The sequence below is a fragment of the Alnus glutinosa genome, chromosome 7 (genome assembly GCF_958979055.1).
Source record: "Alnus glutinosa chromosome 7, dhAlnGlut1.1, whole genome shotgun sequence".
In the NCBI taxonomy this organism is placed as follows: Eukaryota; Viridiplantae; Streptophyta; class Magnoliopsida; order Fagales; family Betulaceae; genus Alnus; species Alnus glutinosa.
The window spans coordinates 3,593,555-3,737,733 of NC_084892.1; the positions used below are offsets into that span (position 1 = coordinate 3,593,555).

The following is a 144,179-nucleotide window of genomic DNA, read 5'->3' on the forward strand; positions in this document are numbered from 1 at the left end:
ATATTATTTTGTATTTAAATACACGTCCCGAAATGTATTTGCATGCATAAAAAAAAAAAAAATATATATATATATATATATATATATATATATATATATATATATATATAATTTAACCACATAAAAAAAAAATATAAACCCATGCAGCCTGAAATGTATATACCGTACATATAGCTAAATAAAAAATAAAAACTAAAATCTAACCATAAAATTAAACTCTAACCCTAAGTGCATAGACTATATATAGCTATAAACTACAATCCTAATTAATGGTACGTATTGTATATAGTCATAAACCCTAACCCTAATCCTCGTGATTTAAAATATATATTTAAAAGTATACAATAATAACACATGAAAAATATATTGACATTATTATTCATAAAATGTAAAATCAATTAAATCATAACCCATAGCTTTAAGTGTATATATTATATATACCTATACAACATAAAACCCTAACCCTAAGTGTATATACTATATATAGCGATAAACCTTAACCCTAAGTATATACTATATATAGCTATAAACCCTAACCCTAAGTGTATATAATATATATAGCGATAAACCCTAACCCTAAGTATGTATACTATATATAGCTATAAATCATAAGTTTAAGTGTATATACTATATATATCGGTTTTATTTAATTTTGAACTGCTCATGATTTAATATATATATATATATATATTTAAAAGTGTACAATAATGAAACGTGAAAAATATATTGACATTATTATTCATTAAACGTAAAATCAATTAAATTATAATTCATAGCCCTAAGTGTATATATTATATATACCTATAAACCCTAAAACCCAAACCGTAAGTGTATATACTATATATATCGATAAACCATAATCCTAAGTATATATACTATATATAGGTATAAACCCTAGCCCTAAGTGTATATACTATATATAGCTATAAACCCTAACCCTAAGGGTATGTACTATATATAGCCATAAACCCTAAATGTATATATGTACTATATGAGGGACTAAACTATAAGTATTTAATTCATTATGTAGCGCAGAATTCTAAAAATAATTGCAATTACTATATATAGCCATAAATAAAAAGGTTACTGTATATAATTTCTAAACCGTTTACATGCATGCATATCTATATATATAGTATTAATTATAGGTTTTTTAACTTTGTTATGTTTAAATTTTTTTTTTTTGTTTCTAAACGTAGATGGTGTACAAAACTGAACCCTAATTTGAACTATTTGGTTTAATTAGATATATAGCACCAAATTTGGTTAATTATGTATATAGTACAATATAGTATACTATATACATATAAATAAAGAACCTAAAAAGTATAAATTTCAAATATAAAATTTACATATAGCATATACTTTTCAAACTTAATTTTATGTGTATAAGTTATGTACACCGTATTTTCAAAGATTTGTATGATTAATAAGATAATGAGTTTAATTTTTTTTTTTAATTTTAAAAAATTAATACAACACTGATTTTTTTTTTAATGTTTATTTTGGCAAAAAATACCAATTTGCCACGTGTAAAAATACACGTGTGCAAGTGGACACGAGTATAAAATACTCGTGTCAAACTGGACACGTGTCTTAATACACGTGTGCAAGTGGACACGAGTATAAAATACTCGTGTCAAACTGGACACGTGTCTTATTACACGTGTCCAGTTCGACACGAGTATTTTATACTCGTGTCCACTTGCACACGTGTAATAAGACACGTGTCCAGTTTGACACGAGTATTTTATACTCGTGTCCACTTGCACACGCGTATAAAATACACGTGTCCAATTGGACACGTGTATTTCATACGCGTGTCCATTTTTGACGCTTCCACAATTTGACACGTGTCACTAGTGACACGTGTCAAATTTGACGCGTGTCTACAGTAACGGGTACTGTAGACACGTGTCAAACTGCAGCTATTTTTGTAGTGACACTATACCCTCCATCTACCAAAAGGTTCGGCCCGCTCACATAATTTGCATCGTCACTCACTAAGTAGAGTGCCGCCCGTGCAACACCATCTGCCCTGGGAATTTGTCCCTTCAGAGTTCATATTGCCAACCTCACTCATTGCCATTTCAATTTTGGGCACATCGATCAGCTTCACTGACACCTGGCGACGTCGCACTCACGACAGCATAAGGTGACACACAATTGACTCTTATACGTACCGTATTGGCCAATCGCTGTAGCAGCGCTTGTAGTGAACAGTATGCAGCCTTTGTCACGTGGTATCATCACCCTTGCGGCGTGTTTGGCGCCTAGGAAACCTCCAACCAAGTTAACGCCAACAATTCGCTCTAGATCTGATTTCGTGCTTTCCAGCATATTCATAATGGGGTTGCCCACGATACCTGCGTTGTTATACATTATATCAAGGTGTCCATATTTGGCAACGGTGGTGTCAATAAGCTTACAGACGTCGTCTTCATTTGACACGTCGCAATGGATGTAGCTGACATTTTATATATCCAAGCTTATTCGCGATGGCTTGTCCTGTTTTATCTTGAATGTCGGCAATCACAACCTTGGCGCCGTTTTCATGGAAGAGGTGCACGTACAGCACTTGCTCCTCCAGTGATAATTGCCACTTTGCCATCCAGCCTAAACATGGAAAATGTGTTAGAAAAAGAAGACGTGGAATTTCGAAAGTAAAGAAAGTACTAGAGTAAAAAATTGTATGGAGAATGGGTGATTTGGACAACAAGGCAAATGTGAATCTGCCTTTCAAACAAATAATGGCTCAATTTTGTCATCATCGTACAATACTAGAAATCAGTATTTTATAGAACTATAAGCGCATATTATTACGAGTAATGTTTCTTACACAATTCTCTCACAACTTTTGCACAACTCTAACTACTTTTTGTTATGATCAACCATTGAATTTGTTTTCCAACATGTGAGTCCTAAATATTCAATGGCTGATTTTAAAAAAAAAGTTGTTAGAGTTGTGTAAAAGTTGTATAAAAATTGTGTAAGAAACATTACTCTATTATTACTATTGAAATAGTAATTTATGATAAGGGTGTACAAGAGAAAAAGAGTTCTTTCAAACTGAAAATTTTAACCGCTTTTGTATTCTGTTAAATAAAACCATCAACCATTTATGGTAGTGCATATAACAGTTTTAGAGATAGGCAAAGACGGTTAATAGCTATTAATTGTCTACCCTTATATATATAAGTAATGATTCATTGTCACATTTTTACATAATTTTACACCACCTTGCTTATGTGGCAAGGTGATTTCCCTTCTAATTTTATTTTTAAAACTTAAAATGTAGTAGGAGACCACCTTACCACATAAGAAAAGTGATAAAAAATTATATAAAAATGTGACAATGAATTATTAATATATATATATATATATATATATATATATATATATTAATTCATATAGCGTTGGCTCTTAAGTCTGCAGTTAGCATACTCTAACCTTGAGCCTATTGTCGTTAGGTCGGCTGTATTTATTAATCTACTGCAAAATTTAAACCATCAACCATCTACTCTTATGCATTCCCTTTAGTCTTTTTTTTTTTTTTTGAAGAGGCATTCCCTTGAGTCTTGAGACTAATTAATTTCCACGGAATGGGATTTTCCATTTGAAACAGAATGGATAATATTTATTTTATTATAGGTATAATATTTAGAGCTTGTGTGTTTATCGGTGTAAATTATGTTAATTTTGGCACATTTTTTAAAAAAATTAAATTATATTGCATCAAGTAAACCATTAGATGCACAAATTTTAAATAATGGCAAAAAAAATTAGTACTCTCCATTTTATTTCATATAGCAGCTATAGCTTATGTGTTGCCTTTTTCATTAGTCCACGTTTAATGTGTGAGTAATATGAGTATACATAGGAACTAGGTGATTTCTTCTTCTTCTTCGTTTTTTTTTTTGTGTCTCTAGTCCCCTTGTATTTTTAGAGCAACATGTTCTGCCATCTTAGAGCTAAATGCTCTAGATTTTCGATTGATGAATGAAAGTTGAAACTATTATTATAAAGAAAAAAAAAAAATAGGATTCATGGTTCAAATAACTAATCCAATGCCTAGTTACCTATTGAGGCGATATGCATGCTAAGTGTGTGGAGATAGAGCTTGGTTAATAAAACTGAAATAAGGAGCAAAAAATAAAATAAAATGAGAAATGCTAAGGGGTGTAATAAATTCATGTTGAATAGAGTTTCACCGTCTAACAATAGAGTTTGGTAGAGTCTCACCACTTAAAAAAAGAGGAGTCACACCTCAAAAAGAGAAGTCTCATCTTAATAAAGGTATCACACTCTCTTCTCTCTCCTAGTACCCTTCTTCTTCGTGCAGTCGATGAGGGAGGAGGGAAAGATCTCTTCTCTTCCCTCTCCTCTTTCCTTTTCTTTATGTTTTTCCCTGTTTTCTTTGCTTTGGTTTACCTCTTATCCCGTCTAGGGAGTTTTGTTCTCCCGGGCTAAATCTGGTGGTGGCTGATGTTCTTCTAGTCCTTTCAAGGCTATAGAGGTTGTTTTTTTTTTTTTAGTTTTTTTCCTTGTTCTTTTTTCTGTTGGTTTTCTTGGCAGAAGGCTACACGAGATGTTAGTCTTGGGGATCAGTTTTTCTGGTGTGTCTCCGACGATTTTTTTGGCTGTGCTTTTTTTATGTCTTCTTTGGAGCCAGATCTGTGTTCTTTGGTTGGGTCCTTCATGACACGCACTTCTTTATGGTAGAGATCGGTGGTTTCAACACTCATCTACTGCAGCGGGAGGTCTCTAGTGAAGGCACGTGCAAACAACTTTTTCGGCGCATGTTTCGTTTGGTTTCTGTTTGAATTTTTATTTGTTTTTTGTTCACAGTCTGCCTTTGTAATGCTCAAGTGTTACTGAACTATTTGTTGACATGGTAGCTAGATTAACCATTTTTTTCCTCTGTTTCGATTGTGCTTAAATGTAAAGAATGGCTCAAACGTTGTTCATCTAATGTTTGTGTGTTGTTTAGATAGCTGTTTTAAGTCAAATTTTTCTGACTTAGGGTGTATGGAGTCTTGTACCTTTATTATCTGTAATTGCCTTCGGACGTTATTTAGTAATATATGGTAACGCAAGTTATCTATTCAAAAAAAAAAAAATAAAAAAAAAATTTATCACACTCTGAAAATATAATTTTTTATTCATCCATTAATCTTTAAACTATTACAAAAGAACGCTTAAATAGACTGGCAATTTCATTTTAACCCTAATTTGATTGACTTTGGGCCAAACATATTATTAAGTTAATAAATAACTTAAAACTTTAGGTCAAGTCCATTATTAAATTACAAATAAAACTGATAACTAATTAAAACTCAAAAGATTCGTTTCTTTATTTTTATCCTGCATCAGGGTATGCATTTACGAGTGAGTGTAGCAGTTTTCTTATTAATAAAATGTAGAAGACTTTGTACTCCATCTATTTTCTCTCCAAAAAAAAAAAATAAACAGATAGAAGTATTGGAATTTGGAAGAAAACCTTAATTAACTCACTAGCTATATCTGTCTTTACAAAGTTTACCGTGCAGTTGAATAAAATTTCAATTTTACCGTAGAGAAAAGGGAGAAGATTGCCGGCCCTTTTAATCGACTTAGATCAACGTTCTGGTTGAGAGAAGCTAGCCTAGACAGGCGACTATTTTAGTTGGGTAATACTTAAGTGTAGCAAAATTTTTGGAAATCATCCGGAAATTTTGCTTATCAATGGCATTTCTGTAATTATTTCAAAATTTCCGAATGATTTCCATAAATTTTGCTACTCCGTAGCAGTGCTCATTTTAGTTTAGGGTCCATTTCTTTGGACTTTGGGACTCTAGCCCCAACCAACCACATTTCAAGCTAACAATCAAGTAGGTTTTCCATTAAAATGAGTGTGCCCATTTTTAATCCAGTTTCAACAGCATTAACGAGAGCAAGCCCAATTATCCATTTGTAATGGTTGAATAATGGGGATGAGCCGTAGGGGCCAAAATATGGTTTTATTTTTTAGGTGGTTGTATGCCAGAATGTGAGGGCAAAATGGTTTGCTTTTTTTTATGAGGGTTTTTTTTTTTTTTTTTTAATGATTGAAATGGGGAAAAAGTTACAAGGGTAGGAGTCTTTTCCACTCTTGATTTGAAAGGAATTGAGAGTGGAAGACCCAAAAAAAAAAGGGGTCGACTCCCAACAACATACTCAAAACGAAAATAAGTGCAGAAAATATATACAAACAGTAAGAAATAGGTTGAACAATAACTTGATCCTCTTAATAGGGGCGTACAAAGAGGTGAAAGTGCGGTTTGTAGTGGCCTTGGGGGATTGGGACATTCACGCACGGGGGAACTTGGATTAGTGAGCTAGATTATAATATATACATTATGTCATGTTGATGTTCGTATGGTCGTGATATTTTAATTTGGATAGTAAAAGAGTCTAAGTAAATGGTGTTGGCGTTGTGTTTTGGAAGAATGTTGGATGTTTGATTTAGTTAAGATGTTGTTTGAAATGTTCGATGTTGCATTTTCACAGTATTGTAGTTTAGAATGTGTTAGGTTGTTTTGGCAGAGGACTAGTTACTAGTTAGGATCAAAATTGTTGAGCATGGAGATCGGGACAAATTTGCCATATTTTAAGTATATGTTTGGTGCATTGCGAATCGGAATTCTTGGGTAATGGGGCATGGGCCAGTCGGCCATTTTATAAGAGCCCGCTCATGATCTAACAAACCAGACTATTCATCCAACACAAAATGTTGCTTCAACAAATCGCAATTAAAGGTGTGTTAGAAATTGCGATTTCATAGATAATAAGTATAATTTTAAATCAAATCGCAGAATATAAATCGTTTGTAAATTACATTTTTAAAAATTACAATTTAAAAACGCAAAAAATTTACTTTTTCAATTAAATTTTTTTTTTTGAAAGGCTAATTTACAAATTTGGCCTATAAAATCGAACCTTCGTCGTCCTTTTTGTTTTGCTCCTTTTTTTTTTTTTTTTTTTTTTTTTTTTATAATTAACCTGTTTCTAAAAAATTATAGCTAAATTTATGATAAATCACCATTAAAATTTTGATCCAATCACCATTTAATAAAACATATCAACTTTAGGACAATAAAAATAAAATGAAAAATCCAATTAGATCATCTCGAACAGCAATAATTATTTTAGCTACTCAAAATAGACATTTTTCTAATTTAGCTACTAATTTTTCAGTACAAACTCTAACAAATTATTTATCAGTCTTTACATACTTTAAATATTATTTTTTAATGTATTTTTACGTGTGAAAATTGACTTTTCAACAAGTTTATAACATTCTTTTGGGTATAACATTTGCTCCAATGAATTTGACATTACATTTGAAGCAATAAATAAAGTGTCAAAAAGAGAATAAAATGAAAGAGATAACACACTGAAAGGTTAGGACTACTATAATCTATAACCATGGATGTGTTTCATATAGAGCAGGTTTGCCAGGTCACCTGGCTATGAGCCTATGAGGACAATCCTTCTGCCTTCGGCTTTGTGTAACCCAGATGGATTAGCTTTTGTACCAACATCTTCTCAGCTTCTGCCTAAAATCCCAAAGGAGAAGGAAGAAATAAATCCCTTGAAGACCCAAACCAGACAGCCAAACTAAACTTAAGAAATATTTACAAGTGTGTTGAGATAGAGAGAGAGAGAGAGAGAGAGAGAGAGAGAGAGAGAGAAGACCTCAAGCATAGGACTGTTCTTTGGAATTTTGCAAGCCAGAATTATATTGAGACCAGTCTTCAACACTCCAAGAAGATATGAAACGTCAGTCTGGGCGCGGGAAACCCATAAATCCCAAAAACCAACATACATAATCAAAACTAACCTATTCGCCGAGCTATGCCAGATCCAGTATTATCAGAAGCTCCTCCAAGTATGGAAGCAACACTAACCGTATCCTAAATACCAAAATATAATGCATAATCTTTGAATTTGAATGTTAATTCTTATGATTGTCACTAGGAAGTTGATTCCCTAAAATTCTTTGGGCATTCATTCTATTGAGTACATTTCTTTATATCTCGACTATTGTTTTCAAATAAAATTGTAGAGATTCTATTATCTAAGTATTTATCATCTTTACCGTTCAATTTGAATATAAAGGTTGAGATTTAAAGAAATCTACTTGATAGAACACCTGAGGAAATCTACTTACAGGCCGTGTAGGTGCAGCTGCGTATAAGTGGGCCTAATATGGCAGAGTTGCAACCGATCCATGCATATATCTACACGGTAAATCACAAACCATTAAAGATATATGAGAAATAAAGAACAATTTTTTTTTTGATAAGTAAATGAAATTTTATAAAAGCGTAAAGCGCCCCTCTAAGTACACTGGAAATATACGCAAGGAAACGCCTAAAAATGCAAAGAAAAACGAACAAGAAAATCAGAAAAGCTAATAGACACGGGAGACAAAAAAGCCTTCGTCCAAAGATACAACGTATGAAAAAATGAAGCAATAATATTCTCCATGGAATTCTCAAAGTCTTCAAAGCACCTAATATTTCTCTCCTTCCAAACACACCAAAGAATGCAAATAGGCACCATCTTCCAAACTGCAGTACTCCTTGACGTACCCGCCTTCCATGTATATATATATATATATATATATATATATATATATATATATATATATTTTATTTCTTTTCTATTTTAAATTATTTAATTTTATTCATTAATTTCTTTTATATTTCTAATTTCTTTTCTATAATTTCTATTTTCTATTTTATTTGGACTTTAAAAATATTCATTTGCATTTTCTTTTCTTGGCTACCCTTTACGAGTCTATTAGATAAAAATAAAACACTTTATTTTATTTTACCACACTAGATAGACTTATTTTTATTTAATCCTAATAAACCTATTTTATAAACTTTGGTCTTTTAATAATATTATCTTGCATTTTAAATACACCTAATTAAGTTTAATCAATTATTTACTCAATTTATACTTTAATTACAAAATAATTTTCTGGACATTACAACTCTCCACCAAGCTTCTCTCTCTATCACATACCGCAACAACCATTTACCTAACAAAGCATGGTTGAACATCAACAAATTCCGAATACCCAACCCTCCATCTGAAATTGGGGAATAGACTTTCGACCACCTCACCAAGTGGATTTTAGATTCTTCACCCAATCCACCCCAAAGAAGATCCCGTTGTAGCTTCTCTAACTCGGGAGATGGAACAGAGACAAAAAGTAAGTAGGCACATTGGCAAGGGTACTCTTAATAAGGGTTACTCTACCACCCTTAGAGAGATACATCCTTTTCCAACTAGCCAAACGATGTTCAATCTTCTCAACAACCCCATCCCAAATATGAGTGGACTTATAGAAAGCCCCCAAATGAAGACCAAGATACTTAACCGGCAAAGTGGCAAACCCACACCCTAAAATGTCGGCAAGCCTTTCCGCTTGATCAACATGCCCCATTGGAATTAAATTTGGCTTTGTCAAATTAACCTTCAGACCCGAAGCTGCTTCAAACAGGAGGAAGAGACTCCGCAAATTACGCAACTGAGAAGAATGAGCACTACAAAAAATCAGAGTATCATCTGCAAATAGAAGATGCAAAAAATCTACGTCACCTATTTTAAATCCTTCCAACAAACCCCCCCTAACTGCAGCTGAGATCATACGGCTCAAGGCTTTCATCACAAAAACAAATAAAAGGGGTGACAAAGGATCCCCTTGTCTCAGTCCTTTGGAGCTACTGAAAAAACCAAAAGGGGAGCCATTGATTAACACCGAAAACCGTACAGTTGAGATACAATGAGCTATCCACCTACACCTCTTTTTTCCAAAGCCACACCTCCTCAACATATACAAAAGAAAATCCCAGTTAACATGATCGTATGCTTTCTCCAAGTCCATTTTGCAAATGATGCCTGGCACCCCAGATCTACGCCTACTATCAATGCATTCAATAGCAATAAAAATCAGATCAAGAATCTGCCTCCCTTTGATAAAAGCGCTCTGAGATTTGGAAATGGCCTTCTTCAAGACCGACTTCAATTTGTTTGCTAGAACTTTAGCAATAATCTTATAGATACCTCCCACCAAACTAATAGGTCGGAAATCTTTAATGGAGTTAGCCCCTGGAACCTTCAGAATAAGAGAAATAAACGAAGCATTCAGGCTCTTCTCAAACAGACCTCTGGCATGAACCTCATCAAAAACCTTCATAATGTCCACTCTCACGACATCCCAACACGCTTGGAAGAAGGCCATAGAAAAGCCATCAGGACCCGGTGCCTTATCACCATTCATAGCTGACACTACCTTCTTGACATCCTCTTCGAACGCTCTCTCCAACCAGCTAGCATCAACATCTGAAATAGAATCAAAGGAAATACCATCCACCCTAGGCCTCCACCTACTCGGCTCATGAAAGAGCTTTTGGTAGAACTCAACCACGTGATCGCCAATATCTGTCTTATTAGAAGTAAGAGTATCTCCAATCAATAAAGAGTCAATAGAGTTGTACCTTACGTTTGAATTAGCTATGGAGTGGAAGAATTTAGTACATTTGTCCCCTTCTTTTAACCACAAGACTCTTGATTTCTGCCGCCAGCTCACCCCCTCCAAAAGAGAACACCTCTCTATCTCTCTGACTATCTTTGTCTTCTTCTGAAGCTCCTCCTCAACTAAAGCCCTACTTCCTTCAATAGCATCAAAAGCCTAAAGTTCTTCAAATAACTTCCTCTTGTTCCTTTCTACCTTACCAAAAACCTCTTCATTCCAAATCTTCAAATCCTTCTTCAAAGCCTTTAGTTTACAAGCAAAAGCAAAACTAGAGGTACCTTGGAACGAGTAAGAATCCCACCATTGTTTCACCTTCCCCACAAAACCTTCTGCTTTAAGCCACATGTTCTCAAATTTGAAGGACCTGTTCCTCCTAGAGAAGTCACCACAATCAAGAAGAATCGGAAAGTGGTCTGAATAAAGGCAAAGAAGCCTCTTTTGAGACAACACAAGAAACCGAGCTTCCCAATCAAGGGAGACTAAAAAACGATCAATCCTATACCAAATAGGGGGATCAAAAGTGCGCGACCAAGTAAAAGCACCCCCAACGAGAGGAAAATCCATGAGACCCAGCTCAAAGATAAAATTAGAGAACTCTCTCATAGCAGGCCTACTACCCTCACTGGACCTTTCACTAGGGAAACGAGTAGCATTGAAATCGCCTCCTATACACCACGGCAAGCTCCACCAACTAATGATCCTAGCCAACTCATCCCAAAGCAGACTCCTATCCATATCAGAATTTGGACCGTAAACACCTGCAAAAAGCCCAGACGAAACGATCCACTACATTCCTTAAGGAAACAGCAAGAGTGAAAACCCCTAAACACACATCAACTTTCTCCACCACCCTATTAACTCACACAATCAAAATGCCCCCTGAGGCCCCACTGGAGTCTAGACAACACCAATTGACATGATTGCAGCCCCAGAGACTGCGCACAAAGCTACTCGAAATACCATGAACCTTAGTTTCTTGGAAGCAAATAATATCAGCCTTCCAATCTCTGAGCAAGTTACTAATCCTTAGGCCTTTTTTTCTCTTATTCAGCCCCCTCACATTCCAAGATAGAATTCTTGGCTTCATAACACAACTGGATGCCCTCTTGTCTTCCTTTTCCCGCGGCTTAAGCATGAGCCTCTAGCATCGTAGTTAATGGAACACTCCAAATTCTTAACCACCCATTTTTCCTTCTTCCACCCACAAGACACAGCTCCCTCCTCACCTAAATGACGATCCGCTTCAATAAAAGACAAGAAATCCAGCAATTGTGGCTTATGTCCCTCAAACGATATCCCTAAAATGGGATAAATTTCATTTGCACGCTGAATGACCCAATCAAAGAAACCTATGCCACTGCCTCTTGAAACACAACCAAATTTGAGCACCCAATTGGCTGGCTGTATGAGTTCCCCACACCATCCTTTTCCTGCATAAAAATATAGTTCTGAAGGGGTTTCAACGGCAACCCCCACCCGTTCAACCCAGAGACAACCAGCTCCCCAGAAAAATTCCCTTGCCAAGCAAATGAACCTCCCCTGAGACTTCCTGAGCATGGGCCAAAAAAAGCCTTGACATCCGATCCCTACCTTCAGACACCGCACGCAGTATATCTGTCGGCTCTTGAGAAAGATCTGCAGGAACGTCGACCCTGCTCTTACTCACCGCCTGGTTCAGCTCCGGTTGTACTCCGGCCGGCGACATGACTTCCATCGACTCGCCGATAGTCACACCAGACATCAAAACCACCAGATCCGGAGAAACCGCAGGACCCATTGGTCCACCCACCGAAAGAGAGTTACCTAAGAGCAACGACGATCGCAGCGCAGCCGGAGGAACACCGAAAGACGTCGACGCCTCTAAATCGCTGAACTGACCCACGTCACTCCTCACTAGCAACCGGTCTGAGCTAGAAAGAGCATGAAAATTCGGCTGGGCAATAGCTTTGCCCTTAAGATCGGGCTCAAAACAATCCTGCTCCTGCTGATCCACACTCCCTAGTTCACTGGATTGAACCACGTTCACCCTCACCCACGGCCAGTCCGAGAAAGAATGGGCTTGCGAACTTGGCTGGGCTGGATCCACGCCCTTAGGATCCATGCCCCTACCCACATAACTGCCTTGGGCTTGGACTTGGGCTTAGCTCTCCCAACATAACTAGAAAACACACCTGCCTCCAAACCATTCCCATCCAAGGAAGCTTCCACACTTTTAAGCTAAGATCCCAAAGCATTATACATCATACACGTGGGACAAGATTTCAATGACAACTCAGCTATATTTTCCACACTGCCTAACAACCCATCTACCCTCTCCAAGCAAGCACCAACGTCTACTTTCAGCTGCAGCAACGTATCTTTTAGACTGTGAAAATCGATTCTATCACCGTAATGGCAAGTCATGTCATGAACAGCTATTTGCTCAACACTGAAACTTGTCCAGAATTGGCCGTGGGCATCCCCTCACCGTGCCTTCCCTTCGGGTGTTCCTTTTCCCACCTCGGCACCTTGGCTACCGACTCCGAAACAACACCAAAAGGCTCTTCCAGAGGTAATGCCGACCTCGCCAGCACCTCTGCATAACTTCTCCTCTACTCCTTCCCCGCCTAAGCCTTAATATCTACTGCCACTGGTTTGGACCCATCTCTAAAGAATTCAAAAACCCGCCTTAACTCTGAACCCAAACGCTCCCAACCTTTAACATTTTTACCTTCCGGGACGATAATCGAATCACTTCTTCTGTCACCAATGAATTCCTCAACCACCAAAAAACCGCCATGTTTGTTGAAGCAACGTTGCGCAAGAACCAGAGGGAACCCTTGAAGATATTGGTTCCAAAATACCCGAGAGTCTTCCACTCTAACCAGATTCTCAAAGATTCTCACCAACCAAGCTAGCTCATCCTTAACGAAAAGAATGGACCTCTTCTTCCATTTGCAGTACTCACGAATACGAACCCCTGTTTCGCCTCCCACCATCCGCAACTCAAACTCCTTAGATTCCACTGACCAATCTCATATTTCGATAACTCGAATGTTATTTTATTTTCTTAGAGTGCTAAGGCGAAGTCTTAAAAAGGTGGTCCTCTTTGGCAGGCCCCAGATAAAGAACAATTAGAAGAGAGATGTGTCAATTTTTAAGATAGTTGGACCTGTTTGGGAAGGAGGAGGATTTGGAAATGAAGAGTGACCTTGTTGAAGACGTCGCTGAAGCGCGTGATCTACACGCCACCACCGCCGTTTTGCTCCTGAAAATCTGAGAGGAGTTTAGGGCTTCGTTCAGTGCGTCCACGTTCGATTCTCCACCGTCCATGATCAACTAAAAAACCACCTATGGGGCTCAATTACAAGTATCAAAAGTCCACAAGAATTTGGGGTTTTTGCGCCGTTCAATTAAACGTTGGCGTCTTCAGTCACCTTCACTCAAAGTCTGAGACCCAACGAAAACTCCTCTCCTCTCAACTTTTTCTTTTAAATCATAATCAAATATATGCACTATAAATGAGTGGCTTTGTAGTTTGTTGCTCGTGGGTTAAAGAATATATACTTTAATATTATTTTTCCCAAAATCTCTCATTCTTGAGATACAAATTAAAACATTTTCCCGACTTTCATGCGAAGGAAAGCAACAAAGAAGGGGTTGAATAATGTCTAACAACAAAAACCAAATAGATGTTGGAGCTTGAAGGAGTTGCACTACGATTACTAGAAAACCAAACACTGTAACATCAGAAATCCCACAACAATCCTCACCAAACCACATACCCAAAAGCCCAAATAAAACGAAGAAAGCTATCAACGTTCATAAAAAGCTCCAGATTAGTGTTTCAAAATATAATAAAACCAAATTTCAGATTAAAGAACCACATTAGCACATGCAATAAACAAAGACTACTGAGAACAACAGCAAACAAAGTAGATCTACAACAATTTACAACAAAACCAGATTACCTCCAATCCTATCTCAAAACAAATCCCATAAAAATGCACAAATGGAGAGAGAGAGAGAGAGAATACGAACAGAGAACGCCGGAGAGATAGACAGTTGAAGAGAGAGAAATCGCAGGAGAGAGACCGCCGGAGACAGAGAACACGCCGGGAGAGGAACGGTCAGCGACGCTGTGCGAGAAAGAGAGAGGCGTTGGGGAAAAGGGGGCCTAAAATGCTCCGGTGAAGACTCAGGCCAACGGTGATAGAGTGATTATTTCTTTGAAAATGAGTAGTTTCCAATATGGATAGCTCAATTCTCAATTAATGTCGTCCCGATTAAGATAACATCATTTTAGGGTCTTTTGTTTTCAATAAGATACCGTGTAAGATTTTGTAACGGGTACGTTAGTAGTGTATGGGCTGGATTTTAATATGGGTTGAATGGCCATTCCAATGATTAGAGTTTAAGCTTTGGGCCATGTCTATATAAGGCCATAAGTCCATTAGTAGGGTATGTTGAATCTTATTAGTGATTGCTTACATGGAGAATTCTTCATAAAATAATAATAATAATAAAAACTTACTTTGCTCAAAAATTTCTTACAACATAAAGACACAAGAACTTGATGAAAATCTACTAAATTATCAATTGTAACATTTCACATTATTAATATGTAACATTTTTTAAGTATTTTGATGGACGATCAAAATTACATAATTTGAGAATCTATAATTTATTTGAAATTGTAGAGAGAGAATAACCACAGTACCATTCGTTCAGTTCGACAGCTCTACCTTGACCTCTCTCACACCTAATCTACAGCCCTTCTCGACGTTTTAAGGGATCAAGCACTGCCAAATTTCTATACACAATTCTATTAATTTTAAGCGCCTGAGATCCTAAAGTACACGTACAACAGTTCATCCATGAGGGAATTCAAGAAAATTCTCTAATTCTTGTACGTATGGTTTCTCCATCCTTTACATGGGAGAATAGTTGAATAAATTTTACATGGTATGCAGATTTAATCTTGGATGAAATTGCTTCTTCCAAGTCTTTTCCACTCCTCCCATCACGTGAGAGATCCTATTGCAAGAATGGGAGTTTTACACCCAATCCTCCATTGAAAGCAAAACTAAGAATTCTTAGTTAAGTGGTCGCCTTCATTAGTTTCAGGGCAGTTGGCCAACAGTGCCTCCACTAATTCATCTTTACTTTAGAGTAGCATACAAAGTGGTAAAGGCCTCTCAAGTCTCAACAGTGAATTTTGTTTGATGGTACGATTTTACGATTTTGCACATATTCTATGTTCATTAGACTTAAATCAGACAGGGCTATTTATGTCTTTTGACATTTACATTTACGGTTATACCCTTCTTCCATCCTCATTAGAGTAAAAATAGGCAACGTTATTTTTGTCTTGTTACAATTCCTTAAATCTTAAAATTACTATGTTGCCCTTGTTAATCCTTCGGTTGGCTAAGAAATCTACTGGGTATTTTGGTCTTTCATATGAAATTACCAATTTGGGCTTTCCTAATGTAAAGAGATCCAAGGCTAAAAATGAGCCACGTCATTAAGGAAAAAAAAAAAGAGGGTAAAGTTAAATTTTTTAGTTTAAAGCCTTTGAAGAAAAGTTATTCACGCAGCCCGCAAGTATATTTTTATTTTCCCCCACTTTTTCCTCTCCCATCGAAATCCTCATCCCTCCCCCCTCAAGTTCGGCCGCGGCCACCGGTAACCACTGACGCCACCACCGAAAGGTGCGAGTTGTTTGTAAGACCTAGATATTGATTCACGGTTGGGAGAAAGGCTCATATGGTTGTGATCTTGAAGTCTAGTTTTGGTTAAATCCCTATCTTCTTGACCGAAAAATAGTGATTTTTGGAGTTTGATTATTTTTCCCCTGTTTTGGTGATTGAAGGATTTTTAGGTGGAGAAACTGAATCGATCTTGAAATTTTTTCAAAGGTTTTCTTCAAACCGAATAAGTGTGAATTTCTGGGTTTGATGGAGATAAAACCGGTTAGGTGTTTTTGATTTTTCCATAATGATAGCCAATTGTTTTTTTATTTGTGAGAATTTGTTGAGAGAATTTGTGTTCAAAATTGTTTAGAATGTTGATTGCATTGAAGTCTTGTCTATGGGAAATTTCTATTTGGGTTTTAATGTTGAAAATTGTTGATTCATTTGATTAATTCCTGGGTATTGATGGTTTAGTTATTACTGTGGCCGTATTGTTTGAGCTTCTGAGACTTTGAAAGCTTATGAGCTTATAGATTTCAATTGGTGAGTGTTGCTGGGTACTGTCGATGAGTTCCAAATTAAGGGGGGACTTTTCTCTCGTTTTTCCTTTTGATTTCTTCTGGTAGTGTGACCCACAGATTTGGCTTTTCCTTATTGTTTTCGATTGAACAACAAAGAAAGAGTTCTGATATCCTTGTAGTAGTCTGACCTACAGATTTGGGGTAAAATGTGATATAGTGATCCAAAATTTCCAACCTACTCGTAGGGAAGGCTAGGGTTGAGACCGTAAGATGAAGCTATGGGGCGTCTGGATCAATGTTGACTAATTTAGGCATAGGATCCTGGAAAGTCACGGCTTCCAAAGATAATTCATCATGTGTCTAAGAGAGGAAGACATTTCCAGGATAAAGGGTATGAACGTTTAGCTGTAAAACTGTAATTTAAAGAATGAAAGATCCTTTTTTTTTTTTTAATAATCTTCCAACAATGAGGATATTTGGTAGAGTTCAAGCATACCCATGAATATTATACTTTTCTTTCCATCTTTTTACAATTTTGTTTTCTTTTTATTGCTAGGGTTGGCGAAAAAAGTTCTATTCAAGAATCCGAAAGGGTTGATTTTGTTAGGCGTACAAGAAAGCGGTTTAAAAACAATAATCAGCACTTGTAAAAAGAATCAGGAGCAGATATAAGATTGTTACTGGTTATCTTTTACTTATCAGCACTTTTGCTGGAGTTAATGTTTGAAGTTCTTTTTTCTTTATTCTGTGTGATGTTGTATTTTGCTTTTTCTTATGTGCGGAGCTTAACTTTTGAACTAGAAGTTTTATTATATATATTTCTTATCATTGGAGAAAATGAAAGTTCATCACATTTTTCACATCGATAATAATTCATAGTATGTGCAATCTCTATTTCAAATTTATTACGTTTACTTAATTGCTTTCATCTTGTTATTTCCTTATGAATGCAGGGAATTCTCGTATCTAACTAGGAATCTATAAATTATTGATTCTTGCTGCTGTTATGAATACCTTTGGTGGCTATTGTCATTTTTGCTGGTCACTATGAGTCCTTCAAGTTTTCAGTTACCATCAGATTGAATTAAGTGCGTAGGTCTCTCTTTCTCTCCACCTCATTTCATTCTTTCGCCCTCATCAAAAATACTCCATGGACGAGGAAGGCTTCATAGTGTTGGGGAAGCGAGAAAAATTGAGACGATCAATGTCATTTGATGGGCTGTCTCTTTTTTCTCGAAAAATAGAAGACCTGTTATATACTCATCGTCCTGCAAGAATTTTGAATCGTCCTTGTGATATAGTCGTTAATATGCCTATTTTGCCCTCGGACGAAAGAGGGCGCATATCGAGTTGTTAGACGAATTTTAAGATGGTACCAGCTTTAGGAAACAGAAATCTTTCCATTTTGGGAGAGTTTTATTTCAAAAGCCACCACCTCTGTAGTTCTAGGATCCGATCTATACTATGTAGATAGCCTAAACCTTTCTGATTATTATTGCTTTTCCCGGGAATCTTTGCATGAGCTTCCATTTAAATTGGGTAAAAGGTTTATCTATGCAATTCTTGAAAATCCAAACATGATTCTTATTGCTCAAATTCTCAGGAACAAATGCCCTATGATTTATGAATATGCTGCTATGTTTTACACATACGATGTGGAACATCATGTTTGGAGTGGATTCGAGAAGTGCCGAATACACGAAAATTGTCCTATTGGATGGAAAGGTTAAGGAAAAACGGTGTTAACTGTTGCCAATACTATTTATTAAGTAACACGTGACGCACATTTGTTAGCATACAACGTAGACAAAGATATGTGGATCAAAGGGAGTCTCACATGCTTTGGGAATACCGTTTTTGGAAAGTGATGAGCTCAACTTTTTTCCTGGGTTCGTCCATTTAGAAGGTCAGCTCTTCGGCCTTCTGCAATCAAATGATGATGATGAAGCATTTTAGCTGGTCATAATTAATAGCCCTATTCACGGGAGCTCTTTCCAAAATTCTGTTGTTGTCGTCCGTTGGTATAAGTTTCTTGCTTTTTCTCAATTTTCCTTTCTTTTTATCAAACACAAACATTTTAGCTACTACACAAGTTATGTTGTACAGATTTGTTGTTTCTTTGTTTTCGTGTTTTGTTGTTCTGGATTGTATAGTGGTTTGCTGTCTTCTCCGAAGTTTGATTTGTTGTTTCTTTGTATTCATTGTTTGTATCAATAAAAATTAATTCATCCGAAAAAATAAATTGAACATCAAGATAACTCTCATTTAGATTAAGTCAAATTTGATAATGTTGCTATTTTCTTATGAAGTAGGCCATATATGTGAAATGTGCATGCTGGTGGGGTTGATTTGATATATGTGACGTATGAAGCAGAAGTATAAATTTGGTATATAACAACAGTAGCGAAAGGATGAAAATGCGCAAGGTCTCATTTGATATCTATAATTAATCAAGTGCACATAATAAGATTGGATTATTACTTTCTGGGATTTGTTCATCAAAATAAGCATGTTTCAAAAGAATTTTCTTAAGAACTACATGTTTTTGAAAAAAATAAAAAATTAATGGGGGAAAGGTGATAGTTAATATAATCGAACATTTTTTATTCATAGTTTTTTATTTGGATGAGTAATATTATTTACGATCTTTTTCGAATGAAATTTTATGAACATCCCTTGCTATTTCTATTTTTTGTACGTCTACTATTTTCTTCAATTGACGAGAAGAAAACTTCTGAAATTTGCGACTTTAATTAGAGGAAAGAGACTTGATTTTGTGTAAGTTCTAATTCGTGGTTTTGAGTCGATGGTCCTTTATTTTAGCCAAGTTGTTAATGTCTTGTTTTTCATTGACAAACTAACAAGGTTTGAACTTGATGTCTTAGGAAGTTTAATCAATCTCTTGTAATTTTTAGGTTACAAGAAAACGATTTGGTTCTCTATCAATCTGAAGTGCAAGCTGAAGTTTAGAGCACGGAGGAAGCTGAAGTGCAAGCTGAAGTTTGATGGAGGTTGTCAGCACCTTTCCTCGTCATTTTCGTATCAAAATTGATACGCTGAGCTTTTGCCTCTGCAAAACTTTAAGTTTTGACAACTACCTCTGCAAAGCTTCAATTTTTACGCTACAAGTTTTTGTTTCCATTAAATACCTTAAGTCCATAACCCTTTTCCACCTCCTCCCTCAAACGTTTGCTCTAAAAACAAATACCGTTCACGCCTTCCCCTTTAGTGAGTGTCTTGGCCCCTTTGAACAAAATCGTTTACCGAAACTTGGGTCTGTTGGTGCTTGAACTGATTGGATTTTCAAAAACCCTTTTGTAAGTTTGGCACTACTGTTACTTTTCCTGTTTGCTTCAATAAAGAATTTTATTTCTTTTTTTTAAGTAGAAAAAAATTTATAGAGTTACATATTTGTTGTGTTAGAAAGTGGTTAGTCAAAATAGCTAGTGAAAGTAAATTTGTTTGACTAAAAGTTACAGGATTTGATACAAATGTTCTAAAACCATCAAGCAAGCAATCAACCATAAACCGTCCCTCAAGCAAGCAACCAATCATGAACCGTCACCCAAGCAACTAACCAACCATGAACCAACTCTATTCGGTGAAATAGCCAAATATTTACGGCAACTGCACAAAGCATACAAGTTTTGTGGAGACTTGGTAAATGATGTCGTCATTGTGTTACTCAGGAACACGGTTTCTAACCATTTCTTACTGTTGAGAGGCAAGGAAGAAAGGGAAGAAGAAGAAAAGGGAAAAGGAAAAAAGAAAGAAGAAGAACACGATATCAGTACGGACAAAGGTATTATACATGACCTTTTTCACTTTCGATACTTTGTGGCGATGCTAATGAATCGCCTTTTGGGGAAGAATAGGCGTCAACGTGATTTCGTACCATTTTCCATTGATTTTCATTTCTTTTTTTCTCAAGTTTTTCCCTTGATGACAAATGTGCAAGCTGCCAGTCAATACCATGGTATAAGAAACCTTCTCCTCTGGAAGGTTAATGGTTGGTTGGTTTGTTGAGGGATGATTCAATAAAGGGGCACGAAATCACGTTGACACCCATTCCTCTTCGAAAGGCGATTCATTAGCATCGCCACGAGGTATCGAAAGTAAGAAGGTCATGCATAATACCTTTGTCCCTCAACCAACCAACCAACTAACCATTAACCTTCCGGAGGAGAAGGTTTCTTATACCATGGTATTTGCTGACAGCTTGCACATTTGTCATCGAGAGAAAAACTTGAGAAAAAAAGAAATGAAAATCAATGGGAAGGGGTACGAAATCACGCTGACGCCTATTCGTCCTCAAAAGGCGATTCATTAGAATCGCCATGAGGTATTGAAAGTGAAGAAGGTCATGCATAATACCTTTGTCCGTACTGAGATCGTGTTCTTCTTCTTTCTTTTTCCCTTTTCCCTTTCCTTCTTCTTCCCTTTCTTCCTTGCCTCTCAGTAGTAAGAAACGGAAAGAAACCATGTTCCAAAGTAACACAATGACGACATCGTTTACCACGTCTCCACAAAACTTGAATGCTTTGTGCAGTTGCCGTAAACAATTGGCTATTTCACCGAATAGAATTGGTTCATGGTTGGTTGGTTGCTTGAGGGACGGATCATGGTTGGTTACTTGCTTGAGGGACAATTCATGGTCGATTGCTTGCTTGAGGGTTTTAGAGCATCTGTATCAAATCTTTTAACTTTTAGCCAAACAAATCTACTTTCACTAGCTATTTTGACTAACCACTTTCTAACACAACAAATAAGTAACTCTATAAATTTTTCTCTACTTAAAAAAAAGAAATATAATTCTTTGTTAAAACAAACAGGAAAAGTAACAGCAGAGCCAAATTTACAAAAGGGTTCTTAAAAATCCAATCCAGTTCAAGCACCAACAGACACAAATTTCGGTAAACGATTTTGTTCAAAGGGGTCAAGACACTCACTGAAGGGGAAGGCGTGAACGGTATTTGCTTTTAGAGCAAACGTTTGAGGAAGGAGGTGGAAAAGGGTTATGGACTTGAGGTATTTAATGGAAACAAAACTTGTAGCGTAAAAACTGAAACTTTGCAGAGGCAGCTATCAAAACTTAAAGTTTTGCAGAGGCAAAAGCTTAGTATATCAATTTTGATACGAAAATGATGAGGAAAGGTGCTGACAACCTCCATCAAACTTCAGCTTGCACTTCAACTTCCTCCGTGCTCTAAACTTCAGCTTGCACTTCAACTTCTCCGTGCTCTAAACTTCAGCTTGCACTTCAACTTCCTCCGTGCTCTAAACTTCAGCTTGCACTTCAGATTGACAGAGAACCAAATCGATTTCTTATAAGCCCTTATAGAAACCAATTTACTAGTTTGCCCTAAAAATTACAAGGGATTGATTAAACTTCATAAGACATCAAGCTCAAACCTTCGTTGAAAAGCCAGCCTTGTTAGTTGCTCAATGAAAAACAAGACGTAAACAATTTGGCTAAAATAAAGGACCATTGACTCAAAACCACAACTTAGAACTTACACAAAATCAGGTCTCTATCCTCTAATTAAAGTCACAAATTTCAGAAATTTTCTCCTCGTCAACTGAAGAAAATAGTAGACGTACAAAAAATAGAAATAGCAAGGGATGTTCATAAAATTTTATTCAAAAAAGATCGAAAATAATATTACTCATCCAAACCAAAAACTAAGAATAAAAAATGTTCACTTATATTAACTATCACCTTTCCCTCATTAATTTTTTTTTTTTTTTTAAAGCATATAGTTCTTAAGAAAATTCTTTTCAAACATGCTCATTTTGATGATCAAATCCCAGAAAGTATTAATCCAATCTTATTATGTGCACTTGATCAATTATAAATATCAAATGAGACCATGCGCATTTTCATCCTTTCGCTACTGATGTTATAGTCTAAATATGTACTTCTGCTTCATACGTCACATATATCAAATCAACCCCACCATCTTGTACACTTCACATATATGACCCACTTTATAAGAAAATAGCAACATTATCAAATTTGAATTAATCTAAATGAGAGTTATCTTGACGCTCAATTTATTTTTTCGGGTGAATTAATTTTTATTGACACAAACAAAGAATACAAACAAACAACAAATCAAACTTTTGAGAAGACAGCAAACCACTATACAATACAGAACAACAAAACACGAAAACAAAGAAACAACAAATCTATACAACATAACATGTCCTTCTAGTATCCATGTTTTAGTTATGAACATCAAAAGTAATGTGTAGTAGCTAAAATGTTTGTGTTTAATATATAGAAAGAAAAATTGAGAAAAAGCAAGAAACTTAAAATGAAAAGAACTCTGTTACAAGAGTGGGGTCCTCTGTCTTATATCAACGGATGGCAACATAAATTTGGAAAGAGCTCCCGAGAATGGGGGTAATCAATTATGACCAACTGAAATGCTTCATCATCATTTGATTGCAGAAGGCCGAAGAGCTGACGCTCTAAATGGATGAACCCAGGAAGAAAGTGGAGCTCATCACTTTCCAAAAACGGTATTCCCAAGCCTGTGAGACTCCATTTGATCCACATATCTTTGTTTACATTGTATGCTAGCAAATGTGCGTCACGTGTTACCCAATAAATAATATTGGCAACAGTTAACACCGTTTCTCCCCAACCTTCCCATCCAATAGGACAATTAACGTGTATTCGGCGCTTCCCGAGTACACTCCAAACACGATGCTCCACATTGTATGTGTAAAACATAGCAGCATATTCATAAATCATAGAGCATTGATTCCTGAGAATTTGAGCAATAAGAATCATGTTTGAATTTTCAAGAGTTGCATAGATAAACCTTTTACCCAATTTAAATGGAAGCTCAGGCAAAAGTTCTCACTTATTAGTTTTAGGATCATATATCTCACCATACTGAGCGCCAGCGGTAGGAAGATAAGGACAACAAGGAGAAGGGTGGTATCCAGATATAACAAAGAGTTTTAGATCCAGCACTAAAGTTAGATGGTTTATTCCCTGGGAAATCATGGAATTATCTACCGAACCAAATTGGGGATGCGAGAGGTAATGTCCAATTTGAGAACATCGGGAACTGAAGGTGAAAAGCAATAATAATCAGAAAGGTATAGGCTACCTACATAGTATAGATCGGATCCTAGAACTACAGAGGTGGAGGCTTTTGGAATAAAATCCTCCCAAAATGGAAAGATTTATGCTTCCTCATACTTGAGTGGAAATAATGCAGGTACCTAAAGCCGATATCATCTCAAAATCCGCCTAACAACTCGATCTGCGCCCTCTTCTCTCAGGGGCAAAATAGGCATAATAACGACTACATCACAAGGATGATTCAAAATTCTTGTAGAACGATTAGAATATAACAGGTCTTCTATTTTTCGAGAAAAAAGAGACAGCCCATCAAATGACATTGATCGCCTCAATTTTACTCGCTTTTCCTACCACTATGAAGCCTTCCTTGTCCAAGGAGTATTTTTAATGACCGATGAGGGCGAAAGAATGAAATGAGATGGAGAGAAAGAGAGACCTACGCACTCAATTCAATTTGATGGTAACTGGAAACTTGAAGGACTAATAATGACCAGCAAAAATGACAATAGCCACCAAAGGTATTCATACCAACAGCAAGAATCAATAATTTATAGATTCCTAGTTAGATACGAGAATTCCCTGCATTCAGAAGGAAATAACAAGATGAAAGCAATTAAGTAAACGTAATAAATTTGAAACAGAGATTGCACATATTATGGATTATTATCGATGTGAAAAATGTGGTGAACTTTCATTTTCTCCAATGATAAAAAATATATATAGTAACACTTCTAGTTCAAAAGTTAAGCTCCGCACATAAGAAAAAGCAAAATACATCACACAGAATAAAGAAAAAAGAACTTTAGACATCAACCTGAGCATTCTACAATAACATCGTCAAAGATTGCAAATAAGTAAAAGATATTGGAAACCAGTAACAATCTTATATCGGCTCCCGATTCTTTTCATAAGTGTTGATTATTGTTTTTAAACCGCTTTCTTCTACGCCTAACAAAATCAACACTTTCGGATTCATGAATAGAGCTTTTTTCACCAACCCCAATAATAAAAAGAAAACAAAATTGAAAAAAGATGGAAAGAAAAGTATAATACTCATATTTGTGCTTGAACTCTACCTAATATCCTCATTGTTGGAAGACTATTAAAAAAAATATAAGAAAAGAAAAGGATCTTTCATTCTTTAAATTGCAGCCTTACAGCTAAACGTTCATACCCTCTATCCTGGAAATGTCTTCCTCTCTTACACACATGATGAATTATCTTTGGAAACCGTGACTTTCCAAGACCCTATGCCTGAATTAGTCAACATTGATCCAGAAGCCCTATAGCTTCATCTTACGGTCTCAACCCAAGCCTTCCCTACGAGTAGGTTGGAAATTTTGAATCATTATATCGCATTTTACCCCAAATCCGTGGGTCAGACTACTACAAGGATATCGGAACACTTTCCTTGTTGTTCAATCGAAAACAATAAGAAAAAGCCAAATTTGTGGGTCACACTACTAGAAGAAACCAAAAAGGAAGAACAAGAGAAAAGGCACCCCTTAATTTGGAACTCATCGACAGTACCCAGCAACACTCACCAATTGAAACCCATAAGCTCACAAGATTTCAAAATCTCAGAAACTCAAACAACACGGCCACAATAATAACTAAACCATCAATACCCAGGAATTAACCAAATGAATCAAAAATTTCCAACATTAAAACCCAAACAGAAATTTCTCATAGACAAGACTTCAATGCAATCAACATTCTAAACAATTTAGAACACAGATTCTCTCAACAAATTCTCACCAAAAAAAAAAAAACAATTGGCTATCACTAGGAAAAAATCAAAAACACCTAACCGGTTTTATCTCCAACAAACACAGAAATTCACAACTATTCGGTTTAAAGAAAACCTTTTCAAAAATTTCAAGAACCATTCAGTTTCTCCACCTAAATATCCTTCAATCACCAAAACAGGGGAAAAATAATCAAACTCCAAAAATCTCTATTATTCGATAAAGATAGGGATTTAACCAAAAACTTCAAGATCACAACCATATGAGCCTTTCTCCCAACCGTGAATCAATATCTAAGTCTTACAAATAACTCGCACCTAAACAGCCATCACCCAAAAACCCACTCTGATTCGGCCAAGAACAACAAAGATAGCCAACCAAACAAAAAAAAAAAAATCATACCCATTCTGATTCACCAACAAAAATCCAAATCTGAAAACCATTTTTAGAAATAAGATGTTTTGTAAAAATAAGGATAAGCCAAATCTGTGGGTCACACTAACAAAAGAAATCAAAAGGAAAAAGAGAGAAAAGTTACCTCTGTTGCCGGTGGTGGCGTTCGGTGGTGCCAGGCATTCGTCGGGGTTGTCGGATTTCGTTCTGTGGTGCCAATTGTAGATGGTAGGCGGCGCTCTCGCCTTTCAGTCGTGGCGTTGCAGGGCTCGGTTGGCCGTCGGTGGCGTCAATAGTTGCCAGTGGCCGCGACCGAACTTGAGGGGGGAGGGATGAGGGTTTCAGTGGGAGAGGAAAAAGTGGGGGAAAATAAAAATATACCTGCGGGCTGCATGAATCACTTTTCTTCAGAGGTTTTAAAATCATAAATTTAAATTTACCCTCTTTTTTTTTTCCTTAACGACGTGGCCCATTTTTAGCCTTGGATCTCTTTACATTAGGAAAGTCCAAAATGGTAATTTCATATGAAAGACCAAAATACCCAGTAGATTTCTTAGCCAACCGAATGATTAACAAGAGCAACATAGAAATTTTAAGATTTAAGGAATTGTAACAAGACAAAAATAACCCTGCCTATTTTTACTCTAATGAGAATGGAAGAAGGGTATAACCGTAAATCTAAATGTCAAAAGACATAAATAGCCCTGTCCGATTTAAAATCGTACCATCAAACAAAATTCACTATTGAGACTTGATAGGCCTTTACCACTTTGTATGCTACTAGAAAGTAATAATGAATCAATGGAGGCACTATTGGCCAACTGCCCTGAAACTAATGATGACAACTACTTAACTAAGAATTCTTAGTTTTGCATCCAATGGAGGATTGGGTGTAAAACTCCCATTCTTGTAAGAAGATCTCTCTTATGAAGTGATGAGAGGAGTGAAAATGACTTGGAAGAAGCAATTTCATCCAAGATTAAATCTGATTACCATGTAAAATTTATTCAACTATTCTCCCATGTACAGGATGGAGAAACCATACGTACAAGAATTAGAGAATTTTTCTGAATTCCCTCATGGATGAACTGTTGTACGTGTATTTTAGGATCTCAGGTGCTTAAAAATAATAGAATTGTCTATAAAAATTTGGCAGTGCTTGATCCCTTAATGTTGCGGAAATTAAAAAAAAAATTTCTTGTTGGTCAGCATTTTCTATGCCATATAGTCGATTTTCTCCCCTTTTCTCTACTCTATTTTGTAACGCATCAATGTCCTCATCGTGTATCATTTGAATATCAATTTTTCCAATTAACTGAAGAAAAGAAAAGAAAAGAAAAGAAAAAAAAAAAAAAAAAAAAAAAAAAAAGACACTGAGAAGGGCTATTGATTAGGTATGAGAGAGGTCAAGATTGAGCTGTCAAACTGAATGAATGGTACTGCGGCTATTCTCTCTCTACAATTTCAAATAAATTATAGATTCTCAAATTATGTAATTTTGATCGTCCATCAAAATACTTAAAAAATGTCACATATTAAAAATGTGACATGTTACAGCTGATAATTTAGTATATTTTCATCAAGTTCTTGTCTCTTTATGTTATAGGAAATTTTTGAGCAAAATAAGTTTATTATTATTATTATTATTATTATTATTATATGAAAAAGAAACACAACTCTGAGCCCATCTATTCATATGACTTGGTTATAATTTTTAATTTTTTAATTTTTTTAGTAAGTAATTATAATATCATTAAAAGTGCAAAGCACAACACAAGTACATAAGATTTAGGAAATACACAAGAGAAAAGCCTATCTAGAAAGAGAAAAAATACAAGAAATCATTAAAACTAATCACCAAATAAGCTAAAAACGCAATTGTCAAAGGCACGATTTGGTTACATTCTTAACACCAGTTTTCCAGCTACCCCCTATCCGAGGGAGGTAACAAACTAATTTTCAAAATTTCCGAGCTACCCCCTCATAACTTAGACAAATGTTTATCAAAATTATGTCCGAGCGAAGTAACTTCTCGGGTTACTGGTTTCTTAAGATTGTAAACAAATCGGATATTTTTTTTTTCCTGTTTTTTACATAAGGCACGATTTATTTTCTTTACGTTTTCTTTGGTCTTTGGTCTAGGTTTGTGGGTGGAAGATGAAATTTTTGAACAAGGGTCTAATATTGTGATTGAATCTGATCAATGATCTAATTTTATATGTTTATTATGATTTTTGAGGTCATATTGTGTAATGGTCCCATTAATAGTAGATGGGCTGGGTTTTTACTATTGGGCCAAATGGGTTTATCCCATTCTAATTGATAGTCTTTAGATTAGAGCTATGTCTATGTAAGGCCCAATTGTCTAATGGTAAAGTTATCAAATGAGATTAGTCATTTTATGATTATGTCTATATAAGCCACTCAGAGATACATGGACGCTCAAGATCTTTATAGTATTATAAAGATTGGTAAAAACTAAATACAATACAAAATTGCTAAGATACGTTTGTTTTTTGTGTCACGTCATCAACCAAAGGCATTAAAGCAACCCTCCAGGCTCCAACAAAGAAGCACAGGGAAGGAAAAAAAAAAACAAAAAAAATTGCACGATGAATGGTAACAAAAATGAATAAAAATAGCAAGAAAGGTTCATCTTCATGTCCCGGAGTAAATTATAAATTACCTCCAGTTAATTAATTCAATCAGAATAATAACATAGTTTAGAGTAAAATTAAATTATATTCGTTATCTTTCTTTCCGATTATTATTGCTTCAGGTACTTACATTACTTCCACTCAAACCGGAGGAAGAATGAATCTTTCCATTTTGAGAGGGTTTTAGGCCAAAACCTACACCTCGACAGTTTTAGGATTCGAACTATACTATGTAGGTTGCCTATACCTTTCTGATTATTATTATTTTTCACCTTCAGTCTCGATGTTCTTAAATTGAACCTTACCTCTCACACCCATAATTTAGTACCGGCAGATAATTCTATGATTTTTCCGAGAATAAGAAGACAAAGACAACAAAGAGAATGATGGTATCCAGATATAAAAAGTAATTTTTGATCCAGCACTATAATTACCTAGCGAATTTTTGTTCAAAGCTAGGGAAAAATCACCGGAAAATCGCACTCCTTGCTCACCTGAAATCGCCTCTGGAAGTCGCCGGATTTCCGGCCAGAATCGCCGGAAATCAGCTCCGGCCTACGATCCACCGGAAGCCGCGCCTCTGCTCTCCGGAAATCGGGTGTGGGTCGTTGGAGGGTCGGGTTTCTGCTGACGGGTTCCGGTTCTGGGTCCTCTCCTCCGTCGGTTTCTCGAGCAACGACCACCGGAAATCGGACCTCCGGTGGTCTTCTCCCGGTTTCACTCTCAGATCCGGTCTCTCCCTCTCACGATCTCTCTCTCTCTCTCTCTCAGTCGGCTTCTCTCTCTCTCTCAGTCGGCTTCTCTCTCTTCTCGGGTCTCTCGGTGTCTCTCAGAAAAGAGAGAAGAAAGAAAAACCGAAAAGAGAGAAAAGAAAGAAGTGAAAGAAGAAAGAATGAGAAAGGGGAAAAAGGATACCAAGCTGGTAGGAGTAAGTGGGAGTTCGGAATCATTTATGTTTGTCCTTTTCTACATTAAAATTGTGCAGAGATTTCCAGTCTTTTTTTCTCCTTTAACATTTTCAAGTCATTTTATCTTATCTGTTATGTGCAGCCAAAATAAATTAGTAAGGGAATATAGAAAATAAAAGGAAATGAAGAGGGTTCTCACTTCTCAGAGCATTCACAACGGCTGTTTTATATTTTTCTATCGCCACTTTCTTATATAAACTCTGCCACTTACGGTTCCTCTTTCTGTCAAAGGAGAGAAATTATTTTAATACTTCTCATTTTTTAATTTATTATTAGATTTATTTACATTAAATCTCATTAATCTAATGAAAAATTTAAAATTTATTTATTTGAAATTATATTAGAGAGGTACATATATTCATTTCTCCTTACGGTCCAACCTACTTTTAAATCAGACGACAGATTGTGATTCTTAAAACCCAACTCTGATCACCAGCTTGGATGGCTGTATGGTGTATACCTGATGTTAATTATTTTGAATCTCTTATATTACTTGCGAAAGTATAGAAAGTTTTTATTTTATTTTTTCTTATTAAATTTCATAACTACAATTTAAATCTTTTCTTGAAATAAAAAAAAAAAAGAAAAAAAAAAAAGAATGTTATGAGATTTGAGTGTGTGATCAAGGCCCGTTGGGCAACTCCCTTCCTTTCTCCTTTCTTTCTTTTTAATTTTTTTAAAAAACATCAACTTTAAAATATTTTTAAATTTTTTTACTTGAAAAATATCAATAATTTTTTTTATTATTTAAATAAAAAAAAAAACTCATTATAATACAAATTTATTAACCTTTTTATATTATATTTTTTACGTTATATCACATTAATTATTTTTTGCTGCCACTTGAAAAAAAAAAAAAAAAATTGTTTTTAGCCTTGTCCAATCCCTGCCACTTAAAAAATTATTGATTTGATCTAAAAAGGAAAAAAAAAATAGAAATTGATTTATTTTTGAGAAGTAAAAAAAAAAAAAAAAGGAAAGAAAGAAGAGGAGGAGGGGAGGGAAACTGTTATCTTTTTCGACAATATGTCTGATACAACACGATTTTCTGTATGTAAGCATGATTTTTGACCACCTGCTTTACTTTTGGGTAATACTGAGGAGAAGGAAAAATTCCGGATTTCATCCGGAATTTTGGCTGTGCAGTGGCATTTTTGTAATTATTTAATAATTACAAAAATGCCACTGCACAGCCAAAATTCCGGATGAAATCCGGAATTTTTCCTTCTCCGTAGCACTGCTCTTACTTTTTCAACTTTACTCTTTTCCTAAAAGACATTCAGTCAACTTTGAAAAGAAGGCAGAGTTGGCAGAGTGATGAAGAGACGTTTCTGACTCTCTGAGCAGCAGAAGAGAGATGAGTCATTTTGAAAAAAAATGTGAACGCCCCAAAAAAAAAAAAAAAGACCGTTTATTTTGTAGTGATCAATTATTCTTTTCATATTTATATCAAATATATTACATTTTTAACGTCATTTTTCGCTTCTTTTTTTTTAATTTTACAATAAAATTAAAAGTGTATCACTTTATGTAAATATCTCAATTTGATTTTTAGTGTTCTTTTCTTTTTTTTTGGTTTCTGTAAAAATTGTTTGGCAAATATATATACAGAATAAAATAGTAAGTTGTTAATTTTAAAATTAATAAAAAAATAATAATGTAATATAAAGTAAAAAAATTTTAAACTGTAGTGAATTTTTTTATTTGAATAGTAATAAAAAATTATTAATATAATATAAAAAGTAAAAATATTTTGATATTAATTATTATTAAAAAATATAAAAAAGTAAAGAAAATAATGAAAATAATGGTATGCACAATTTTATTTCGTTTTTGTCCTTGCACTTAAATCATTTGCTGTATATATATATATATATTTGTTGTGTGGTAAATAGGTTTGAGCAGAGTCACGTGGGATACATTAAATGAAACTGTACGGGAATAATAACCACCATCAAGCGGTTGGTTTTTTTTTTTTTTTTTTTTTTTTTTTTTTTTTTTTATAGATACTTGAAAACGAGATTACAAACTAAAGCTTTGATTTATCAAAGCTTAAAACAGAAATAAAGTATTATCTAATACATAAGTAAATAGAATGTAAAAAAATAAAGAAATAAAAACCAAACTAATGAGAAGGTGGATCCTTCCCACTAACAATTTGGATTGAAGGGATTGGTGATGGGTAGGTGGGAATGCTGCCAGCTGTAACCCTGGCTACGGCCCATTGTGTTACATAATGAGTACAGAAGTTTGTACTTCTATTGATCTTCCGTGCAGTCCAAAAAGAAACAGCAGGAATAGAATCAATGATATTAAAGATAGTGGAAGAAATTCGCCAATCTTGAGCAATTTCTGGCTGTTGACTGTTGTAGAGCAAGAATAACTATTTGCGAATCATCTTCCAGAATGAACCTTTGAATATTTTGAGAAATTGCTAATGAAACAGCAAGATTTGCTGCTAGAGCTTCTCCCATATTTGATAGACATTTGGAACTAATCTTGGTGTCCATTTTGATGATATGTCCTAGATGATCCTGACACACAGCAGCTTGAACTGAAAATGTATCTCGTATTGCTGTATCAAAATTGATTTTGATCCAATGCGGCGAAGGTGGCATCCATTTTTCTCCCATATTTCCTTTGATGCTCTTAATGTTTCTAGGAAAATTAACAAAGTATCAATTGAACATATGGCAGCTTGGAAGACTGTCTCTATTCCCCACCTTCCTCTCTTTGATTTGGGCTTTGGCTTTGTTTCTTTTAATGAATTCTACTTAAAAATATATATATATATATATATATATATATATACACTCATCAAGAAGCCCCTTTAGTTAGTCGACATCAAATTCAAAGTGAGAAATAAACTGAACACAAACCAAACTAGACTTCACGTTCAAAAGGCTTCTACAAGTCTTTTCCTGACAACATAAATTTCATTTTTTTTCGTATTAAATTTCATTTATACAATATAAATCTTTTTAAAAAAATAAAATAAAATAAGAGTGTTTTGGGATTTGAGTGTGTCATCAATTGTAACCTAATATTGACAAAATTCGGTGTGAAAATTTATTTGATATATATATATATATATATATATATATATATATATATATATATATATATTACAAAATATTCTTCAACAAAATAAGAGTCTTTATTACTTTTCATAAACATTTCTAGGGGAGATAATTTTGGATCTTCAATCAAAATTAAAAGATACGGTGAATCTCAACGAAATGAAGCAAGTTCACGTGACCCTGGGGTGTTTCTCTGAAAAATTGTACAGTTTCATTTAATGGTTGGGTCTGGGTGCAAAGGATGGGATTCGATCACCTCTTTCAATCATGTGATTCTTCTCAAACCTATCCCACAACAAATGCAATAAGTGTGACCAGAAAAAATAAAAGGGACAGATTTGATTATCTTATTCTGTCTAAAAATCAAAATAACGGTGTTTTTTTTTAAAAAAAAAAAAACAATAAGCTTTTGATTTCTTTGATGAATAATTAAAAAAATTGTTAAAAAAATGTTAAACATGTGGACTATCATTAATTTTTTAATACAAATTTAGATAAAATGATCATCTTCATTTTTTCTCATAGTTAAAATAACATTTGTGATAAAAATTGAAGTAAAAATAAAAAAAAAAATCAAAAATCAAACCTCGTGGGGCAAAAAAAGTTTTTAGCCCTAAAGTTTTAACCCTTAAGTTTAATAATATTCAGCGAAAGACTCTTCGTATTCAAAGCAAGGACCTTCATAACAGTACACTTCAGAATCCACACCCAACGGCCCATTGCCAAATCATCAATTAGAATAAATTACACACAAGATAATGCCCGCACAGAATCAAATTTTCAAGGATGCGATCAATTTTTTTTTTGCAGGATTCCAGTCTTGGGTTTCAGCCAAGCGTTTCATTGACCGAGTTACGCGGACAAGCCCTGACTTTCCATTTTAGGAAGATTCTCTGCTCCACGCTTCTTTCGCCGAGTCAAGTGAACTCGTCGGGTCAATGAACGGTCCTCGACTGGTCCTTTTCACGGGTCAAGTACGCTGCCACAGCCGTATGCCCCTTCACCAGCTTGCTTTTCCATTTCTCAAAGACTGTAACTGATATTTTGGACACTTATGCCCTTCCACAGCCTCTCTCCCTGCAACTGGATTCTTCCTCTGGACAAAATACCTGCAGACCTCACAAGCCGCGCTTAGTTGACACTTATGCCCTTCCACACTCTCTCTCACTCTCCGCAAGCGGATTCTTCTTCTGCACAAAATATTTGCAGACCTCACAAGCCGCGCTTAGTTGAAAAACAGCCTAAATGACAGTGGGATTTTCAGTCTTGTCCAAAATATCTGCAGACCTCAGGCTGGTTTGGTTTCTGTGGACAATCTGGGTTTCAATCGTCTGGCACTCCCACACTTTTCACTGATGGGAACTGATTCTGCACTCCCATGCACAATTTGAGCACCCACACCACCACCCCCAATGTATCTTGTGTGAGTGCCCATATTGTGTGAGAGGAGTTTTTCTACCATTGTCCTTTACTAATATGATTGTATCTGACATGGTTATGTGATTTTTTTTTTTTCAACCTTTCACAATTTTACCCGGACATTATTACAAGATGTAAAGCAAAAGCAGAAGAAGTAGCTCTTCTACAGCTCATTCATGAGGGCCCGTGACCCTCCAGTCCTGCCACTCTGCCCTACATTTCCTTTTAGAATTTTCACAGCAACAAATGCTACAATTTTTTTTTTATTTTTTTGAGAGAACAAACGCTACAATTGACCAAGAAACAACTCCTCTCCTATTATTATCATTTAATTAATGCTATATGAGTATTGCTACACATATTTTCAATTCTTACATCTATTTAAGTGGCCTTTAAAATATTCATTGAATTAAAATTTTGTATCAAATTTTATTCTAGCTAATACTTAATTGAGTATGAAATGAGTGTGGATAATGTTAGTGTACATTCTCCTCCTGGACAACTCAGCATCACTGAGTCACAAGCCAAGTCAGGAAATGATGCCACAACATCTCAACGTGGCAGTGAAGGAAAGTCCAAGCTAGGAGACACAGCCACGTGTGTGCAAGCCAACATGGTAAGAAGACAGCATCTCATCAATCACGCACTCCAGCATTTGCAGCATCCCAACAATCATGCAATCACAGATTATGATGTATCAATCTGTGATTGCCCAGCTGTTCCACAAGCCAAAAAGGAAACACAAGCTCATGCAGATTGCAGTCCACAATCACAGCTCAAAGATTGCGCAGCTGCTGCTCCCATGTAGAAAAGGAAAATCAAGGACTGTCATAAATCCTCTATATGTAACTAAGGAAAGGTCCAGCTGCATCAAGCCGTGTCCATCACGAATTTGCTCCTCAAGGAAATATACACTCGCCTTGTATGGAAGACAATGCTGTCAATCCAATATTTCCCTGTAATCAAGTTATTTACTTTCCTTGCTTATTAGTCTAGACATTTGTATATAAGGACCTATGTACAAAGTTAAAATCATCAAGCAATATACAGCCTTTTACACTTGTTTAGCAATTCTTTCATGGTATCAGAGCCACAATAGGCCCTCGCCTCCTTTGATCCTAATTTCATTCTACCCCTATTCTCAAATGGCTGCTCCAGTTCCTATGCTGCAACTACCCAACTTGAGCCAAAACAATGGCTTCAAACTTGATGACAGCAACTACCTGCTATGGCTGTCACAAGTTGTCCCTATTCTGAAAAGTCATGAATTGATGGGCATTGTGGACGGTTCAAAACCATGCCCACCAGCTACCCTCACTGATGCAGAGGGAAAAGAAGTCCAAAATCCTGACTTCTCTACCTGGAACCGAAGGGACCAGCTATTACTCAGCTGGATCAATATGTCTCTTACTGAATCTGTGCTTTCTACTGTTTTTGGATTGCACACGTCCAAGCAGGTCTGGACTGCCTTAGCCAACAGGTTTGCCTCTCAATCGAGATCCAGGATTTCACATCTGAAGCGCCAACTTCAAGGCCTTCAACAGGGTTCCAAATCCTGCACTGAGTATTTAAGAATTGCTAAATCCTTTGCTGATCAACTTGCAGCAATTGGTAAGCCCACTGATGATGAGGATCTAATCTCCTTCATCATCAGTGGCCTCAACTCCTCATTCAATTCCTTTGTTCTCTCTTACACCATTGCTACCCGTGATCACCCTCCTTCCTTCTCTGATTTCCAAAATGAACTTTTGAGTCATGAGATGTTGTTGACTCAACAGCAAGCAGTTCCTGCTGCTGACACTAGCAGCAATTTTGCCCTGCACATGCAGCACAGAAAAATAGGAAGTTCCCACCTTCCTCACAACTTCAACCGTAGGTTCAAGCCTACTCAATTTCAGAAGCCTCGCCCTGCTCCATCATTTCAGAAACATTCTGCAGGTGGCTCCTCATTTCAGAAAAACCCTGCAGGCAATTCCACTCCTCAGTCCTTCAGAACTGCTAATTCTCCGAGCACCAGGGCACCATGCCAAATCTGTGGCAAAACCAGCTACACTGCACTTGATTGTTTCCACATGATGGATCATGCTTACCAAGGAAGACACCCTCCTGCCCAACTTTCAGCCATGGTGGCTCACATGAACAACACCCTTGAAGAACAAGAATGGTTAGCTGACAGTGGGCTAATACTCATGTGACAAATGAACTGGACAACCTAGCCATCCAGCAACCTTTCCAGGGCTGAGAATCAGTGACTGTTGGGAATGGAGCAGGCCTTGCCATTGAAACAACCGGTTCATCTATACTTAAACCTTCTGATTCCTTTTACACATCTGCTTTTCTCTTAGATAATATACAACATTGTCCTAAGGCTTCTACCAATCTTCTCTCCATTCAAAAGTTCTGTCATGATAATCATTGTTATTTTAAACTTACATCTACTCATTTCTTTGTGAAGGACATCCAGACTCGACGCATTCTTCTAGCAGGCAGGAGTGAGAATGGGCTGTACCCCTTGCGGTTTCTGAGAGCTTCTCTTGCTACTAATAAATGCAGCTTCACTGCAGGCTTAGGAATAAGGACAACCTTGTCCATATGGCACTTTAGACTAGGCCATACCTCTCATGTAACCGTGTCTCATGTACTCAAAAATAATCACTTACCAGTAGCAAGTGATGTTTCTAATAAAAGTCTATTCTGTGATTCATGTCAATTGGGTAAAAGTAAGAAACTCCCCTTTCAAGCTTCCACTCGAATAAGTAATCAGCCTCTAGAACTGATTCACACTGACTTATGGACATCTCCTGTCCCCTCCATAAGTGGTTGCAGATACTATGTCATTTTTGTTGATGATTTCTCAAGATACACATGGTTCTTCCCTCTCTCTACCAAGTATGCAGTTTTCTCTACTTTTGTGAAATTCAAGACTTTAGTTGAAAATCAATTCTCTTATCCCATAAAGAAACTCCAATCTGATGGGGGAGGGGAATACAACTCTCTTCAATTCCAAGCATTTCTTTCTCACCATGGCATACTCCACAGGAAAAGTTGCCCTCATACATCTCAACAAAATGGGGTGGCTGAGAGGAAGCTTAGACATATATTAGAAACCGGCCTTACTATGCTTGCTCATTCTGGACTCTCAAATAAATACTGGGTTGAATCATTTCTCACTGCCGTCTATATTATCAATAGACTTCCCACGGCTGTTCTCCAACAATCCTCACCACATGAGAAACTCTTTCACACATCTCCTGAATATACTCGCCTCAAAGTATTTGGCTGCAAGTGTTTTCCTCTCCTTCGTCCATACACTGCCAATAAGCTTGAATATAGGTCTAAACCCTGCATTTTTCTAGGATATAGTAATGCAGGCTATCGCTGTCTAGACCCTCTTACTAATCGTGTTTACTTGTCTAGACATGTGGTGTTTGATGAACTCTCATTTCCAGCAAAGGAAGTTGCCATCTCACGCTTGCCTTCCAAGATCAATGCCTCGGCTGATGCTCCATTTCTCATTCCAGTAAGTTCTCCAATCTCTCACTCTCATTCTGATTTCCATATCTCTAATGATACCCCATCTATGTCTTCTCCTAACCCAGATGCCACTATCACTACCCCACTGTCCCAACCTCCACCAACCTCTAATTCTACCGTACCAGAACCATCCTCTATCCAGCCCACTTCTACAGCAGAGCACTCCTCTGTTTCCTTACAAGCCCCTACCGTTGACATACCCTCTCCCTCAATCCTTGAACCCCCTGCTGCCCCCCTTCCAGCACCTACATTCGCGCCTCCTTCCCCACCCTTATCTCCAATTCAGCCTGTCTCACCTCCTGAGAGCCCTCCTACCTCCCAACCATCATCTCCTCCACTTCCTCTAACACTTTCTCCTCCTTTACCTCCACCCCATTCCATGTTAACCAGGTCTCGGACTGGCTCTCACCGTCCCAAACAATTTCCTGACTTTCACCTCTACTACACCTCTAAACACCCACCATCCTCACTCTCCACACCCCTTCACTTGCAGGAACCTACTTCTTTCACCAAGGCAGCAACTGATTCCCGGTGGCAAGTAGCTATGCAGCAAGAGTTTTCTGCTCTTATTTCCAATGGCACATGGAGTCTCTGTCCTAGACCAAATCACACCAACATTATTCGCAATAAATGGGTCTACAAGATCAAACGAAAGGCTGATGGTTCTCTTGATAGATTCAAGGCCAGGTTAGTTGCTAAGGGATTTGAGCAACAAAGGGGTATTGACTACACTGATACTTTTAGTCCGGTCATCAAGTCATCTACCATTCGAATTGTGCTAGCTCTGGCTGTACATTTCAACTGGCCTCTCAAACAATTGGACGTGTCAAATGCTTTCCTTCATGGTACATTGCAGGAAGAGGTCTACATGGAGCAACCTCAGGGGTTCAAGGACCCCCTTCATCCTACATATGTCTGCAAATTGCACAAGGCAATTTATGGCCTTAAACAAGCCCCTAGAGCCTGGTTTCAATGCCTATCCTCCTCCCTACTGGAACTTGGATTTATTGCATCTTTGGTGGATACTTCTCTCTTTGTCTACCACCATGGGACAGTTCGGATCTTCCTACTTGTCTATGTCGACGACATTATCATCACTGGTTCTGATCTATCTATTATTAATTCCATGATCTCAAGGCTGCAGTTTCAGTTCCCTCTAAAGGATCTCGGGTCTCTCAGCTTCTTCTTAGGTATTCAAGCTCACAGGACCTCTGAAGGGCTGCATCTAAGCCAAACCAAATACATCACTGATCTTCTACATCGTGTGAATATGTTAGGTGCCAAACCCGCTTCTTCTCCATGCTCTTCTGGCTCTAAACTCTCCAAACTTGCTGGTGACCCCCTACCTGATCAGCACGAGTACAGGAGTGTCGTTGGTGCTCTCCTATATTGTACCTTAACTCGGCCGGAACTCTCCTTTGCAGTGAATCAACTTTGTCAATACATGCATTCTCCCACAACAACGCATTGGACTGCAGCCAAGCGAGTTCTTCGCTACCTTAAAGGCTCCCTCTCCCATGGACTATCCTACATTCGTTCTTCAGCAGGCCCCTTACACCTCCAAGCATTCTGTGACTCTGATTGGGCAGGAAGCCCGGATGACCGCCGTTCCACATCCGGCTTTGGAGTTTATCTTGGCAATTGTCTCGTTTCCTGGAGTGCCAAAAAGCAGGCTGTGGTCTCTCGCTCATCAACTGAATCTGAATATCGTGCCATGGCCATCACCACAGCAGAACTCTACTGGTTGCGTATGCTCTTCAAAGAGTTGGGAGTTGCCCTCCCACATGCACCCATACTTTGGTGTGACAATGTAAGTGCTCTTGCTCTTGCCTCCAACCCTGTGTACCATGCCCGCACTAAGCATATTGAAGTGGATTACCACTTTGTGCGGGAAAAGGTGGTTAATGGTGATATCCAAATCAAATTCCTCTCCACTGATGATCAAATAGCAGACATTTTCACCAAGGGCCTCTCTACTGCCCGCTTCAACCTCCTTAAGTCCAAGCTAATGGTTGAGCCCTCCCCCATTAGCTTGCGGGGGGATGTTAGTGTACATTCTCCTCCTGGACAACTCAGCATCACTGAGTCACAAGCCAAGTCAGGAAATGATGCCACAACATCTCAACGTGGCAGTGAAGGAAAGTCCAAGCTAGGAGACACAGCCACGTGTGTGCAAGCCAACATGGTAAGAAGACAGCATCTCATCAATCACGCACTCCAGCATTTGCAGCATCCCAACAATCATGCAATCACAGATTATGATGTATCAATCTGTGATTGCCCAGCTGTTCCACAAGCCAAAAAGGAAACACAAGCTCATGCAGATTGCAGTCCACAATCATAGCTCAAAGATTGCGCAGTTGCTGCTCCCATGCAGAAAAGGAAAATCAAGGACTGTCATAAATCCTCTATATGTAACTAAGGAAAGGTCCAGCTGCATCAAGCCGTGTCCATCACGAATTTGCTCCTCAAGGAAATATACACTCGCCTTGTATGGAAGACAATGCTGTCAATCCAATATTTCCCTGTAATCAAGTTATTTACTTTCCTTGCTTATTAGTCTAGACATTTGTATATAAAGACCTATGTACAAAGTTAAAATCATCAAGCAATATACATCCTTTTACACTTGTTTAGCAATTCTTTCAGATAAGTCGTATAGTATTAGGTATAGGAAAATTTTATTGTGCATTAAGGGTGCATGGATCATTTCCCTAAGTATAATTGATGGTATATACTACACCTATATTATAGGTTCATCCAACTGGGCTGATTTAACAGTATGAATGGGTCATTGTCAAAAAAATTCGTGAGGCAGAAAATATTGGCCGGTGATCTTGAAATTATCTTTTTGAAATTATTTTTCCTATGTGCCAGTAAAGAGTAGGAAGTAAAGCTGTGGGAAATTAACTGGCCATTTGTGTTTGTCCTTTTTTACATTAAAATTGTGCCGATAAATCCTTCTCTTTTAAAATTCCTTCAGTACTTATTCCTTGGGGGTGTAATCATTATACAATACAATTTATATAATATTTATACAATACACTCATATGACTCTATGAGACCGGTGAATTCTATTCACATGAATCTCACCTCTTATGAATGTGTTGTATAAAGAGTAATGATTCACTACCATCTAAATATATAACTTTTTACCACCTTGTCTATGTGGCAAGGTGGTCCCCCACTACTTTTTAAGTTTTTTTATTTTTTAAAAATAAATTAAGGTGGGGGACCACCTTGCCACATAGGCAAAGTGGTGAAAAGTTGTATATTTAGGTGGTAGTGAATCATTACTCGTTGTATAAATATTACGTAAATTATGTTGTGTAAATATCATTTTCTTATTACTTAATAGATGCTCATAGATTTCCAAATCTTTTTTCTCCAACAACCTCTCTTCCTTTAAGACACAAGCCTACCTCATAATTTTAAGACACAAACCATTAAAAGGATAAAAAATTTTTACAAATCAATTCGTAAGAAATTTCATACAACCCACATATAAAAATAATGTGTCTTTTAAATGTATGAAAAATACATATTTTTTTTTATTAATGCCATTAAAAAGGAATATGAGAAACACATGCTATTAAAACATCATGTATATTTCACACGTAAAAATGACACATATCAACCTTATATATAGGTCTAATAAAATTTCATATAAATCGGTCGTCTACGAAATTTCTTTTCTTAAAAAGGGACGTATGTTAGCAAAAAAAAAAAAAAAAAAAAAAACTTTCGTAGAGATAAAGGAAAAGTTTACAGAAGATCAAATTAGATACTCTGCTCCCGTCATTAGTAAAATTTTGTGTATTTTCCTATTCGAAATGGAACGACAAAATTCTTTTTACTATTTTCTCTCTCATTTTCAATCTTCCACGGCCTCTCAAGTCTCAATTCAACCACTTTCTTTCAGACTTTTTTCACACAAAATATATATTTTTTTTTGAATGGACACAAAATAATATTTTAAAAAAATAAATAGTAAAATATAAAATTTGTTGGAGTGTATAGAAAAATAATAGCTAAAATATAAATTATTACTTTTTCATTAAATATTTTGCTTACTCATGCTTGAGATGCTCTTAAACCATCAAACAACAAACTTTTGAAATATATTTACTTTAAATAAATACTATTTTTTTAATCCTTCACAATAACTGCTATGAATACCAATAAACAACCGGCAATGCCTTTCATTGTGTTAGAATATTTTATATTTACTGTATTTCTGTCTTTTTTTATTAGGATTTATTTCCTACTTTTTGTTGTTTAGAATTTCTTATTTACTATTCATTGTTTTTCTATAAATAGAAACCTATGTAATAGTGTTAGGAACTACTCCAATACTTTCCTCTCTTTCTTATATTTCTTCGATATATTTAACAAATTGACCAGCACACGGCAATACATACAAGCATTCCTTGAATGAGCTTCTGAATTTTGGTTTTCAAAAACGACAAGGCATTGAACCTTGCTTTGAACGTTTCATACATTTTTAAGGGCAACATTATACTTATTTAAGGATTGCAGTTTGCCACTGACTTGGAAAGAGAGGAAGTAAGGGATGAAAGACATTTTTACGAACTTACGAAGTTTGCAAAACGTATTATTAAAGAATTATAGGGTGTGTTTGGTAAAGATTTTTGTGTCGATTTTTTTTTTTTTTTTTGAGTAATTGTAAGAAGTGAATAATGTGATATAAAATACAAATAATTTTTATGAAAAAATGAAAAAGTTTTGTATTTAAGTTAATTTGTTAATTTGAATAGAAATAAAAAAATTATTGATATGATATAAAAAGTGAAAAAAATTAAAATATTTTGAAATTAATTGTTTTTGAAAAAAAGAAAAATAAAGGATAGAAATTGGGTGTTTGGCATAATATTGGTTTTTTTGGTTCTATAAATCAAAAGAAAATTTTGACCGATGTTAAGTTTAATATTTGTTAAAGAGATTGTTACAGTGCTACAGAAAATTTAAATATAAAAATCTATGGTGAGTGCAGTCAGACAAAAAGCTGTCAATCTTTCACAAAGTGAGAACCGAGGCAAATTGAAAATTCATTATACTTTCCGTCAAGTTTTTGGACGGTGGAAGACAAAAGTAACTTTAAACAAGGTACTATTTACTATATAAAATGAACAACAGAGAAAAAATAAATAAATAAATAAAATAAAATAAAATAAAATAAAAATAAAATTATTCAACCACTTGATCGAGAATCAAAGATATTTACCTCTTGTATTTTTTATGAGTCATACCATTTGTAAACGGTGGGCCTCAAAAATCAAAGTGAAGTCTGTAGCATTTTTAATTAATATTAAAATGTGTTTTATGTAAAAAGTTTAAGCCATTTCAGAGTATTTTGTCCATCTTGAAAAATTATTCTTAAAATGGTGGATTTTGTGTTCACCATTAGTTAAAATAGTTGCAGTAATTGTGTCCAGTGCCAACTGGTTAGATCCTAAATTTGATCGGTTGAGGAAGAATCTTTGGGGATATTGCGATGGCAAACATTTGACACGAAAGACTGATTAACAAGTGATTAATGTAATATAAAGTAAGAATAATTTATTTGAAAAAAGTGAAAAAAAAAAATTATATTGTAGTGAATTTGTTTTATTAAATAATAATAAAAAATTGTTAATGTAAGATAAAAACTGAAAAAAGTTCAAATATTTTAAAGTTGATATTTTCTTAAAGAAATGAAAATAAAAGGAGAAATGTTAGAGGTCCTTACAAACTTTTATAAATGAGGCTTAGAAATTGAGGTAGAGTTTATTGAAAAGGATTATGGGCTCTATCGATTACTAATTGTATTTATTTGTAAATAAGTTTTAGTTAGTATTTTTTCATCTTTGGTTGAATGAGTGTACTTTCTAAAGAGAGATCTTTAAACTAGATTGCTCTATCATGTAACTACAATTATTATCTCTATATCTACTCACCTTGCAGAAATGTTGGCAAAAGTATCAAGAAGAGAGAAGACAACAATCTTTCCTGAGATATGGCAAGAGTATTAAGAAGAAAGAAAAGGCATCTTCACGTTACCCTAGCTACATCAATCTCATACCAAGACACATAGAGTATAGGATCCATACATGTGAGTCTCATATATGTAAGTCGCATATACGTAGGTCTCATACTCAATATGTCTTGGTTTAATTGGATTAATGTAGGATAATGTAATGCAGAAATAATATATCCTGAGATCTTATTTGTAGTGGATAGAAGTTTTGCAAAAATTTAATATATGAAAAGGATTTGTTGCTGCGTTGAGAATGCTGAACAAGTAGATCCCATGTATTTTGTTGTGATCTTGGATATTGTGATAGGATGAGAAGAATATAACCAACGAAGTGAGAAAAAATATTGTTGTTTTTTGAACTCTATTTTTATACTTTTCATTGTCTTTAAAAGGCCAGTGCATTTATGAAATCAAGACAATTTCTTAAGCTTTTGAGCAATTTTCTTGTGGATGAGATTATAGAAACTAAAATAATCATTTTTGCTTACCCATCTACTAATTGACCGTCGGACATCTACTAATAATAAGAGTTTTGCTCATAATTTTGGCCTTATCATTATACTTGTGCCTTATCATTATCCCTCCCACTAGGAACACGATCCACGTTAAATGGTGAGGAGGGTTCTTTATCCAAAAAAAAAATTGATAGACACCAACATAAATCGCGTCGACTACAAACTGAAAAACATCAATAAATATGATCTCTCAATAAGTATTTCACAGAAATTTGCCAACCTGCCTTCTCTCTTCTAAATTGTACTTTACAACATTATACATACATATTAAAACTAAAGGATCCAAGATAGTTACAATAAGCAAAACAAAGCAAGACACTAAGAACTATAACCTTCTAAAAGTGCCAAAATCAGCCTGCAAATATATTTTCAAATTTATACATAAGAAATTCTACTACTAGTAGTGCACGAGCTAGTAATACATATAAAAATCTTCTAATCACAACACAAAAAGGCTAAGCAGTCTATACAACACAAAAAAGTGCACATATAACAAAATACGTTATTGTAACTTGCATTCTTTATATTCCACTTATTCTAATTACTCGACCATTTATCATATATTCTACAAAATTGTGAGAATAATTTTCTCAGAGTGGTCCCCGCTATTTATACCTTGTTAGCAGAGATGTTTGAGTGTCGCTGCTAATAAGGGGTCAATAGCGGCAGCAATTAGGGTTGCCGCTATTGACCCTGCATTCTAATATATATATACTTAGAACCTATTAGCTGCGATCATGTGGTCGCCGCTATTAACCTTGAAAAAAAAAAATTATAGTCCTGCGTGAAATCTTTGCGCTCGATCCCAATTGTGATGCGTTTGAGCGCTTTTGTGCTCGATCCCTTTTGACTTGAGTTCGAGCCCTATTGTGCAATTTTGGGCTTGAGCTCTTTTGGAATGTGCTCGAGCTCATGTGCCTTCAACAGCTCACCAAGACATGTTTTAAAACCGAATTCAATGGACTTGTATTCATTTTTCTTGAGAACCTGAAAATACTAATCATCACGAAAAACAACAAAAAAACTCATATTATAATGAAATTAAGAGCTAAACATATGCGAGTTAAATGGCTTAAATATGCAACATTCAGCGCTAATAATATGAATCATATAATCGATAGAAGATCCGATCAGTCCTAGTGCATTACTTCGATGGATCAAACATCAGTTCGACCTACTGCATTAGTTCGATCAATCGCGATAGAGTTCAATCAATCAAATTTGACATAGTGAAGTTTCGATTGAACGTCTAATTGATCATAGTGTATTAGTCCAATCGATTCTAGTGTAGTAGTTTAATCGATCATGATAGAATAATATGATCGATAGACCATCTGATCGATCGTGATAGAATTTGATTAATCAAACTTGACACAGTGAATGTTCGATCTAACATGCGATTGATCTTAAGTAGTAGTCCGATCAATCATCACAGAATCGATAGAAGATATGATTGATCCTAGTGCATTACTCCGATCGATCGAATATCCGATCGATCCTAATGCATTAGTTTGATCTATCGTGATAGAGTTCTATCAACCAAACTTGACATAATGAAAGTTCGATATAACATGCGATTGATCATAAGTAGTATTCCGATCAATCATGATAGGATCGTAGGATCAATAGAATTATCCAATCGATCCTAGTACATTAGTCTAATCGGTCGCTATACGATCAAATGATCGATCAAACTTGACACAACAAAGATTTTAATTTTTTTGGAGGTAGCTTCACTTAATCTCCTAAATTGTCACCACTTTTGCAATGTTCCCCCTAAAGTTTTACTTATCTCAATTTATTTCAATATTTTTTTTATAGGGGTGTTTTGGTAATATTTATGAAATTTAACGGAAAATCTTAATGGATGGGTGACATTGTAAACAATTGAAAGATGGATACTCTAAATTGAGATAAATTGAACTTTAAAAGGAACATTGCAAAAGTGGGGACATGCAATATTTCTAGGGGTAATGATTGGGAGAAGTAATATTTCCGGAATTCATCTGGAAATATTGCTTGTTCATGGCAAAATGGTAATATAATAATATTACCATTTTGCCATGAACAAGCAATATTTCCAGATGAATTCCAGAAATATTACTTCTACCTAGCATTGCTCATATTTCTAGATACGCAACACACTAAAACGCAAGTCTCTCCCTCTCACTTGTTCGGATCCACGAGCCACATAGGTCTTTCCCTCTCACTTGTTTTTTATTTATTTTTTTTTTTTAAGGACAATTTCCTTTTTAAAAAAAATAAATAAAAACAAAAAAGACGATTTGTGATGAAATATAGAGAGAGACCCAGGAAAAGAAACTAAGGGATAGAAAAATAAAATTAATACAAGAGTTTTAATGAAACATAAAACCTTATCAATGAAAATTATGAAGTAGGATACAAAAAAGAATGTCCTACAACTTTTGGTGTTGACTCAAATTAGATTCCAAATAAATGTAAATAAGTTTATTTTTTTTTTCACATGCATGGATAACAAGGGCTACATGAAATTTTATGAAAATTTTATGATATTTAGTATATATTAATCAAACTACGTTATGTAAATTACTATCCAAAGCAATGCCAAGTATACATAACTCATGAATTAGGATCCTCTAGATTTTTGAAAATCTTAAATGTAAGTTTTAAATTGAGCAGTTCAAGCATCCTTAGCAGAATATACCACTAAATATGATACAATAAATTAAAAATATTCTACAAGTTTTGAAAGTAATATATAAATGTTGAGATAACAAAATATAAATTATTTAATTAAAAACAATAATTAGATTACGGACTCAAGCTCTTTCATGTTTCTCTCTTAACGGTAAATTCTACGAGGAGATTGGTACGGTTCAATGTGAAAAAATTTGGTAATTTTTATAATCTAGCTTATGTTTTGGTTAAATTGGAATTGGTAACTGGTTCGATTTTAATTGTGCATTTATAAGTTTTCAAGAAAAAAATAAAATAAAATTGTGTATTTATAAGAGTCCAACCATTTTTATCCTGATTTCTTTTGAATTTACGCTTTGTCTTCTCTTCTATTTGTTTGTCCTTTGGTCCGTTGAGTTTACGATTTAAAAAATTGAAATAAAAAAAAATTAAAATGTGCAATTTAAAAATATAATTAAGCATTTAGTAAAATAGTAGTTTGACGTTTAAAAACGCAATTTAACATTTAAAATTAAGCATTTACAAAAAAAAATCTCATCGCTAGCGATTTGAAAAGGCAAAAAAGCATCTCATTGCTAGCAACACTCCTTATGGGACTCTTTTAAACATCCGTGGATTAATTGTTCAATTTGTTCCTGCCAAGTTAAATTCATACTTGACTACTGTATGTTTTGATCATCAAATTTGTCAATATTGTTTGAATAACTATGTCTTAGAAGTGGAAAAAAAAAATGAAAATTGTTTAAATGTAATGTTGAAAACAATTTTTCAAAGAGTAAAATTTTATTTAATAAATTGCTATACGACTACTATACAACCTAAGATAATGTATTAGTAGAAATCAGTTCTTGACCGTATTGGCCGGCCACAAGCCCTCCTTGATAAAATATTGACTAATCGGTGGAGGTGTTGACATTTTGGCCCAAAATTGTAGCCTAATTTGAACTGGCCTCCTTTAAAGAATAGGATACTGCAAATTAGCCCTCAACATCGAGCTAAATTTTTTTTAAAAATTATTTATACATTGGTTAAATATTATTTTGAGAACCTTGTGGACTTTGAGAACCGTATTTTGTTGTGGAAAGTTACATGCACTTGGTTAACGCATTTCTTTATATGTTCATATTGTGAATTGTTTGATTGTTGATTGGACTATTGGATATTAATGAAACTTGATGTAAAACTAATTTATCAATGTTCTTGTTCATGAACTTTGCATGGAAAATTAAACATGTGAGCATTTTGTGAAATTATCTTTGTGCCTATGATTATTGATGTCTCTGTGGCATATTGATTGTCTTCAATCTTCATAGCATGTTTGATGTCTTCTTGGCTTAATTGATGTCTTTGTGGCATAACCGTGATTACCCTATTATGTGACCACGAATAAATTTATTGTCAAAATATTTTTTTATGCAAGTATGCTTGGCTCACCATGTTTTTGAAATATGATATATTATCTATCTTAGACTTGCAATTCCCCCTAATCCCTTTTATCTATGTTACTTATTGGGCCTTATCTCAACTAATATTTTTATAAATTTCAGAATTAAAAGATTTTTGTTAATCACTAATAGTTGGAGAATAGAGCCTAGTAGCTATTCATTGGATGTGGTTAGCAGTGATCAAACACACCTTGTTATGCACTGTCAATAAACAGTGACACTGCTGTGCCAAACTGGTTAATGGAGCTTTAACGAAAGAAGGTAGGGCTACATAGACAGTGACGGTTAGCGGTTATTGCCTAAAACTGCTAACAGTACTACTTTAGATAATTAACAGTTTTGAGCAATCACACCGCCCGTCTAGGATGGGCTGGACATCTTTTCAGGACATGGTTTAGACAATTTTAGTGTTTTGGTATAAAACCATATATCTAAATAACGACGTTTTACTATATTATATATTTATATATAATATAGTAAAACGACGTTATGGTGAAAAAGAAGGAATACGAGTGGCTAAATGATGAAAATGAGAGGTTAAAGGCTGCAATTACAAAGAGTGACACAATGGAAAAAGAGAATAGCAAGTACAAGGCAAACATGGATGTGCAATTGGGGTTTGAAAAATAAACGTACCGATTGATGGAGAAATACGCTCTAAGAGGGGCAGACAAAGGCCATTAAATAGTCCATCTCTTCACTGAGAACACCAAGCATATATAAGAAGTGCTTTAGCTCGGCCACTGGGTGAAAGATAAGTGAAGTTTGCTCAAGTTATTTTCCTGTCTTTCTTTGTCTTTTTTTTACCCCCGGCCGCACAAACCTCACTTCCTTTCAGCGTAACCCACAAGCAACAAACTACCGCAAGCCCCGCTCATTTAGTGTCGACTTTGTTATGAACCGAACTCGTTTATGCCAAATCCTAATCTTTTAATTTCTTGTTGTGATGTTCTCAATTAAAGAGGTTTATTTATTGACAATGTTCTCCTATCCATTTCGGATAGGAAAATATCACAACATTTCACTTTGGAAGGGAGAATACTATTATAAAGTATAAATTGCCAAATGCTTTCTTTGCGCATTTAATTGACAATCAAATATCTTTAAATAGACTAATATAAATGAAACCTAATTGTTAACATCTCAAATGTTAAAATAATGATAAAATTACTTTAATCTTAATTAATTAAAATTCAAACATAAGTATTAAACCCATATCAGCAGCACTAATCTTATTTACCATAGATATAGCGAGTGTAAATCCTTAAATCTTTCAAATACAGCACATTTAACAGTAATCATGCCTTCTTTGGAGCACCCTAGATCGAGCATTCCATCACTTTCATGCATCATCAACTGGTCTTGGAAAGGCAAGGATTACCAAATGTAGTACAATTGATCAAAGTTTGCATAGAGAAACATATAAAAGTGATTCACTTGTCCTGGCCTGTAAGTAAGACCAATTGCCATTTGGGATGTTATCGATCTGAACTAAAATTCATAACACACTCCAGATCTTTAGAATTTAGACTAGTATTATTGCATGATTGGTGAAACAACTAAATGCTATACAAAATCGCTAAGATACATTTGCTTTTTTGTGTCACATGTCATCACCCAATCCATCAACAAAGGCATTAAAGCGACCCTCCAACAATCATTACCAGAAAAGAAAAAACAAGTACGATGAATGGTAACAAAAGTGAATAAAAATAACAAGAAAGGCTGGCCTGGATGTCCAAAGACTCAAAAGAAAGAGAGAGTAAATTGCAAAATTTCCTCATGTTAATTAATTCGATCAGGGTAATAATACAGTTTGGAGTAAAATGAAATTATCATCTTCTATGTTCTCAGGTGATGTACATGTGTCACGTTAAACAGTGAACATGATCCTTAGTATAGATCACAACAACAGAAATTTATGTTCTCAGGCAATAGTAAAGCACTTCGTTACCAGAGTGGGGTCCTCCGTCTTGTATCTATGGATAGCAACAACAGAAATTTGGAAAGAGTTCTCGAAAATGAGGGAATCAATTATGACCAACTGAAATGCTTTATCATCATTTGATTGCAGAAGGCCGAAGAGTTGGCCCTCTAAATGGACGAACCCAAGAAGAAAGAGGAGCTCATCACTCTCTAAAAACGGCATTCCTAGGCCTCTGAGACTCCCTTTGAACCACATATCTTTATCTACATTGTAAGCTAGCAAATGTGCGTCACGTATTTCCCAATAAATAGTATTAGCAATAGTTAATGCCGTTTCTCCCCAACCTTCCCATCTAATAGGACAATTATCGTGTATTTGGCGCTTCCCGAGTCCACTCCAAACACGATGCTCCACATTATATGTGTAAAACATAGCAGCATATTCATAAATCATAGGAAATTGATTCGTGAGAATCTTAGCAATAAGAATCCTGTTTGGATTTTCAAGAGTTGCATAGATAAACCTTTTACCCAATTCAAATGGAAGCTCAGGCAAAGCTTCCCACTTGTTAATTTTGGAGTCATATATCTCACCATCCCGAGCGTTAGCGGTAGGAAGATAAGGATAACAAGGAGAAGGGCGGTATCCGGATATAACAAAGAGTTTTTGATACAACACCAAAGTTAGAGGGTCTATTCTCAGGGAAATCATAGAATTATCTGCCGGTACCAAATTTGGGGTGTAAGAGGTAAGATCCAATTTGAGAACATTGGGAACCGAATGTGGAAAACAATAATAATCAGAAAGGTATAGGCCATCTACATAGTATAGATTGGATCCTATAATTTCCGAGGTGGAGGCTTTTGGAATAAAACCCTCCCAAAATGGAAAGATTTATGCTTCCTCAGACTTGAGTGGAAGTAATGCAAGTACCTGAAACTGATACCATCTCGAAATCGGCCTAACATCTCGATCTGTATCCTCTCTCCTTTGCGGCATAATATGCATATTAACGACGATGTCGCAAGGACGATTCAAAATTTTTAGAGGAGAATGAGAATATAATTGTTCTTCTATTTTTCGAGAAAAAAGAGAGAGTCCATCAAATGACATTGATCGCCTCAATTTACCTCGCTTTCCCACCACTACGAAGCCTTCCTCGTCCATGGAGTATTAATTTGTGATGACTGGTGAGGGTTGTTGTTTGGACGGAGGTGTTATATACGATTAGGATGGTGAACGAACTGGGGAGTTTGGGAATGGTGAAAGTCGGTGGAGTGAGCTAGGTGACTCAAAGGTGATACTTTGATTTTACTCTTTGCAGTTTCCGCCAGCACACTCCACTTGTCTACGAAGGCTAAACATCACGGCCTTGTTTAGTAAGGGAAGGAGAATTGGCAGCGGGAGTTAGAAGTGATAGATGTGATATAAAGTAAAAAGAATTTGTATAGAAAAGTGAAAAAGTTTTGAATTGTTGTGAATTTTTTTTATTTAAATAATAATAAAAAATTATTGATGTAATATAAAGTTAGAATGTTTTGAAATTGATTGATTTTGGAATAAGTGAAGAAGGAAAGGAAAATATTTGTTACTCTTGCCAAACAAGCCCCACATGCCTTTTATAAGAAAACAAGTCGGTCAAAGTTGGCCTATTCTCTTCTCTTTCTCCAAATAGGAATCAGACTTGGAGAGAGAGGTCTCCAATTCCAAACACAACTCGTAAAAGAGTCTCCAACACCCAAGAGGACAAGGAAAAACCAGCGGGCCCGACTACAAGACTTGAGTAATCCAAGTCATACCACAACAAATTTAGCACCGTTTGATGAATAAAAATTAGCAAGAAAAAAATCCTGAATAAGAGGCATCAAACGGTGTACCAATTTGAGAATTTTATTGTATTGCTGTACCAACACGAAGTTTGGTTTGATGGAATACATTGCAATTGCAGGCAGTCAAACAAACAGAATGTCAACAATTACATAAATTATCATATAATTCGAAAAAAATCTATGTATATCTTTTGTATGGAGATGAATAAGATATGAAAACAAAACATTTATCATATATATAATATTGGGTTTTTAAGAACGATGATTTTCTTTGGCGTCCCTAATAGCTTTGTTGGTGGTGCTATGACCGCCGTCCAAGACTAGGTTGAGGCCACTCACGTACTTGGACTCATCGCTCGCCAAGAACAGTGCTGCCTCTGCAACATCGTCCGTCCCGAGCACCACGCCTTTCAGATTTGCCGAGGAACAAATCATGTCTTCCAACGTCTTCTTATCCTGTATTCCAGACACATTCCTTAGCAAAGGAGTGGCCACGCCGGCAGGTGATATGCAATTGACTCTAATTCCATACTGCCCCAACTCCGCACACAAATTCTTGCTTAGTCCCACTAGCGCATGCTTGGACGCCGTGTAGATGTGCGGGGTAGTTCCATGTATCACTGACGCAATGCTTGATGTGAATAGAATGCTGCCCTTTTTTGCTGGAATCATTACTTTGGCACCGTATTTGGCTGCCAGGAATCCCCCTAAGACGTTCACGTTAAAGACCCTGCTGAATTTCTCGCGGTGGAAGTCTAAGATGCCCTCATCAGCGTTAGTAATTCCTGCATTGCTGAACAATATGTCAAGTTTGGCATGCTTTGAGACCGCAGTGTTGACAGCATTTTGGACATCAGATTCGTTGGTAACATCGCAATGGACATAGGAGATCGTGTCATCACCGGTGCTTATGTCGCTGCAAATGGAGTGACCAAGGTCGTCTTGGACGTCAGCAATGATAACCTTAGCACCATGTTGAACGAATAGCCTTGCCGTTGTCTCGCCAATTCCACTGGCGCCACCGGTTATCAAGGCTACCTTCCCTTCCAATCTGCATAATCAAAAGCTCAGTATATATGCATGACAGATCAAAGAAACGCGTTATGACTGAATAGAGACACTGTAAGCTTTTTTTCTTTTTCTTTGGATGAATGAATAACTTTTATATCAACAAACAAACTACTACAATTCTCTGTTTAGTAAAAACTAAATCACACTAAGACTAAACAAGTATCATCCCCACCAATCCTCTCTATATATCTACCAGGCAACAAACAACAAAACAAAAACAACTAAACTAGAATATTCGAATCTATACCCCAATTGCAACATGGAGCTATCTTGCCAAATTTTCCTTTGATAACAACTCGAGCTTTGACTTTCCAGAGAGTTCGTTGAATAACCTCATGTCTAATCTCATTTATATTCTTTCACAGATTATAGATTGTAGCACCAAAAGCTAATCGGCACAAGTTAGCTTTTAAATTCTTCTTGCACTAGTGCTGAATCCCCACAAAGATCACTTCATCCCAGCAAATAGGAATATTTAACAAATTGCACTTAAACATAACATGGCACCACAGTCTCCTACTAAACCCACAATTAAGGAAAATATACTCACGGTCCTCAATAAGGCTTCTGAAAAAACTGCAATAGACATCCCCACTAAAACCCCATTGCAGTAGCTTTGAACCATCAGAAAGAGCATTTTTTTTTATAGCAAGTCAAGCATGTTTAAGAATGAAAAGAGAAAACCAAATTCACTTCCACCAATCCACAAAAACACCGTTAATTAGCTTTGCTTACCTCTTGGCAATTGGAGCTAGCAAGGAAGCACCTTTCATCTTTAACTTTCAATGTGAAGATCAGGTGTTATGGAGGGCGGCGTTTTATAAGGAAAAAAAGGCTCTGTTTATTTCTACCAACCCAACGACATTTTCTCCTTGTGTGGGGGCTCCACTGGACGAGGGTGTCAACTGCGATGTTCTATAAGGAAAATGGCTCTGTTTATTTCTACCAACCCAATGGCTCTGTTTTTGTCTACCAAACCAACAACATTTTTTTGGTTGAAGAAGGTTCTTTGAAAAAATATTTAAAATATTTTATAAAGGTGAAAACAAATAGATTGATGTGAGCCAATTGACAAAGAACACAAGAAATAGATAGGTCAGCTGTTTTGAGTGAGCCAAGAACTCCCAAAACACAGTAAACTGTATTTATTATACAATAATTCAACTTCTTATCTTTCATTAATGACCAAATGGTCTTCAAATAAAATTACAAATAGATAATACCTAAACTTTTAATATTCAAATTCAAATAAACTTTAATCCTAATATTAACTAATCTAATCCTAATGATTATCTTATCACTAACAACTATTAATAAAGAGATAATAATTAAAGATAATACTCAACTACTCATGGACAATATACTATCCCTTTATTCCTTACTTAAAGATAGACTCTAGCTAATAGATAAATATAAAACAAAATAATAAGATAAAGATAAAAAAAGGAAGAGATGTAACGTAACATATTAGGATTACACCATAGAAATAGTCATATTCCATACTTACGTCGACAGTTCTTGGGTGGTAGCGCCTGGCGCCGCCATTGACTCGTCGCAAAGCAATTGTTGAATGTGGAGGTGAACTCTGCTTTTTGGTTTTCTGGGAATGCAAGGAAGGGAGAAATAATTGAGAAGGATTTGGTTCATGTGCTTAAAAAAAAAAAAAAATGTAATTCTTTTAATGTTTCAAATTTAATTTTAATTTTTTCATGAAAAAGAAAAAATTAAATTAAATTTAGACGGTTAAAAAAACTACGTACAAAAACATGTATTCTTCTTCTTTGTGCTCCTTTGAGAACAACCCTCCAGCATTCTATCACTTCCGGGCATACTTGACTGGTCTTGGAAAGGCAAGGGCTACCAAATGTGGTACAGTTTAAACTGTGCCCCTGATGAAAGCTTGCAAAGAGAAACAGAACAAAGTGATTCACTCGTCCTCCAAGAACAAAAGGGTTTTTTTTTTTTTTTTTTTGTTAGTTATTTGAAGAAATCTAAAATAGAATAATAAATGCGAAAATAAGAGAGAAAAAAGAACACAATAAATTATGGGTAGTTCGGTGTTAAACACCTACGTCCATCACTACGAATTAGCCTTAAGAGTTACATTATGCTCATTGACTTGTTTGTCTACAATATAAAGGTTCCTATTTATAGGGTTTAGAGTAAATACAAAGTATGGTACAATTAATCCGTAAATAGAGAATATTACAATATTAACCAAATATGAAATAAGTATCAAGTAACCTATAAATAAAAATTGGGTTCCTTGCATCTCAACACTTCAACTTCCACCGTGCTCCAAACTTCCACTTACACTTTAGCTCGATAGATAACCAAATCAAATTTTTGTAAGACCTAAAAGAATCCAATTTAGTGGTTTGCTCTAAAAATTACAAGAAATTGATTAAACTTCCTAAGAGATCAAACTTAAACCTATGTTGAAAAAGTCAGCCCTGTTAGTTGTTCAATGAAAATGACGATGTCAACAGTTGGGCTAAAATAAAGGATCATTGACTCAAAACATGTGTTAGAACTTACGTACTGCTTCAGACTTCACCGGTTATGTCCTTCCTAGCATATGACAATTTTTGTAATGAATAACAATTGAATAAAGCCTCGGTTACGAGGCATGTTTGGAACCTCTTTGCTCGAGCTTTGGCGTAAAATATTTTTTTAAAAATATTTTATGCATTTTTCAGTGTTTGGTGAGGGCGAAAAAAATGGTCAACGAAAATCATTTTCAGTTTGATTGTAAAAGCTTATTTAATTTTTGGAAAATAATTTACTGTTTTGAAAACTGTAAATCGTTTTCTGGATTTAAACTCTTTATTCTTGCACGTACGTTTGTGGGAATTAGTCACCGTTGGGCATTGGAGTTTGTTGGTAGCCCGACTTTACCTTCAAAAATCTTCGAATTTTGGTATTCGATTGCCAGAATCCGGCGGCATTGGCACCACTGCCGGAATCCAGCAACGTCTCTGGGTTTTGGAGGACTAGATTCCGACGAACTGGTTAGAATTCAACGGCGGCAGTCGGATGTTGCCGGATTCTGTTTTACACCATGGATATTTTTTCGTACGAGCTAAACGATAAAAATAATTTTCTAAAAACATTTTATGACAAAAAACATTTTATGTCAAAACAATGGAGCATTAAAGTTTCTCAAAATAGTTTGTGGAGCTGAAGGAAAATCTTGAAGTTGAGAGATATTGCAAGGTATTTCATCAAGTTTGAAGTTCGATTTGGGTTTTCTTGTCTTTTGTCTTGTCTTTTTTCATCTTCATTTTATTTTTTCGTTTATTTTTTCTTGAATGTTTTCCTTTTTTCCTAAATTTTTGCCTTATTGCATTTTTTTTTTCCTGTTTTTTTTGCCTTATTCATTTTTGTCATTTATAAATGATGCAATTATATTTTTACTAAAAGTCGAGTAAAACAATGGTGCAATTATAAATGATTAAATCATTTAACTTGTGATGCTAAAATAAATATTGTGAACCAAAATGACTGCAAAATAATCACTCAGAGTCCCAAACCAAATTGAGTTTCTAATTAGGAGCTAGCGAACTAGAATATGGAGGAAAACTAAATAAATGGGGGTATTTTAAGGTTTTTTTTTTTTTTTTTTGGTTTTGTTTTATGTTAGAAGATGAGGCAAAACTAAAAATAAAAATAAAGGGGGATGCAAATATTATTTTGGAGGGACAAAAAAAAAATTTAGATGGGACAAATTTATAATTATATATACTTTAAGACAAATTTTAAAGGTTTTGAGGGGACACAAGCCTTGGGCCCGCCCGTGATTGCAATCTCTTTGATATTTAATCAGGGTATATTGTAAAAATTGAATTTTTGAAAGAATATTTCAAATTAAGTGGTAGTTTGGGGCACGTGTATTTTATTTTTAAATGATTGTCCTTTGGAAATATATGAGAGTAATGTAGTAAATTTTCCATTTTTAAATCTATTGCTTAGTGCTAACCAATTTGAAGATTCTATTTTATTGCTGTTACACCATCACGAAGGTTTGATTGATAGAATGCATTGCAATTGCAGACAAACTCAAAGAAACAGATCGAATTTGAAACAATTACATAAATTATCAAATTATTTGAATTAAATATATATATATATATATATATATGATATTGGGTTGTTAAGAATGATGCTTTTCTTTGGCGTCCCTAATAGCTTTGTTGGTGGTGCTATGACCGCCATCCAAGACTAGGTTGAGGTCACTCACGTACTTGGACTCATCGCTCGTCAAGAACAATGCTGCCTCAGCAATATCGTCTGTCCTGAACACCACCCCTTTCAAATTTGCCAAAGAACAAATCATGTCTTCCACATCTTCTTATCCTGTATTCCAGACACATTCCTTAGCAAATGAGTAGCCACGCCGGATGGTGATAGCAATTAACTCTAATTCCATACTCCCCCAACTACACACAAAAATTCTTGGTCAATCCCACCAGCGCATACTTGGACGCCGCGTAAATGTGCGGGCCGGTTTCTCCATGTATCACTGACGCAGTGCTTGATGAGAATAAAATGCTGCCTTTTTTCGCTGGAATCATTAGTTTAGCAGCGTGTTTGGCTGCCAGGAATCCCCCCAAGACGTTCACGTTAAAGACCCTGTTGTATTTCTTCCTGTCAAAGTCTAAGATGCCGTCATCAGCGTTAGTAATGTCTGTGTTGCTGAACAATATGTCAAGTTTGGCATGCTTTGAGACTGCAATGTTGACAGCATTGTGGACATCATATTCGCTTGTGACATCGCAATGGACATAGGAGATGTCATCAGTGGTGCCTATGTCGCGGCAGACGGAGTACCCAAGGTCGTCTTGTATGTCAGCAATGATAACCTTAGCACCATGCCGAACGAATAGCCTTGCCGTAGTCTCGCCAATTCCACTGGCGCCTCCGGTTATCAAGGCTACCTTCCCTTCCAACCTGCATAATCAAAAGCTAGCTCAGTATACATGCGTCACAGATAAAAGAAACTGTGTTATGACTGTTTGCTTTGTTTACCTCTTGGCAATGGGAGCTAGTAAGGAAGCACCTTTCATCTTTAGCTTATTGTTAGTGATACTGTGAGAGTGAGACTGTGAAACTCTCTTTCAATGTGAAGATCGGCTGGTATGGAGATCGTTTTATAAGGAAAATATGCTCTGTTGAACCCTTGAGTGGTAGGTCCCAGCGCATTCACCGACTCGTAATATGGAGCTGAACTCTGCTTTAAAGCTAGAGCACAGGAAGTAACTTATTTAAAACCTGGTTTATTCTATGTTTCTGAATGTTCGAAAAAGTTCTAAAAAAGGGTGTCCTGAAATAGATTCTATTAGGCTTTTAGGGTTGACGATGGACTCAAATTCAAGTGGATTGAACCCAACTCAAATTGAAAGACCTATATAATGTGGTTAAGTTGATTAAATAAATGAGCCAATCAGGATTTCATTAATTGGAGTTACAATCGGATTTGATTCAATTCTATATTGAGAGTCATTCTGTGCACATCTTAGTGTTGTGATCAAAATTTTTGGCTTAAGTATCGGATTCATGTGAAATTAGTGGGGCATTAGAAAGCTAACTTAAAAAGAGACAATCTCTTTGAAAGAAGATTTTCCTAATTTGAACGTTTAGTATGCAAAACGCGCCCTAAAATATAAGCCCAAAAATCTAGGCGAATTCTATCCAAAGTTTCCTTCTCCTTTTAGGATTTCTCCAACTAGAACCTAGTGTTGCTGAAATTCTATTCCAACTAGAATTAAGTTTTCCTTAAGGGTATCTAAGCATAATTTTTTATAGGGGATTAGAGGCGATATTTCTAGAGAAAAAATAGTATTTCCTTCATGTGCTAAGAGAGAAAAAGCTATTTTTATGTTTTAAATGCATCTCTCTTAGAGTCCTTTTTTTTTTTTTTTTTTTTTTTTTTTTTTTTTTTCTTTTTTTAAACCATAACCGTTCATCAACAACTAAAGTCCATTGTAGTTCCGATAAAAAAGAGATCAAATAGATGAGTTTTTCAGAGGCTCTGAGAGAATTATTGTGGTAGCAAGCAAGTGGGTTACTTGTCTAGTATAAATGTGTATCTATTGCAAAAGTTTTGTGAGTATGAACATCTTGTAATTTCTCATTCTTCTATAGTTGATTGATTTCTTAGATTTGACTGCCTCGAAATGATTTTTCTCTTTGAGGTTCAAAGAATTTCACTTCATCACTAAATTACTTGTGTTGATCGATTTATTGCTTTCATAATATTTGGTAATTATTTGTATGATGGTTAATTTTTAAATTTCACATATTATTAGCATATGCCTATTCAACCCTCTTCTAAGGAGTCTTGGTTTATTATTTTCGGATTCTTTTGATATTTCCTAAACTGGAACCAAAGAGTGCTGCCCCAAATTTAAATTAATAATTTTTCTTCTCTTAATACCATTTTAATATAAAAAAGTTTTTTCTTTCATCTTTCTCGTTTCAAGCATTTATTTTTTTTTTTTTAAAAAATATAGTTTAATATAAAAAGGCTTAATTTTTCCTCTCTCTTTTCTTTAGCATTTATTTTTTAAAGAATATTTAATAATTAGGAAAGCTATCATGGAGTTTATTTGAATTAAAAAAAGAAAAAAAAAAGTCTAATTTCCTAAACTTTAAAAAAAAAATACATAAAGAAGAAGAAGTTGCGGTTAGCGCTATTAGTGACGAGAAATGACTTGTAGCAATCGGTTATATTTGATTTTTTGTATTGAATTTATATTTTATTTAAAATCATTTGTTTGGCTTTTTTTTTTTTTTTTTTTTTTTTTTCCTTTTTTTAAATAACAGTTATTTATGTTTTTGGACGTCATCGAAATAAAAATTTATTGTTTAGTTATAAATGTGGAGACAGATATAGATATGCCCCTGGCCGGCTGGCCCTTTCCAAGAAGACTTTGGATTCTATTCTTCTTTTATCAGTAGAGGCCAGGAGGCACGTTGAGACCTGAATGGCCATGGCCTTTACTTGCAACGAGATATGATTAAAATGTGTGAAGCATTTGTCCTAACCTCGTGGCTCTTGCAAGTTTTTTTTACTTTATTTGATAATTAGGCTCTTTCTTTCTTATCTTGCTTTCATGATTAGAAGGTAAGTGTGTGTCACATGTTGTAGGGATAATGTAGCGTCCTTTTGTAAGTAAACACATATAGCGAGTGTCTTTTCCAACTTTTTTTTTTTTAAAAAAAAAAAAGTAAAAACAAACTACAAACAACAATCATAACAAATGCCTTTCCCCCTTTTTCCCATATTTGAATAGACAAAAAATAAAAAAAATAAAAACATAAAAAATAAAAATCATAACAAATGACTGGATGACTCAACAATAAGCCCCAAAATAATAAAACTAGTTCAAAAGAAAAGAAAATACCAAGAAAATGGGCCGCAGGTTTAGGCGGTTTGACAAGGAGTATCAAGGACAGCACAACCAAGAAGCACAAACCTCAAAAGATCATTCAACTCTTCCCGAACCCCAACAAGAAAAAATCAACAAACATCGACAGAGATGCTAAAACCTAAAGAAAACAATAAAATACAACACAAATACAAAGAGAATAACTGAATAAATCACCGCACCCAAAAATCAGCAGCACCAACAGCAGTGACGACAAAAGCGTGTGAAAGCCAAGCAGAAGCACATGAGGCGGCGACGGGAAGCGGGGTGGTTGGTGAAAACGGTGTAGAGGCGCGTTGGTGGGTGTAGCTGGTGGAAGTTGACAATTAATTGAGCTTTGAAGAAACCAAATCTTAAAACAAAGGCAGTTCTGGGAGAAGGAGGAGGAGTATGTTGTAGTGGGTCTGAGGAGGCGGCAAGGCGGGGTTGAGGCTGGGATTTTGGAAGTGTTAAAATACCATTTATTCTAAAAGCTTAATCTTATAAGAATATGTAAATTTAATCATTTAATTAATACTTTAACACTCCCTCTCACATGTGGGCTCAAATTCCATTTTAATATAGGTGATGTCCAACATGTTAAATATTTAACTGAAATGAAGGGGGTGAATTGTGAAGCCAAAGTTCAAACTCATGAACTTATCACTTAAGCTTTTGAGATTGGTAGTGATTTAACAAGGAGGATCAAGGTTAGATATCCGGAGGCGATGGATAAGGCCTCGTAGGAGGCGGAAGGATTTTGTTTTATTCCAAAGAATAATTTGGTTAATTATGACGCTTTTTATAGTAACCACCATCTCCATAGTGGAACTCAACCACCCCTTTCCCACTTTCTTTTACTTGTAGCTCGTCATCCTCTTGCCCAACCATGAATCACCAGATTACTCGCTCGAATTTGCAAGCCCAATTTGGCGATCCTAGCTCTTTCAATCCTTCTTTGTGCTCCTTTGATAACAACCCTCCAGCATTCTATGAAAGCTTAGCTTGCAAAGAGAAACATAACAAAGTGAGTCACTCGTCCTCCAAGACTAATGACAGTGACTTAATGTTGCCTTCTGAATATTATTCTCCGTCCTCGGGTGACGAAACCCTAAATCCATAGGATGCTCGATCGTCTAAAATCTAAAGGAATATGATACATTTAATTACTAAATTTTATTCTTAAAAGTTATTTTTCAAATGATGTGTTACCGCCATTTGTAATCTATTATTTTGAAAAATATGTTTTCATCTCATGGGATCGATGGTAATACGTACATCACTTGGGAACTAACCTTTGGAAAGAAGATTTGGTAAGTGTAGCACTTCTCTCAAATTTAAATTCCCACTTACAAAAAAGAAAATGATTTGGAAAAAATCTAAATTACCTGTTGGGACAAATATAGATCTTCTCGGCTGTTGGGCCCAATCCGGGATTTGGGCCCTCTCTGATCCACCCGACCAGGCCCAAATGTCGGAAACTGTGAAATATAATCTACCCGGGCCCATTGAGGCCACTTGAGCCCAAGTCTGTTGCAACTGGACTGAGTTGGCGATCCAAATGATAGTTGGTATCCGTATCTGCAGGCGTCTCGGCAGCACCCGGAATCTAAGGGACACGATGCTCGTCATGGAAGTCGTGCGTCTCGGCAGTACCCTGAATCTAAGGACACGACGCATGTCATGGGACCCCATGATACCACCGAGATCTACGGAATCTGGAAGAGTTGTTTACATGGAGCCACGTCTCCTCCAACCGCCTCATGCACGAATTGTGAAGCTAATAGAACTGCTCCATAACCTCTATAAATACAAGAACTGCTTCAGTCGCAAAGGTACATGCTAATCAGTCTCTTTGGCATTATTCTGCGCATTTATTCTCAGAACCATACACTTACTTAAGCATCGGAGCGGGGTTGTCGGAACCCCCCGACGCAGCTCTACTTTTCAGGTGAACCAGATACAACCGGGAGCAACTTTATCCAACATCTGATCGACACGTCACCTACCGGAAACTGTCTCAACAGTTTGGCGCCGTCTGTGGGAACGACTTATATCGTTTTCATAAAAAATCCGTTATGGTGAATACTCGATCAGAAACCAACCGAGTTCCTCGGGATGACCGAAATGCCCGAGACGAAGGAAACTCCAACGATCCCCAATTCGCTCTCCTGAATGAAAGAATGGAGCAGATGGCCAAGAGCATCGAGGATTTGGCCACCATGAATGCTGTCCTTCAAACCCGGGTTCCAGAACTTCACCGAACTATCACTGACCCAGGAAATCGAGAGGAAGGCAGCCGAGTCGAAGGAACGGAGGAGCCGAACAAAGAAGAAGAAGTCCCGGGAAATCCTCCACCTGTTCAACCCGAAGCAGCAAGGGCGGTAGAAGGCATGATTGCTCGGTTGGAACAAAGATGCAATGTTCTAACCGCAGCTATTCAACGGAACGATAAGGGAAAAGCTTCCTTGGTGGAAAACCTTCTACAGAAGACCACCTCCCCATTCACCGAGGAGGTGGCAAATATCTGCCTTCCTGAGAAATTCAAAGTACCAGAGATCCCGTTTTATACGGGACTTGAAGATCCTGTGGAGCACCTAGATAATTTCAGAGCTCACATAGATCTCCATCGAACACCCGAGATGGTGGCCTGCCGAGCCTTCCCCTTGACCCTCTCAGGCAATGCCCGTGACTGGTTCAGGAGCCTCCCGCCAAATTCCATTCATCATTTCGAGGACCTCGGCAGGATGTTCCTGACGCAATTCATGGCCGGCAGGGTCAGAAGAAAACCGTCAGGATCCTTAATGTCAATGCACCAAGGACCCGAGGAATCCCTCAGAGATTTCTTTATGAGGTTCAACCAGGCTAGACTTGAAGCTGAAGCAGCAACGGATGATTTCATCTACGGAGCTCTCTTTCAGGGAATCCGAAAAGATGGAGCACTAATGGCTGACATAGCCAGGAAGCCCCCTCAGAATTTAGATGGCTTTATGAGTAAAGCCGAGAAGTACATTAACCAGGAGGAGACACTCCGAGCTCTGTTGGGACCCGAGGCTACTCGCCCATCCACTTCCGGGAACCCAAAAAAGAAAAATCCTCGGAAAGAAGAACGGAAGCGGGTTCCAGAAGAAGAGGCCAGGCCGAAGCGGGATCAAGAGTCCCTAAGGGGTAACAACTGGACACCCCTCAATGCACCCATTATGGATGTTCTCCTGGAAATAAAGCGAGACCCGACGTACCGGAAGCCCAGACCGGTGCTCGCAAATCCGCATTCACGATACGCTGACCAGTACTGTGCGTTTCATGACACCACCGGGCATCGTACAGAAGCCTGCATATCCTTGAGGCTTCTGATTGAACGTTTCATAGAAAACGGAAAACTTGTCCGTTTCCTCGCAGATCAGAGAATTCAGCAAAACCCAGAGCACAGCAACCGCCACCATCAGAATCGGCAACATCCGGATCAAAACAATTCCCGGGATGATCGGGGAAGAAACCAAGAAAGAGCAAGGGAACAAGAACGCAGACCAGATCCTCGGGCTGCACGAGAAAGAAGTAGGAGCCGAGCCAGACCAGAACGGCAGGAAAACCTCCTGGAAATACAGACAATTTCGGGGGGTTTCGGTGGAGGTGGAGAATCTAGCTCGGCGCGGAAGGCATATGCAAGACAGTTACGGGATTTCGAGGTATACTCGGTGCAGAAACCTCCAAAGTCCCAAAAACGAGACGCACAAGTGATCGGGTTCTCGGACGATGATTACGCAGGGGTATCACTCCCGCATACCGACGCTCTGGTGCTGAGTCTGGCCATAGCCAACCACAAAATACACCGCGTCTTGGTTGACACAGGAAGCTCGGCTGACATCCTTTACAAGTCAGCCTTCGAGCGGATGAAGATCGATAGAAGTAAGGTGATCCCGGCAAGATATTCGCTTGTGGGATTTACAGGAGAGAAAGTACTCCCACTTGGGTCCATTGAGCTTCCGGTCACAGCAGGAATGTACCCAAGGCAGAGGACGGTAATGGTCCGGTTCTTAATAATCGACCGACCGTCGGCCTACAATGTTATCCTCGGGAGAACAGCTCTCAACGAATTTAGGGCTGTAACCTCAACTCCTCACTTGAGCATGAAATTCCCCACCGAAGAAGGCATCGGTGTCGAAAAAGGAGACCAGAGGATGGCCCGAGAATGTTACAATACAAGTTTGAAGAAGCTCCCGGAAGCCGCGAGATTCGGAGAGAAGGAAAAAGGTGAAGAAAAATAGCAATCACCGTTGGGGGAGCCGGTCGAGGAGCTGGAAGAATTCGAGCTCGGTGACTCGAAGAAGAAAGTCCGAATCGGCGCGCAGCTTCCCCCTGAAATGAAGGAAGCTCTGGTTGCATTCCTTAGAAGAAACAAAGATGTATTCGCATGGAGCCACGAGGACATGCCAGGAATACCCCCATCCGTAATAGCCCACAAGCTAATGGTGGATCCAAGCTATCGACCGGTTAAACAACGAAGAAGGACTTTCGCACCGGAACGGAACCAAGCCATTGCCGAGGAAGTACACAAACTGTTGCGGGCTGGGTTTATCCGAGAAGTAGACTACCCAGAATGGTTGGCCAACGTGGTTTTAGTCAAAAAAGCCACCGGGAAGTGGAGAATGTGTGTTGACTTCACCGATCTCAACAAAGCATGTCCCAAGGATAGCTTCCCGTTACCTCGGATCGATCTGCTTGTAGACTCTACATCCGGTCATGAACTTTTAACATTCATGGACGCCTTCTCAGGGTACAACCAAATTCACATGGATGAAGCCGACCAAGAAAAAACGTCATTCATTACCGACAGAGGTCTCTACTGTTACAAAATGATGCCGTTCGGTCTAAAGAACGCCGGGGCTACATACCAGAGGCTCGTCAATAAAATGTTCCAAGATCAAATCGGACGAAACGTGGAAGTCTATGTTGACGACATGCTTGTCAAGAGCATACGAGCCGCCGGCCATATAGCCGACCTGGGGGAAACTTTCGAAACACTAAGGAGTCATAAGATGAAGCTCAACCCGGCCAAATGTGCTTTCGGCGTTTCCTCAGGAAAATTCTTGGGATTCATGGTTTCACAGAGAGGAATCGAGGCAAATCCCGAGAAGGTGAGTGCTGTCCTCAGCATGCAACCTCCTCGGACCACCAAGCAATTACAACAGCTGACTGGGAGAATAGCAGCCCTCAACCGGTTCATCTCCCGATCCACCGACAAGTGTCTCCCATTCTTCAAGATTTTGAGAAAGGCCTTCGTGTGGAGCAGTGAGTGCGAGGAAGCCTTCAAGAAGTTAAAAGAATATCTGACCAACCCGCCGCTGTTGAGCAGCCCCGAGGAAGGAGAAATCCTGTATCTTTATCTCGCAGTATCACCCTCGGCGGTCAGTTCAGCTTTGGTCCGAGAAGACTCAGGCATTCAGAAACCAGTTTATTTCACTAGTAAAGCACTCCATGGAGCCGAGGAGAGGTACCCTCGGATTGAAAAATTGGCCTTCGCCTTAATAATCTCGGCCCGGAGATTAAGGCCATATTTTCAGGCGCACGCTATACGAGTGTTAACCGAGCATCCGCTGAAAAAGATATTACAAAAACCGGATCTATCCGGGAGGCTGGTAAATTGGTCGGTAGAATTGGGGCAGTTTGACATAGAGTTCCACCCTCGTACTTCTGTCAAGGGTCAGGCGCTAGCCGATTTCCTACTCGAATTTAGCAATACTCCCGAAAGCGAAGAGCTGCCCGAGAAGGAAACATGGGTAGCATACGTGGATGGTTCTTCGGCCAACCATAAGAGCGGAGTCGGTGTCACTTTAGCAAGCCCGGATGGAGAAACTTTTCAATATGCGATCAAACTGGATTTTGTGACCACCAATAATGAAGCCGAGTATGAAGCACTTTTGTCCGGGCTTTCAATAGCTCGGGAGATGGGAGCAAGGAATGTAGAGATCAGAAGCGACTCTCAGGTGGTAGTCAGCCATGTGCAGGGAACGGCCGAGGCACAAGGTGAAAAGATGATCCAATACCTCGAAAAGGTACGCAAATGCCAATCTAACTTTCACAGAACCGCCGTAACCAAAGTTCCTCGGGAGGAGAACGCCCGAGCCGATGCCCTTTCTAAAATGGGTTCTGGTACCGGGCCTGACGTCAAAACATCGACACGGGGGGTGGTGACACAGACCAAGCCTTCAATCTATCCACAACTCGACATGATGGAAATTGAAGAAGGATCAGACGAACCAGAATGGGCTACTGACGTCATTCAGTACCTCCGCAACGGTTCCCTACCCGAGGAAAAGCTGCGAGCTCGGAAGGCAAAAATACATTCAGCCCGGTACGTGCTTATCGGAGGTGTGCTCTATCGAAGAGGATATACTGAGCCACTCTTGAAGTGTCTTAAAAGTTCCGAGGCGGAATATATATTAAAGGAGATACACGAAGGAGTCTGCGGAAACCACTCTGGCTCTCGGATGTTGGCTCACAAAGCGATGAGAGCCGGATACTACTGGCCAACAATGAGCAAAGATTCAGTCGAAATCGTTCGGAAGTGCGACAAATGTCAGAGGTTCGCCCGGGTGATGAAGCAACCCCCTGAGAAGCTAAGTCCAATCACTTCGCCGTGGCCATTCGCAAAATGGGGGGTCGACATAGTCGGGCCTATGCCTCCGGGAAAAGGTGGCCGGAAATTTCTCCTTGTCGCGGTAGACTACTTCACCAAGTGGGCTGAAGCCGAGGCACTCGCCACTATCACTACCGCCAACGCAGTAAAATTTCTCTGGAATTCAATCATATGTCGATTCGGTATCCCACATGCTTTTGTCACCGACAATGGAAAACAGTTTGACTGTGGACCGTTTCGAAAATGGTGCGCCGAACTCCGTATCAGAAATTATTACTCAACACCGATATATCCACCGGCGAACGGGCAAGTAGAAGCTACGAACAAGACTCTTCTCAGAACACTAAAGAAGAAGCTTGGCAAAAAGAAAGGAGCTTGGGCGGAATATGTACCCGAGGTGCTTTGGGCCTACCGCACCACGACACGCACTCCCACCGGGGCTACTCCTTTCTCCTTAACTTACGGTTCCGAGGCAATTATCCCTGCCGAAGTCGGATCGCCCAGCTTCCGAGTATCACACTACAACCCGGGGCTCAATGACGAAGGAATCAAGCTGAATCTGGATTTGCTACAAGAAAGAAGAGACGAAGCGCAGGTAACATGGGCTGCGTACCAAGACCGAGCCGCCCGTTACTTCAACAAAAAAGTGAGCCCCCGAAAGTTCCAACTGGGAGATTGGGTTTTGAGAAAAGTGAGCCCGATTACAAAAGATCCAATCGAAGGAAAGCTCGGAGCAAAATGGGAAGGTCCGTACAGAGTCATACGATGCCATGACAAAGGGGCATATCATCTGGTAGATGCTACCGGCAAGGAATTACCGAGAGCCTGGAACGCCGAGCATTTAAAGAAGTATTTTATGTGAATTGCTTGTATTATGTTGTTACCGGGCTGGCACCGTCAATATATGTTTATTCTCAGATCAATTCAAAGCATGGAATCTCAGTTCAAATCAAACCAGATCAAACCAGACCAGATCAAATAAATGCGTCGCTCCCACGGTTCGAAATACAACCGACTTGGAGCACGCACCGGTCATATCCTTAATATTGACCCGGACAAATTACCGAATTTGTCCGTAGTCATAAAGGAATGTCTCGGTTCAAATCAAACCAGATCAAACCAGACCAGATCAAATCAAGACGCCGCTCCCTCGGTTTAAAATACAACCGACCCGGAGCACGCCCCGGACATTTCTCAATATTGACTCGGACAAATCGTCAAGTTTGTCCGAAGTCATTAAGGAATGTCTCGGTTCGAATCAAACCAGACCAGATCAAATACAACTCGGTAGTGTAAGCAAAACAAAAGTTTATATGAACAAATCAAAATATCAAAGTATAAAAATTAATTCTATATCATAAAACCAACCGGGTTACATTAGTTTTCATTGCAAAGTACAACCGGCCCAAAAAGAAGGAAAAAATATATTACATAAGTGGGCTCCCTGCCGAGTCCCCAGCATCGCCAGCCCCAGGTTCCTCGGTTTCTTCCCTACAGGGAGTGCATTCTGAGACAGAGGGTCCCGAGGTTAAGTCATCTCGATAAGGATTGGGAGCATCATCAGTCCAGTCCTCCACATCCGGGAAAAATTCCACTCCCAGAGTTTGTAGCTCCTTGGTTGCTATCTCGGGTAATTCGAGGAGCCCAGGAGTCACAGTCTCGGGGTCAACCGTAAATACTTCCGGGTGAAGAAGCATAGTCCTCAATCTCTCAAAACCCCAGTTGGATCCTCGGCCCCAGCTAAGACCTCGAAGCCAAGGAACAAGGGCGAGTTGTTTCTTGAAACGCCGGGACTTGGTCTTATAATGATGGGCCTTCTTCCGAAGTCTCTTACACCGAGCTCGAATTTCTTTCTGCCTCTCGGACATGGAGTGCTTGTCGGCCACCAGCGAGTCCTTCTCTCGCTCCAAGTCTGTCACCCGGGAAGACAGCACAGTCTTGGCTTCGTTAGCCTCGGTCAGATTGCTCAATACTCTGTCAAGGGTTTTTTCACTTTCAAGTGCTTGAGCATGAGATGTATCCGCCAGCTTCCGGGCCTGAGCCAGATCCAGGTCCCGAGCCTTGATTATCTGATCTTTGGTTTGAATATCTTGTTTCAAGGTCTCTATCTCGGACTCCAAGTCCGAGGTTCGTGTCACCTCGAATTCCAGCTCCTGAACCCGGGACCGAAGCTCGGCTACCTTAGCTTCCAGAGCAGCTTGGCTTCCAATAACACCCCGGTGGTCACGCCACAAGGCGACCGACCTCATAACGCACTGAAAAAACGCCAAGGATAGTCAAAAAAAAAAAAAAAAAAAAGAAAAAAAAAAGGGGGGGGTATTATGAAAATCACAAGTCTTGCCTGCAACTGGGTATGGAGCATCGCCTCCATAAGTCCTCCGGGGGACAAGGTCCCGGACATTGAGGAAGACCCCTCTGGAATTAAGCCCATTAATGTCTCCAAGGGGCAAGCCAGTAGGCCTTCCCTCAGAGAACCGATTAATGCTCCCTGTCGGGAAGTCTCGGCTTCCATAACTCCCGGAGAAAGATTTTGAGTACTCGGTTGGTCCTCACAAGTCTCGGGTCCAGAGGACTCCGCCACCTCAACCCGGTCCAAACACTCTCCGGCCGGCACGGAGGAGTCTATCTCCCCGGTCTCAAGATGATCCTCCGATGCCACCACCACATGATCTCCAGATTTCGGCCCACTCTGGGGTTGGAAGCATGTTTCATGCTCCACCGGTAAGCGAGCCTCGGAGGCTAGACCAACATCAGATTCCAAACGAGCTTCTATCCTCTCAGTCGGAGACCGACCCGAAGCCTCGGATCTTTCAATCGGTTCTTCCCGGGTAGCTGGCAATGTGGGCAATATAAAACGCGGCCGACCAAAAAGAAGCTCGGCTTCAGTGGACCGCGTAAGCGCGTATTCTAAAGGATCCGAAGCAAATCGGGTCCTCTTCGGCGACTCGGGAGCCACTTCTTTCCTTTTGCGTTTGGAAGCATTCCGAACCTCAGAAGCCTCTTGCTCTAACTCCTCTGGATCGTCCCCGATTTCTACTACATCGGGTGCATGAACAACCACCGTCTCCCTACCAGACCCTTCCTCGGGATTTCCGACTTCAACAATACTAATGACGGCCGATGAAGAGGTAGCCGGGATTATAGTCTCAGGAGCTCTAATCAAGTCACTCACGAGATCGGTCGCAGGGGCAGAAAAGTTTGAGGTAAGGCTATCCCGAGGTACAATCGCCGTCCTTGGAGCTTGGGTCGCCTTACTTATTGTCCTCGGAGGGAGGGTCGCCTTACTAGTCTTCTTTGGTTTGACAACCCTCTTAGTCCCGGGGGCTACCTTCGACGCCTTCGGTTGTGGAGTGCCGGCCGCTCCACCCTCAAATTTCTTCAGCTTTTGTTTCCCTTTCCGATCATACCAAACCTTCTCGGTAGGAATCTGATACCCAAGAACTTTCCGCATATTTTCGTCGGTGACTATGTTGTCATAGTCTATCTTCCTATCATTCCCCGGAGTCTGAGAAAACAACAGCATCGCGGCTACCCTTCTCTTTCCGGTCGCATTCAAGACCGGAGCTTCCCGCAGGTCAACCTGAATAGGATTCCAGACTCTTGATACTCTTTGGTCGGCCGGTAAGGGCGCTACCGACTCCCAATCTCCTGAGACACGGAAAAAATCTGACCTCCAACCTCGGTTGTTAGAATAACTCTGAGAAAGGTATATGAAGATAGGATTGTTTCTAACAGTAAACTCAACAACCCCTTCCCTTTTATATGACGCCCGGTAAATGTTGAAGAACTCCGGAATTGTCATCCGAGCCCCCAACACCGTTTGCCACAGTATGAAAGAGGCGAAGAGGTATCTCCACGCGTTCGGTGTAAGCTGGCTTGGGGATACCCCAAGAAATAGAACCAACTCCCGGGCAATGTCCGGTAAAGGGAATCGCAGGCCAGCTAAAAGCATTTTCTCGTAAATAACGAGATCGCCCCCACGAATCTCCCGGGTAACAGGATTCTGGAAATGTAACAGAACCAAGGGAGGAATATCATAATTATTCCGGAGGCGAAATTCATCGGCGGTACCAACCTTTGAGACTCCTCGGAGGTCGAGAGGCACGAGGGGCATCTGACGTTCCCCTTGCTGGGGTATCACCTCGTCCTCGGATAGTAATTCCTCTTCCTCAGATTCCGAGACGGCCACTGCTGGGAGTTCCCTTGCGTCGGACATGGTGCAGAAAAGACAAGATTAGGATGAACTTCCAAGAGAGAGACGCGAATTCAAAGGGAAAAGCTGAAGAAAAGTTCAAAACAAGAATGAGAGATAAAAGGGGAAGATTATTTATACTCCAGTGCAACCGGGATTATCCGGTCGCAAACAACCGGGAGACAGAAAGACACCACTGAATCTCATCCTTCCAAACCGGCAGTTGAACCGTCGCCGGTCACGCATCTGACAACTACAGTGCTCCTTGAAACTTGAACCGACGTCAAATCAAATTTATGTGCCGCTGACACACGCCGACAGGAGTACAACCTGACCGGTTGCAGTCCACCGGAAGACGAACGGTCTCGTCAAAGTTTCTTCTTCTAAAAACCGGAAGTTCAAAAGCCCCGGTGGCCTGTGATAAATGAGACAAGACGCGCCTCGAAAAGTGAACCGGCGTCCAGTCATATTTAACACGCGGCTTACGGATTTCAAGGAAATTTTCAAAAGTTTGAAAATTTGGATTTACGAGGTGAAAGGAAAAAGCGGGAATTCCGTAAAAAGAAAATAGCAGGCGAAAGGTCTCGGGCAGATAAGGTATGAACGAGTCAAAGCAACAGGCAAAACAATACTTCCGAGACGGATACGGAGAAGGGTCATTGATCGCTCTCGGTATTGTACGCCTGATCCAAAACTCAAGATACATCAAAATGAAGATCAATCAATCATTCCTAAATTCTCTCAAGTATAAAATTTACCTAAGAGAATTGGGGGGTAACTGTTGGGACAAATATAGATCTTCTCGGCTGTTGGGCCCAATCCGGGATTTGGGCCCTCTCTGATCCACCCGACCAGGCCCAAATGTCGGAAACTGTGAAATATAATCTACCCGGGCCCATTGAGGCCACTTGAGCCCAAGTCTGTTGCAACTGGACTGAGTTGGCGATCCAAATGATAGTTGGTATCCGTATCTGCAGGCGTCTCGGCAGCACCCGGAATCTAAGGGACACGATGCTCGTCATGGAAGTCGTGCGTCTCGGCAGTACCCTGAATCTAAGGACACGACGCATGTCATGGGACCCCATGATACCACCGAGATCTACGGAATCTGGAAGAGTTGTTTACATGGAGCCACGTCTCCTCCAACCGCCTCATGCACGAATTGTGAAGCTAATAGAACTGCTCCATAACCTCTATAAATACAAGAACTGCTTCAGTCGCAAAGGTACATGCTAATCAGTCTCTTTGGCATTATTCTGCGCATTTATTCTCAGAACCATACACTTACTTAAGCATCGGAGCGGGGTTGTCGGAACCCCCCGACGCAGCTCTACTTTTCAGGTGAACCAGATACAACCGGGAGCAACTTTATCCAACATCTGATCGACACGTCACCTACCGGAAACTGTCTCAACATTACCGATCCCGAAAAAGAAAAAGAAATCATAATTATTGTGTTAGATCAATTTTTTCGTATACGTATGGACCGGATCAATCACCTCCTTCAAAACCAATGAGTCATTAGTGTGTCCTTCTAGCTGCTGCCAAAAGCTCTCCCGCCGATCTCCATCCGCCTGTTCTTTGTTCAAGCTGCTGCTCAGTCGGCCTTTTTACCTTTTTTTTTTTTTTTTTGCTTGCTTGTTTGTTTTGTGGGTTGCTGCATGTCTCCCAGCTCTTTGGTGATTTGATCTTACTGTGGAGACTTTTGTAACCAAATTTGTGTTGGGTCCTCTATTTTTTGCAGTCCTTACATTGGACTACGATAGTGCATATTCGATTTTAGCCTTTTTTCGGTCGTTGTTACTGGTTTCAAGTGAGGGTTTAGATAGATTCGCTTTAATCTGTGCCTATTTTGCTTCTATAATCGCTTTGTGCAACCCATTTAGAGGACTAGGTCACTTGTTTGACCAATTTCTTATTTCTTATAATTATTTTTGCATTGTTTTAGTTTATGTTAGGTCTGTTGTTGGGGAGCCTACCCAATTTTTCATTTGTAGGATCATCCACTCCTTCTTCCATTCATATAAGGAATGTGAATGATCATTCCTTGTAACTCTTTTCTTATTCAACTAGAAAAAAAAAATTAAAAAAAAAATAAAATAGAAAAAGAAGGGGTCATCAGCGGGCCTTCAGTCTTCCGATGAAGGCACTTTGACGCCCAAATTTGTGTTCTGAGTTTGGGGGGTGGGGGGTGGGGGGGGGGGGGGGGAATTTGAAGAGAGGAAAGAGCTCCGTTGAGGGAGATATGATGGGGTGTGTGTTTTGTGAAAGATGGGAGACTTACCTGGCATAGTAATGTTAGAAGAATGACCCATATCCTCTTTGTGTCCTCCTAAATTGATGTGACTTTTAAAATAATCATTGGATCAAAATCAAATAGTGGTCTATCACAAATTCAATAGTGATTTTAAAAGTTACATCAATTTTAGAAGAACACATGCAATTAGGGCTTGAGTCTTCTTTTTAGCATTACTCTACCTGACAAGAGAGAGAGAGAGAGAGAGAGAGAGAGAGAGATGAGACCTTATATATGGGCTCTTAGGCTTTTTATGCCTCTTCAGGCATTTGTGTTGATAGGCCTCGAACTGAGCTCTTTTGGGCCTTTCTTGGGCTTTGGCGGCGATCGGCCTTCTTTTATGCTGCCCTGGGCTTCTCTGGCCTTGGTCAGGTTTCTTGACCTTTCAACCTCTTCGGGCTCCTGTGGCAAGTCTTTTGTGGTAATCGCCTATAGTGAGGCTTCTTTGGGCTCGCATTGGGCCTGACGGGGGTTGCCTTTCTATTGGTCCGGGTCCTGGACCTTGGGTGAATTTTTTGGATCTATCAATATGAAAATATAATAGTCTATAATTTTTTAGAGCAATAAAATTTAGATTGAGTGGCCATTGCAGTCCATATTTTCTAATGTTACATTCAAAGCCACTTTAGACATTGGACTCGCTCATTGATGGATGCCGAATTTTGTAGAAATTGACGAAATTAGCTGGAAAGTTAGTGAGTTGAATTAAATGTGGACACGTTTCTCGATCTGCAACTGCAAGAGTGATAAGGTCAAAAATTTCCTAATAGAAAAGCTAAAAACAGTTGTAGGGACTCAAAAGTCTCTAAAGTCTAAACCATGGGCAAAGATTCTTTGCCACATTCAATTTAGTAAAGATTTTTCAAACCTTAATATGTGGTGTGCCCATCACTTATTAACTGCTACTTTAGCTAAACTATGTGCAACAGAATTTACTTCTCTTCTAGTGTGACAAATTTGCCAACTTTACATCATACTCAACAGCCCAAGTGTATCTTCCACTAACTGTTCATATCTACTCTAATTTCATTCTCTTCTAATGTGAAATGCCTCTTTATTTGGCACTTACTCATTTAGAGTAGTTAACCCCCCCCCCCCCCCACACACACACACATATATATATTACAAAAAATAAAAAATAAGTTAAAACAAACAATATTGGTTGGATTCGATTTGGGTCTAGTTTACCAGCTGAAAATAGACTAGTAAGAATTGAGATATGTATCTCTTGATTCTCTTATATTCTATTATGGGATTCGTGTCTCAATTTCAAACAATATAGTTTCAACGTCAACTGAACCAAGCGAAATAGCTTTCAAATATTTATTCAACAATCAGCGCAAACAATTAAACAATATGGGACAGCTTTCAGATTACTTTGATACATTCGGAATATTGCTCCCATCATCTCTGAGGCTTTATCCATGATTCCTTCTTCATCTACTTGGCTGGCTAGTCACGTAAACCGAAGTGCAAACTTCTGTGCCCATTATGTGGCAAATTAGGCCGCAACCAGAAGTTTTTCTGGCTGCATTCCCACTCTTTCTTTCTTGTCTGGACCTTCTCCTACCTGTTTTGGAAAGGCTTCCACCTCTACTTTTTTAGTTCCTTAGTTTGTTGTTTCTTTCTTTCTACTTAAAAAAAATAAAAAAGCATGTTCATTTGTTTTTAAGTACAAAATATCTCTTACCAAATTTGACAGTAAAGACAGACCCGGCCATAACTGACTTGTAATGCTTTCACTATCGTTAAATGTCAATCTCAAAGCTCATCGCGTGAAGAATAAGCAGCCAAGCATGCATGCACCCAAATTTGCGCGAGGACACGTCTTTACTAGATAACAAAAAACCATTTTGAAAAATAGAAACGTAACCAACATACTTTCTTCAAAAAGTTTATTCACTTTAAGATGAGATTCTATTAGAAGTAATACAATATAAATATAATGAGAGTTTGTGAAGTTTTTAATCGATTAAAATGTTAATTATATAATTAAATTATCTCTTGATGAGCTTAAGATTTTCAAAATTTAGTGATTTTAAATGATACATATTAGAATCGCAGTCTTGAGTCTAAGCTTTTAACTCTATAATTTATTTGTATTTTAATTAAAATAGTGTAGTCTTTGGGAATATCCAAATAGTATATCCCCAAAGACTATTCAATATTAATAGTGAATACCCAAAGACTTTTCAATCTGCCGTACGCGATTTGGAATTCAACAAAAAAATTGTTTTTTGCTAGGAAATTGTGGAGTTGAAATGACGGGAAGCCCCACCTTTGCAGGAGATTGGCGAGGGAAATCTTCATGTAATGGGATTGCTGGGAGAACTTGGACGGAATTAGGGTTGAGGATTGAAGGTTGTGGAAAAGAAATGGGTTTAATTTTATATCTAGGGAAAATTGGTGATTGCATTGTTTGGGGAGTTAATATGAAGAGATGGAGTGTGCTTTTGGTTAAAACCCTCGTTGCGACTTGAGATTAGGTGCACCATCTCCTTGTGCAATATTCATTGCCACCGCTCCACTCGTTGATGTTATTGTCCTAATTCTCTCACCGCTCATAGCCGTCCTCTTTGACGCTATCCTATGCTCATGTTGCAAGAGAGGGAGAGAAAAGGAATGGGCAATTTAAAAAATGACATAAATTTCTTACAAATTGGTTATACGTACGAAACTTCTACTAACAAGCCTCCAAAAGTGACATGTAAAAAATTTGTGTCATTAAAATATATATATTGACTTCTGGCGGATATGGCTTCTAGCTTGTTGGTGATTTTTGGCTATGCTAGAGTGAAGTGAACGTACGCTTTAAGGGACGGCCGGACAAGGGCCATTAACGTTCATATAGATAGTACTCCAAGCAAGAATTTAAAGCGTTGACTTTGACGGACACAGTGTTGTTGCCTTCGATCTGGATATTATGGTCATGAGACTCTTCACCGGTTGACATTCTCCCCGCATGAAGAAAGCCTAAATCCATGGGCTATGCTCGATCGTCTATAAATCAAATTCTTTTTATCGAAATATTTTAAGTTTCTTAAACACATAGAAGGATATAGCACGAAATTCATTCAACTTTCTACACGTGAAAACAATATAAAAGGAACCAATTTGAGGTGTTTATTGTATATATTGCTGTTACATGCATGCACCAACACGAAGTTTGGTTGGATGGAATACATTGCAATTGCAGACAAAGTCAAACAATTGCAGAGTGTGAATTGAAACAATTACATAAATTATCAAATTATTTGAATCAAACATGTGTGTGTGTGTGTGTGTTTGGGTTATTAAGAACGGTGCTTTTCTTTGCCGTCCCTAATAGCTTTGTTGGTGGTGCTATGACCACCGTCCAGGACTAGGTTGAGGCCACTCACGTACTTAGACTCATCGCTCACCAAGAACAGTGCTGCCTCTGCAACATCGTCGGTCCCTAACACCACCCCTTTCAGATTTGCAGCTGAACAAATCATGTCTTCCAATGTTTTCTTATCCTGTATTCCAGACACATTCCTTAGCAAAGGAGTGGCCACGCCGGACGGTGATACGCAATTAACTCTAATTCCATACTCCCCCAACTCCACACACAAATTCTTGGTCAATCCCACTAGCGCATGCTTGGACGCCGAGTAGATGTGCGGGGTTTCTCCATGTATCACTGATGCAGTGCTTGACGTGAATAAAATGCAGCCTTTTTTCGCTGGAATCATTACTTTGGCAGCATGTTTGGCTGCTAGGAATCCACCCAAGACGTTCACATTAAAGACCCTGTTGTATTTCTCGCAGTCAAAGTCTAAGATGCCGTCATCAGCGTTGGTAATTCCTGCGTTGCTGAACAATATGTCAAGTTTCCCATGCTTTGAGACCGCGGTTTTGACAGCATTTTGGACATCAGATTCGTTGGTAACATCACAATGGACATAGGAGATGTCATCAGCGGTGCCTATGTCGCGGCAAACGGAGTGCCCAATGTCATCTTGGACATCAGCAATGATAACCTTAGCGCCATGCTGAACGAATAGCCTTGCCGTAGTCTCGCCAATTCCACTGGCGCCTCCGGTTATCAAAGCTACCTTTCCTTCCAACCTGCATAATCAAAAGCTTAATTAGTTTTCTTTCTTTTGTTTCGATGGCCAATACATGCATCCATGGATCAAAAAACAGGTGTTATGATTCAATAGAGAGACATGCACCGATAGCTTTGCTTACCTCTTGAAAATGGGAGCTGGCGGCAACGAAGCACCTTCCATCTTTAGCTTATTGTTTGTGAGAATGTGAGAATGTTTTTCAATGTGAAGATCAGCTGGTTTGGAGGACCTTTTATAATCAAAAAGGCTGTGTTTATTTCTACGAAACCAGCAACATTTTACAATTAATTTCCAATGGTGCATGTGCGTGGGGCTCCACTGGATGTTCTTATCCATTTCATTGTATACTAAAGTCATTCAAACGCTTTTAATAAAATTTAAAAAATGTTAAATTGTATAAACCGTTAAATATATTAATTTTAAATTCTAATTATAAAATAATTATTATCTATTTAAGGTGTGAATGTACTGTGATGTTTAAGTGTGAATGCTGAGTACGTAAGGTCTACAAAGGAGGGCCGTAGACTCAAAAATATATTTATGCCTTAAAAAGAATATAAATTGTTTTATAAATTATAAAAGCATGTTTAAGAACTGATCGATCAACAATATTTTATGGTTGACGAAGCTCTTTTAAATATAATTAAACCAGTGACGGTCCCATTAAGGGGCCAGGGCGGGGGCTGAGCTCCAAGATTCTCAAAAAAAATAAAAAAAATAAAAATTAAATTTTATCCTTAAAATTTTTATTTTTTTTAAGTTTTGCCCTCCCAAATATCTTTTTCCAATTAGCCCCTCTAAATTTTGAACTCTGGGTCCGCCACCGAATGAAACGCGGAAAAATATTTGATAAGAATCAATTTAGGTGGAAAGAAATAGATGTAGTCATATCCGTACGTACATTTAGTTTACTGCATGCATCAAAAGAAAACATTAACAATTAAGTACGTTGACAAATGCTTGAGTGGTAGGGCAACAATTAAATGCGGGGTTTTCATTTTTCTTTTTTTCTTTTTTTTTTTTTAAAGTTTTTCAAGAAAAATTGATTCGACGACCATTGACTTTTTTTATTTATTGAAAAAACAAAAAAGTCAATAGTCGTCGAATCTTAACAACCAATATTTGATTCGAGTTTTTTTTATTAAATTAATTAATGTTGTTATTTCAATTAAATGATGATAACAATTAATTAATTATTTTAGGAAAAATTGCACCGTTGGTCCCGGTGGTATGCCATAATTATTTTTTACTCCCTATGGTTTAAAAAATTACTGGAAGGTCCTCATGGTATACAATAATTACAAATCGATCCCTGACGTCAAATTCTGTTAAATTTTTTAACAGATTCTGTCAAATGCCACGTCAGCGACACGTGTCCATCTTAATAAAAAAATATAAATTTATTAAAAAATAAATAAAAATACTTTTTTTTAAAAAAAAAAAAAATCAAAAAAAAAAAAAACTGAACGGGTGGCCAAGCCACCCATTTGGGGGTGGCCTGGCCGCCCCCAGCCACTGGGGGTGGCCGCGCGCCACCCCGGAGTTGTCTGGGGGTGGCGCGCGGCCACCCCCAGTTGCTTGGGGTGGCCATCGGGCCACCCCTGGATCTTCCAGGGGTGGCCCGAAGGCCACCCCCAGAGTTGTCTGGGGGTGGCGCGCGGCCACCCCCAAATGGGTGGCTTGGCCACCCGTTCAGTTTTTTTTTTTTTTTTTTTTTTCTGATTTTTTTTTTTTTTTTTTTTTTTTAAAAAGTATTTTTATTTATTTTTTAATAAATTTATATTTTTTTATTAAGATGGACACGTGTCACCATAAGATGGTGACACGTGTCGCTGACGTGACATTTGACGGAATCTGTTAAAAAATTTAACAGAATTTGACGCCAGGGATCGATTTGTAATTATTGCATACCACAAGGATCTCCCAGTAATTTTTTAAACCACAGGGAGTAAAAAATAATTATGGAATACCACAGGGACCAACGGTGCAATTTTCTCTTATTTTTATCTGTAAATGTGGAGGCGGATTATATTCCCCAGATTGCCCGCCTCCCAAAAAGAGTAGAAATATGTTAGAGGCTTCTTCCTTACTCATTTCTTATTCGTGAGCAGAACGGAAATGGGTAGAAGATAATTTGAAAATAAATTTGTATAATTTTTCAAAAAAATATTGGGTATGAGCTGAAATAAACCGAAAGAGAAGAGGAATATCAAATCAAGTGCTGAAATTATTTATTTATTTAATTTATTCATTTTCGTGAGCAAATACAAACAAAAGAAATGGTTATATATGGGGATCCTTCCCATTAATGAACATTAAGTGCTGAATTTGTTTTGGCATAAAAATATCTATTAGTATTTTGTGCTGGTGAAATCAACGAAAATATTTTTTAAGTTAATAATTTTGTTACGAGAAAAAATGGTTTTTTTTTTTTTTAAACAAATACTAATCATAAGCTCCTTTAAATATAATTAAACGCCGAAAAAAATTTGATAAGAATCAAAGGAGAAAGAAATAGATGTAGTCATATCCATACGTACATTTGCTGCTTGCATCAAAAGTAAACATTAACAACTAAGTACGTTTACAAATCCTTGAGTGGTAGGGCAATAATTGAATTTTCAAGGAAAATTGATTCGACGACCATTGACTCTTAGCAACCAATATTTGATTCGAGTTTTTCTATTAAATTAATTAATGTTGTTATTGCAATTAAATGATAACAATTAATTATTTATTTTTATTTGTAAATGTGGAGACCGATTATATTCCCCAGATTGCCCACCCCCAAAAAGAGTAGAAACATGTTAGAGGCTCATTCCTTACTCATTTTTTATTCGTGGGCAGAACGGAGATGGGTAGAAGATAATTTAGGAATGAATTTGTATAATTTTTTCAAAGAGTATTCAGTATGAGCCGAAATAAACCAAAAGAGAAGAGGAATATCAAATCAAGTGCTGAATTTATTTATTTATTTATTTTTCGTGAGCAAATACAAACAAAGGGAATGGTTATATATAGGGATCCGATCCTTCCCACTAATGAACATTAAGTGCTGAATTTATTTTGGCATAAAAATATCTTTTAGTATTTTGTGCCGGTGAAATTAACGAAAATATTTTTTAAGTTAATAACTTTGTTACGAGAGAAAATGGGTTTTTTTTTTTTTTTTGGAACAAATAATAATCATAAGCTTATTATAATAATCATAAGCTTATTAGATTTTAACAAATAAAATCTGGAACTTGTAAGTTGTTGGAATTGGGTTTTGTTGCCAATTTGTTGTGTGGGCTGTGGTTTTGTAGGTGTGAATCGGGAGTTTAGTAGCTACTCTGTTTTGCAGATTGGTTCTGCTGCTATATTTGCAGGTTGTTTTGTTTTTTTTGAACAAGATAGCATGTGCTACCATATATTACTGAAACGCCCCAAGGGCGGGTACAAGGCTAGAGGTACAAGACCCCTCTAAACCTTAAGTCAGAAACAAGTCTGACTTGAAGCAGATGCCTAAGTACAATCCACAAATATTACAAGGGCACCAAATAAACTGGCCTAGTCTACCCCAGACACCAAATAAGTCCATGAACATTTGTGCATTACAAATAGACAAACTGTGATCCACAGTAGACACAAAGGAATGTACAATGAAAAACAGAGAAAACCCAAAGCAGCTGCCGGCAGTGAGACAGTGGCGGATTTCACCGGAGACGGCGGCGCGTGGAGGACACGCGCCGTCACCGGTACCACCCAGCAGAGGATCGACCACCGTAGACCCCATCCATCACCGTGCACGGCAAGAAAAGGCGGAGCGTAGCCGACACGCGCGCCGAAGAGCAGCAAGCTCTCAGGCGCGTGCCGGCCACGCGCCGAGAACCGATTACCGACGTGGCCTGAGCTTCCGGCGGCTGGAGCGGACGACGACGGTGAACACGGCTGGGGGGCGCGTGTCTTGGAATAATAGCCGGAGGTGTGCAGATCTGGCTCCAAAGTTGAAGAAGAAAATTTAAATAAAACCGGCCAGAACCTCCGTTAAAAACACAAAACCCGCCGCACTCCCAAGCTAGAACACCTTCATTTGGGCCTTCCTGCAAAGAACAATAGAAAGAGACAAGAAAACACAGAAAAAACCATCATAGCCTAACAAGGCTAGGGGACAACAGCTCCACAGCCCTAATGGCTGAGAGAAAGCTAGCCTCCACTGAGAAAAGCTCAGGAGGAAACAAAACCTTAGTCCAAGAGGACCAAGGGACAAAAACAAAACCTGGGGGAAGGAGGGAGGCCTCCCTCCCCCAGCAACGACGAGCTCTCTCTGTTGTCTGCAAGAAAAGAGACAGAGAGAAAAGTCTTCTGTTTCTTTTTGACAATTGTTAAGAGTTCTTTTGCAGGTTGTTTTGTTTGCTCTTGTGTTTGTTGTTTGTTTGTTCATTTTTGGATAGTTTGTCCCTAATTAGGAGATTGGATCTAGTTTTAACTTTTAACCGGAGAGTTGTACAGTTGAGTTTGCTTTTATAAAAGATTTAATTCATCAAAAAATAAAAATAAAATAAAATACAAAAGATCAAAGGGAGGGGAGAGAGAAATGACTTACCCCAAGAAGTGTCTTTTTTCAAAGCTTATCTCCCCTTCATTTTATCACCTCCCTTTTACTCGTTAGGGGTGGAATTACCCCTAGCTTTGGGGGTACTACACCCCCCAAAATTTTTAAAAGTCACTAAAATTTTTAAAATTTTCTCTAAATTTTATGTATTTTTAATGAGTTGAACCCCAAAATTAATATCTTGTCCTACAAAATATTCTCTCTCACGGTACAGCCTCCCAACAAATTTTCCTTTGCCACCTAATAAAGATCTCCCCTTCCACCGACTCCCCTCTATTCCATATTCATTGCCTCGTACTTTGTATTGCCTTTGCCACTCCCCGCACACATAAAATAATTAAGGATTTTGTGAGTTTTTTTTTTTTTTTTTTTTTCTTAAATGTTGGCAATAGTATTTGACATTGTTAGATTAATTTGAGTGATTTTTGGATAGTTTTCATCACAGTGAAAAAAATACTTTTTGTATCAACCAAATAATGGAAAACATTTTTGATATTATTTTCAATGTCTCAACCAAATAATGAAAAATTAGTAATTTTTTCAAAAATAATATTTTTCATCATAAACTATTTTACATTGAAACAAATGCAACCTATAAGTTATATATGCATACTTTCTTTCACTTTCTACATTTGTTCGGTATTTCTAGATTCTACATCATTTGTAATATATATGTTGGGTCTGTCAAATTGTCAATTTGATTACATAAAAGATTTGAGATTTAATTAATCACATCATTAAATTTATTTTTTGTAATTACCTTAAAAAATGAGAAATGTTTGATTTTAATTTTTTTCATATTTTATTTTTTAGTCTATTTTCGTAATTTTGATGTGCAAATTAAGGTTAAATTTGTAAAATCACACGTGAATCTCACATATTTAATAATAAATTTGAAAAACAAATATTCAAAAAAAAATAAAAATAAAAATTGGAAGACACGAAAGTGAAAACACATTACTTAAAAAATTGTGTGTGTACGAGAAAACTTTTAGCCGTTATTTTTCTTCTCCCACCAACCGACACTCCAATCCCTGTCTATGACCAAACCCAGGTTCCGGCCCCTTTCTGGCTTTGACTACAACATCTCCCATATTTATTAAGTTGGAAACTAAAAGAGATAAAAACACAACGACGGAGACTCCAATACCTTTGACATCTCTTTGGCATATTTACTTAATTAGAAAATTAATAAGAAAAAACATAGATTTCTTATGTCTATTATTTTATGAGTAATGCTATGTATCATATAAATATTTTACAAAATAGTAGTTATTGATTATTATTATTTTTTTTTTCTAACTATGACCTCTCTAATATTAGTAGACCTTGGCATGTTAGCTTTTTGAGATATTTATGAAATATTTGTATAGTATATAACATTACTCTTATTCTAGACGTACAAAAGGTATGAAGGTTGAGTTGTTCTTCCTTCTCTTGTTTATCGTGGATTGGGATCCACAATTTGAGAGAACTCACATGTGATCCAGTTGTTCGGGTAAATGGATTGGTAGTCCAAAATTTATTTGGATAAGTGGGTTCCATATGAGCTATTTCTCATTAATTAACAATTTGGATAGCTAATTAATATAAATCCTTATAATGTTTATTGTATCATGAACAAATATTAGCAATTCTTATTTTCTTTTCTTTTTTTTTAAAAAAAAAATTAAAAAAAAAATATTGGGCGAATTTGGAATGAAGTGACATCCAGTTTTGTGATGATGATAAATTACAAGTCATAAGAGGGTGCTTTTCCTGAAATTAAAATGTATATGCTTGAGCAACTAAAATATTTTATTATATTTTTCTTACAAATTTATGTGGCAATTCATAAATTATAAAAATAAATGTTATGTGAGCTATCATGTGACAATCTACATCTTAATGATTGACGTAATAAGTGTTAGATGTATTGTTACATTAATTTGTAAACGCAATAAGTATTATGTGAATTGTCACGTAACAGTCTAAACTTTAGTGATTGATATGATAATAGATTACCTTGTTGAAGACTCATGGAAAAAGCTGAGTGCTCCTAGGATAGTGGCATATGAGTTCATAGTTGGAGTAATGACAAGATTTATTTTTTTTCCTATTTATATACTATGTATATTTTATAAAAATTTAAGATAGAAATGAAGTATTTTATAACACAATATAATTATCAGATAAAGTGTATATATATATATATATATATATATATATATATATATATATATATATATATATATATAAAGACAATTCAAAATAGAAATGAAGTATTTTATAAAACAATATACGTATAATATTTATCCAATTCCATAAATATGTGTTAGTAAAGGTAAAATTTAGACAACAGTAACAATTATAACCTTTGTGTTTCCTCAGTTTTCCTCTGTCTAGACTCTAGAGGCATAGTGGTGAGGTAGTGAGTGGTCAATTACAAGCCCCTCTATGGCTCTATTATTGTGGGTCATACGTAATGATTTACTCGGTTTGCATTATTGATATGTCAGGAAATTAGGTCGTCTATCTGCTTTTTACTAAAGTCTAAAGTCAATTTTTTTTTTTGTTTCCTATTCAAATGTGGGGAGGGGAAAGAATTTAAAGTCAGCTTAATATTAAGAATATATTTGAAATTACGATTTCGTAAATAAAAAGTACAATTTTAAACTAAATCGTAATAAATATATCATTTGAAAATTGCATTTTAAAAAACAGCTATTTGAAAATGCAGAAAACAGTTTTTTCAAATCACAGTCAAGAGGATGCTTTTTTTATTTTTATTTTTTTAAAACGTAGAATTTTAAAGGCTAACTTATGATTTTAAAGGCCAAACTGCGATTTTGCCAAACGTTTAACTGCGTTTTTAAAATTTACTTTTTCAAATCACACATCTTAAAATCAATATTTTAAAATAGCACTTTTTGAAATCGCAAACCCAAACAAGCTTTAAGTAGAGCCATGGCCTTTCTTGATTTTTCAAATTTTGTTTTAATATGTTAAATAATATATATATAGGCTTAAAAAATTAAGTTTGATCCCTATTAAAATTAAATTTGACCTTTATTCATATTTTGACCCTTTCAAATAAGAAATCTTGATTGTCCTGATCTTATCTTACTGGTATAGGATTAATATTTATTTTAGATTTTATCATTTGCTTACCAAGTAGGAGTTAAAGAAGGAAGAGTTGGAAGTCATATCTCTTTAGGATTGGTGTCGTATAAAAAAGGAATACACGCTTTAATACAAGTCAACATTGAATCTTATCAATTCCGCATGCTAGTTCTTTTTTCTTTTTCTGTTTTTAAATTCAAAAATTTAGAGGGGAAAAGGGGAATTCTACAAAAGGGTAAAGGGTATTGAGAATTATCTTTAAAGACTAATGCTCTGTTTATTTCGACGTAAAATAGTTTCAGGAAAGTTATTTTTCTAAAAAATATTTTTCGTCAAAAAATTACAAATATTTTTAATAGTTTTATTCAATCATATTAACCTATAAAAATCAACTTTTATTCAAAACATATAAATATTAATGTAAAATAAGATAAAAATCACCGGTGACGATATTCCGTCACTGACCGACAGGATTTCGGCCACTTTACAGGATTCCGGCTACTATAGCCAGAATCCGAGAAAAAGGCCGAAATTCAGACAGTTTCGTCAGAATTTGGGTTGGTCGGATTCTAGCCAAAATCGCCGGAATCCGACACAGAATGGCCGGACTCAAGCCCACTGGCCGGAATCCTGCCAAAACCGCTGGAATCCGACTGTTTTGGCCAGATCCCGGCCAGTTGACAGGGATCCAACCATTTTGGCGAAAATTTTCTAGCTAGATCCGTCTGGTCGGCTGATCGGAACTCGGTTGTTTTGGCCAGATCTGTCCGGCCAGCCGTCCATTCTGGCCGGGATGTTCTGTCCAGATCCAGCCAGCCGAGATCCGGCCGTTCTGGCCAGATGGCCGAAATACGTCAAGTTTGGTCATCGAAATCTGGGCTGACTGGATTTCGAGGACATTGACTGGATGTTGTCGGATTTCGGTACTGGCAAGATTTCGGTGATGGTCGACTGCTTGAATGTGAAGGTCGACTATGTCATTTAAAAGGGGTAGAATGCGTCTGGCGTCTTCGAAAAATGATTTACGCTTTTTAGAAGCGTAAATCATTTTCCGAAATTTACTAAGCATTTTTGGTCAAATAGAAATAATTTTTCGGTTGACTATTATTTTCGACCCTACCAAACACCGAAAAATGCCGAAATCATTTTTCACTGAAACAAACGGAGCATTAGTATAATTTATGTTTTCCATCAGAAGTATTTACAAATTTAGTAAAAATATGTTCCAACTTCCGACAACAATGACATTATAAACAAAAAAAAATTTTAACATCAACTCAAAGATATTGAAGGCAAATCCTTAGCTACAACATGATTTTTCTGATTGTAGAAACAACAAAAAGGTGGATCATCAGATTACTCGCTCGAATTTGCAAGCCCAACCATGTTGAGCATATTGCGATCCTCCTTAAATCTTTCTAATACAGTAGTACCTTTGGTAGCCTTATGCCTTCTTTGTGCTCTTCTGGGAACAACCCTCCAGCATTCTATCACTTCCGGACATATTCGGCTAGTCTTGGAAAGGCAAGGACTACCAAATGTGGTACAGTTGAATGTGTGCCCTTGATCAAAGCTTGCAGAGAGAAACATGTTAGTTTTTGTGTTAGCTACATTCTGTTGGACAAAATCACTTTTATGTAATGTTGCTACTTTCACATGGATGCTGCTTTATCCAAAATCTACTCTTCAGCTTTTTTCTTCAAGAAGATTCTGTGAAGTTTTCAAGGAAGTTTATTTCGGTTCCCTGTCAGCCGTCCGGACGACATGGTCTCTCATCCGGACGCTCATCAGTCAGCAACATCTGTCCGGACGATGAGAACTTTCCGTCCGGACGCCCATCAGTGTCTAGAAGCTTCGAACTGTTCAAGATTGCATCAGTCCGGACGTAATGACAAATCGTCGAACGCACTTTAGAGTTCGAGAAGATCCCAGTGTTCCAGCGCATCCGTCCGGACGACGTGGTTATACCGTCCGGACGTCATTCAGTGTTTGACAAGTATTAGGGTTTCTACCTCAAGACACAGTTATGGGAAGACGGCCGCTACCGTTCGGACGATGTTCTCCATAAGGCAAGTCGTGTACTCTAAGTTCAACCGTCTGGACGTCAGTCTACATGGTCCGAACGATCAAGCTTTCAAATATGGAAATTACGTGCACCAATTCAATCGTCCGGACATCAGCCTTCAGGGTCCGGACACTCCAAGCCTTATTATGGTAATTACGTACAGCCGAAATGCAACCGTCCGAACTCTAGGGCAACACCTTCTGGACGTGGCCTTGTTATGGGAGCTTTCAGTGCTACTTTGGAAAGGCGGATGCAGTTGACCGTTTGGACACTCGGTCAAGCCGTCTGGACACCCTCCTGTATTTTGGACATAAATTTTTACTCAAATATCGGATTGGGACGAAATTGGCGTCGTTGGAAAGCTAACGAAATTTTCTGTAAATTGAGCGTCCGGACGACCATTATACTTGTCCGGACGGAAAGATTTTCCCATCCGGACGGCCATGCAGAAAATTCCAGAATTACTTTCCGGACAAGAAAAACTTGGCCCGTCCGGACGGTCCTAGCTCCCTTCCGGAAGCGCGTGCCTCAGACTCTGTTTTTGACTCAATTTTGAGTTTCCAAAGCCTATAAATAAGAGGCTTGAGGCATGCTTTCAACACAGAATTCGGTGGTGAATTCTCCACAGCTTAGAGATGGTGTTTAGGAAGATATTGAAGATCTGTTAGATCTCTAACTTTGCCAGTGTGTGATTTTATCAGCTGTGAAGTCTATCTTAAGGGTTGGCCCTAAGGTAAAGGATTCCATTGAAGACCCCTTCAGGTAGGAGACCTGGTTGGGAGGCGCTCGTGTTGGGTTACACGTTAGAGAGCAAGGTACGACCACTGCATCAACGGTATGTGAGTGTTACTGCTTTATATCTAGCTTTGTCTTCTGAATAGTGGATATCCTGGGTTTGGCTGCTCCGGAGTGATTTTTCTCTTAATTGAGTTTCCACTTAGTCAACAAAATATTTATCTCCTTTAATTTACGCTTTTAATATTTTGTTGCACACTATTCACACACACTTATTAAAATTAGAAGTCCATATAATTTTTCAAAACAGACCAAAGTGATTCACTCGTCCTCCAAGACCAATGCCATTTGGGATGTCCTCTGAACTGAAATTCACAGCGCACTACAGATACGTCGACACTCAATATCTTAAGAAGTATTATATGATTAGGGAAACAACTAAATGCAATGTCATCACCCAATCAATAAAGGCATTTAAGCAACCCTCCAACAATAACAGCCTGAAAGGAAAAAGCGCCGTATGATGAAAACATTCGATGAATAAAAATTAGCAAGAAAAAATCAAATGAAACGAAGTTTCAGATAATCTAAACATAAAAATTGGGTCCCTTGCATCTCAGCACTTCAACTTTCTCCGTGCTCTAAACTTCCAAACTTTTCCACTTGCAGTCTAGATCGATAGAGAGCCAAATCAAATTTTTTTAAGACCTTATAGAATCCAATTTAGTGGTTTGCTCTAAAAATTTCAAGAAATTGATCAAAACTTAAACCTATGTTGAAAAGTTAGCCTTGTTAGTTGCTCAATTAAAATCAGGATGTCAAAAGTTGGGCTAGAATAAAGGACCATTGAGTCAAAACCATGAGTTATAACTTACCGCTTCAGACTTCATCGGTTATGTCCTTCCTAGCATATGACAATTGTTGTTACCATGTTTTGAGTTTGAGGACCTCCAAGACATTTTGTAATGAATAACATGACAATACATATGTACATAGGACAGGTCTACTGCCAAAGCTGACCATGGCTAATTCAGGCAGTTCATTTCCAATTGAAACAACTTGAGAGCATTCAAAATCTATTTGCAGTCACTTCCTTAGAAATAGAACAGTTTTAACAGAGAGGAGGATTTCTTCCTGGATGAACAATATCCTTCCAAGAAAGGAAAATTCTTTCTTGTTTTCCTACTTGGTTACAAAACCAATAAATTAATTATTGAACTTAACAATCAATTAACTTACTGATCTACCGGGAGAGAAAACTATGACAGCTAGGCAAACCTAAATCACAGCATGGAATATACAGAATCATTTTCTATCAGCAGAACCAAAGAGCGAAGATGAGACTAATACAAGATTTTTCTTTACAAATCACAATAAAAAACCTCCATATCAGAACCATATGAAAACAATAGAAACTTACCCATTGTATATTACTGTTTGCTCCGCTAGGCCTGAATATAGATACCTTTGGATATAGCTGAAAAACAAAAGACTTCAAGTCGCCATAGAAATCACCATGCCTCTCCCAACGCTGAGAAGCATAACCTCCATATATGTAACCTTCTTTATCCTTAATAATCAACACAGTTCGCCCATCATCATTTATGCAGTTCAATTGAGCAGTTACGTACCCGGCCATTCGACTCCTACTTAAAAAATAGTTGCAGCAACCGAGAAACTGAAATAAAATAGATTCAATAGAAGGCATTTAGCAATTGTAATTTCTTTAGCAAAAATGAACCCAAAAGAAGGTCAAAGCATTAACAGATTATAGAACAAAAGCAACAGCTCCGTTTGTTAATGTTTTTTTATTCAAAAAAAAAATGTTCTGATGAGACATAAACGTGAAAATAGTTTTAAATGTTTAATCATAGTCTCCTCAGTTCTTAAATTGCTGCTGTGCACCAAAGCATTTCTTTGTTGCCAAAGATGATAAATGCATGTACCTAAACAAAGTTTACCAAGACTAGCCTGTAAACCTTTCCCACAGAGTGCAGCAATGCTCCAAGTCATAACCTTCTCCCATTCAGACGGAATGTTAGTGAAGAGGCACGCAGACATCAATCTCCTCCATATCCTCAAACTAAATCTGCAATGAAAAAAAAGATGCTCATGACTTTCATGACAAGCATGACAAAACAAACAAAGCACTTTGCCAGTATACCCCCAACTACTCATACGGTATTTAATTAGTCACTATAGCCTCTTTAAAAACCAACCAAAGAAAGAAAGAATCCCGAGGAATGGCCAGAGGGTGTCAAACCAACTTCCACCACGCAACAACTTGGAGTTTTACTCACAACTGATCCCAAGTAGCTGCACAAGAATAAGCACCAATGGGAGAATGCCAAATAGCCAAATCCGCACCTCCAATAAGAATCCCAGGCAGCATAAATTGAATTTCCACAATAGAATTGGACCGAGCAAATGGCCAGTACCAATCCCCACCCTTAATGATCTTAGACACCTTAGCATCAAGGGAAATATCTGAGTCATGCACTGCACGAGAGCCAAAACAATCCAACAGATAGCCGATAGGATGCCACTTTTCATGCCAAAAGAAAATCTGAGAACCATTCCCTATTTTGAAACTCAAAAATTGTTTAGCAATATTTCGAAGTTTCAGCAACTTCTTCCAACACCAAGAGCAATCATTGGGGATAGAAACCTTCCAAAGGCTCTTTCCTTTCAGCCTATTCTCTTCTATCCATGCCACCCAAAGAGATCCAGCTTTCGTAAAGAGAGTCCAAATATGCTACAAAATAGAAGCATTATTCCATACTTTCAGATTTTTGATACCTAACCCACCTTCACGCTTAGGATCACAAAACTTATCCCTGGAAACTTTAGCATGCACCTTAGTATCTTTTCCACCCCACAAGAAGCGGTTAAATTTCAGCTGAAGAAGAAGAATAACCCTTTTAGGCAAAATAAAGACTTTAGCCCAATAAACCTGCATACTAAGCTAGCAAAACAGAGGATACTAGTTGGAGTCTTCCAGCAAATGATAGATTTTGAGCTAACCAAGAATCAATACGGCTAGCAATTTTGGAGACCGAAACATCACAATCAGTTGCTGTCAGTCGCTTAGAAAGAAGGGGAACTCCAAGATACCGAATAGGCAACTTCCCTTCATGCATGAGCAAAAAATTCAGAATATCATTTTTAACCCCCAATGGATATTCTTTTGATCAATATTCACAATGTTGCATGCCATCGATCTAGATATTATGGTCTTGAGACTCTTCACCTGTTGACATTCTCCTCGCATGAAGAAAGCCTAAATCCATGGGATATGCTTGATCTTCTATAAATCAAATTCATTTTATCGACATATTTAAGTTTCTGAAACACATAGAAGGATATAGCACTAAATTCATTCAACTTTCTGCACGTGAAAACAATATATATAAAAGGAACCAATTTGAGGTGTTTATTGTATTGCTATTACATGAATGCACCAACATGAAGTTTGGTTGGATGGAATACATTGCAATTGCAGACAAAGTCAAACAATTGCAGAATGTGAATTGAAACAATTACATAAATTGTCAAATTAATTGAATCAAACATATATATATATATATAGGGTTATTAAGAACGGTGCTTTTCTTTGCCGTCCCTAATAGCTTTGTTGGTGGTGCTATGACCACCGTCCAGGACTAGGTTGAGGCCACTCACGTACTTAGACTCATCGCTCACCAAGAACAGTGCTGCTTCTGCAACATCGTCGGTCCCTAACACCACCCCTTTCAAATTTGCAGCTGAACAAATCATGTCTTCCAATGTTTTCTTATCCTGTATTCCAGACACATTCCTTAGCAAAGGAGTGGCCACGCCGGATGGTGATACGCAATTAACTCTAATTCCATACTCTCCCAACTCCACACACAAATTCTTGGTCAATCCTACCAGCGCATGCTTGGACGCCGCGTAGATGTGCGGGGTTTCTCCATGTATCACTGAGGCAGTGCTTGACGTGAATAAAATGCTGCCTTTTTTCGCTGGAATCATTACTTTGGCAGCGTGTTTGGCTGCTAGGAATCCCCCCAAGACGTTCACATTAAAGACCCTGTTGTATTTCTCGCGGTCAAACTCTAAGATGCCGTCATCAGCGTTGGTAATTCCTGCATTGCTGAACAATATGTCAAGTTTCCCATGCTTTGAGACCGCGGTTTTGACAGCATTTTGGACATCAAATTCGTTGGTAACATCACAATGGACATAGGAGATGTCATCAGCGGTGCCTATGTCGCGGCAAACGGAGTGCCCAATGTCATCTTGGACATCAGCAATGATAACCTTAGCGCCATGCTGAATGAATAGCCTTGCCGTAGTCTCGCCAATTCCACTGGCGCCTCCGGTTATCAAAGCTACCTTTCCTTCCAACCTGCATAATCAAAAGCTTAATTAGTTTTCTTTCTTTAGTTTCGATGGCCAATACATGCATGCATGGATCAAAAAACAGGTGTTACGATTCAATAGAGAGACATGCACCGATAGCTTTGCTTACCTCTTGAAAATGGGAGCTGGCGGCAACGAAGCACCTTCCATCTTTAGCTTACTGTTTGTGAGAATGTGAGAATGTTTTTCAATGTGAAGATCAGCTGGTTTGGAGGGCCTTTTATAATCAAAAAGGCTGTGTTTATTTCTACGAAACCAGCAACATTTTACAATTAATTTCCAATGGTGCATGTGCGTCAATTTACTGCTTGCATCAAAAGTAAACATTAACAACTAAGTACGTTGAAAATCCTTGAGTGGTAGGGCAACAATTGAACGTGGAGTTTTCTTATTTCTTATTTCTTTTATTTTTCTGTTTTTTTTTTTTTAAGGAAAATTGATTCGACGACCATTGACTTTTTTTTTTCTTTTTTTCTTTTTTATTGAATAAACAAAAGAGTCAATAGTCGTCGAATCTTAGCAACCAATATTTGATATATTCCCCAGGTTGCCCCCCTCCCAAAAAGAGTAGAAGCATGTTAGAGGTTCCTTCCTTACTCGATCATTTCTTATTCGTGGGCGGAACGGAGATGGGTAGAAGATAATTTAAAAATAAATTTGTATAATTTTTTAAAAGAATATTCGGTATGAGCTGAAATAAACAGAAAGAGAAGAGGAATATCAAATCAAGTGCTGAAATTATTTATTTATTTATTAATTTTCGTGAGCAAATACAAACGAAAGAAATTAATGGTTATATATGGGGATCCTTCCCATTAATGAACATTAAGTGCTGAATTTGTTTTGGCATAAAAATATCATTTAGTATTTTGTGCTGGTAAAATCAACGAAAATATTTTTTAAGTTAATGGTTTTTTTTTTTTTTTAAACAAATACTAATCAAAGGTGGAAAGAAATAGATGTAGTCATATCCGTACGTACATTTGCTGCTTGCATCAAAAGTAAACATTAACAACCAAGTACGTTTACAAATCCTTGAGTGGTAGGGCAATAATTGACTTTTCAAGGAAAATTGATTCGACGACCATTGACTCTTAGCAACCAATATTTGATTCGAGTTTTTCTATTAAATTAATTAATGTTGTTATTTCAATTAAATGATGATAACAATTAATTATTTATTTTTATTTGTAAATGTGGACTTACCCCAAGAAGTGTCTTTTTTCAAAGCTTATCTCCCCTTCTTTTTATCACCTCCCTTTTATTGAATTGCAACACCCCTCGTTAGGGGTGGAATTACCCCTAGCTTTGGGGCACTACTCCCCCCAAAATTTTTATAAGTCTCTAAAATTTTTAAAATTTTCTCTAAATTTTATGTATTTTTAATGAGTTGAACCCCAAAATTAATATTTTATCCTACAAAGTATTCTTCTCTCATGTTACAGCCTCAAAACAAATTTTCCTTTTCCCTATCCTACAAAATATACTTCTCTCACGTTTTCAAAAAAGCACTCTATTGGAATAAGCATTTTTTTATGTTTTCAAATCGCAATTTTTTAAAAACGCAGTTTTCAAACGGTTCATTTTCTGCAATTTTGTTTAAAATCGCATTTTTTCTCTACGAAATCGCAATCCCAAATGCACCCCGACTCTGCTCTATTCCATATTCATTGCCTCCTTGTCCTTTATATTGGCTTTGCCACTCTCCACAGATGTAAAATAATTAAGGTTTTTGTGAGGTTTTTTTTTTTTTTTTTTCCTTAAATGTTGGTAATGGTATTTGACATTGTTAGATTAATTTGAATGATTTTTGGATAGTTTCCATCATAGTGAAAAATCTACTTTTCGTATCAACCAAATAATGGAAAACATTTTCGATATTATTTTCAATGCCTCAACCAAATAATGAAAACTTGGTAATTTTTTCAAAAATAAGATTTTTCCTCGTAAACTATTTTACATCCAAACAAATGCAACCTCATTGAATTTATATTCTTCATTTCACTTTCTACATTTCTACGGTATTTCTAGATTCTACATCATTTGTAATATGTTGGGTCTGTCAAATTGTCAATTTCATTACATAAAAGATTTAAGATTTAATTGATCACATCAGTAAATTTATTTTTTGTAATTACCTTAAAAAATGAGAAATGTTTGATTTTAATTTTTTTCTTTTTTTGTCTATTTTCGTAATTTTGATGTGCAAATTAAGGTTAAATTTGTAAAATCACACGTGAATTTCATATATTTACTAATAAATTTGTAAAAACAAATATTCAAAAAAAATAAAAATAAAAATTTGAAGACACGAAAGTGGAAACACATTACTTAAAAAATTGTGTGTACGAGAAAACTTTTAGCCGTTATTTTTCTTCGCCCACCAACCGACCCTCCAATCCCTGTCTATGACCAAACCCAGGTTCCGGCCCCTTTCTGGCTTTGACTACAATATCTCCCATATTTATTAAGTTGGAAACTAAAAGAGATTAAAACACAACGACGGAGACTCCAATCCCTTTGACATCTCTTTGGCATATTTACTTAATTAGAAAATTAATAAGAAAAAACATAGATTCCTTATGTCTATTATTTTATGAGTAATGCTATGTATCATTTAAATATTTTACAAAATAGTAGTTATTGATTATTATTTTTTATTTTTTTCTAAATATGACCTCTCTAATATTACTAGACCTTGACATGTTAGCTTTTTGAGATATTTATGAAATATTTGTATAGTATATAACATTACTCTTATTCTAGACGTACAAAAGGTATGAAGGTTGAGTTATTCTTCCTTCTCTTGTTTACTATGGATTGGGATCCACAATTTGAGAGAACTCACATGTGATCCGATTGTTCGGGTAAATGGATTGGTAGTCCGAAATTTATTTGAATAAGTGGGTTCCATATGAGCTCTTTCTCATTAATTAACAATTTGGATAGCTAATTAATGTAAATCCTTATAATGTTTATTGTATCATGAACAAATATTAGCAATTCTTATTTTCTTTTCTTTTTTTTAAAAAAAAAAATTAAAAAAAAAATATTGGGCGAATTTGGAATGAAGTGGCATCCAGTTTTGTGATGATGATAAATTACAAGTCATAAGAGGTTGCTTTTCCTGAAATTAAAATGTATATGCTTGAGCTACTAAAATATTTTATTACAATTTTCTTACAAATTTATGTGACAATTCATAAATTATAAAAATAAATGTTATGTGAGCTATCATGTGACAATCTACATCTTAATGATTGACGTAATAAGTGTTAGATGTATTGTTACATCAATTTATAAACGTAATAAGTATTATGTGAACCGTCACGTAACAGTCTAAACTTTAGTGATTGATATGATAATAGATTACCTTGTTGATCTATAAGAAACTTATGGAAAAAGCTGAGTACTCCTAGGATAGTGGCATATGAGTTCATAGTTGGAGTAATGACAAGATTTATTTTTTTTTTCCTATTTATATACTATGTATATTTTATAAATATTTAAGATAGAAATGAAGTATTTTATAACATAATATAATTATCAGATAAAGTATATATATATATATATATATATATATATATATATATATATATATATATATATATATAAAGACAATTCAAAATAGAAATGAAGTATTTTATAAAACAATATACGTATAATATTTATCCAATTCCATAAATATGTGTTAGTAAAGGTAAAATTTAGACAACAGTAACAATTATAACCTTTGTGTTTCCTCAGTTTTCCTCTGTCTAGAATCTAGAGGCATAGTGGTGAGGTAGTGAGTGGTCAATTACAAGCCCCTCTATGGCTCTATTACTGTGGGTCATACGTAATGCTTTACTCGGTTTGCATTATTCATATATCAGGAAATTAGGTCGTCTATCTGCTTTTTACTAAAGTCTAAAGTCAATTTTTTTTTTTTGTTTCCTATTCAAATGTGGGGAGGGGAAAGAATTTAAAGTCAGCTTATGTAACATCTTATCCCGGAACTACGTACATATTAAGGATGCGTTTGAAATTGTAATTTTGTAGACAAAAAGTATAATTTTAAACTAAATTGTAATAAATATATCATTTGGAAATTGCGTTTTAAAAAACTGCGATTTGAAAATACAGAAAACAGCTTTTTTAAATCACAGTCAAGATGATGCTTTTTTCTTTTGAAAACGTATAATTTTAAAGGCTAACCTGCAATTTTAAAGGCCAAACTGCGATTTTGCCAAATGTTTAAATGCGTTTTTAAAATTCACTTTTTTAAATCGCACATTTTAAAATCGTACTTTTTGAAATCGCAAACCCTAAGTGGAGCCACGGCCTTTCTTAATTTTTCAAATTTTGTTTTAATAAGTTAAATAATATATATGCTTAAAAAATTAAGTTTGATCCCTAAATTAAATTTGACCTTTATTCATATTTTGACCCTTTCAAATAAGAAATCTCCTGATCTTATCTTACTGGTATAGGATTAATATTTATTTTAGATTTTATCGTTTGCTTACCAAGTAGGAGTCAGAGAAGGAAGAGTTGGAAGTCATATCTCTTTAGGATTGGTATTGTATAAAAAAGGAATACACGCTTTAATAAAAGTCAACATTGAATCTTATCAATTTTCGCATACTAGTTCTTTTTCTTTTCTTTTTTTTTTTTTTCTTTTTCAAATTCAAAAATTCAAAGGGAGATTCCACAAAGGGGGAAAGGGTATTGAGAATTGTCTTTAAAGACTAATGCTCTGTTTGTTTCGACGTAAAATAGTTTTCGTCGTAAAATGATTTCAAGGAAGTCATGTTTCTAGAAAATATTTTTCGCCGAAAGCATTTTTCGGTGTTTGACACGTACGAAAAATCACAAATATTTTTATTCAATCATATTAACATATAAAAATCAATTTTTATTCAAAACATATAAATATTAATGTAAAATAATATAAAAATCACCGGTGACGAGATTCCGTCACTGACCGATAGGATTTTGGCCACTTTTACCGGATTCCTACTATTATAGCCAAAATCCGAGATAAAAGTCGGAATCCGGACAGTTTCGTCAGAATTTGGGTTGGCCTGATTCCGGCCAAAATTGCCAGAATCCGGCACAGAACAGCCGGACTCCGACCTACTTGCTGGAATCCGGCCGTTCTGGCCAAATCCCGGCCAGTCGGCAGGGATCCGGCCGTTCTGGCCGAAATATTTTGGCTAGATCCGTCCGGCCGGAACTCGGCCGTTCTGGCCATCTGTTCGGCTAGTTGGCCGTTCTGGCGGGGAGGTTCTGTCTAGATCCAGCCAGCCGTTCTAGCTAGATTCTGGCCAAATGGCCGGAATACGTCCAGTTTGGTCACCGGATTCTGGCGAAGATGGCCGGATTCCATCGCCGGATTCCGGCAACATTGACCGGATGTTGTCAGATTTCGGTACCGGCAAGATTTAAGTGATGGTCGACTGCTTGAATGTGATTAATATTTATTTTAGATTTTATTATTTGCTTACCAAGTAGGAGTTAGAGAAGGAAGAGTTGGAAGTCATATCTTTTTAGGATTGGTGTCGTATAAAAAAGGAATACACGCTTTAATAAAAGTCGACATTGAATCTTATCAATTCCGCATACTAGTTCTTTTTTTCTTTTTTCAAATTCAAAAATTCAAAGGGAGAAAGGGGGATTCCACAAAGGGGGAAAGGGTATTGAGAATTGTCTTTAAAGACTAATGCTCTGTTTATTTCGACGTAAAATGGTTTTCGTCGTAAAATGATTTTAAGGAAGTCATTTTTCTAGAAAATATTTTTCGCCGAAAGCATTTTTCGGTGTTTGACGCGTACGAAAAATCACTAATATTTTTATTCAATCATATTAACATATAAAAATCAATTTTTATTCAAAATATATAAATATTAATGTAAAATAATATAAAAATCACCGGTGACGATATTCCGTCACTGATCGACAGGATTTCGGCCACTTTTACAGGATTCCGGCTACTATAGCCAGAATCCGAGATAAAGGCCAGAATTCTGACAGTTTTGTCAGAATTTGGGTTGGCCGGATTCCTGCCAAAACTGCCAGAATCCGGCACAGAACGGTCAAACTCAAGCCCACTGGCCGGAATCCTACCAGAACCGCTGGAATCCGACCGTTCTGGCCGGAATTTTCTGGCTAGATCCGTCCAGCAGGCCGATCGAAACTCAGTTGTTCTAGTCAGATCTGTCAGGCCAGCCGGCCATTCTGGCCAGGATGTTCTATCCAGATCTAGCCAGCTGAGATCCGGCCGTTCTGGCCAGATGGCCAAAATACGTTCAGTTTGGTCACCGAAATCTGGGCTGACCGGATTCCGACAAAAATGGTCGGATTCCGGCGACATTGATCGGATGTTGTCGGATTTCGGTACTGGCAAGATTTCGGTGATGGTCGACTGCTTGAACGTGAAGGTTGACTATGTCATTTAAAAGGGGTCAAATGCGTCTGGCGTCTTCAGAAAATGATTTACGCTTCTAAAAGAAGCGTAAATCATTTTCTGAAATTTATTAAGCATTTTTGGTCAAATAGAAATAATTTTTCGGTTAACTATTATTTTTGCCCCTACCAAACACTGAAAAATGTCAAAATCATTTTCCAGAAATCATTTTACGCCTAAACAAACTGAGCATTAGTATAATTTATGTTTTCCATCAGAAGTATTTACAAATTTAGTAAAAATATGTTCCAACTTTTGACAACAATGACATTATAAACAAAAATTTTTTTAACATCAACTCAAAGATATTGAAGGCAAATCCTTAGCTACAACATGAGTTTTCTGATTGTAGAAGCAACAAAAATGTGGATCATCAGATTACTCGCTCGAATTTGCAAGCCCAACCATGTTGAGCATATTGCGATCCTCCTTAAATCTTTCTAATACAGTAGTACCTTTGGTAGCCTCATGACTTCTTTGTGCTCCTATGGGAACAACCCTCCAGCATTCTATCACTTCCGGACATATTCGGCTGGTCTTGGAAAGGCAAGGACTACCAAATGTGGTACAGTTGATTGTGTGCCCCTGATCAAAGCTTGCAGAGAGAAACATGTTAGTTTTTGTGTTGGCTACATTCTGTTGGACAAAATCACTTCTATGTAATGTTGCTACTTTCTCATGGATGCTGCTTTATCCAGAGTCTACTCTTAAGCTTTTTTCTTCAAGAAGATTCTGTGAAGTTTTCAAGGAAGTTTATTTCGGTTCCCTGTCAGCCGTCCGGACGACGTGGTCTCTCGTCCGGACGCTCATCAGTCAGCAACATCTGTCCGGACGACGAGAACTTTCCGTCCGGACGCCCATCAATGTCTAAAATCTTTGAACAGTTCAAGATTGCATCCGTCCGGACGTATTGGTAAATCGTCCGGACGCTCTTTAGAGTTCGAGAAGATCCCAGTGTTCCAGTGCATCCGTTTGGACGACGTGGTTATACCGTCCGGATGTCATTCAGTGTTTGACAAGTATTAAGGTTTCTGCCTCAAGACACAGTTATGGGAAGACGGCCGCTACAGTCCGGACGATGTCCTCCATAAGGCAAGTTGTGCACTCTAAGTTCAACCGTCCGGACGATCAAGCTTCAAATATGGAAATTACGTGCACCAGTTCAACCGTCCGGACATCAGCCTTCAGGGTTCGGACACTCCAAGCCTTATTATGCTAATTACGTACAGTTGAAGTGCAACCGTCCGGACGCTAGGGCAACACCTTCCGGACGTGGCCTTGTTATGGGAGCTTTCAGTGCTACTTTGGAAAGGCGGTTGCAGTTGACCATCCGGACGCTCGGTCAAGCCGTCCGGACACCCTCCCGTATTTTGGACATAAAATTTTACTCAAATATCAGATTGGGACGAAATCGGCGTCGTTGGAAAGCTAACAAAATTTTCTATAAATTGAGCGTCCAGACGACCACTATACTCGCCCGGACGGAAGCCGTCCGGAAGGAAAGATTTGCTCGTCCGGACGGCCCTGGCTCCCATCCGGACGCGCGTGCCTCAGACTCCGTTTTTTACTCAATTTTGAATTTCCAAAGCCTATAAATAAGAGGCTTGAGGTATGCTTTCAACACTTAATTCGGTGGTGAATTCTTCACAGCTTAAAGAGGGTGTTTAGGGAGATATTGAAAATCTGCTAGCTCTCTAGTTTAGGGAGATAAAAACAGTTGTAGGTACTCAAAAGTCTCTAAACCATGGGCAAAGATTCTTTGCCGCGTTCAATTTAGAAAAGATTTTTCAAACCATTAATATATGGTGTGCCCAAGCTACCAAAGACATTTTCCCATCTGCTTAATTTTAACAGCATTTTCTCTTTTTTTTGGAAAATTTTAATACTTCATTCCGTACTCAGGAAATTCGAGCTTTTTTCTCTAACAATATAATGTCACATATACAATTGAAAGACTTTACAATTCAAATTTTGTCCGTCACTTATTAACTGTTGCTTTAGCTAACCTATGTGCAACAGAGTTTGCTTCTCTTCTAGTGTGACAAATTTGCCAACTTTGCATCATACTCAACACCCCAAGCGTATCTTCCACTAACTGATCATATCTACTCCAATTTCATTCTCTTCTAGTGTGGCATGCCTTTTTGTTTGGCACTTACTCATTTAGAGTAGTTACCACAAAACATTAAAGGTCTCTCGATCTACCAATTAATTAATGCCTTGCAACCATTTGGGGCTTCACTTTATAACTCCATCATATTTAAACAAACAATATCAGTTGGATTCGGTTTGGGTCTAGTTTACCAGCTGAAAATAGACTAGTTAGAATATTGAGATATGTATCTCTTGATTCTCTAATATCCTATTATGGGATTCGTGTCTCAATTTCAAACAATATAGTTTCAATTTAAATTGAACCCAAGCGAATTGAAATAGCTTTCAGATATTAATTTATTCAACAGTCAGCGCAAACAATTAAGCAGTACGGGACAGCTTTCAGATTACTTTGATACATTCGGATTCTACCATAAGTCGTAGGATTACCAGATTTACTCGATCAAGCATGTTCATTTGTTTTTAAGTACAAAATATCTCTTACCAAATTTGACAGTAAAGGCAAACCCGGCCATAACTAGACTTGTAATGCTTTCACTATCGTTAAATGTCAATGTCAAAGCTCATCGCGTGAAGAATATATAAGCAGCCAAGCATGAATGCACCTTAATTTGCGCATGCAAGGACTGTGGAAGATTCCCAATATTTATAAATGTTAGTCTTTACTAGATAACAAAAAACCATTTTGAAAAAAATAGAAACCAACATACTTTCTTCAAGAAGTTTATTCACTATAAGATGAGATTCTATTAGAAGTAATACAATATAAATATAATGAGAGTTAATGAAGTTTTTAATCGATTAAAATGTTAATTATATAATTAAATTATTTGTCGATGAGCTTAAGATTTTGAAAATTTAGTGATTTTAGATGATACAAATTAGAATCGTAGTCTTGAGTTTAAACTTTCACTCTATAATTTATTTTCATTTTAATTAAAATTAATAGTGTAGTCTTTGGGAATATCCAAATAGTGTATCTCCAAAGACTATTCACTATTAACTCAAAGACTTTTCAATCTTCCGTACGCGATTTGGAATTCAACAAAAAAACTGTTTTTTGCTAGGAAATTGTGGAGTTGAGATGACAGGAAGCCCCACCTTTGCAGGAGATTGGCGAGGGAAATCTTCATGTAATGGGATTGCTGGGAGAATTTGGACGGAATTAGGGTTGAGGATTGAAGGTTGTGGAAAAGAAATGGGTTTAATTTTATATCTAGGGAAAATTGGTGATTGCATTGTTTGGGAGTTAATATGAAGAGATGGAGTGTGCTTTTGGTTAGAACCCTCGTTGCGACTTGAGATTAGGTGCACCATCTCCTTGTGCAATATCCATTGCCACCGCTCCACTCGTTAATGTTATTGTCCTAATTCTCTCACCGCTCGTCGCCGTCCTCTTTGATGCCATCCTGTGCTCATGTTGCAAGAGAGGGAGAGAAAAGGAATGGGCAATTTAAAAAATGACATAAATTTCTTACAAACTGATTATTTGTACGAAACTTCTACTAACAAGCTTTTAAAAGTGACATGTAAAAAATTTGTGTCATTAAAATATATATATATATATATATATATATATATATATATATATATATATTGACTTCTGGCAGATATGGCTTCTAGCTTGTTGGTGATTTTTGGCTACGCTAGAGTGAAGTGAACGTACACTTTAAGGGACGGCCGGACTAGGGCCATTAACGTTCATATAGACAGTACTCCAAGCAAGCGTTGACTTTGACGGACATAGTGCTGTTGCCTTCGATCTGGATATTATGGTCATGAGACTCTTCACCGGTTGACATTCTCCTCGCATGAAGAAAGCCTAAATCCATGGGCTATGCTCGATCGTCTATAAATCAAATTCTTTTTATCGAAATATTTAAGTTTCTTAAACACATAGAAGGATATAGCACGAAATTCGTTCAACTTTCTGCACGTGAAAACAATATAAAAGGAACCAATTTGAGGTGTTTATTGTATATATTGCTGTTACATGCATGCACCAACACGAAGTTTGGTTGGATGGAATACATTGCAATTGCAGACAAAGTCAAACAATTGCGAGTGTGAATTGAAACAATTACATAAATTATCAAATTATTTGAATCAAACATATATATATATATATATATATATATATATATATATATATATATATATATATATATATATATATATATATATATATATATATATATATATATATATATATATATATATATATATATATATATATATATATATATGTTTGGGTTATTAAGAACGGTGCTTTTCTTTGCCATCCCTAATAGCTTTGTTGGTGGTGCTATGACCACCGTCCAGGACTAGGTTGAGGCCACTCACGTACTTAGACTCATCGCTCACCAAGAACAGTGCTGCCTCTGCAACATCGTCGGTCCCTAACACCACCCCTTTCAGATTTGCAGCTGAACAAATCATGTCTTCTAATGTTTTCTTATCCTGTATTCCAGACACATTCCTTAGCAAAGGAGTGGCCACGCCGGACGGTGATACGCAATTAACTCTAATTCCATACTCCCCCAACTCCACACACAAATTCTTGGTCAATCCCACCAGCGCATGCTTGGACGCCGAGTAGATGTGCGGGGTTTCTCCATGTATCACTGACGCAGTGCTTGACGTGAATAAAATGCTGCCTTTTTTTCGCTGGAATCATTACTTTGGCAGCGTGTTTGGCTGCTAGGAATCCCCCCAAGATGTTCACATTAAAGACCCTGTTGTATTTCTCGCGGTCAAACTCTAAGATGCCGTCATCAGCGTTGGTAATTCCTGCGTTGCTGAACAATATGTCAAGTTTCCCATGCTTTGAGACCGCGGTTTTGACAGCATTTTGGACATCAGATTCGTTGGTAACATCACAATGGACATAGGAGATGTCATCAGCGGTGCCTATGTCGCGGCAAACGGAGTGCCCAATGTCATCTTGGACATCAGCAATGATAACCTTAGCGCCATGCTGAACGAATAGCCTTGCCGTAGTCTCGCCAATTCCACTGGCGCCTCCGGTTATCAAAGCTACCTTTCCTTCCAACCTGCATAATCAAAAGCTTAATTAGTTTTCTTTCTTTTGTTTCGATGGCCAATACATGCATGCATGGATCAAAAAACTGGTGTTATGATTCAATAGAGAGACATGCACCGATAGCTTTGCTTACCTCTTGAAAATGGGAGCCGGCGGCAACGAAGCACCTTCCATCTTTAGCTTATTGTTTGTGAGAATGTGAGAATGTTTTTCAATGTGAAGATCAGCTGGTTTGGAGGGCCTTTTATAATCAAAAAGGCTGTGTTTATTTCTACGAAACCAGCAACATTTTACAATTAATTTCCAATGGTGCATGTGCGTGGGGCTCCACTGGATGTTCTTATCCATTTCATTGTATACTAAAAGTCATTCAAACGCTTTTAATAAAATTTAAAAAATGTTAAATTGTATAAACCGTTAAATATATTAATTTTAAATTCTAATTATAAAATAATTATTATCTATTTAAGGTGTGAATGTACTGTGATGTTTTAGTGTGATGTTAATGTTTACTGCATGCATCAAAAGTAAACAATATGAACGCGGAGTTTTCTTTTTTCATGTAAAATTGATTCGACGACCATTGACTCTTTTTATGTTTTTTATTGAAAAAACCAAAAAACAAAAAAAAAAAAAACAAAAACAAAAAAGTCAATAGTCGTCGAATCTTAGCAACCAATATTTGATTCGAGTTTTTCTATTAAATTAATTAATGTTGTTATTTCAATTAAATGATAACAATTAATTATTTATTTTTATTTGTAAATGTGGAGACCGATTATATTCCCCAGATTGCCCCCCCTCCCAAAAAGAGTAGAAACATGTTAGAGGCTCATTTTTTATTTGTGGGCGGAACGGAGATGGGTAGAAGATAATTTGTGAATGAATTTGTATAATTTTTTCAAAGAGTATTCAGTATGAGCCGAAATAAACCAAAAGAGAAGTGGAATATCAAATCAAGTGCTGAATTTATTTATTTATTTTTCGTGAGCAAATACAAACAAAGGGAATGGTTATATATGGGGATCCTTCCCACTAATGAACATTAAGTGCTGAATTTATTTTGGCATAAAAATATCTTTTAGTATTTTGTGCCGGTGAAATCTACGAAAATATTTTTTTAAGTTAATAACTTTGTTACGAGAGAAAATGGTTTTTTTTTTGAACAAATACTAATCATAAGCTTATTAAGGAGTGGAATCTATATAGATTGGGATATAGCTTGTTTTGCAGATTGGTTCTGCTGCTATATTTGCAGGTTGTTTTGTTTGCTCTTGTGTTTGTTGTTTGTTTGTTCATTTTTGGGGAGTTTGTCCCTGATTAGGAGATTGGATTTAGTTTTAACTTTTAACCGGAGAGTTGTACAGTTGAGTTTGGTTTTATAAAAGATTTAATTCATCAAACAAAAAAAATACAAAAGATCAAAGGGAGGGGAGAGAGAAATGACTTACCCCAAGAAGTGTCTTTTTTCAAAGCTTATCTCCCCTTCTTTTTATCACCTCCCTTTTATTGAATTGCAACACCCCTCGTTAGGGGTGGAATTACCCCTAGCTTTGGGGCACTACTCCCCCCAAAATTTTTACAAGTCTCTAAAATTTTTAAAATTTTCTCTAAATTTTATGTATTTTTAATGAGTTGAACCCCAAAATTAATATCTTATCCTACAAAATATTCTTCTCTCACGTTACAGCCTCAAAACAAATTTTCCTTTTCCTTATCCTACAAAATATTCTTCTCCCACGTTTTCAAAAAAGCACCCCATTAGAATAAGCATTTTTCTACATCATTTGTAATATGTTGGGTCTGTCAAATTGTCAATTTGATTACATAAAAGATTTGAGATTTAATTAATCACATCATTAAATTTATTTTTTGTAATTACCTTAAAAAATGAGAAATGTTTGATTTTAATTTTTTTTCATATTTTATTTTTTTGTCTATTTTCGTAATTTTGATGTGCAAATTAAGGTCAAATTTGTAAAATTACACGTGAATTTCACATATTTAATAATAAATTTGAAAAACAAATATTCAAAAAAAAATAAAAAATAAAAATTGGAAGACACGAAAGTGGAAACACATTACTTAAAAAATTGTGTGTGTACGAGAAAACTTTTAGCCGTTATTTTTCTTCTCCCACCAACCGACACTCCAATCCCTATCTATGACCAAACCCAGGTTCCGGCCCCTTTCTGGCTTTGACTATAATATCTCCCATATTTATTAAGTTGGAAACTAAAAGAGATAAAAACACAACGACGGAGACTCCAATCCCTTTGACATCCACTTATATATATATATATATATATATATATATATATATATAATAAAAATCCCTTTGACTCTTCTTTCACATAGTTATTTAATTAGAAAATAAATGAGAAAAAGCACAACGACAGAGACTCCAATACCTTTGACATCTTTTTGGCATATTTACTTAATTAGAAAATTAATAAGAAAAAACATAGATTTCTTATGTCTATTATTTTATGAGTAATGCTATGTATCATATAAATATTTTACAAAATAGTTGTTATTGATTATTATTTTTTTATTTTTTTCTAACTATGACCTCTCTAATATTACTAGACCTTGATATGTTAGCTTTTTGAGATATTTATGAAATATTTGTATAGTATATAACATTACTCTTATTCTAGACGTACAAAAGGTATGAAGGTTGAGTTGTTCTTCCTTCTCTTGTGTATCGTGGATTGGGATCCACAATTTGAGAGAACTCACATGTGATCCAGTTGTTCGGGTAAAAGGATTGGTAGTCCAAAATTTATTTGAATAAGTGGGTTCCATATGAGCTCTTTCTCATTAATTAACAATTTGGATAGCTAATTAATGTAAATCCTTATAATGTTTATTGCATCCTGAACAAATATTAGCAATTCTTCTTTTCTTTTCTTTTTTTTTTTTTTAAAAAAAAATATTGGGCGAATTTGGAATGGAGTGACATCCAGTTTTGTGATGATGATAAATTACAAGTCATAAGAGGTTGCTTTTCCTGAAATTAAAATGTATATGCTTGAGCTACTAAAATATTTTATTACAATTTTCTTACAAATTTATGTGACAATTCATAAATTATAAAAATAAATGTTATGTGAGCTATCATGTGACAATCTACATCTTAATGATTGACGTAATAAGTGTTAGATGTATTGTTACATCAATTTATAAACGTAATAAGTATTATGTGAACCGTCACGTAACAGTCTAAACTTTAGTGATTGATATGATAATAGATTACCTTGTTGATCTATAAGAAACTTATGGAAAAAGCTGAGTACTCCTAGGATAGTGGCATATGAGTTCATAGTTGGAGTAATGACAAGATTTATTTTTTTTTTCCTATTTATATACTATGTATATTTTATAAAAATTTAAGATAGAAATGAAGTATTTTATAACATAATATAATTATCAGATAAAGTATATATATATATATATATATTGATAAAGACAATTCAAAATAGAAATGAAGTATTTTATAAAACAATATACGTATAATATTTATCCAATTCCATAAATATGTGTTAGTAAAGGTAAAATTTAGACAACAGTAACAATTATAACCTTTGTGTTTCCTCAGTTTTCCTCTGTCTAGACTCTAGAGGCATAGTGGTGAGGTAGTGAGTGGTCAATTACAAGCCCCTCTATGGCTCTATTACTGCGGGTCATACGTAATGCTTTACTCGGTTTGCATTATTGATATATCAGGAAATTAGGTCGTCTATCTGCTTTTTACTAAAGTCTAAAGTCAATTTTTTTTTTTGTTTCCTATTCAAATGTGGGGAGGGGAAAGAATTTAAAGTCAGCTTATGTAACATCTTATCCCGGAACTACGTACATATTAAGGATGCGTTTGAAATTGTAATTTTGTAGACAAAAAGTATAATTTTAAACTAAATTGTAATAAATATACCATTTGAAAATTGCGTTTTAAAAAACTGTGATTTGAAAATACAGAAAACAGCTTTTTTAAATCACAGTCAAGATGATGCTTTTTTCTTTTGAAAACGTATAATTTTAAAGGCTAACCTGCAATTTTAAAGGCCAAACTGCGATTTTGCCAAATGTTTAACTGCGTTTTTAAAATTCACTTTTTTAAATCGCACATTTTAAAATCGTACTTTTTGAAATCGCAAACCCTAAGTGGAGCCACGGCCTTTCTTAATTTTTCAAATTTTGTTTTAATAAGTTAAATAATATATATGCTTAAAAAATTAAGTTTGATCCCTAAATTAAATTTGACCTTTATTCATATTTTGACCCTTTCAAATAAGAAATCTCCTGATCTTATCTTACTGGTATAGGATTAATATTTATTTTAGATTTTATCGTTTGCTTACCAAGTAGGAGTCAGAGAAGGAAGAGTTGGAAGTCATATCTCTTTAGGATTGGTATTGTATAAAAAAGGAATACACGCTTTGATAAAAGTCAACATTGAATCTTATCAATTTTCGCATACTAGTTCTTTTTCTTTTCTTTTTTTTTTTTTCTTTTTCAAATTCAAAAATTCAAAGGGAGATTCCACAAAGGGGGAAAGGGTATTGAGAATTGTCTTTAAAGACTAATGCTCTGTTTGTTTCGACGTAAAATAGTTTTCGTCGTAAAATGATTTCAAGGAAGTCATGTTTCTAGAAAATATTTTTCGCCGAAAGCATTTTTCGGTGTTTGACACGTACGAAAAATCACAAATATTTTTATTCAATCATATTAACATATAAAAATCAATTTTTATTCAAAACATATAAATATTAATGTAAAATAATATAAAAAAGGAATACACGCTTTAATAAAAGTCAACATTGAATCTTATCAATTTTCGCATACTAGTTCTTTTTCTTTTCTTTTTTTTTTTTCTTTTTCAAATTCAAAAATTCAAAGGGAGATTCCACAAAGGGGGAAAGGGTATTGAGAATTGTCTTTAAAGACTAATGCTCTGTTTGTTTCGACGTAAAATAGTTTTCGTCGTAAAATGATTTCAAGGAAGTCATGTTTCTAGAAAATATTTTTCGCCGAAAGCATTTTTCGGTGTTTGACACGTACGAAAAATCACAAATATTTTTATTCAATCATATTAACATATAAAAATCAATTTTTATTCAAAACATATAAATATTAATGTAAAATAATATAAAAATCACCGGTGACGAGATTCCGTCACTGACCGATAGGATTTTGGCCACTTTTACCGGATTCCTACTATTATAGCCAAAATCCGAGATAAAGGTCGGAATCCGGACAGTTTCGTCAGAATTTGGGTTGGCCGGATTCCGGCCAAAATTGCCGGAATCCGGCACAGGACAGTCGGACTCCGACCTACTTGCTGGAATCCGGCCGTTCTGGCCAAATCCCGGCCAGTCGGCAGGGATCCAGCCGTTCTGGCCGAAATATTTTGGCTAGATCCGTTCGGCCGGAACTCGGCCGTTCTGGCCATCTGTTCGGCTAGTTGGCCGTTCTGGCGGGGATGTTCTGTCTAGATCCAGCCAGCCGTTCTAGCTAGATTCTGGCCAAATGGCCGGAATACGTCCAGTTTGGTCACCGGATTTTGGCGAAGATGGCCGGATTCCATCGCCGGATTCCTGCGACATTGACCGGATGTTGTCAGATTTCGGTACCGGCAAGATTTAAGTGATGGTCGACTGCTTGAATGTGATTAATATTTATTTTAGATTTTATTATTTGCTTACCAAGTAGGAGTTAGAGAAGGAAGAGTTGGAAGTCATATCTTTTTAGGATTGGTGTCGTATAAAAAAGGAATACACACTTTAATAAAAGTCGACATTGAATCTTATCAATTCCGCATACTAGTTCTTTTTTTCTTTTTTCAAATTCAAAAATTCAAAGGGAGAAAGGGGGATTCCACAAAGGGGGAAAGGGTATTGAGAATTGTCTTTAAAGACTAATGCTCTGTTTATTTCGACGTAAAATGGTTTTCGTCGTAAAATGATTTTAAGGAAGTCATTTTTCTAGAAAATATTTTTCGCCGAAAGCATTTTTCGGTGTTTGACGCGTACGAAAAATCACAAATATTTTTATTCAATCATATTAACATATAAAAATCAATTTTTATTCAAAACATATAAATATTAATGTAAAATAATATAAAAATCACCGGTGACGATATTCCGTCACTGATCGACAGGATTTCGGCCACTTTTACAGGATTCCGGCTACTATAGCCAGAATCCGAGATAAAGGCCAGAATTCTGACAGTTTTGTCAGAATTTGGGTTGGCCGGATTCCTGCCAAAACTGCCAGAATCCAGCACAGAACGGCCGAACTCAAGCCCACTGGCCGGAATCCTACCAGAACCGCTGGAATCCGACCGTTCTGGCCGGAATTTTCTGGCTAGATCCGTCCAGCAGGCCGATCGAAACTCAGTTGTTCTAGTAAGATCTGTCCAGCCAGCCGGCCATTCTGGCCAAGATGTTCTGTCCAGATCTAGCCAGCTGAGATCCGGCCGTTCTGGCCAGATGGCCGAAATACGTTCAGTTTGGTCACCGAAATCTGGGCTGACCGGATTCCGACAAAAATGGTCGGATTCCGGCGACATTGATCGGATGTTGTCGGATTTTGGTACTGGCAAGATTTCGGTGATGGTCGACTGCTTGAACGTGAAGGTTGACTATGTCATTTAAAAGGGGTCAAATGCGTCTGGCGTCTTCAGAAAATGGTTTACGCTTCTAAAAAGCGTAAATCATTTTCTGAAATTTATTAAGCATTTTTGGTCAAATAGAAATAATTTTTCGGTTAACTATTATTTTTGCCCCTACCAAATACTGAAAAATGTCAAAATCATTTTCCAGAAATCATTTTACGCCGAAACAAACTGAGCATTAGTATAATTTATGTTTTCCATCAGAAGTATTTACAAATTTAGTAAAAATATGTTCCAACTTTTGACAACAATGACATTATAAACAAAAATTTTTTTAACATCAACTCAAAGATATTGAAGGCAAATCCTTAGCTACAACATGAGTTTTCTGATTGTAGAAGCAACAAAAAGGTGGATCATCAGATTACTCGCTCGAATTTGCAAGCCCAACCATGTTGAGCATATTGCGATCCTCCTTAAATCTTTCTAATACAGTAGTACCTTTGGTAGCCTCATGACTTCTTTGTGCTCCTATGGGAACAACCCTCCAGCATTCTATCACTTCCGGACATATTCGGCTGGTCTTGGAAAGGCAAGGACTACCAAATGTGGTACAGTTGATTGTGTGCCCCTGATCAAAGCTTGCAGAGAGAAACATGTTAGTTTTTGTGTTGGCTACATTCTGTTGGATAAAATCACTTCTATGTAATGTTGCTACTTTCACATGGATGCTGCTTTATCCAGAGTCTACTCTTAAGCTTTTTTCTTCAAGAAGATTCTGTGAAGTTTTCAAGGAAGTTTATTTTGGTTCCCTGTCAGCCGTCCGGACGACGTGGTCTCTCGTCCGGACGCTCATCAGTCAGCAACATCTGTCCGGACGACGAGAACTTTCCGTCCGGACGCCCATCAGTGTCTAAAATCTTTGAACAGTTCAAGATTGCATCCGTCCGGACGTATTGGTAAATCGTCCGGACGCTCTTTAGAGTTCGAGAAGATCCCAGTGTTCCAGTGCATCCGTTTGGACGACGTGGTTATACCGTCCGGATGTCATTCAGTGTTTGACAAGTATTAGGGTTTCTGCCTCAAGACACAGTTATGGGAAGACGGCCGCTACAGTCCGGACGATGTCCTCCATAAGGCAAGTTGTGCACTCTAAGTTCAACCGTCCGGACGATCAAGCTTCAAATATGGAAATTACGTGCACCAGTTCAACCGTCCGGACATCAGCCTTCAGGGTTCGGACACTCCAAGCCTTATTATGCTAATTACGTACAGTTGAAGTGCAACCGTCCGGACGCTAGGGCAACACCTTCCGGACGTGGCCTTGTTATGGGAGCTTTCAGTGCTACTTTGGAAAGGCGGTTGCAGTTGACCATCCGGACGCTCGGTCAAGCCGTCCGGACACCCTCCCGTATTTTGGACATAAAATTTTACTCAAATATCAGATTGGGACGAAATCGGCGTCGTTGGAAAGCTAACAAAATTTTCTATAAATTGAGCGTCCAGACGACCACTATACTCGCCCGGACGGAAGCCGTCCGGAAGGAAAGATTTGCTCGTCCGGACGGCCCTGGCTCCCATCCGGACGCGCGTGCCTCAGACTCCGTTTTTTACTCAATTTTGAATTTCCAAAGCCTATAAATAAGAGGCTTGAGGTATGCTTTCAACACTTAATTCGGTGGTGAATTCTTCACAGCTTAAAGAGGGTGTTTAGGGAGATATTGAAAATCTGCTAGCTCTCTAGTTTAGGGAGATAAAAACAGTTGTAGGTACTCAAAAGTCTCTAAACCATGGGCAAAGATTCTTTGCCGCGTTCAATTTAGAAAAGATTTTTCAAACCATTAATATATGGTGTGCCCAAGCTACCAAAGACATTTTCCCATCTGCTTAATTTTAACAGCATTTTCTCTTTTTTTTGGAAAATTTTAATACTTCATTCCGTACTCAGGAAATTCGAGCTTTTTTCTCTAACAATATAATGTCACATATACAATTGAAAGACTTTACAATTCAAATTTTGTCCGTCACTTATTAACTGTTGCTTTAGCTAACCTATGTGCAACAGAGTTTGCTTCTCTTCTAGTGTGACAAATTTGCCAACTTTGCATCATACTCAACACCCCAAGCGTATCTTCCACTAACTGATCATATCTACTCCAATTTCATTCTCTTCTAGTGTGGCATGCCTTTTTGTTTGGCACTTACTCATTTAGAGTAGTTACCACAAAACATTAAAGGTCTCTCGATCTACCAATTAATTAATGCCTTGCAACCATTTGGGGCTTCACTTTATAACTCCATCATATTTAAACAAACAATATCAGTTGGATTCGGTTTGGGTCTAGTTTACCAGCTGAAAATAGACTAGTTAGAATATTGAGATATGTATCTCTTGATTCTCTAATATCCTATTATGGGATTCGTGTCTCAATTTCAAACAATATAGTTTCAATTTAAATTGAACCCAAGCGAATTGAAATAGCTTTCAGATATTAATTTATTCAACAGTCAGCGCAAACAATTAAGCAGTACGGGACAGCTTTCAGATTACTTTGATACATTCGGATTCTACCATAAGTCGTAGGATTACCAGATTTACTCGATCAAGCATGTTCATTTGTTTTTAAGTACAAAATATCTCTTACCAAATTTGACAGTAAAGGCAAACCCGGCCATAACTAGACTTGTAATGCTTTCACTATCGTTAAATGTCAATGTCAAAGCTCATCGCGTGAAGAATATATAAGCAGCCAAGCATGAATGCACCTTAATTTGCGCATGCAAGGACTGTGGAAGATTCCCAATATTTATAAATGTTAGTCTTTACTAGATAACAAAAAACCATTTTGAAAAAAATAGAAACCAACATACTTTCTTCAAGAAGTTTATTCACTATAAGATGAGATTCTATTAGAAGTAATACAATATAAATATAATGAGAGTTAATGAAGTTTTTAATCGATTAAAATGTTAATTATATAATTAAATTATTTGTCGATGAGCTTAAGATTTTGAAAATTTAGTGATTTTAGATGATACAAATTAGAATCGTAGTCTTGAGTTTAAACTTTCACTCTATAATTTATTTTCATTTTAATTAAAATTAATAGTGTAGTCTTTGGGAATATCCAAATAGTGTATCTCCAAAGACTATTCACTATTAACTCAAAGACTTTTCAATCTTCCGTACGCGATTTGGAATTCAACAAAAAAACTGTTTTTTGCTAGGAAATTGTGGAGTTGAGATGACAGGAAGCCCCACCTTTGCAGGAGATTGGCGAGGGAAATCTTCATGTAATGGGATTGCTGGGAGAATTTGGACGGAATTAGGGTTGAGGATTGAAGGTTGTGGAAAAGAAATGGGTTTAATTTTATATCTAGGGAAAATTGGTGATTGCATTGTTTGGGAGTTAATATGAAGAGATGGAGTGTGCTTTTGGTTAGAACCCTCGTTGCGACTTGAGATTAGGTGCACCATCTCCTTGTGCAATATCCATTGCCACCGCTCCACTCGTTAATGTTATTGTCCTAATTCTCTCACCGCTCGTCGCCGTCCTCTTTGATGCCATCCTGTGCTCATGTTGCAAGAGAGGGAGAGAAAAGGAATGGGCAATTTAAAAAATGACATAAATTTCTTACAAACTGATTATTTGTACGAAACTTCTACTAACAAGCTTTTAAAAGTGACATGTAAAAAATTTGTGTCATTAAAATATATATATATATATATATATATATATATATATATATATATATATATATATATATATATATATATTGACTTCTGGCAGATATGGCTTCTAGCTTGTTGGTGATTTTTGGCTACGCTAGAGTGAAGTGAACGTACACTTTAAGGGACGGCCGGACTAGGGCCATTAACGTTCATATAGACAGTACTCCAAGCAAGCGTTGACTTTGACGGACATAGTGCTGTTGCCTTCGATCTGGATATTATGGTCATGAGACTCTTCACCGGTTGACATTCTCCTCGCATGAAGAAAGCCTAAATCCATGGGCTATGCTCGATCGTCTATAAATCAAATTCTTTTTATCGAAATATTTAAGTTTCTTAAACACATAGAAGGATATAGCACGAAATTCGTTCAACTTTCTGCACGTGAAAACAATATAAAAGGAACCAATTTGAGGTGTTTATTGTATATATTGCTGTTACATGCATGCACCAACACGAAGTTTGGTTGGATGGAATACATTGCAATTGCAGACAAAGTCAAACAATTGCGAGTGTGAATTGAAACAATTACATAAATTATCAAATTATTTGAATCAAACATATATATATATATATATATATATATATATATATATATATATATATATATATATATATGTTTGGGTTATTAAGAACGGTGCTTTTCTTTGCCATCCCTAATAGCTTTGTTGGTGGTGCTATGACCACCGTCCAGGACTAGGTTGAGGCCACTCACGTACTTAGACTCATCGCTCACCAAGAACAGTGCTGCCTCTGCAACATCGTCGGTCCCTAACACCACCCCTTTCAGATTTGCAGCTGAACAAATCATGTCTTCTAATGTTTTCTTATCCTGTATTCCAGACACATTCCTTAGCAAAGGAGTGGCCACGCCGGACGGTGATACGCAATTAACTCTAATTCCATACTCCCCCAACTCCACACACAAATTCTTGGTCAATCCCACCAGCGCATGCTTGGACGCCGAGTAGATGTGCGGGGTTTCTCCATGTATCACTGACGCAGTGCTTGACGTGAATAAAATGCTGCCTTTTTTTCGCTGGAATCATTACTTTGGCAGCGTGTTTGGCTGCTAGGAATCCCCCCAAGATGTTCACATTAAAGACCCTGTTGTATTTCTCGCGGTCAAACTCTAAGATGCCGTCATCAGCGTTGGTAATTCCTGCGTTGCTGAACAATATGTCAAGTTTCCCATGCTTTGAGACCGCGGTTTTGACAGCATTTTGGACATCAGATTCGTTGGTAACATCACAATGGACATAGGAGATGTCATCAGCGGTGCCTATGTCGCGGCAAACGGAGTGCCCAATGTCATCTTGGACATCAGCAATGATAACCTTAGCGCCATGCTGAACGAATAGCCTTGCCGTAGTCTCGCCAATTCCACTGGCGCCTCCGGTTATCAAAGCTACCTTTCCTTCCAACCTGCATAATCAAAAGCTTAATTAGTTTTCTTTCTTTTGTTTCGATGGCCAATACATGCATGCATGGATCAAAAAACTGGTGTTATGATTCAATAGAGAGACATGCACCGATAGCTTTGCTTACCTCTTGAAAATGGGAGCCGGCGGCAACGAAGCACCTTCCATCTTTAGCTTATTGTTTGTGAGAATGTGAGAATGTTTTTCAATGTGAAGATCAGCTGGTTTGGAGGGCCTTTTATAATCAAAAAGGCTGTGTTTATTTCTACGAAACCAGCAACATTTTACAATTAATTTCCAATGGTGCATGTGCGTGGGGCTCCACTGGATGTTCTTATCCATTTCATTGTATACTAAAAGTCATTCAAACGCTTTTAATAAAATTTAAAAAATGTTAAATTGTATAAACCGTTAAATATATTAATTTTAAATTCTAATTATAAAATAATTATTATCTATTTAAGGTGTGAATGTACTGTGATGTTTTAGTGTGATGTTAATGTTTACTGCATGCATCAAAAGTAAACAATATGAACGCGGAGTTTTCTTTTTTCATGTAAAATTGATTCGACGACCATTGACTCTTTTTATGTTTTTTATTGAAAAAACCAAAAAACAAAAAAAAAAAAAACAAAAACAAAAAAGTCAATAGTCGTCGAATCTTAGCAACCAATATTTGATTCGAGTTTTTCTATTAAATTAATTAATGTTGTTATTTCAATTAAATGATAACAATTAATTATTTATTTTTATTTGTAAATGTGGAGACCGATTATATTCCCCAGATTGCCCCCCCTCCCAAAAAGAGTAGAAACATGTTAGAGGCTCATTTTTTATTTGTGGGCGGAACGGAGATGGGTAGAAGATAATTTGTGAATGAATTTGTATAATTTTTTCAAAGAGTATTCAGTATGAGCCGAAATAAACCAAAAGAGAAGTGGAATATCAAATCAAGTGCTGAATTTATTTATTTATTTTTCGTGAGCAAATACAAACAAAGGGAATGGTTATATATGGGGATCCTTCCCACTAATGAACATTAAGTGCTGAATTTATTTTGGCATAAAAATATCTTTTAGTATTTTGTGCCGGTGAAATCTACGAAAATATTTTTTTAAGTTAATAACTTTGTTACGAGAGAAAATGGTTTTTTTTTTGAACAAATACTAATCATAAGCTTATTAAGGAGTGGAATCTATATAGATTGGGATATAGCTTGTTTTGCAGATTGGTTCTGCTGCTATATTTGCAGGTTGTTTTGTTTGCTCTTGTGTTTGTTGTTTGTTTGTTCATTTTTGGGGAGTTTGTCCCTGATTAGGAGATTGGATTTAGTTTTAACTTTTAACCGGAGAGTTGTACAGTTGAGTTTGGTTTTATAAAAGATTTAATTCATCAAACAAAAAAAATACAAAAGATCAAAGGGAGGGGAGAGAGAAATGACTTACCCCAAGAAGTGTCTTTTTTCAAAGCTTATCTCCCCTTCTTTTTATCACCTCCCTTTTATTGAATTGCAACACCCCTCGTTAGGGGTGGAATTACCCCTAGCTTTGGGGCACTACTCCCCCCAAAATTTTTACAAGTCTCTAAAATTTTTAAAATTTTCTCTAAATTTTATGTATTTTTAATGAGTTGAACCCCAAAATTAATATCTTATCCTACAAAATATTCTTCTCTCACGTTACAGCCTCAAAACAAATTTTCCTTTTCCTTATCCTACAAAATATTCTTCTCCCACGTTTTCAAAAAAGCACCCCATTAGAATAAGCATTTTTCTACATCATTTGTAATATGTTGGGTCTGTCAAATTGTCAATTTGATTACATAAAAGATTTGAGATTTAATTAATCACATCATTAAATTTATTTTTTGTAATTACCTTAAAAAATGAGAAATGTTTGATTTTAATTTTTTTTCATATTTTATTTTTTTGTCTATTTTCGTAATTTTGATGTGCAAATTAAGGTCAAATTTGTAAAATTACACGTGAATTTCACATATTTAATAATAAATTTGAAAAACAAATATTCAAAAAAAAATAAAAAATAAAAATTGGAAGACACGAAAGTGGAAACACATTACTTAAAAAATTGTGTGTGTACGAGAAAACTTTTAGCCGTTATTTTTCTTCTCCCACCAACCGACACTCCAATCCCTATCTATGACCAAACCCAGGTTCCGGCCCCTTTCTGGCTTTGACTATAATATCTCCCATATTTATTAAGTTGGAAACTAAAAGAGATAAAAACACAACGACGGAGACTCCAATCCCTTTGACATCCACTTATATATATATATATATATATATATATATATATATATATATATATATATATATATATATAATAAAAATCCCTTTGACTCTTCTTTCACATAGTTATTTAATTAGAAAATAAATGAGAAAAAGCACAACGACAGAGACTCCAATACCTTTGACATCTTTTTGGCATATTTACTTAATTAGAAAATTAATAAGAAAAAACATAGATTTCTTATGTCTATTATTTTATGAGTAATGCTATGTATCATATAAATATTTTACAAAATAGTTGTTATTGATTATTATTTTTTTATTTTTTTCTAACTATGACCTCTCTAATATTACTAGACCTTGATATGTTAGCTTTTTGAGATATTTATGAAATATTTGTATAGTATATAACATTACTCTTATTCTAGACGTACAAAAGGTATGAAGGTTGAGTTGTTCTTCCTTCTCTTGTGTATCGTGGATTGGGATCCACAATTTGAGAGAACTCACATGTGATCCAGTTGTTCGGGTAAAAGGATTGGTAGTCCAAAATTTATTTGAATAAGTGGGTTCCATATGAGCTCTTTCTCATTAATTAACAATTTGGATAGCTAATTAATGTAAATCCTTATAATGTTTATTGCATCCTGAACAAATATTAGCAATTCTTCTTTTCTTTTCTTTTTTTTTTTTTTAAAAAAAAATATTGGGCGAATTTGGAATGGAGTGACATCCAGTTTTGTGATGATGATAAATTACAAGTCATAAGAGGTTGCTTTTCCTGAAATTAAAATGTATATGCTTGAGCTACTAAAATATTTTATTACAATTTTCTTACAAATTTATGTGACAATTCATAAATTATAAAAATAAATGTTATGTGAGCTATCATGTGACAATCTACATCTTAATGATTGACGTAATAAGTGTTAGATGTATTGTTACATCAATTTATAAACGTAATAAGTATTATGTGAACCGTCACGTAACAGTCTAAACTTTAGTGATTGATATGATAATAGATTACCTTGTTGATCTATAAGAAACTTATGGAAAAAGCTGAGTACTCCTAGGATAGTGGCATATGAGTTCATAGTTGGAGTAATGACAAGATTTATTTTTTTTTTCCTATTTATATACTATGTATATTTTATAAAAATTTAAGATAGAAATGAAGTATTTTATAACATAATATAATTATCAGATAAAGTATATATATATATATATATATTGATAAAGACAATTCAAAATAGAAATGAAGTATTTTATAAAACAATATACGTATAATATTTATCCAATTCCATAAATATGTGTTAGTAAAGGTAAAATTTAGACAACAGTAACAATTATAACCTTTGTGTTTCCTCAGTTTTCCTCTGTCTAGACTCTAGAGGCATAGTGGTGAGGTAGTGAGTGGTCAATTACAAGCCCCTCTATGGCTCTATTACTGCGGGTCATACGTAATGCTTTACTCGGTTTGCATTATTGATATATCAGGAAATTAGGTCGTCTATCTGCTTTTTACTAAAGTCTAAAGTCAATTTTTTTTTTTGTTTCCTATTCAAATGTGGGGAGGGGAAAGAATTTAAAGTCAGCTTATGTAACATCTTATCCCGGAACTACGTACATATTAAGGATGCGTTTGAAATTGTAATTTTGTAGACAAAAAGTATAATTTTAAACTAAATTGTAATAAATATACCATTTGAAAATTGCGTTTTAAAAAACTGTGATTTGAAAATACAGAAAACAGCTTTTTTAAATCACAGTCAAGATGATGCTTTTTTCTTTTGAAAACGTATAATTTTAAAGGCTAACCTGCAATTTTAAAGGCCAAACTGCGATTTTGCCAAATGTTTAACTGCGTTTTTAAAATTCACTTTTTTAAATCGCACATTTTAAAATCGTACTTTTTGAAATCGCAAACCCTAAGTGGAGCCACGGCCTTTCTTAATTTTTCAAATTTTGTTTTAATAAGTTAAATAATATATATGCTTAAAAAATTAAGTTTGATCCCTAAATTAAATTTGACCTTTATTCATATTTTGACCCTTTCAAATAAGAAATCTCCTGATCTTATCTTACTGGTATAGGATTAATATTTATTTTAGATTTTATCGTTTGCTTACCAAGTAGGAGTCAGAGAAGGAAGAGTTGGAAGTCATATCTCTTTAGGATTGGTATTGTATAAAAAAGGAATACACGCTTTGATAAAAGTCAACATTGAATCTTATCAATTTTCGCATACTAGTTCTTTTTCTTTTCTTTTTTTTTTTTTCTTTTTCAAATTCAAAAATTCAAAGGGAGATTCCACAAAGGGGGAAAGGGTATTGAGAATTGTCTTTAAAGACTAATGCTCTGTTTGTTTCGACGTAAAATAGTTTTCGTCGTAAAATGATTTCAAGGAAGTCATGTTTCTAGAAAATATTTTTCGCCGAAAGCATTTTTCGGTGTTTGACACGTACGAAAAATCACAAATATTTTTATTCAATCATATTAACATATAAAAATCAATTTTTATTCAAAACATATAAATATTAATGTAAAATAATATAAAAAAGGAATACACGCTTTAATAAAAGTCAACATTGAATCTTATCAATTTTCGCATACTAGTTCTTTTTCTTTTCTTTTTTTTTTTTCTTTTTCAAATTCAAAAATTCAAAGGGAGATTCCACAAAGGGGGAAAGGGTATTGAGAATTGTCTTTAAAGACTAATGCTCTGTTTGTTTCGACGTAAAATAGTTTTCGTCGTAAAATGATTTCAAGGAAGTCATGTTTCTAGAAAATATTTTTCGCCGAAAGCATTTTTCGGTGTTTGACACGTACGAAAAATCACAAATATTTTTATTCAATCATATTAACATATAAAAATCAATTTTTATTCAAAACATATAAATATTAATGTAAAATAATATAAAAATCACCGGTGACGAGATTCCGTCACTGACCGATAGGATTTTGGCCACTTTTACCGGATTCCTACTATTATAGCCAAAATCCGAGATAAAGGTCGGAATCCGGACAGTTTCGTCAGAATTTGGGTTGGCCGGATTCCGGCCAAAATTGCCGGAATCCGGCACAGGACAGTCGGACTCCGACCTACTTGCTGGAATCCGGCCGTTCTGGCCAAATCCCGGCCAGTCGGCAGGGATCCAGCCGTTCTGGCCGAAATATTTTGGCTAGATCCGTTCGGCCGGAACTCGGCCGTTCTGGCCATCTGTTCGGCTAGTTGGCCGTTCTGGCGGGGATGTTCTGTCTAGATCCAGCCAGCCGTTCTAGCTAGATTCTGGCCAAATGGCCGGAATACGTCCAGTTTGGTCACCGGATTTTGGCGAAGATGGCCGGATTCCATCGCCGGATTCCTGCGACATTGACCGGATGTTGTCAGATTTCGGTACCGGCAAGATTTAAGTGATGGTCGACTGCTTGAATGTGATTAATATTTATTTTAGATTTTATTATTTGCTTACCAAGTAGGAGTTAGAGAAGGAAGAGTTGGAAGTCATATCTTTTTAGGATTGGTGTCGTATAAAAAAGGAATACACACTTTAATAAAAGTCGACATTGAATCTTATCAATTCCGCATACTAGTTCTTTTTTTCTTTTTTCAAATTCAAAAATTCAAAGGGAGAAAGGGGGATTCCACAAAGGGGGAAAGGGTATTGAGAATTGTCTTTAAAGACTAATGCTCTGTTTATTTCGACGTAAAATGGTTTTCGTCGTAAAATGATTTTAAGGAAGTCATTTTTCTAGAAAATATTTTTCGCCGAAAGCATTTTTCGGTGTTTGACGCGTACGAAAAATCACAAATATTTTTATTCAATCATATTAACATATAAAAATCAATTTTTATTCAAAACATATAAATATTAATGTAAAATAATATAAAAATCACCGGTGACGATATTCCGTCACTGATCGACAGGATTTCGGCCACTTTTACAGGATTCCGGCTACTATAGCCAGAATCCGAGATAAAGGCCAGAATTCTGACAGTTTTGTCAGAATTTGGGTTGGCCGGATTCCTGCCAAAACTGCCAGAATCCAGCACAGAACGGCCGAACTCAAGCCCACTGGCCGGAATCCTACCAGAACCGCTGGAATCCGACCGTTCTGGCCGGAATTTTCTGGCTAGATCCGTCCAGCAGGCCGATCGAAACTCAGTTGTTCTAGTAAGATCTGTCCAGCCAGCCGGCCATTCTGGCCAAGATGTTCTGTCCAGATCTAGCCAGCTGAGATCCGGCCGTTCTGGCCAGATGGCCGAAATACGTTCAGTTTGGTCACCGAAATCTGGGCTGACCGGATTCCGACAAAAATGGTCGGATTCCGGCGACATTGATCGGATGTTGTCGGATTTTGGTACTGGCAAGATTTCGGTGATGGTCGACTGCTTGAACGTGAAGGTTGACTATGTCATTTAAAAGGGGTCAAATGCGTCTGGCGTCTTCAGAAAATGGTTTACGCTTCTAAAAAGCGTAAATCATTTTCTGAAATTTATTAAGCATTTTTGGTCAAATAGAAATAATTTTTCGGTTAACTATTATTTTTGCCCCTACCAAATACTGAAAAATGTCAAAATCATTTTCCAGAAATCATTTTACGCCGAAACAAACTGAGCATTAGTATAATTTATGTTTTCCATCAGAAGTATTTACAAATTTAGTAAAAATATGTTCCAACTTTTGACAACAATGACATTATAAACAAAAATTTTTTTAACATCAACTCAAAGATATTGAAGGCAAATCCTTAGCTACAACATGAGTTTTCTGATTGTAGAAGCAACAAAAAGGTGGATCATCAGATTACTCGCTCGAATTTGCAAGCCCAACCATGTTGAGCATATTGCGATCCTCCTTAAATCTTTCTAATACAGTAGTACCTTTGGTAGCCTCATGACTTCTTTGTGCTCCTATGGGAACAACCCTCCAGCATTCTATCACTTCCGGACATATTCGGCTGGTCTTGGAAAGGCAAGGACTACCAAATGTGGTACAGTTGATTGTGTGCCCCTGATCAAAGCTTGCAGAGAGAAACATGTTAGTTTTTGTGTTGGCTACATTCTGTTGGATAAAATCACTTCTATGTAATGTTGCTACTTTCACATGGATGCTGCTTTATCCAGAGTCTACTCTTAAGCTTTTTTCTTCAAGAAGATTCTGTGAAGTTTTCAAGGAAGTTTATTTTGGTTCCCTGTCAGCCGTCCGGACGACGTGGTCTCTCGTCCGGACGCTCATCAGTCAGCAACATCTGTCCGGACGACGAGAACTTTCCGTCCGGACGCCCATCAGTGTCTAAAATCTTTGAACAGTTCAAGATTGCATCCGTCCGGACGTATTGGTAAATCGTCCGGACGCTCTTTAGAGTTCGAGAAGATCCCAGTGTTCCAGTGCATCCGTTTGGACGACGTGGTTATACCGTCCGGATGTCATTCAGTGTTTGACAAGTATTAGGGTTTCTGCCTCAAGACACAGTTATGGGAAGACGGCCGCTACAGTCCGGACGATGTCCTCCATAAGGCAAGTTGTGCACTCTAAGTTCAACCGTCCGGACGATCAAGCTTCAAATATGGAAATTACGTGCACCAGTTCAACCGTCCGGACATCAGCCTTCAGGGTTCGGACACTCCAAGCCTTATTATGCTAATTACGTACAGTTGAAGTGCAACCGTCCGGACGCTAGGGCAACACCTTCCGGACGTGGCCTTGTTATGGGAGCTTTCAGTGCTACTTTGGAAAGGCGGTTGCAGTTGACCATCCGGACGCTCGGTCAAGCCGTCCGGACACCCTCCCGTATTTTGGACATAAAATTTTACTCAAATATCAGATTGGGACGAAATCGGCGTCGTTGGAAAGCTAACAAAATTTTCTATAAATTGAGCGTCCAGACGACCACTATACTCGCCCGGACGGAAGCCGTCCGGAAGGAAAGATTTGCTCGTCCGGACGGCCCTGGCTCCCATCCGGACGCGCGTGCCTCAGACTCCGTTTTTTACTCAATTTTGAATTTCCAAAGCCTATAAATAAGAGGCTTGAGGTATGCTTTCAACACTTAATTCGGTGGTGAATTCTTCACAGCTTAAAGAGGGTGTTTAGGGAGATATTGAAAATCTGCTAGCTCTCTAGTTTAGGGAGATAAAAACAGTTGTAGGTACTCAAAAGTCTCTAAACCATGGGCAAAGATTCTTTGCCGCGTTCAATTTAGAAAAGATTTTTCAAACCATTAATATATGGTGTGCCCAAGCTACCAAAGACATTTTCCCATCTGCTTAATTTTAACAGCATTTTCTCTTTTTTTTGGAAAATTTTAATACTTCATTCCGTACTCAGGAAATTCGAGCTTTTTTCTCTAACAATATAATGTCACATATACAATTGAAAGACTTTACAATTCAAATTTTGTCCGTCACTTATTAACTGTTGCTTTAGCTAACCTATGTGCAACAGAGTTTGCTTCTCTTCTAGTGTGACAAATTTGCCAACTTTGCATCATACTCAACACCCCAAGCGTATCTTCCACTAACTGATCATATCTACTCCAATTTCATTCTCTTCTAGTGTGGCATGCCTTTTTGTTTGGCACTTACTCATTTAGAGTAGTTACCACAAAACATTAAAGGTCTCTCGATCTACCAATTAATTAATGCCTTGCAACCATTTGGGGCTTCACTTTATAACTCCATCATATTTAAACAAACAATATCAGTTGGATTCGGTTTGGGTCTAGTTTACCAGCTGAAAATAGACTAGTTAGAATATTGAGATATGTATCTTGATTCTCTAATATCCTATTATGGGATTCGTGTCTCAATTTCAAACAATATAGTTTCAATTTAAATTGAACCCAAGCGAATTGAAATAGCTTTCAGATATTAATTTATTCAACAGTCAGCGCAAACAATTAAGCAGTACGGGACAGCTTTCAGATTACTTTGATACATTCGGATTCTACCATAAGTCGTAGGATTACCAGATTTACTCGATCAAGCATGTTCATTTGTTTTTAAGTACAAAATATCTCTTACCAAATTTGACAGTAAAGGCAAACCCGGCCATAACTAGACTTGTAATGCTTTCACTATCGTTAAATGTCAATGTCAAAGCTCATCGCGTGAAGAATATATAAGCAGCCAAGCATGAATGCACCTTAATTTGCGCATGCAAGGACTGTGGAAGATTCCCAATATTTATAAATGTTAGTCTTTACTAGATAACAAAAAACCATTTTGAAAAAAATAGAAACCAACATACTTTCTTCAAGAAGTTTATTCACTATAAGATGAGATTCTATTAGAAGTAATACAATATAAATATAATGAGAGTTAATGAAGTTTTTAATCGATTAAAATGTTAATTATATAATTAAATTATTTGTCGATGAGCTTAAGATTTTGAAAATTTAGTGATTTTAGATGATACAAATTAGAATCGTAGTCTTGAGTTTAAACTTTCACTCTATAATTTATTTTCATTTTAATTAAAATTAATAGTGTAGTCTTTGGGAATATCCAAATAGTGTATCTCCAAAGACTATTCACTATTAACTCAAAGACTTTTCAATCTTCCGTACGCGATTTGGAATTCAACAAAAAAACTGTTTTTTGCTAGGAAATTGTGGAGTTGAGATGACAGGAAGCCCCACCTTTGCAGGAGATTGGCGAGGGAAATCTTCATGTAATGGGATTGCTGGGAGAATTTGGACGGAATTAGGGTTGAGGATTGAAGGTTGTGGAAAAGAAATGGGTTTAATTTTATATCTAGGGAAAATTGGTGATTGCATTGTTTGGGAGTTAATATGAAGAGATGGAGTGTGCTTTTGGTTAGAACCCTCGTTGCGACTTGAGATTAGGTGCACCATCTCCTTGTGCAATATCCATTGCCACCGCTCCACTCGTTAATGTTATTGTCCTAATTCTCTCACCGCTCGTCGCCGTCCTCTTTGATGCCATCCTGTGCTCATGTTGCAAGAGAGGGAGAGAAAAGGAATGGGCAATTTAAAAAATGACATAAATTTCTTACAAACTGATTATTTGTACAAAACTTCTACTAACAAGCTTTTAAAAGTGACATGTAAAAAATTTGTGTCATTAAAATATATATATATATATATATATATATATATATATATATATATATATATATATATATATATTGACTTCTGGCAGATATGGCTTCTAGCTTGTTGGTGATTTTTGGCTACGCTAGAGTGAAGTGAACGTACGCTTTAAGGGACGGCCGGACTAGGGCCATTAACGTTCATATAGACAGTACTCCAAGCAAGCGTTGACTTTGACGGACATAGTGCTGTTGCCTTCGATCTGGATATTATGGTCATGAGACTCTTCACCGGTTGACATTCTCCTCGCATGAAGAAAGCCTAAATCCATGGGCTATGCTCGATCGTCTATAAATCAAATTCTTTTTATCGAAATATTTAAGTTTCTTAAACACATAGAAGGATATAGCACGAAATTCGTTCAACTTTCTGCACGTGAAAACAATATAAAAGGAACCAATTTGAGGTGTTTATTGTATATATTGCTGTTACATGCATGCACCAACACGAAGTTTGGTTGGATGGAATACATTGCAATTGTAGACAAAGTCAAACAATTGCAGAGTGTGAATTGAAACAATTACATAAATTATCAAATTATTTGAATCAAATATATATATATGTGTGTGTGTGTGTGTGTGTGTGTGTGTGTGTGTGTGTTATGTGTGTGTGTGTGTGTGTGTTTGGGTTATTAAGAACGGTGCTTTTCTTTGCCGTCCCTAATAGCTTTGTTGGTGGTGCTATGACCACCGTCCAGGACTAGGTTGAGGCCACTCACGTACTTAGACTCATCGCTCACCAAGAACAGTGCTGCCTCTGCAACATCGTCGGTCCCTAACACCACCCCTTTCAGATTTGCAGCTGAACAAATCACGTCTTCCAATGTTTTCTTATCCTGTATTCCAGACACATTCCTTAGCAAAGGAGTGGCCACGCCGGACGGTGATACGCAATTAACTCTAATTCCATACTCCCCCAACTCCACACACAAATTCTTGGTCAATCCCACCAACGCATGCTTGGACGCCGCGTAGATGTGCGGGGTTTCTCCATGTATCACTGACGCAGTGCTTGACGTGAATAAAATGCTGCCTTTTTTCGCTGGAATCATTACTTTGGCAGCGTGTTTGGCTGCTAGGAATCCCCCCAAGACGTTCACATTAAAGACCCTGTTGTATTTCTCGCGGTCAAACTCTAAGATGCCGTCATCAGCGTTGGTAATTCCTGCGTTGCTGAACAATATGTCAAGTTTCCCATGCTTTGAGACCGCGGTTTTGACAGCATTTTGGACATCAGATTCGTTGGTAACATCACAATGGACATAGGAGATGTCATCAGCGGTGCCTATGTCGCGGCAAACGGAGTGCCCAATGTCATCTTGGACATCAGCAATGATAACCTTAGCGCCATGCTGAACGAATAGCCTTGCCGTAGTCTCGCCAATTCCACTGGCGCCTCCGGTTATCAAAGCTACCTTTCCTTCCAACCTGCATAATCAAAAGCTTAATTAGTTTTCTTTCTTTTGTTTCGATGGCCAATACATGCATGCATGGATCAAAAAACTGGTGTTATGATTCAATAGAGAGACATGCACCGATAGCTTTGCTTACCTCTTGAAAATGGGAGCCGGCGGCAACGAAGCACCTTCCATCTTTAGCTTATTGTTTGTGAGAATGTGAGAATGTTTTTCAATGTGAAGATCAGCTGGTTTGGAGGGCCTTTTATAATCAAAAAGGCTGTGTTTATTTCTACGAAACCAGCAACATTTTACAATTAATTTCCAATGGTGCATGTGCGTGGGGCTCCACTGGATGTTCTTATCCATTTCATTGTATACTAAAAGTCATTCAAACGCTTTTAATAAAATTTAAAAAATGTTAAATTGTATAAACCGTTAAATATATTAATTTTAAATTCTAATTATAAAATAATTATTATCTATTTAAGGTGTGAATGTACTGTGATGTTTTAGTGTGATGTTAATGTTTACTGCATGCATCAAAAGTAAACAATATGAACGCGGAGTTTTCTTTTTTCATGTAAAATTGATTCGACGACCATTGACTCTTTTTATGTTTTTTATTGAAAAAACCAAAAAACAAAAAAAAAAACAAAAAAGTCAATAGTCGTCGAATCTTATCAACCAATATTTGATTCGAGTTTTTCTATTAAATTAATTAATGTTGTTATTTCAATTAAATGATAACAATTAATTAATTATTTTTATTAATTAAATAAAAATATCTTTTAGTATTTTGTGCCGGTGAAGTCAACGAAAATATTTTTTAAGTTAATAATTTTGTTACGAGAAAAAATGGTTTTTTTTTTTTTTTTTTTAAACAAATACTAATCAAAGGTGGAAAGAAATAGATGTAGTCATATCCGTACGTACATTTGCTGCTTGCATCAAAAGTAAACATTAACAACCAAGTACGTTTACAAATCCTTGAGTGGTAGGGCAATAATTGAATTTTCAAGGAAAATTGATTCGACGACCATTGACCCTTAGCAACCAATATTAAAAAGTGAAATTAAAAAACATCAATTTTAAAATACAATTTTTAAACAATTGTGTCAATTAAGTGTTTAGTAAAGTCTCTAAAAATTTTAAAATTTTCTCTAAATTTTATGTATTTTTAATGAGTTGAACCCCAAAATTAATATCTTATCCTACAAAATATTCTTCTCTCACATTAAAGCTTCAAAACAAATTTTCCTTTGCCTCCTAATAAAGAAGATCTCCCCTTCCACCAATGGTCCGTTTGGATTTACGATTTCAAAAGGTGCGATTTAAAAATAGCGATTTTAAAATGTGCAATTTCAAAAAATGATTTTTAAAAACATAATTAAGCGTTTGGCAAAATCGCAGTTTGGCCTTTAAAATCGCAGTTTAGCCTTTTAAAATACTACATTTTCAAAAAAGCACTACATTGCCTGCGATTTGAATAAGCACTTTTCTGCGTTTTCAAATCACAATTTTTTAAAAACGCAGTTTTCAGACGGTTCATTTTCTGCGATTTAGTTTAAAATCGCATTTTTTCTGTACGAAATCGCAATCCTAAACGCACCCCGACGCCGCTCTATTCCATATTCATTGCCTCCTTGTCCTTTGTATTGGCTTTGCCACTCTCCGCACATGTAAAATAATTAAGGTTTTTGTGAGTTTTTTTTTTTTTTTTTCTTTAAATGTTGGTAATGGTATTTGACATTGTTAGATTAATTTGAGTGATTTTTGGATAGTTTCCATCACAGTGAAAAATCTACTTTTCGTATCAACCAAATAATGGAAAACATTTTCGATATTATTTTCAATGTCTCAACCAAATAATGAAAACTTGGTACTTTTTTCAAAAATAAGATTTTTCCTCGTAAACTATTTTACATCCAAACAAATGCAACCTATAAGTTATATATGCATACTTTCTTTCACTTTCTACATTTGTTCGGTATTTCTAGATTCTACATCATTTGTAATATGTTGGGTCTGTCAAATTGTCAATTTGATTACATAAAAGATTTGAGATTTAATTAATCACATCATTAAATTTATTTTTTGTAATTACCTTAAAAAATGAGAAATGTTTGATTTTAATTTTTTTCATATTTTATTTTTTTTTGTCTATTTTCGTAATTTTGATGTGCAAATTAAGGTTAAATTTGTAAAATCACACGTGAATTTCACATATTTAATAATAAATTTGAAAAACAAATATTCAAAAAAAAATAAAAATAAAAATTGGAAGACACGAAAGTGGAAACACATTACTTAAAAAATTGTGTGTGTACGAGAAAACTTTTAGCCGTTATTTTTCTTCTCCCACCAACCGACCCTCCAATCCCTGTCTATGACCAAACCCAGGTTCCGACCCCTTTTTGGCTTTGACTATAATATCTCCCATATTTATTAAGTTGGAAACTAAAAGAGATAAAAACACAACGACGAAGACTCCAATCCCTTTGACATCCACTTATATATATATATTAATAATAAAAATCCCTTTGACTCTTCTTTCACATAGTTATTTAATTAGAAAATAAATGAGAAAAAGCACAACGACAGAGACTCCAATACCTTTGACATCTCTTTGGCATATTTACTTAATTAGAAAATTAATAAGAAAAAACATAGATTCCTTATGTCTATTATTTTATGAGTAATGCTATGTATCATATAAATATTTTACAAAATAGTAGTTATTGATTATTATTTTTTATTTTTTTCTAACTATGACCTCTCTAATATTACTAGACCTTGACATGTTAGCTTTTTGAGATATTTATAAAATATTTGTATAGTATATAACATTACTCTTATTCTAGACGTACAAAAGGTATGAAGGTTGATTTGTTCTTCCTTCTCTTGTTTATCGTGGATTGGAATCCACAATTTGAGAGAAATCACATGTGATCCAGTTGTTCGGGTAAATGGATTAATTGGTAGTCCAAAATTTATTTGAATAAGTAGGTTCCATATGAGCTCTTTCTCATTAATTAACAATTTGGATAGCTAATTAATGTAAATCCTTACAATGTTTATTGTATCCTGAACAAATACCAGCAATTCTTTTTCTTTTTTTCTTTTTTTTTTTAAATAAATATTGGGCGAATTTGGAATGAAGTGACATCCAGTTTTGTGATGATGATAAATTACAAGTCATAAGAGGTTGCTTTTCCTGAAATTAAAAAGTATATGCTTGAGCTACTAAAATATTTTATTATAATTTTCCTACAAATTTATGTGGCAATTCATAAATTATAAAAATAAATGTTATGTGAACAAATTACTGGTGTAGGATTAATATTTATTTTAAATTGCATTTGCTTACCAAGTAGGAGTTATAGAAGGAAGAGTTGGAAGTCATATCTTTTTAGGATTGGTGTCGTATAAAAAAGGAATACACGCTTTAATAAAAGTCAACATTGAATCTTATCAATTCTGCATACTAGTTCTTTTTCTTTTTCTTTTCTTCCTTTTTTTTTTTCAAATTCAAAAATTCAAAGGGAGAAAGGGGGATTCCACAAAGGGGGAAAGGGTATTGAGAATTGTCTTTAAAGACTAATGCTTCATTTGCTTCGACGTAAAATAGCTTTCGTCGTAAAATGATTTCAAGGAAGTCATTTTTCTAGAAAATATTTTTCGCCGAAAGCATTTTTCGGTGTTTGACGTGTACGAAAAATCATAAATATTTTTATTCAATCATATTAACATATAAAAATCAATTTTTATTCAAAACATATAAATATTAATGTAAAATAATATAAAAATCACCGGTGACGAGATTCCGTCACTGACCGATAGGATTTTGGCAACTTTTACCGGATTCCGACTATTATAGCCAAAATCCGAGATAAAGGTCAGAATCTGGACAGTTTCGTCAAAATTTGGGTTGGCCAGATTCCGGCAAAAATTGCCGGAATCCGGCACAGAACAGCCAGACTCTAACCCACTTGCTGGAATCCTGCTAGGATCGCTGGAATTCGGCCGTTCTGGCCGAAATTTTTTGGCTAGATCCGACCGGGAGGTCGGCTGGAACTCGGCCGTTCTGGCCAAATCTGTCTGGCTAGTTGGCCGTTCTGGCCGAGACGTTCTGTCCAGATCTAGCCAGCGGGCCGTTCTGGCTAGATTCTGGCCAAATGGCAGGAATACGTCCAATTTGGTCTCCAGAATCCGGGCTAACCGGATTCTAGCAGAGATGGCTGGATTCCATCGCCGGATTCTGGCAACATTGACCGGATGTTGTCAGATTTCGGTATCGGCACGATTTCAGTGATGGTCGACTACTTGAATGTGAAGGTCGACTGTGTCATTTAAAATGGATCGAATGCGTCTAGCGTCTTCGAAAAACGCTTTACGCTTCTAAAAAGCGTAAATTATTTTTCAAAATTTATTAAGCATTTTTGGTCAAATAGAAATCATTTTTCGATTGACTATTATTTTCGCCCCTATTAAACACCGGAAAAATGCCGAAATCATTTTTCAGAAATCATTTTATGCAGAAACAAACGGAAAATTAGTATAATTTATGTTTTCCATCAGAAGTATTTGCAAATTTAGTAAACATATGTAAAAATAATTAACAATTTAGTAAAAATATGTTTTTTGAAATCGCAAACCCAAACAAACCCTAAGTGGAGCCATGGCCTTTCTAGATTTTTCAAATTTTGTTTTAATAAGTTAAATAATATATATATATATACATATTTAGGCTTAAAAAATTAAGTTCGATCCCTATTAAAATTAAATTTGACCTTTATTCATATTTTAACCCTTTCAAATAAGAAATATTGATTGTCCTGATCTTATCTTACTGGAATAGGATTAATATTTATTTTAGATTTTATCATTTGCTTACCAAGTAGGAGTTAGAAAAGGAAGAGTTGGAAGTCATATCTTTTTAGGATTGGTATCGTATAAAAAAGGAATACACGCTTTAATAAAAGTCAACATTGAATCTTATCAATTCTGCATACTAGTTCTTTTTCTTTTTCTTTTCTTTTTATTTTTTTTTCAAATTCAAAAATTCAAAGGGAGAAAGGGGGATTCCACAAAAGGGGAAAGGGTATTGAGAATTGTCTTTAAAGACTAATGCTCTGTTTATTTCGACGTAAAATGGTTTTCGTCAAAAAATGATTTTAAGAAAGTCATTTTTCTAGAAAATATTTTTCGCCGAAAGCATTTTTCGGTGTTTGACGCGTACGAAAAATCACAAATATTTTTATTCAATCATATTAACATATAAAAATCAATTTTTATTCAAAACATATAAATATTAATGTAAAATAATATAAAAATCACCGGTGACGTTATTCCGTCACTGATCGACAAGATTTCGGCCACTTTTACAGGATTCCGGCTACTATAGCCAGAATCCGAGATAAAGGCCAGAATTCTAACAGTTTTGTCAGAATTTGGGTTGGCCGGATTCCGGCCAAAACTGTCGGAATCCGGCACAGAACGGCCGAACTCAAGCCCACTGGCCGGAATCCTACCAGAACCGTTGGAATCCGACCATTTTGGCCAGATCCCGGCCAGTCGACAGGGATCTAGCCGTTCTGGCCGGAATTTTTTGGCTAGATCCGTCCAACCGGCCGATTGGAACTCGGTTGTTCTAGCCAGATCTGTCCGGCCAGCCGGCCATTCTAGCCGGGATGTTCTGTCCAGATCCAGCCAGCTGAGATTCGGCCGTTCTGGCCAGATGGCCGAAATACGTTCAGTTTGGTCACCGAAATCTGGGTTGACCAAATTTCGACAAAGATGGTCGGATTCTGACGACATTGACCGGATGTTGTCGGATTTCGGTACTGGTAAGATTTCGGTGATGGTCGACTGCTTGACATCCACTTATATATATATATTAATAATAAAAATCCCTTTGGCTCTTCTTTCACATATTTATTTGATTAGAAAATAAATGAGAAAAAGCACAACGACAGAGACTCCAATACCTTTGACATCTCTTTGGCATATTTACTTAAGGGGAAAGTACACTTTACCCTCCTGATTTATCCACCTATTGGCAATTTGACGCCCAATGTTCAATTTTTGGTAGATGACCCCCCTAACGTTTACCACGTGTGTCAATCTAGACCTTCCGTCCACCAAGTCCATGAAAAGTGATAGAAAAATGTCACGTGCGTTGTACATGACATTTTAAAGCCCATCTTTCCAAAAATTGCCCCAGATCAAAACGGTGAGTTTCACAAAGTTAACGTCAGCATCATTCCTTGAAATTTCGACGATTGAAAGAGCCAAAAGAAAATCTCAATTCATAAAGTTAAACATAGATCTGTCCGGTATGAAAACTGTACGTCCTTAGGGGCTTTCTATTATGGGTTTTGGGGTCTCACTAGGCCTATCCTCCACGGCGAAGCCAACGCTGGAGACCAACTCCTTTTGCATCTCTCTCACGCCATCATCGACAGCTAAGCGAACGACGCCGCTTAGCCCTCGCGGCGAATTATCCTCTACGAAGCACCGAATCCCAACCTCGCTCTCCTGGAATTGTTCACTTGTAGAGATCAGTTGGTTCCTAATTGCGCTCAGTCCTCATGCCCACATCAAAGATTGCTGCGTGTACCTAGTCGGTGACAGTTGTGTCTCTATCAAGAACAGGACATGCACGAGACACGTCGTGCATGTCCTGGATGAATCAAGAATAGGACTCCGACACCTTAGAGCAGTGACTACACCATCAGTGAATACCTAGATGCCAAAACTGACCAAACCATGAGAGCAAAGCACCAAAAGGAAAATTCTTGATTCTTCCATTTTTGTTTTTGACAAGGAAAATTCTGCATGATCTGCGGGCTTCAATGGACGAGTATCTTGGACAGCATCATGGTATGCGTGGCTGTGTGCATGAGCATCACTAGGAACATGGGCAGTAGGTTGGTGTGCGTGGTTGTGCATGTGCAATAGCGCCACTAGGAATGTGGACAGTAGCTACGTGGACAACAAATTCTAGTGTACCTAATGAATGAGCAAAACGGGTACTGGCATTGAGGAGGATATCAAATGCATCATGTTGGCCAGCTTCCATAGTGAAATCTCCACGAAGAGGTTGGACCACTGTTTGGGTGTGATTGAGTTGGATTGGTTGTGCTGTAACAGTGAGAATGGGGGAATTCTCCAATATGGACACCAACTTTCCGACCTGTACCGGCAACGTGTTCCCCAGATTGTAGACTCTTAGCTGCACCGAGCCATGCTTCTTTCCTCTGCTGATGGTGCTCTTCTCCGCCGTGTCCAGCGCCCCGATGCACCCTTTCACGATGTCGTTGATGTACGACTTACGATAAATCACGCGCCACCTCCTTCTCCTCCTGTCTCCAGTACACGTCAATGGTCTTACCTAGTAAGATGTCTATTGCAACAAATATGGGAACTGCTGAATGGAAGACAATGAATGTGTCAATTGTGAAGGATTCTTGTTTGTAGGATTCTTGTGTCTCTAATTAGCAACTGTTCAGTTGTTCCGTATGTCTTATTGGATTCAGCATGGCTTTTTGGGTTAAATGGGAGGGAGACATCAATCAAGGTGTGGAAGGCCCTGTATTATAGTTGGCACTATACTGATGCTATGTATAATCTAGGGGTTATAAACATCGAGAAACAGGACCCAAGATAGTTCACATGCTAAACGCTGACACTCTGTTCTCCCCTGTTCTACACAACCAAAACAGGGGAGAATACAGTTGTTCTCACTCTCACTCACTCACTGTCAACTGGTAGTCGAAGCCCTCAAGCGGCAACTCAGCTAGAACTCAAAATGCTGCATCGATTCAGTACGTGATCACCATGAACTGATCGAGTTCTGGGTCCTTTGAAGTCTCTCTTGAAGTTAAAACAACACCGTTTCCCAAACTAAAGTCGTTTCCAGCAAGGAGAAGAAATTTAAACGCCAGCTCAGGCCGGTGAGGGAGAGGCCGCAGATGTGGTTGTGGGTGTGGGCGATTTCTTCTCCGGCCTTCTTGGTGGCAGTGTAGAAACTGGCATGCTGGTTGGTCGGGTGCAATTCGGAGAATGGTTCTCGGTGTAGAAATTGTGTGTTTTTGACTAATTAAATGAAATTGTGTGTTTTGAATGGAGGGATGATTTTGGAAAGCTAGGCTTTAAGTGGTCACGTGCATTGCACAAGACCCTCTTTCCGTCACTTTAGACGGACTAAGTGGACGGAAGGTTCAGATTGACACAAGTGGTAAACGTCAGGGGGGTCATCTACCGAAAATTGAACATTGGGCGTCAAATTGCCAATAGGTGGATAGATCAGGAGGATAAAGTGTACTTTGCCCTTTACTTAATTAGAAAATTAATAAGAAAAAACATAGATTCCTTGTCTATTATTTTATGAGTAATGCTATGTATCATATAAATATTTTACAAAATAGTAGTTATTGATTATTATTTTTTATTTTTTTCTAACTATGACCTCTCAAATATTACTAGACCTTGACATGTTAGCTTTTTGAGATATTTATGAAATATTTGTATAGTATATAACATTACTCATATTCTAGACGTACAAAAGGTATGAAGGTTGAGTTGTTCTTCCTTCTCTTGTTTATCGTGGATTGGGATCTATCAGATTTCTGTTATTGAAGAACAAATCAGAGAGAAAGTATGAAGCGTGCGAGAGAAAACTTTGAGAGAAGAAAGGATTCTCTGATTGTATTGATCAAAAACTAATCAACTGTACATGACTTGCAGTATATATATATACTAAGTTACAAAACTTACATTGTAAGTTACATTCTAATAGAATATTTAACTAACAGAAAAATCACGTGGCTATATAAAATTAAACACGTGTAAAATGTAATCTAATACTCCCCCTCAAGATGGACAGTGTATATCAACAATGTTCATCTTGGACAAAAGGGAATGAAAAGACATAGAACCAAGAGACTTGGTAAGAAGATCAGCAAGCTGATATGCAGAAGAAACATGAAGAGTCTGAATCAGGCCCTGCTGAATCTTTTCACACACAATGTGACAGTCGATCTCAATGTGCTTCGTGCGTTCGTGATAGACAGGGTTGACGGCTATATGCAGGGCAGCCTTGCTATCACAAAACAAAAGTGCAGCAAAAGAGTGATTAACCTGAAAATCTGTAAGAAGGCTGCATAACCAGGTGATTTCACAAGAAACATCAGCCATAGACCGGTATTCAGCCTCAGCTGAAGACCGAGATACCGTGTGTTACTTCTTAGATTTCCAAGATATTAAGGAAGATCCTAAGAAAACACAAAAACCAGTGACTGATCGTCTAGTGTCTGGACAACCAGCCCAGTCGGAATCACAAAAAGCCTTAAGATGACATGGAGATGAAGAAGGAAAGAAAAGGCCTTGACCAGGGGCAGATTTAACATATCTGAGAACCCGAAGAGCTGTTGCCATATGAGGTTGTCTAGGAGATTGCATAAACTGGCTGAGAGTGTGAACAGAATATGTCAAATCTGGCCGAGTAGTTGTAAGATATAGAAGGCGACCAATTAATCTTCTATAAGCAGTAGGGTCTTCAAGCAGAACACCATCAGTAGCAGAAAAATGGACATTTGGTTCCATTGAGAACTTAGCTGGTTTGGCTGCGAGTTGACCAGCATCATTAAGAATATTAAGAGCAAACTTGCGTTGACAAAGAGCAATTCCAGTGCTGCTGCGTGCAATCTCAAGACCAAGGAAGAATTTAAGTGGACCTAAATCCTTTAGCTTGAACTGAGTATCAAGAAACATAATAAACTGATCAATGAGCTTGGAATCATTGCTGGCCAAAACAATATCATCAACGTAGACCAATAAAGCAAGGAAAGAAGAGCCAAGTTTCTTAGTAAACAATGAGTAATCGGCCTTGGACTGAGTAAAGCCATGTTGAATCAAAGTGGTGGAAAACTTGGAAAACCACTGCCGTGAGGCTTGTTTCAAGCCATAAAGAGACTTATTTAGCTTACAAACTTATGGAAAAAGCTGAGTGCTCCTAGGATAGTGGCATATGAGTTCATAGTTGGAGTAATGACAAGATTTATTTTTTTTCCTATTTATATACTATGTATATTTTATAAAAATTTAAGATAGAAATGAAGTATTTTATAACATAATATAATTATCAGATAAAGTATATGTATATTGATAAAGACAATTCAAAATAGAAATGAAGTATTTTATAAAACAATATACGTATAATATTTATCCAATTCCATAAATATGTGTTAGTAAAGGTAAAATTTAGACAACAGTAACAATTATAACCTTTGTGTTTCCTCAGTTTTCCTCTGTCTAGACTCTAGAGGCATAGTGGTGAGGTAGTGAGTGGTCAATTACAAGCCCCTCTATGGCTCTATTACTGTGGGTCATACGTAATGCTTTACTCGGTTTGCATTATTGATATATCAGGAAATTAGGTCGTCTATCTGCTTTTTACTAAAGTCTAAAGTCAATTTTTTTTTTTTTTTTGTTTCCTATTCAAATGTGGGGAGGGGAAAGAATTTAAAGTCAGCTTATGTAACATCTTATCCCAGAACTACACACATATTAAGGATGCGTTTGAAATTGCAATTTCGTAAACAAAAAGTACAATTTTAAACTAAATCAAATAAATATATCTTTTGAAAATTGCGTTTTAAAAAACTACGATTTGAAAATGCAGAAAACAGCTTTTTCAAATCACAGCCAAAAGGATGCTTTTTTTTTTAAAAAAAACGTAGAATTTTAAAGGCTAACCTACGATTTTAAAGGCCAAACTGCGATTTTGCCAAACGTTTAACAGCGTTTTTAAAATTTACTTTTTCAAATCGCACATTTTAAAATCACTATTTTAAAATAGCACTTTTTGAAATCGCAAACCCAAACAAACTCTAAGTGGAGCCATGGCCTTTCTTGATTTTTCAAATTTTGTTTTAATAAGTTAAATAATATATATATATACATATTTAGGCTTAAAAAATTAAGTTTGATCTCTATTAATAAGTGGATTTTCGGCCACTTTTACAGGATTCTAGCTACTATAGCCAGAATCCGAGATAAAGGCCAGAATTCTGACAGTTTTGTTGGAATTTGGGTTGGCCGGATTCCGGCCAAAACTGCCGGAATCCGGCACAGAACGGCCGGACTCAAGCCCACTGGCCGGAATCCTACCAGAACCGCTGGAATCCAACCGTTTTGGCCAGATCCCAGCCAGTCGGCAGGGATCCAGCCGTTCTGGCCAGAATTTTCTAGCTAGATCCGTCCAGCCAGCCGATCGGAACTCGGTTGTTCTGGACAGGATGTTATGTCCAGATCCAGCCGTTTTGGCCAAATGGCCGAAATACGTTCAATTTGGTCATCGAAATCTGGGTTGACCGGATTCCGACAATAATGGTCGGATTCCAGCGACATTGATCGGATGTTGTCGGATTTCGGTACTGGCAAGATTTCGGTGATGGTCGACAACTTGAACGTGAAGGTCGACTATGTCATTTAAAATGGGTCGAATGCGTCTGGCATCTTCTGAAAATGATTTCATTTTCTGAAATTTACTAAGCATTTTTGGTCAAATAGAAATAACTTTTCGGTTGACTATTATTTTCGCCCCTACCAAACACTGAAAAATGCCAAAATTATTTTCCAAAAATCATTTTACACCGAAACAAACGAAGCATTAGTATAATTTATGTTTTCCATCATAAGTATTTACAAATTTAGTAAAAATATGGTCCAACTTCCGACAACAATGACATTATAAACAAAAATAATTTTAACATCAACTCAAAGATATTGAAGGCAAATCCTTAGCTACAACATGATTTTTCTGATTGTAGAAGCAACAAAAAGGTGGATCATCAGATTACTCGCTCGAATTTGCAAGCCCAACCATGTTGAGCATATTGCGATCCTCCTTAAATCTTTCTAATACAGTAGTACCTTTGGTAGCCTCATGCCTTCTTTGTGCTCCTCTGGGAACAACCCTCCAGCATTCTATCACTTCCGGACATATTCGGCTGGTCTTGGAAAGGCAAGGACTACCAAATGTGGTACAGTTGAATGTGTGCCCCTGATCAAAGCTTGCAGAGAGAAACAGACCAAAGTGATTCACTCGTCCTCCAAGACCAATGCCATTGGGGATGTCCTCTGAACTGAAATTCACAGCGCACTGCAGATACGTCGACACTCAAGATCTTAAGAAGTATTATATGATTAGGGAAACAACTAAATGCAATGTCATCACCCAATCAATAAAGGCATTTAAGCAACCCTCCAACAATAACAGCCTGAAAGGAAAAAGCGACGTATGATGAAAACATTTGATGAATAAAAATTAGCAAGAAAAAATCAAATGAAACAAAGTTTCAGATAATCTAAACATAAAAATTGGGTTCCTTGCATCTCAGCACTTCAACTTTCTCCGTGCTCTAAACTTCCAAACTTTTCCACTTGCAGTTTAGATCGATAGAGAACCAAATCAAATTTTTTTAAGACCTTATAGAATCCAATTTAGTGGTTTGCTCTAAAAATTCCAAGAAATTGATCAAACTTAAACCTATGTTGAAAAGTCAGCCTTGTTAGTTGCTCAATGAAAATCAGGATGTCAACAGTTGGGCTAGAATAAAGGACCATTGAGTCAAAACCATGAGTTATAACTTACCGCTTCAGACTTCATCGGTTATGTCCTTCCTAGCATATGACAATTGTTGTTACCATGTTTTGAGTTTGAGGACCTCCAAGACATTTTGTAATGAATAACATGACAATACATATGTACATAGGACAGGTCTACTGCCAAAGCTGCCTTTACAGTTACCATGGCTAATTCAGGCAGTTCATTTCCAATTGAAACAACTTGAGAGCATTCAAAATCTATTTGCAGTCACTTCCTTAGAAATAGAACAGTTTTAACACAGAGGAGGATTTCTTCCTGGCTGAACAATATCCTTCCAAGAAAGGAAAATTCTTTCTTGTTTTCCTACTTGGTTACTCAACCAATAAATTAATTACTGAACTTGACAATCAATTAACTTATTGATCTATCAGGAGAGAAAACTATGACAGTTAGGCAAACCTAAATCACAGCATGGAATATACAGAATCATTTTCTATCAGCAGAACCAAAGAGCAAAGATGAGACTAATACAAGATTTTTCTTTAGAAATCACAATAAAAAACCTCCATATCAGAACCATATGAAAACAATAGAAACTTACCCATTGTATATTACTGTTTGCTCCGCTAGGCCTGAATATAGATACCTTTGGATATAGCTGAAAAAGAAAAGACTTCATGTCGCCATAGAAATCACCATGCCTCTCCCAACGCTGAGAAGCATAACCTCCATATATGTAACCTTCTTTATCCTTAATAATCAACACAGTTGGCCCATCATCATTTCTGCAGTTCAATTGAACAATTACCCATTCGACTCCTACTTAAAAAATAGTTGTAGCAACCAAGAAACTGAAATAAAATAGAAGGCATTTAGCAATTGTAATTTCTTTAGCAAAAATGAAACCAAAAGAAGGTCAAAGCATTAACAGATTATAGAACAAAAGCAACGGCTCCGTTTGTTAATTTTTTTTATTAAAAAAAAAATGTTCTGATGAGACATAAACGTGAAAATAGTTTTAAATGTTTTGTGAGTATTTTGTGTTTTAGGTTATTTGTAAATGTTTTTGTTTTAAAAACAGGAAACATAAGTGAGAATGAAAATGATTTAACAAACAAAGCCATTACGTCTTTATTAATAAAGAGCTCTTTACTTTATGGATAGGCATTGACGCCATTGTCTACAGGTTTCTTGCAACCAGCAACAACTTGTTATACTAAAAAGGTCCTTGTCAACCTAATGGTTAGGTTCGTTAGGACCTCAACAGAAGCCGTTACTACCAATTTGTACAGCACATTCCACTTAGTCTAACTATGCACAATCAATTTAATTTTATGAATTAATAAGGAAATGTCAACAAAGGCCAGGAAACCAGCAGTAAAACAAAGTTAGAACAATTTGATGTACCTAGAAAAAAAAAGAATGCATCATTATTTTTGAACTTTTCTAAAACTTCTGAACACCCAGGACCTGACACTAACTTTGAAAACATTTTATGGATACTGCACGCTACATCTAGGCACGCTTGATGTTAAGAACCAACATACAATAGTCTACCCCCATATTGAGGTCCATAATGTTATCTAGGCCTTTATGTAACCATTACAACAAGGTCCCATGACTTCTCAAATAATCAACATCACAGCCTAATTGATTGTTGGTGCAGAATCGATGAATACCCCGGACTCATCCTTCTTCTTTAACACAATTACACAAATTTAGCATTACAAAGTGCTAACACAAAAAGACGTGATACACTATTCCTATAAATAAAAGAAGTAGCAGCAGAACTGAGAGGTTTCTAAACCTCGCAAGGGTTGAGAAAAGCAAAATCAGATCAACAGCTTGGTGCAACCATGAACAGCTTTTGAAGAATATATGCTACATGGTTTATCCTTCTAAAAGCACATAATTAGCCTCAAACAGCTAAATTTGGACTCAAAACAAAAACAGCCACACGCGCGCGCACACAAAAATAAAATAAAATCAACTAGCATGATATAGGAATATAATTTGATATCAGCAAATTCAATGACATCCACATAATTACCAGATAATTGTATGAGAAAAGCAAGGTACTTACGATATGTTGCCCAAGAATGTATTAAAACTCAGGCCATTGTAAGCACTATGGTATAAAAGTTTCCATTCCTCCTGCTCTTGCAGTGAAAGGGCTCCTCCTATATGCCAAGCATATTCCTTCCTCAATAACACCATGTTAGGATCAACACTCTCCCAATGCTGTAGATAAGGAACTTGAGATCCAAGTCTCCCTACATAAAACGGTATCACATGAAAGAGTGGAAATTTTCTTTTTCTGAGATTTCGAAAGAAAGGAAACTCAGAAGAGTAAAGTATATATTCTCCTAAACTAATTTGCAATCCATAATATAGAGAAATGGAAATTATCAGGCCCAACAATTTTCCAGATAAAGTACTAAATGAGCAATTGACAAAAGTAGAGAGAGAAGAATGAGAGATTCTTTCTTCAAATACTGATTTAGAAAATCGTAAAAACAGAAAGCAAGTTACACGATATCTTAAATTCTTAATCCCTCATAACAACATGTCGCATCTGGTGATCCGCGTTTTCATCTAATTAATAAAAACATCACAACTACTTTGTAAATCGTTGCCTATTTAAAAATTAAATTTAACTATAATTATTGAACTTAAAAGAAACAAAAAGGCACTAGAACCGTGTTCACCATGGTTTATTCCCAAAGTTCTGGTGTTTGAAGATGCAAATAAGCCAATGACAAGCAGTACACCAAACAACTCACTATTTTCTATTAAAAAAAATTCATGTCCACCACATTAACAAAATGCACTCCACTTATCATGTTAAGTCTTAACTACACTTTTTCTGTTTGTATTGTATTTCATGTTCTTGGGAAATACTATAGGTGTGTAAGAGAAGAAAACTAAAAGAAACGGAAATCAAGAGGATATAAATGTCTGAAGATAAGCAGAAAACCTGGATCAGGTGGCATCAACAAGCTTCCAAGGAACTTCCTGACAGATGGGACAAGAGTACACCAATTTCTGAAATCTTCCAAAGACATACTGTTTTCAGCACACCCGTTGACATGCTTTGAGAAAGTTGCAGCATTAAGAAATATGGCCCCAATGTTCTTATGCGAACTTGATCCATGTTCACTATCTTTCATGGAGAATATAGTCTCAAACATTGCAATTAAAACAGCTTCCAGATCAGACCTGACATTAAACTTCCATCATTATACGCATCAACACAACTAACAAAAAGGGGCACCAAGCCAGCTATTCTAGAAGTTGTTATATAATTACTTTGAACTTAACGAAAGTAACCTAACTGCTTATCATGTATGATCAAGCTTAAAAACCTATAAGCACTTATATTGTCATGATCCATGAAAAAAGTAAGCCACATCTGTATTATTACTCCAAAAGAGAAGTCAATGTTATAATTGGAGCTCCCAAATATCACTTATAAAATCTAGTATCAACTAGCAACGAACCAATGTGAAACTTAACTCCCATTTAACACCTTAACAATTCACTCACTCAATGTGGAATTAACTTTCTAGAGTTTCAGATATGGGGCAAATTAAGTCGGCGAAAGAAACTTGAACTAGAAATAGTAAACATGCAAAATAAACTCTACCTCCCCAAAATGCCATCGCCGGATACGTCTACTAAATGGTAAATGAACTCTTCAATCTCATCTTTTGTTCCTTTCTCATAACTCCCC

The 144,179-nt window shown here is 36.7% G+C and overlaps 8 protein-coding genes and 4 pseudogenes across 11 annotated transcripts in view; 1 reads left to right on the forward strand and 11 right to left on the reverse strand.

Annotated features, from left to right (window-relative positions):
- LOC133872660 (tropinone reductase-like 1) overlaps positions 1 to 2,624 on the reverse strand; it is a 3,818-nt pseudogene extending 1,194 nt beyond the window's left edge.
- Positions 2,625 to 14,590: 11,966 nt separating this feature from the next.
- On the reverse strand, positions 14,591 to 29,591 carry LOC133872846 (uncharacterized). 3 transcript variants are annotated; one of them, XR_009901088.1, is made up of 3 exons: positions 29,158 to 29,585; positions 26,152 to 26,394; positions 14,591 to 14,688 (listed from the first exon to the last, which is right to left on the reverse strand). XR_009901088.1 is itself a non-coding variant. In XM_062310467.1 (3 exons), the coding sequence occupies exons 2-3, from the start codon at positions 26,187 to 26,189 to the stop codon at positions 23,122 to 23,124; spliced, it is 456 nt and encodes a 151-aa protein (XP_062166451.1). In that variant the 5' UTR covers positions 26,190 to 26,323; positions 29,158 to 29,591; the 3' UTR covers positions 22,936 to 23,121. The 3 variants fall into 3 exon arrangements, 2 of the variants coding, with proteins under 2 accessions (XP_062166451.1, XP_062166450.1); XM_062310467.1 differs by lacking the exon at positions 14,591 to 14,688 and adding an exon at positions 22,936 to 23,539 and having other exon boundaries at positions 26,152 to 26,323; positions 29,158 to 29,591; XM_062310466.1 differs by lacking the exon at positions 14,591 to 14,688 and adding an exon at positions 22,936 to 23,539 and having other exon boundaries at positions 29,158 to 29,590.
- A 22,713-nt stretch (positions 29,592 to 52,304) lies between these two features.
- Positions 52,305 to 54,058, reverse strand: LOC133873124 (short chain aldehyde dehydrogenase 1-like). The gene is made up of 2 exons (XM_062310847.1): positions 53,903 to 54,058; positions 52,305 to 53,147 (listed from the first exon to the last, which is right to left on the reverse strand). The coding sequence occupies exons 1-2, from the start codon at positions 53,938 to 53,940 to the stop codon at positions 52,349 to 52,351; spliced, it is 837 nt and encodes a 278-aa protein (XP_062166831.1). The 5' UTR covers positions 53,941 to 54,058; the 3' UTR covers positions 52,305 to 52,348.
- A 3,262-nt stretch (positions 54,059 to 57,320) lies between these two features.
- Positions 57,321 to 58,233, reverse strand: LOC133872662 (short chain aldehyde dehydrogenase 1-like; annotated as a pseudogene).
- A 4,421-nt stretch (positions 58,234 to 62,654) lies between these two features.
- LOC133872664 (uncharacterized) lies at positions 62,655 to 68,136 on the forward strand. The gene is made up of 2 exons (XM_062310244.1): positions 62,655 to 64,827; positions 64,879 to 68,136. Exons 1-2 carry the CDS (start codon positions 62,655 to 62,657, stop codon positions 68,073 to 68,075), a joined length of 5,370 nt encoding a protein of 1,789 aa, XP_062166228.1. The 3' UTR covers positions 68,076 to 68,136.
- Positions 68,137 to 68,549: 413 nt separating this feature from the next.
- On the reverse strand, positions 68,550 to 72,727 carry LOC133873997 (uncharacterized). Its single transcript, XM_062311815.1, has 3 exons — positions 72,694 to 72,727; positions 69,555 to 72,598; positions 68,550 to 69,468 (listed from the first exon to the last, which is right to left on the reverse strand). Exons 2-3 carry the CDS (start codon positions 71,427 to 71,429, stop codon positions 68,641 to 68,643), a joined length of 2,703 nt encoding a protein of 900 aa, XP_062167799.1. The 5' UTR covers positions 71,430 to 72,598; positions 72,694 to 72,727; the 3' UTR covers positions 68,550 to 68,640.
- A 4,074-nt stretch (positions 72,728 to 76,801) lies between these two features.
- LOC133872910 (short chain aldehyde dehydrogenase 1-like) lies at positions 76,802 to 78,045 on the reverse strand. Its single transcript, XM_062310562.1, has 2 exons — positions 77,914 to 78,045; positions 76,802 to 77,790 (listed from the first exon to the last, which is right to left on the reverse strand). Exons 1-2 carry the CDS (start codon positions 77,952 to 77,954, stop codon positions 76,995 to 76,997), a joined length of 837 nt encoding a protein of 278 aa, XP_062166546.1. The 5' UTR covers positions 77,955 to 78,045; the 3' UTR covers positions 76,802 to 76,994.
- Positions 78,046 to 91,698: 13,653 nt separating this feature from the next.
- LOC133873769 (short chain aldehyde dehydrogenase 1-like) lies at positions 91,699 to 92,937 on the reverse strand. Its single transcript, XM_062311524.1, has 2 exons — positions 92,802 to 92,937; positions 91,699 to 92,678 (listed from the first exon to the last, which is right to left on the reverse strand). The coding sequence occupies exons 1-2, from the start codon at positions 92,840 to 92,842 to the stop codon at positions 91,883 to 91,885; spliced, it is 837 nt and encodes a 278-aa protein (XP_062167508.1). The 5' UTR covers positions 92,843 to 92,937; the 3' UTR covers positions 91,699 to 91,882.
- A 10,537-nt stretch (positions 92,938 to 103,474) lies between these two features.
- On the reverse strand, positions 103,475 to 104,564 carry LOC133873768 (short chain aldehyde dehydrogenase 1-like; annotated as a pseudogene).
- A 10,479-nt stretch (positions 104,565 to 115,043) lies between these two features.
- Positions 115,044 to 116,328, reverse strand: LOC133872941 (short chain aldehyde dehydrogenase 1-like; annotated as a pseudogene).
- A 10,493-nt stretch (positions 116,329 to 126,821) lies between these two features.
- Positions 126,822 to 128,116, reverse strand: LOC133874361 (short chain aldehyde dehydrogenase 1-like). Its single transcript, XM_062312260.1, has 2 exons — positions 127,985 to 128,116; positions 126,822 to 127,861 (listed from the first exon to the last, which is right to left on the reverse strand). Exons 1-2 carry the CDS (start codon positions 128,023 to 128,025, stop codon positions 127,066 to 127,068), a joined length of 837 nt encoding a protein of 278 aa, XP_062168244.1. The 5' UTR covers positions 128,026 to 128,116; the 3' UTR covers positions 126,822 to 127,065.
- An 11,367-nt stretch (positions 128,117 to 139,483) lies between these two features.
- The window catches only part of LOC133874279 (uncharacterized), a 5,353-nt gene continuing 657 nt past the window's right edge, over positions 139,484 to 144,179 (reverse strand). The window contains exons 4-8 of one of the 2 annotated variants that reach the window (XM_062312161.1): positions 144,093 to 144,178; positions 143,424 to 143,665; positions 142,530 to 142,719; positions 141,048 to 141,231; positions 139,484 to 139,999 (exon numbers count right to left, since the gene is read on the reverse strand). In XM_062312161.1, coding sequence (XP_062168145.1) covers positions 139,694 to 139,999; positions 141,048 to 141,231; positions 142,530 to 142,719; positions 143,424 to 143,665; positions 144,093 to 144,178 — 1,008 coding nt within the window. In that variant the 3' untranslated portion in view covers positions 139,484 to 139,693. Of the gene's footprint in view, positions 140,118 to 141,047; positions 141,232 to 142,529; positions 142,720 to 143,423; positions 143,666 to 144,092; position 144,179 lie in introns of both variants that reach the window. The other variant, XM_062312162.1, reaches the window with a different exon arrangement.

Bases quoted from the DNA above. Each gene is read 5' to 3' on its own strand.
- LOC133872846 (XM_062310467.1), bottom strand. From the start codon at position 26,189: ATGCCTGGCACCACCGAACGCCACCACCGGCAACAGAG. The intron at 23,540-26,151 runs GTAACTTTTCTC...TCAAATTCTCAG, and splicing joins CGCCACCACCGGCAACAGAG to GAATCAATGCTCTATGATTT.
- LOC133873124 (XM_062310847.1), bottom strand. From the start codon at position 53,940: ATGAAAGGTGCTTCCTTGCTAGCTCCAATTGCCAAGAG. The intron at 53,148-53,902 runs GTAAGCAAAGCT...TTGATTATGCAG, and splicing joins CTAGCTCCAATTGCCAAGAG to ATTGGAAGGGAAGGTAGCCT.
- LOC133872664 (XM_062310244.1), top strand. From the start codon at position 62,655: ATGGTGAATACTCGATCAGAAACCAACCGAGTTCCTCGGGATGACCGA. The intron at 64,828-64,878 runs GTGAAGAAAAAT...AGGAGCTGGAAG, and splicing joins ATTCGGAGAGAAGGAAAAAG to AATTCGAGCTCGGTGACTCG.
- LOC133873997 (XM_062311815.1), bottom strand. From the start codon at position 71,429: ATGTCCGACGCAAGGGAACTCCCAGCAGTGGCCGTCTCGGAATCTGAG. The intron at 69,469-69,554 runs GCAAGACTTGTG...GCGTTTTTTCAG, and splicing joins TGCTCCATACCCAGTTGCAG to TGCGTTATGAGGTCGGTCGC.
- LOC133872910 (XM_062310562.1), bottom strand. From the start codon at position 77,954: ATGGAAGGTGCTTCGTTGCCGCCAGCTCCCATTTTCAAGAG. The intron at 77,791-77,913 runs GTAAGCAAAGCT...TTGATTATGCAG, and splicing joins CCAGCTCCCATTTTCAAGAG to GTTGGAAGGAAAGGTAGCTT.
- LOC133873769 (XM_062311524.1), bottom strand. From the start codon at position 92,842: ATGGAAGGTGCTTCGTTGCCGCCAGCTCCCATTTTCAAGAG. The intron at 92,679-92,801 runs GTAAGCAAAGCT...TTGATTATGCAG, and splicing joins CCAGCTCCCATTTTCAAGAG to GTTGGAAGGAAAGGTAGCTT.
- LOC133874361 (XM_062312260.1), bottom strand. From the start codon at position 128,025: ATGGAAGGTGCTTCGTTGCCGCCGGCTCCCATTTTCAAGAG. The intron at 127,862-127,984 runs GTAAGCAAAGCT...TTGATTATGCAG, and splicing joins CCGGCTCCCATTTTCAAGAG to GTTGGAAGGAAAGGTAGCTT.